At 49.5% G+C, this 138,386-nt stretch overlaps 8 protein-coding genes across 9 annotated transcripts in view; 1 reads left to right on the plus strand and 7 right to left on the minus strand.

Annotated features, from left to right (window-relative positions):
- Positions 1 to 3,277: 3,277 nt before the first annotated feature.
- Positions 3,278 to 14,538, plus strand: LOC102950214 (keratin, type II cuticular Hb5-like). The gene is made up of 9 exons (XM_007073054.2): positions 3,278 to 3,700; positions 6,387 to 6,595; positions 8,081 to 8,141; positions 8,732 to 8,827; positions 9,573 to 9,737; positions 9,973 to 10,098; positions 10,960 to 11,180; positions 13,637 to 13,668; positions 14,378 to 14,538. Exons 1-9 carry the CDS (start codon positions 3,278 to 3,280, stop codon positions 14,527 to 14,529), a joined length of 1,485 nt encoding a protein of 494 aa, XP_007073116.2. The 3' UTR covers positions 14,530 to 14,538.
- Positions 14,539 to 20,752: 6,214 nt separating this feature from the next.
- Positions 20,753 to 27,707, minus strand: LOC102949931 (keratin, type II cuticular Hb5). 2 transcript variants are annotated; one of them, XM_042990824.1, is made up of 9 exons: positions 27,288 to 27,707; positions 24,842 to 25,050; positions 24,208 to 24,268; positions 23,983 to 24,078; positions 23,105 to 23,269; positions 22,718 to 22,843; positions 22,076 to 22,296; positions 21,326 to 21,357; positions 20,753 to 20,946 (listed from the first exon to the last, which is right to left on the minus strand). In XM_042990824.1, exons 1-9 carry the CDS (start codon positions 27,705 to 27,707, stop codon positions 20,753 to 20,755), a joined length of 1,524 nt encoding a protein of 507 aa, XP_042846758.1. The 2 variants fall into 2 exon arrangements, with proteins under 2 accessions (XP_042846758.1, XP_042846759.1); XM_042990825.1 differs by having other exon boundaries at positions 20,753 to 20,939; positions 21,322 to 21,357.
- A 12,065-nt stretch (positions 27,708 to 39,772) lies between these two features.
- Positions 39,773 to 47,164, minus strand: KRT84 (keratin 84). Its single transcript, XM_007073099.2, has 9 exons — positions 46,613 to 47,164; positions 45,224 to 45,432; positions 44,559 to 44,619; positions 43,979 to 44,074; positions 42,889 to 43,053; positions 42,592 to 42,717; positions 42,267 to 42,487; positions 41,781 to 41,812; positions 39,773 to 40,116 (listed from the first exon to the last, which is right to left on the minus strand). Exons 1-9 carry the CDS (start codon positions 47,162 to 47,164, stop codon positions 39,773 to 39,775), a joined length of 1,806 nt encoding a protein of 601 aa, XP_007073161.2.
- A 9,102-nt stretch (positions 47,165 to 56,266) lies between these two features.
- On the minus strand, positions 56,267 to 67,195 carry KRT82 (keratin 82). The gene is made up of 9 exons (XM_042990826.1): positions 66,791 to 67,195; positions 64,611 to 64,819; positions 62,262 to 62,322; positions 61,485 to 61,580; positions 60,966 to 61,130; positions 59,078 to 59,203; positions 57,302 to 57,522; positions 57,056 to 57,087; positions 56,267 to 56,508 (listed from the first exon to the last, which is right to left on the minus strand). The coding sequence occupies exons 1-9, from the start codon at positions 67,193 to 67,195 to the stop codon at positions 56,267 to 56,269; spliced, it is 1,557 nt and encodes a 518-aa protein (XP_042846760.1).
- A 3,689-nt stretch (positions 67,196 to 70,884) lies between these two features.
- Positions 70,885 to 83,438, minus strand: LOC102950814 (keratin, type II cytoskeletal 5-like). Its single transcript, XM_007073056.2, has 9 exons — positions 82,928 to 83,438; positions 80,916 to 81,124; positions 78,139 to 78,199; positions 76,968 to 77,063; positions 74,760 to 74,924; positions 73,861 to 73,986; positions 72,965 to 73,185; positions 72,368 to 72,402; positions 70,885 to 71,087 (listed from the first exon to the last, which is right to left on the minus strand). The coding sequence occupies exons 1-9, from the start codon at positions 83,405 to 83,407 to the stop codon at positions 70,885 to 70,887; spliced, it is 1,596 nt and encodes a 531-aa protein (XP_007073118.1). The 5' UTR covers positions 83,408 to 83,438.
- Positions 83,439 to 85,187: 1,749 nt separating this feature from the next.
- On the minus strand, positions 85,188 to 95,851 carry LOC102968895 (keratin, type II cytoskeletal 75). The gene is made up of 9 exons (XM_042992357.1): positions 95,289 to 95,851; positions 94,559 to 94,773; positions 93,377 to 93,437; positions 92,926 to 93,021; positions 91,916 to 92,080; positions 89,904 to 90,029; positions 89,541 to 89,761; positions 88,159 to 88,193; positions 85,188 to 85,772 (listed from the first exon to the last, which is right to left on the minus strand). The coding sequence occupies exons 1-9, from the start codon at positions 95,784 to 95,786 to the stop codon at positions 85,534 to 85,536; spliced, it is 1,656 nt and encodes a 551-aa protein (XP_042848291.1). The 5' UTR covers positions 95,787 to 95,851; the 3' UTR covers positions 85,188 to 85,533.
- Positions 95,852 to 113,821: 17,970 nt separating this feature from the next.
- Positions 113,822 to 119,083, minus strand: LOC102969197 (keratin, type II cytoskeletal 6A). The gene is made up of 9 exons (XM_007073101.3): positions 118,544 to 119,083; positions 117,093 to 117,307; positions 116,700 to 116,760; positions 116,447 to 116,542; positions 116,161 to 116,325; positions 115,546 to 115,671; positions 114,479 to 114,699; positions 114,224 to 114,258; positions 113,822 to 114,112 (listed from the first exon to the last, which is right to left on the minus strand). The coding sequence occupies exons 1-9, from the start codon at positions 119,081 to 119,083 to the stop codon at positions 113,877 to 113,879; spliced, it is 1,695 nt and encodes a 564-aa protein (XP_007073163.2). The 3' UTR covers positions 113,822 to 113,876.
- Positions 119,084 to 134,400: 15,317 nt separating this feature from the next.
- The window catches only part of LOC122240101 (keratin, type II cytoskeletal 6A), a 5,428-nt gene continuing 1,442 nt past the window's right edge, over positions 134,401 to 138,386 (minus strand). Inside the window, exons 2-9 of the mRNA XM_042990827.1 lie at positions 137,881 to 138,095; positions 137,474 to 137,534; positions 137,221 to 137,316; positions 136,935 to 137,099; positions 136,321 to 136,446; positions 135,241 to 135,461; positions 134,986 to 135,020; positions 134,401 to 134,874 (exon numbers count right to left, since the gene is read on the minus strand). Coding sequence (XP_042846761.1) covers positions 134,621 to 134,874; positions 134,986 to 135,020; positions 135,241 to 135,461; positions 136,321 to 136,446; positions 136,935 to 137,099; positions 137,221 to 137,316; positions 137,474 to 137,534; positions 137,881 to 138,095 — 1,173 coding nt within the window. The 3' untranslated portion in view covers positions 134,401 to 134,620. The remainder of the gene's footprint in view (positions 134,875 to 134,985; positions 135,021 to 135,240; positions 135,462 to 136,320; positions 136,447 to 136,934; positions 137,100 to 137,220; positions 137,317 to 137,473; positions 137,535 to 137,880; positions 138,096 to 138,386) is intronic.

Below are 138,386 nucleotides of genomic sequence, written 5' to 3' on the forward strand. Positions count from 1 at the left end.
ACAGAGACCCTGCTCCTTGGGGTAGCGTTTCACTGAGTGTGACGTTTCACACCCACGTTGTGACCTGCACACGGGAGCTAGTGTGACGTGCAGGATAGTTTGTCCTCATGCTGGTACAATCCCACTGTCTGTGCTATTTTCTTTTAAAAAAAATTTTTTTTTAATGTTTATTCATTTTTGAGAGAGAGAGAGAGACAGAGCATGAGTAGGGAAGGGGCAGAGAGAGAGGGAGACACAGAATCTGAAGCAGGCTCCAGGCTCCGGGCTGTCAGCACAGAGCCAGACGCGGGGCTCGAACCCACAAACCATGAGGTCACAACCTGAGCCTAAGTCGGACTCTTAACTGACTGAGCCACCCAGACACCCCTGTCTGTGCTATTTTCTAGTACACACTGGCTTGGGTCCCCAAGGGGGAAAGGACAGCACGAGTGACCACTGACTGACCGCTGTGCTAAGTGCACTGTGCGGCCGTCTCATCTGATTTTCTCCACGCGCTCAGGCAGGGCTGTGATCGGGGCGTCTTGCTGCAGGGCTGACAGGGGTGCTGCGGCTCAGGGATGGGCAGGTCACTTGCTCTTTGCCATTCCGTCTTTTTTTTTTTTTTTTTTTTTTTGCTTCTCCCACATCCAATAAACTGCCACGCTCTTCTGATACCTTGTGGTCCTTTCCATGTCCTCTGCACTCCCTCCAGCGCGGTCTTGTTTCAGGCCGTGTTATTTCTCATTTTGTTCACATGATAGCTTGCTAGCTGGATTTTCTGCCTCTTATCATGTTCCCACAAGCAGCTCTTCACCCTCCTTCTTAGTTGATCCCATTGTACATGCAGTCACCTTCCTCCCACCCACCTACCCGTTCCTCACTGTCCAGCCCAACCCGCCTGCCACCGAGAGTTGAAATTCTCTGCCGCTGGCAGGGTGAGCATCAACTCCTGGGTCCTGCCTGAGCTCCCTCCTGCCGCCCCCCTCATCACTCTGCAGGGGATGCCCTGCCCTCCTGCCACACTCAGCTGGCTGAATGTCCTTCCATACTTTCTCACAGACTGTCCCTTGGCTTTGGGCAACTCAAGGCTTGGTTCAGGGGTGTTTCCTTTAAAAGGAGCTCAGTATCTTTGCCCATGTCTATTACCACACTGTACTATAGATGCCTGACTTCCCACTGTGACCGGTAGGCTGTGGGCCACTGGACTGGGAAAGGACTGGCTTTTGCCCGGCTTGAGGTCACCAGCATCGAGCCCAACACACCACCGCCAGACACTTGATAAGCAACTGCTGAATGAATGGATCAGTGGATATGCTAAGACCAAGGACGAGGGGGTAGATGGGTATTCAGGGGCCACCCTGCTCCTCTACCCCCCAAACCACAGAACATCTGCTTGCCAGACACATTCAGACACATTCAGATGCTAGGGAAAGGCTTGTTGCTGGAGACGGATGCCAGGCAGGGCAGCCTGGGCGGGCTGCGAACAGGGCTCAATCCACCGCCACGTTCTCGGTTTTCAGGGGCTTCCCACGCTCCCAACCCTGCTGGTGTTCCAGCTGAAGAATCCGGCCAGGAATCGCCAACTCTCCTTTAGGAGCGAACATAGCAGAAGATTCAAGTTGAGATCCTCCCTTCTGGATTTTTTTAGGGGGGGCACTCTCATAATGTTGGTGATATCAGCAAGAAATCCAAGCGTCCTTAAGCTGGAGACAAAATGGAAAGACCATGTATGTAGTACCTTCAAAGCCCATAATAGAAGATCCCCAGTTTTCCTCTGGCGATTCAGTGTGTGTATGTGTGTGTGTGTGTGTGTGAGAGAGAGAGAGAGTGCGGAAAGACCCTTCCCATTCTTTCTGGCTCTGTTTGGCTCTTTTCTTATGTCCCCTCCCCAAGCCTGTTCCCCCAAGAGGGAGTTCTGGAAGATGACTCCTCATTCTGGTCCTTGTGCACAGAGATTCTCTGTAATGAGAGCTTTACTCCAAGGACTGGGTTGCTGGGGGTTTGGGTATCATGATAGTCGGGGCTGCAGGCAGGGGTTTTCCCCTTTGGGTCCCATTTCCATCCTGCTGTTCTGGGGTGTCACAGGGAAAGCATCCTGTATGATCGGGGTGGGAGGCTGGGGGTGAGCAGTCTTGGCTGACGGCTCAGTTTTGCAAAGGACCTGAGGAACTGGGTATTTGTCTCGTCACCAGGCCTGCGGTGGTGGCTGTCCCTGGCACCTCTGCTTCTATTTTCTCTACCACATGTCGCCATCTTCTAGGACCTGCCTCGGGTCTCGCCTCCTTGTGACATTCCACCTGCCATGAGTGGCCCTCCTCAATCCTCAGCATTCCTTTTACACGATCACTTGTCTTTCCCCCTCTTGCCATGGATCTTTCCTGCCTCTGTCTGGGGTCCCCATGAGACCCAGGTTCTTCAAGAGCGAGCTCTGTCCACCGAGCTTTATTTCCCTCGGCATCTGAATTAGGGCCTCGCTCTGGTGGGGCCTCAGCACTGGCCTGTGAATGGAGGCACCTCCTCCAGGACAGCCCCCGGGCCTGGCGTACAGGAGGCTCAATCACTATTTGTGGACCAGATGAGGAAGCTGTCCAGATACTGGCCATTCCTTCCTGGGTCCAGTCTATTCAATTCAAGCCGTGCTTCCCAGGGACCTACTATGTGTCAGTTACCATGAAGACTATCAAAGTAGAGAAGACGTGCTTTCTGAATCAAGGAGGCTGTACCGACCCCAGTCACTCTACTGTCAGACAGAATGTAGGAAAAGCAGGTGCAGGGAAGTCTTGAAGGGTTCACTCTACTTGTGCTCACCCTGGAAAGATGAGCCAGGCATCCTTGCAGCCTTAGGGGGGAAAACACGTGATCTGCCTGCAAGGACGGGCCCGTGGGACCTTATGGGACATGGGACCCTTCGAGTCTCAGGAATGTGCTGGCCCAAGCCTCCACTTGCCCCTGTGGGATAATGATCCCAGGTGGACTCACAGGGTGGGAGGGGAATTAGGGGCCAAATAGATATGTCTAGGCCTGTGGGGTTGCAAAGGCAGGGGACAGGTTTATTGTGATGCAGGGTCTCCCTGAGATGCTCATTAAAGGAGACAAGTTTCAGCTTTCCTTCTCGGTCTGCCTAGCGGGAGATTCCCACGCTCATAAATAGCTTTAATAACTTTCTCCTGCCTTTTATGTTGTTGGGAGGCCCGTCGTCTGCCCGATAAAAAGGCAGGGGCACGGACAGGTCTCCAGCATGAGACCTGTGTGCTTCGGGCCTCTCCATTTTCCCTGCGCTGCCCTGCACCGCGGAGGCATGGCCAGCCGTCCCCACCGCATCCGCTCCGGCTATGGGGTCAGGAACTTCAGCTCCTGCTCTGCCGTCCTGCCCAAGCCGTCGGCCCACAGCTGCTCCAGTGCCATGGCCTATCGCGGGGGCAGTCCTGGGGGGCCCGGCTACAGGCGCCTCGGGGGCTTTGGCAGCCGGAGCCTGTGCGCAGTGGGGTCCCCGCGGATGGCGGTGAGCTGTGGATGGCCCCTGCGCAGCGGGGGCAGCTTTGGCTACCGCGTAGGGGGCCTTTGTGGACCCAGCCCGCCCTGCATCACTAGCGTGTCGGTCAATGAGAGCCTCCTCACGCCCCTCAACCTGGAGCTTGACCCGAACGCGCAGTGCGTCAAGCACCAGGAGAAGGAGCAGATCAAGTGCCTGAACAACAAGTTTGCTGCCTTCATTGACAAGGTGGGTCTGTGGGGTGCTCCCTGGGGCTGTGGCACAGGAAGGGGCGAGGGACTTGGAACCCAATAACCAGCCGTCTTCATGTTCTCTGAGTCCCAGGCCTGTAACCCGTCAGCACGTGGCCTTGGGAGCATGACTGAATCCGGCTCTTGGTTTTCAAATGCTACCAGGAGAGTCAAAGGCAACGATGAATGTGACACCAGACAGAACGGGAAGTTTATTGAGGCAGCTTCCCTGCCCAGCAAGAGCTGCGTGTGTGTCTGTGGCCCCATCTTCGGGATCTCAGCCATCACCCCGTGAGAGGGGGGGTGGGTGGTGTGGGATGTCTGCTTAGGTTTGTGTGGAGGTGCCACCCTCCCCAGGGTGAAAGGATCCAGGATGAGGAGGGGCCAGAAGCTCCTTTCCTGCTCCTTCTAGTAGGAAGGCTGTGAGTTCCCGGGATTTCTGCCCCAGGCGCTTTTTCCCACCCAACGTTACACAGATTAAACAGTGAGTTGAGAAACTTAAGGGGGCAGCCCCTGGAGGGGCTGTTGAATTGCACTCTTCAGATGCTGGGGTCTCTGAGCCCACCTTCTGGTTGGACGCATAGCTCTGGTGTCCTCTAACTCAGTGGCACCCCCTCTGCGAGCCTCTCTGGGGGAGGACAGCCCCTGAAGTCCAGGAGAGGAAAGGGTCCCCTTCTAGGGCTAAGTGCTGTGCACATCTACACCGAGTGTCTTTGTAAGTGGACACACACAAGAGTGACAGTGCATGGAGGCCTTGCTCTCTGATAAGAGCCACCATCAGAAATAGGCATCTCTGCAAGCGAAGGTGCTGTCCATTATTCTTTTTCTTTTTTAACGTTTGTTTATTTTTGAGAGAGTGCCAGCAGGGGAGGGGCAGAGAGAGAAGGGGACAGAGAATCTGAAGCGGGCCCTGCGCAGTCAGCAGCGCCCCGACGCAGGGCTCGAGCTCACGAACCACGTGATCATGACCTGAGCTGGAGTCAGATGCTCAACTGACTGAGCCACCTAGGCGCCCCTGGACACCTACTCTTCACATGCTGCTGGCTCATGCCTTCCGCCAGCACATCGTGTGGGTCTTTCATTATGCAAGGACACCCACCAAGGGCGGCAGGATGAGGTTGAAATCCAGCCCATGCTCGGCTCACCGGGCTGTATGCCCTGGAAGGAGGCTGTGTCTGCCTGGAGTGGCCCCTTTGCCTAATTTGCTTGAAAGCACAGTAAGGTCCCCGAACATGCAAGGACCTTTGCACGTAGCCTTTTGGACAGCACGCAGGTATGCAGTCTCTGTGTGAGCAGTCAGTTCTGGTCCGAGATCCAGATTCTTGCCTGAAATTATTCAGTTATTAAACCTCGGCAACAAATCAGATTTCTATGATATGGTTTGCGGGCCAAGTAAAACGTGCCTGCAGGGCAGAAAGAGCCTGGGGACTGCCAGGGGACATTGCTGATGCATTTCTACTGCCTTGGTTTACAATGAGGCTCCGGGAGAGTGGGGCACAGGGGCCTGGTTGGTGGCAGAGTCAGGCAGGGGAAGGTCTCCTCATTCCCCATCCAGGGTCCCTGGGATGGGCTCTCCTGCCCCAGGATCAGAGTGAGGGAGAGTCGTGGTGGGTGTGTTTTAAAATCACTGGCATAAAAATGCCTACAAACTTAGTGGCTTAAAACAATACAAATTTCTTATCTCATGAGGTCAAAACCAAGGTGTTGGCATAGCTGCATTTCTCTCTGGAGGCCGTAGGGGAGACCTGTTTTCAGGGACACGCACGCTTTTGGCAGAATTGCATTCTGTGTGATGGTAGGACTGAGGTCTCTGTTCCCTTGCTGGCTGGCTGGCTGGAGCTCCTTCTCAGTTTCTGGAGGCCATTGGCATTCCTTGACTCAGGCTCCTTCTCCCTCCACCTCCAAAGCCGGTGATCATGGCTAAGGCTGCCTCAGGTTTTAAGTCTCTCCTCCACCTCTTCCTTCTGTTCACCTCTCCACTCTTCTGCCTTCTTCTTCCACTTTATTTAAAAGCTTTTAAAAAATGTTTATTATTTATTTTTTGAGAGAGGGAGACAGAGCGCAAGCAGGAGAGGGCAGAGAGAGAGGGAGACACAGAATCCGAAGCAGGCTCCAGGCTCTGAGCTGTCAGCAGAGAGCCTGGCACGGGGCTCGAACTCACAAACCGCAAGATTATGACCTGAGTGGAAGCCGGATGCTCAACTGACTGAGCCACCCAGGCACCCCCTTCCTCTCCCACTTTAAAAGGCCCATTATGACACCTTGGGGCCACCTGGATAATTCCAGATCTCCTGATCTTCAGTGCCATAACCTACATTCCACCTGCAGGGTCCCTTTTGCCACATAACATAACAGATTCACAGGTTCCAGGGATTAGGACGTGAACATCTTTGAAGAGCCATTTTTGGCCCACCACACACGGTCTAGAGTGTTTTTGCAAGATCAGATGTTATTTCATTCTGTGCAGAATAAATGCCACAAATAAATTGTGTGCTCTACTGGGAGAGGGGGATAGGGCGAGGGAACATTCCTGGGGGAACAGCCGTGACCTGCACTTTCAGACTTTGCCAAATGATTTGGCCTTTGGGGGAAGGTCACAGCCTGCTGCGGGTCAGAGATCATCCCCAAGGGCAGAGAGGGCTCAGGGCTCCCCCTGAGTCTCTTTTCTCCACCCTGGGCGGCAGGTGCGCTTCCTGGAGCAGCAGAACAAGCTTCTGGAGACCAAGTGGCAGTTCTACCAGAACCGCAAGTGCTGCGAGAGCAACCTGGAGCCCCTGTTCGAGGGCTACATCGAGACGCTGAGGCGGGAGGCCGAGTGCGTGGAGGCCGACAGCGGGAGGCTGGCCTCGGAGCTCAACCACGTGCAGGAGGTGCTGGAGGGCTACAAGAAGAAGTGAGTGCGGCCGGGCTGGGGGTGGTTATGGGTGTGGGGTAGGTCTTGGCTGGGTCCACACCACTCTACCAGAGGTGGGGATGGCTGAAGGTCAGGGCCAGCCCAGGCTACCTCTCTGATGGTTCTGTTTTCTCAGCCTGCTCTATCTGGTCTCAGCTCCCAGCTCTTGTAGCCCCATCCTGGGAAATGGGGAGAGAGCTGGGGAGAAGAGGTACTCCCAGCCTGGGAGGGTAGGACACACATCCCACACACAGTGGCCTAGAGACACAGAGAGAGGAACAACAACGGAATGGGAAGAGAGAGGTCAACAGACTGGAGGAACGAACTTGGGAATAGTCAGCACTAGGATGTGGGGAGAGGAAAGGTCCCTGGGGAGGTATCTCCAAGATGATCCGGCCAATGCCATTCAAGATAGCCAATAAGTTTGGAGAAGTCGTTTATTCACTCTGTGGATAAATCACCAGGCTCTTGTTCTGCAAGGCTCTGCAATTCAAAGGCCCGCGTCAATCTTCCCTTGTAACCTGACTTGTTTAGGTTGGCCATTGCCTAGTTTAAACTCACTGGGTCACTGACACCTTGCTCCTCTTTCCCTGTTGATAGGGATGGAGAGAAAGGTGATCCTGATATAATCTGTCCTGATCATTCTAATTGGAAGTAACCGGAATTCGGATCTTGGGAGATCGGGTGTTACCATCCAGATGGACCCAGCAATGGGTTTACACTTTCCTTGGGGGGATGCAAATGCAGACACAATTCTGTTTGCAGGTGTCAAGGCCTGTCTCCCAGTCTGGGGGGGTGTGAGGGCCAGTAATTACATAGCCCAGAGTTTATAGCAGCCCAAATTACTCTGTCATTAAAAAGTCATGAAAATCATGCTATGAGGACTCTGGTCATCCCTGTGGGCTGGGCAGGGCTGCTGCAGGAATGACCTCATGGGCAGGCACAAGAGAATGTGCCAGGCAGTGCAGGAGGGCTGTGGAAATGCCTCCCCCCCCCCCCAGCAGTCAGGGCATAATGGGGTGCTTCCAGGATTTCAAGTCCTTGAGTATTGGGGGAAGGGAAGAGAACATCACAGAGATGGTTTCATGGAGCTTTATGTTTTGTACAATTTTCGGGTTGAAAGACACCCCCCCGTCCCCTGGAGCATCTCTCTTTTGCTCATCCCGCAAATATTTCCAGCATGCCTTATTGCACATCAGGCAATGTAGCCCAAGATGCAGAGAGATTAAATGGCTTGCCTGACGTTTTCCAGAAACTTCAGTCCAAGCTTGGACCAGAAACCAGAGGCTTGAACTTCATGTCCAGTGTCCTTTTGGTGGGTTCTTCGTGACTGCAAAATAGAAGTCCAGAGAGGCCAAGCCTCTTTCCCCAAAGCACACAGCAAGTCAAGGGCAGAACTAAGGAGTCTTGAAAAGCTAGGGCTTGATTGGCCCACCCAAAGCCTTCATCCCCAAGGGCCTCTCCATCTGTGCTCTCTCTCCTCAGGTATGAAGAAGAAGTGGCCCTCAGGACCACGGCTGAGAATGAGTTTGTGGTGCTGAAGAAGGTGAGTGAGTCCCCCCACATGGGGAAGAGTGAAATCTTAGATTCTGGACCTCTGAGACTAGCAACTTGCCAAGTTTGCAGCAGTCCAGTTGTGGTGGCCAGGCACTCGACTCCCCTGACCAATGGGGGCCACTTGGTTGGCAATGCCCGCATGAGAGGGAGACTGATTAAGTGACCACTGTGGCTAATCAGCCAGACAGCAGCTTGGTGAGACCTCGGGCCCGAGAGTCAGCTACTTGGATGCTGCCCAGCCTGGGTGCCAAGGACGGCCTGTGGGTGGGGCACACTCATGGCTCTGTGGCCACCACGTGGTCATGCTCCATGGGCCAATCTAACTTAGTAGTAGCAGCCTGGCATTTTGGGCTGTGATATTAGGCTACTCTCTTCAGGAAGGTCTCTAATTCTGGAGGAAAGAGAAAAAATCTGTCGAGGTCAGACTTCTCTCTACTCCCTATTTGAGGTGGCCCCATGGATGTTTCTGTGATAGGAGAAGAGTGGGACAGAACATAGCCTCGGGGCCCCATATAGAGGGCAAAGGTCCAGGGGCCCTGAGTGACCCTTGTTCCACCCTTTCCCATGTGTGTCCACCAGGACATAGACTGTGCCTACCTGCGCAAGGCTGACCTGGAGGCAAATGTGGAGGCGCTAAGGGAGGAGATGGGCTTCCTACAGGCCCTCTATGAGGAGGTGAGTCTCTCCCCTTCTCCAGAAGAGCAAGCGAGGGAGGAGAGGGCAGAGGGTTTTTTGCGTTGTGGGTTGTCTTGGTCCTTTGGCTTTAGAAAGTATTGTCCATCCCTAACACTTTTAGAACCTAAACATCCTTTCCTTCTGTGATCAGAGGAGATTTTTCTCTTGCTTAGGCCTCCTTTCAAAATGGAAATGGGTGATTCCCTTCCTTTAAAATTATTTGTGGGGTGCCTGGGTGGCTCAGTCCGTTGAGCATCCTCTTGATTTTGGCTCAGGTCATGATGTCATGGTTGTGGGATCGAGTACCACGTCAGGCTCTGCACTGGGTGTGGAGCCTGCTTGGGATTCTCTCTCTCCCTCTGCCCCTACCCCATTTGCACACTCTCTCTCGTTTTCTCTCTCTCCCCCCCCCAAAAAAAACCCCACACAGATGATTTGAAGGACTGTGATTCATTGCCTATCTACACAGCACAGCATGAAGTGGAGATATGACAATATAGGTGTGGGTATATAGATGTAATAATATCTTATTAATTCAGGTAGTATGAAAAGTTCATTAGAAAACCCAGCACTCTAAATCTGTCCATTGTCTGGTTGATTAGATTTATGGAGATAGCTAGAGCTGCACTTCTGGAATTCTCCAATTTTATTTCCTAAAGCTTCAGGTGGGGATGGTTTTTTACCTACAGCAATGGGAATCAGAGGGGGATTTGGAGCTGAGGGCACTGGTTGCTGTCTCCTACAGGAAATCTACCTCCTTCAGTCACAAATCTCTGACACCTCAGTGGTCGTCAAAATGGACAACAGCCGGGAGCTCAACATGGACTCAGTGGTGGCCGAGATCAAGGCTCAGTATGACGACATCGCCAGCCGCAGCCGGGCTGAGGCCGAGTCCTGGTACCAAACCAAGGTGAACTGGAGGGCCGAGCTGCCCTTTGGGCAGGGAAGATAGCCAGAACCTGAAGCTTCTCTGGGAAATGCACCCATGCATTCAGAGGGGCTCCATCACAGGCCCAAGCAGAGCAGGGGTAGGAGATGGGACCACTGTAGAACAGCAGGCTGGCTCTTCATAGTGACGACCCAGCACCCCTCCAGCAATGTCACAACCATTGGCTGGTCCTGAATGTTTGTCTCCCAACCCACAGTGCGAGGAGATGAAGGCCACGGTGAGCCAGCAGGGCGAGAACCTCCGCAGAACCAAGGATGAGCTCAATGAGCTGAACCGCATGATCCAGAGGCTGACGGCAGAGGTGGAGAATGCCAAGCAGCAGGTCAGGGGGTGCTGAGACCTTGCTCGGTGTACCTGCTGTTTCTGACCTGTTCTCCTGCTGCTTCTGATCTGTTCTCCTGCTGCTTCTGATCTGCTTTCTGCTTTCCTCCTGCCTTGAGTTGCTGCTGCTGTCTTTGGAGAGGCTTATATTTTAACCACCTGCATCTGAAGGACCGACAAGCACTGTTTGCACAGAGCATTGTGGGGGAGGGTTGGTCTGTCTACCTTCTCTGAATTCTGCTCCTATTTCCCTTCATATCCCTCCAAGGTTTCTTTCCTTTAAACATACATTAGGCAATGCGGTCTAGTGCAGGTTGTGTTCTGCTGGCTCTCCCCCCACCTCTCCAGATGGATTTGAGGTGCACAGACCTGACCTGGTCCCACGCCACTCTGTTCACAGTGCACGCTAGCACTGTCTGTGCATCTCTGTAATTGAACATGGCTTGTCTCTCATTCCATTTCCCACAACCTCTCTGAGTCTCAATTTCTCCATCTGTTTAATGGGAAATAACTGTGCCTGTTCTGACACGCTCAGAGTAACTGGAAGCAGATAGGCAACATCTGTGAAAGTGCCTTGTAAACCAACAATGGTAAACAAGTGTAAGATACTATCACTAATTATTATCAGTCCTGTTCCAGCACTAGCATTTCCTCCCTCTAATGGCTCACTGGGGACTTGAGTTTTACAATAAAATTAAGAGGCACATACATGGAGGAAGAAAGCTCCAAAGGGCCATTATTTTCCTGCCTAGTTAATTTGCAAGTGGACCATTTGGAATAGAGGTGAAATAGGTTGATGGAGGCCATTGGGGACCCACTAGGTCCCCTTCTCAAGCTTCTCCCCTTCTTCCCTCCCTGACAGCGGTGCAAGCTGGAGGGCGCCGTGGCTGAGGCAGAGCAGCAGGGCGAGGCAGCCCTCGGTGATGCCAAATGCAAGCTGGCGGGGCTGGAGGCCGCCCTTCAGAAGGCCAAGCAGGACATGGCCTGTCTGCTCAAGGAGTACCAGGAGGTGATGAACTCCAAACTGGGCCTGGACGTGGAGATCGCCACTTACAGAAAGCTGCTGGAGGGCGAGGAGAGCCGGTGAGGACAGGACTTAGGGTCTCTTCACATCCCCACTCAGGGCTGGAGGACTGCCTCAACAGACTATCATCCTCCAGGCAGAGAGTGTTCAAACTGGGAAAGACTCCAGAAAGACTCTAGAAATCAAGAAGTCTAACCATTTTCCCATTTTCAGATGGGGAAACCGAGGCCTAAAGAGGGGAAGGAACTTGTTCAAGGTGACAGCTAGGTAGTGGCTATGCTAAAATTACCATCTCCGGTGATTTTTTCCCTCCCACACTGCCCCTCCTGATGCAACTAAGCTCATTCCAAGGCAACTACTTTACCCTGTTGACTGGAAAGGGGTTTCTGCAATCACATCACAGTGGATTGTAAAAGCTGGAATCATTCAGAGGATTTGCTAAAGGCCATTTGACTTGGCGTGTACAGACAAGGAACCCTATAGTCTCATGTTCAGGAGCAGCAGATAGAAATGACCAGCACAGGGTCCTTGCTTAGTAGGGAAAGGCAGGGGCAGCATAAATCGGGCTCTGCTGACAGTTTGAGCCAAGAACTGGGGCAAGTGAAGTCAGCAAGGGAAGGAGCAGTGTGGATTTACACCTGGGGTAGTGACGAGCATTTAGCCTGGAGGTAGCCACATCGTTACTGCCTCCTAGCTGGGTCCCATCATGGGGGAGCAAGCTAGACTGGGGGGGAGGACAGTTGCATAGAAAGGTTAAGATCACAGGTTGTGAGCCATCTAGACCACCTGGATTCACATCCCAGCTCTACCACTTACTAGCTCTGAACCTCTGGGCCTCAGCGTCCCGATCTGTACAACAGATAATCATAAAACCCAGCACTTTACGCTGTTGCAAGGATTAAATGAGTTAGTGTGAATGGAAATCACCAGTAGGGGCAGGTTACGGTCAGAACAAGAATCTCTCTATCCAGGGTAGCCAGGCAGGGCTGTACCACGGAAAGGCTCCTTACTGACCAGGTTAGCATTAGAAATCTGACGTGTGTCGCCCCCTAGGCAGCTGGCCATGCTGCTGGATTTGTGCCACGCTTGACCAAAGCAGGTAAACTCTTCTGTCCATTTCCTCAGGACTCTGGGTGAAGCCACCAGATTGATCTCCTCCTTTTACACTTAAGCCTCTGGCCCACTCATCAACATTCAGTAAGGCACTCAGCATTTGTGCTGTGAAACTTACTTTCATCATCATCATCATCATCATCATCACTGATGTATTAAGAACTCAATTCTATAACGCATGAGGCACTGTCTCCAACACATGAGATTTTACAAGATGGTTGGGTGTATGGAGCTTTGCATATTGTGGCCACTGACCTTTCGACAGATCTTTTCTTCTTGGCATTTAACAAGTGTAATTGGATTACCCAAGTAACCCTCACTGCAGAAAACACAGAAAATGAGAAAACAAAGCAGCCGTAATCACTCAACTTGGTGACAGCTGCTGCCAGCATTGTGGAGCAACAGGCGCCATGATGGGCATTGGCTAGAATCTTCTGGAAGGGCACAGTTCCAAGGCTGTGGCAGGGTCAGATTCACGTGGTGGGAGAGTGAGCCCAAAGCATAGATCCTTACTGAAAAGCTGTAGTATGTTGAAGTGCTCAGTCGGGCAGAAGGAATCAGATTGGAGATTTACTGGAAGAGATGGTTTGAAGCTGGGGGATAAAAAAAGAAGGTGATGTAGAAGAGAAAGTGCAGGTGGGCGTGAGGGAGGAGGGACCCATGGCAGTGATATAAATGTCTCATCATCAATGAGATGTTCATAATGTTAGTAGCAAACACAGTGGATTTACTGTGTGCCAGGCTCTACCTGTAGGCACTTTGCAATGTAGAGCTTGCAACAGTGCTGGAAGGTGGGTATTATCATCCCATTTCATAAATGAGGAAACTGAGGTACAGAAAGGCTAGGTGATTTGTCCAAGGTCACCCAGCTAGTGATCTGGCTCAGCCAGATTTGCGCCCAGGACGCCAGGCTCTTGACCACCATTCCCTCCTGCCCCCTCTGCATGTATCAAGTCAGATAGATATCCGGGGTAGCATTTAAGCTCGTGGGATAAAAAAAAATGGCTCAATTAGCATGCTAGGCAAGCTCTTTCCCACCTGAAGGTGTCCCAGTTAGGCAGTGGCTATTCCCATCACCTCTTTGGCCATGCTGGAACTTCCAGCCAGGGGACAAGGTGGATAACCCCACTGCACCCCACGTGTACCTTCCAGTACACCACATTTCCATGGCCGAGAAGCAAACAAGGCATATAAAGTGGCCTTTGGGTCCTGCAACCTAACATTCCCCTGTCCTTTTGGGGTCCCTGGGAGCAGTGGCGACACTGATGCTCTCTGTGGTAGGTGGGCAACACGTCCCCTCCCCTCAGCCCTGCTCTCTTCGCTCAGGATGGACCAGAACAGACCTGCCGCAAGAACAGAGGAACCCCATTCTAAATGTTCACTCTCTCTTTCTCTCCTGCAGCTTGTGTGAAGGCGTGGGCTCCGTCAATATCTGTAAGTTGTGTGCATGTGTGGGCATCGTTCTTTTGGGTGTTAATATTGGGTTGCATCTAATCGGTGACTGAATCTCTGTCTGTGGGGCACCAGGCAGGGGAGATGTGAGCTGAGGTCTCTGGGATCTGGACAAATGGATGGTCCAAAATATTTGGTCCCTACGTGGAGCCATCTGGAATATCCGTGAAGCATAAGTGAATGACTGGGGGAAATTCTGCCCCGCTGACTGGTTCTGCAAAAATAGCTCAAGTCTTTCAGTTACACACAGGATACTCTTCAAGTGGCACAATATTTTAATAGGAAGAAACATTTTTGATGTTTATTCTGATCGTTTGGGCCCACTTCAGGCAACTCTTTACCTTGAATAATCCACTGTGTACACAGTCCCTAGGCTAGGTATCTATCTGTTCTCATTTTTCCAGCAACCATGGTTCTAGATGATTTCTTCACTATGACCCATCAGTTTTTGCTCAAAGATTGTATAAACACATCTCAACATTAGTCTGGTTCAAGCAGAGTTAGGTGTCCAATTTGCGAACCACACTCCTTCAAGAAGCAGATGGCAATGGCTTTGGATTTGCCGGTAGGTCTAAAGATTCATGATGCTGATCCCTCAGAAACATGAAAGTCAATCATTGGTGGCAAAAGGTTTTGGGTCATGTCGTGTCGGGGATGGAGGAGAATTCTGACCCAGTGTCTCCTCCCGCAGGTGTGAGCCGTTCCCAGGGTGGCGTGATCTGCGGTGACCTCAGTGCCACTGTCCCTCGTGGCCCAGGGGTTGTGGCTTCCAGCAGTGGTGCCCTCTGCTCCCCCTCTGTAGTGGGGGCCTGCTCCGGTGTGAGATCCGTGCGGTTTGCATAGTGGGCAGGGGACTCCGGCGGGTGCCCCCCTCTGATAGGGGCACGGGTGGGGAGCAGGAGGGGAAAATCATTTCTCTCCCAGACCCCCATGCCTGTTTAGTAATTTCCCCTGGCTGGAACCCAGACTGTCTCTCCAGTTTTCTTCCTATTGCAGTTATGATTTACTCTTTGTGTGCAAACCCTGGGTGTAACATTACTGCCACCTCTGTTAATTCCCCCTTCCCTGTGGTCCAGGAAAGGCATGTAAAGGCTTTTTGATATAAGATGCTCAGCCGCTTTCTTCCCCAGCTAATTTCAGGTTAGCAAACATTTTACTAAGTCTGCTTACTAAGTACTGGCCGTGTGCCAGGCCCTCTGGGCAGGGAGCCAGGTAGGAGAATGGCGATGGGTAGGTGCACCTGTGCTTTGCCCCCGGATGAGGGGCGGGGCATGTCACCTCAGCACTGAGGGAGCAAAGGGGAAGTGGACTAGGGGTCCGGGAGGCCCCTCACACTCTGAGAGATTGTGTGTTCCCAGAGAGACCCCCAGCTATTTGTATGCCAGGATGGAAAGATTGACTGAAGCTAACAGCTGAGGTGTTTATGGTTGGCAGTTTGGATTTTTTTTTCTCTTTTTTGTATTTGGGTGATTCCTGTTATGGCTCCTTCTTTCTTTGGGTGTGCGTGATTAAATATCGATGGCAACAAGTTTTCTCCCAGCAAACAAATTAATGTCTGCCTCCTTTGTGGTTTTCCCAGCCCCCTTCAAAGCCTTGACCTTTTCAACGCTTCTGCAAATGTGGTCCACAGACCACCACATACATCAGGGTCGCCGGGATGGGGGTGAGGGGTGGAGGGGACTTCTTAAATAAGCAGATCCTGGGCTCCATCCAGAACTCTTGAATCCGAAGTTCTAGGGATGAGCCCAGGAATATGAATTTAAACAAGCTCCCAGGTGATTTCTGTAGGAACTAAAGTTGAGAACCATTGGTTTGTGTGCGCAGACAGAAGAAGAGGGTCAGATAATTCTGACCGAGGAGCTGACTTCCTCTCTGATTCTCACAGGATCAGAGTCATCTCTTTGCATTTCTCCTTTGACTTTGCCAAAAGGTCGGAGCCAATCTGAGTCACCCAGGCCTGGGTGGGGTGGAGGGAAAGCTAGAAGAGGGGAGGAGACAGGAGCCTTTATCCACAGGCACCTGCTAAGTGGCACACAGCGTATGTATTTCATTCATGGGTCATGTATATCATTTGATAGATAAGGAGGTTAAGGCCCAAAGAAGTGAGGCAACTTTACTAAGGTCACACAGCTAGTCCAGCATTCAAACTGAGGTTCAGGGAATGTCAAAGTTCATATTCATATTGCAATACTCCACTGTCTTACCCCCAGTTGTTCCTTTAGACTAAGCGTCTTGGCTTATCGCAACACTCCTGGAAGAGGCATTCTAACTGATCCTACTTGCTAGTCAGACCCTTCAGAAATAAGACACGAAAATGACTTAAAGGAACCCCCTGGAACCGTCTGTAGGAAGAACTCTCATAGTCTGCTCTCCAAGAATCTTGGACAGATCTTATTATGGGGCAGTTAATAACAGGCTAATTATGTGGGGACCCAGAAATAAAATCCAGACCTCTGGTTAGAGGACATTTTCCCTGACGGCCTGAATGGGGCAATTGATTGGGGAACTCTGTCTCTGGCCTCTTCCTGAACTGACAGTCCCCAACAAGTCCCACCTGGGGAAGTCTGTTTGGAGTCCCTTCTGATGCAAGGGATGTCCCCCCTGATGATGTGGAGAGAGGGGTTTCTGATGGACAAGTTTCTTTCATTTGATTTCTAGGAAAAATTCTACTTCTTCCACTTTATTTTATTTGGGATTAAAAAAAAAGATTTAAATACAGCCTGACCGGGCAGAAGATATTTTGCCATAAGAATATACACTTGATCTTAAGACATAGAAAAACCTTGGAGCAGTTCTCTGGGCAACGCAGTCCTTCTAATGCCTTCAGAGTCTGTCCTCTGGGACACATGTGGGCCCCGGAGAGGACCAAGATCTTTCTTAGTACATATATATATGCTCCCCTAGCTCTGTCTCCTGGCCTTGGAGCCCGCAGGGGCTGCCCCCTGGCACACCACGGCCTGGGGCCCACCAAGTTTGAGTGGAAGTAAAATCAGGTTCAAAGGGCCACTAGATCTGCTCTGAGGAGGAAAAGGAGTCCCAAGTGGCAGAACAGGGGGTGGGAGCGGAGGTCTGCCTTTCCTTTCTGGTGGTGGTGGTGGAGGCCTGTGTACACATTTTCGTGTCCCTGGTGTTTTCTCCATTAAAAAAAATTTTTTTTAATGTTTTTTTATTTTTGAGAGAGAGACAGAGTGTGAGTGGGGGAGGGGCAGAGAGAGCCGGAGACACAGAATCCGAAGCAGGCTCCAAGGCTCCGAGCTGCCAGCACAGAGCTCAAGGTGGGGCTTGAACCCATGAACCGCGAGATCATGATCTGAGCCAAAGTCGGATCCTTAAACAACAGAGCCACCCAGATGCCCCTGTTTTCTCCATTTTTTTAATGCGAAAGCTCATTCTTCTGAGTGCTGCCTCTATCCCGCTCCATCCCCTGGCTTCTCACCTCCCACCTCTCAACGCCCCCATCCAACAGCACCAAGAGAGGAAGAGCGGGCCTGTTGGGGGACCCTTTGGTTTTTGAACAAAGTGGAAGTAGGCAGGGATATCCAGGGGGCCCAAAGGGGGTGTGGTGAGGGTTGGAGGAGGGCAGCAAAGTGGTGTGAGGCACTTGTGAACTCAGCCTCTCCCCAATGCAAGTCTCCCGACCCCAAGAGAGCAGAACCTCGTTAGATGTCCTCGCTGCTCTAGTTTACAACGAACAAAACACTCAATACAGTGTCTTCTCAGAGTCCACATTCCCAGAGCGTGGCAGTGGCATGCAGATGCGGACAGGGAGTAATTCCCCGATAGCCATTTCCAGTGTCCACTACAAAGACTGATACACTTAGCCATTTCCTTGATCACGTGGTGAATTTACATATCTCACTGTGTGTCTGTTCAGGTGAATGATAGCACTCATCTGTATTTCCTGGGATCCCAAAGACCAAAAGCAGGGAAGTTGGAGATACTGGGCTGGTGGAAGGAGCCGACCTGGGAGTGAGTGTTGTGAAGCAGGTGCAAGGGGAGGGTGTTTGAGACTGGGCAGAGGAGAGCGTGTGGCCTCAGAGAGCAAAGGAGAAACGCCAAAGCCCAAACTGACCTGACTTTTTTGGAAAGGACTATAATCCATACTTCCATCTTCCTTTGGAGATTCTTGTATTTTGTGTGTGTGGGGGCATTGACTGTTTGAATAAGTGTAGAATACAAACAGAATGTCTGATTTTGGAGTTTCGAGGGGAAAGGAGCCCAGGAAAGAACTCTGGAATCACCTACATGGGCCAACTTTATTGTTTGGGCCACTCCCTCTGGAATTTACCTGATCTCTTGATTTCAGACCACTTGACTTCTCCTTAAAAAAAATTTTTTGGGGGTTGCCTGGGTGGCTCAGTCAGTTAAGCATCTGTCTTTGGCTCAGGTCATGATCTCAGGGTTCATGGGTTCAAGTCCCGCATCGGGCTCTTCACTGACAGCGCGGAGTCTGCTTCTGATCCTGTCTCCTTCTCTCTCTGCCCCTCCCACCTTCCCCCTCTCTCTCTCTCTCAAAAATAAAATAAACATTTAAAAGAGTTTCTTAATTTTTTTTCTAATAAAACTTTAATCCTTAGTTGCCCTGGGATTATATCCTTTGCTTTGTTCTTTTATCAGGATAGGGCTATGGGAGCCACAGAATCCTTTGAACTAGAGTTTGCTTGGCATTTTTGCTGTTGGCTGCAAAGGAAGGCTGGAGTGGGGAGGGGAGGTTTCATTCTTATAAGCACCGGCAGCTCTGGCTGGATGAGTCAGTTGACTGGTCTTTGCACACAAAGCACAGAAACTTATTAAAAAACTTGTTAATATCTCCCAGTTTGTGGTTGTTTGACTTTTTCAGTGCATAATATCCTATTTTGGGGCTAATCAGATTTGGCACCTTGGTTATGCTTGTCCCAGACCTATAGTAACATCAAAGTGTTTTCCCCAAGCACAGACTCACTCGGGTAACCCAGAACCACAGGAGCTAACAGAACCAGCGAGGGCTCATCGCACAGTCCCCCGGGACTGATGCAAAAAGCATGGGGGCCACTTCCTGCCCGATGTCTCACTGAGACATGGCAGAGTTCACACTCAGGTTTTGATTTTCGGCTCCTGAGTTTTAACCTTTCCTGTGGATGAATGATGTGCCGTACATTGAACGTTGCCCTGTTGTGGTTATGAGCATGCCCTTGAGGCCCAGGGAGTGAAAGGAGGGAGGCCAGTGGGAAACTTGGAGGAGCCCTGCCCAGTGTCAGCGGGCAAACTTCAAATGGCAGCAGCCTGAGCACTCAGAAGGGACCAGCCGCCTGCTCAGTGGATCTGCAACCCTTTGGTTGAAGTGAGCATTCGTCAGAGCGCACAGAGCCTCAACTTCTCCTCCCAGGGAAAGACTGGGGGGTGGAGGAGCAGAGGGACTGGCAGGTGGGTATGGTGATAGCCAATCTGTTTTCCTAATGGCGACATGCAAGTGAGTCCACGTGGCTTCTGCTCTACCAGCTGCCTGAGTTCATCCAACCATCCCTGGCCTGACATATCCTGGAGCCCCATCCTGGGACTTAGCTGGGGGTCAGAGCTAGGAGGAGATCCTTCCTGCCCTCAAGGAACTTTCACAGCTTGATCCAGTCTCCAGATACACGCAGTGACCTCCCTGGCCCTGAGCCACAAAGTCAGAACCAGACATCCTCGGAGTGGGGGACGGTGTGGGGCAGGGGTAGGAGGGTGGTGTGTGGGGGATGGAGGGTAGAAAGGGCGAGAGCAGAGAGCACTGGGCAAAGGGAGGAGAGGCGTGGGATGGCCTCTGTGTCCAGGTAGGATGGTCAGGGGTGGCTTAGAGGGTAGGCTTGTCTCTGTGGGATGGAGCTGGCATCTGGGAAGATTAGCACTGGGAAGGGCCAGCTTGCCCAGGGCTGAGGAGCAGGTGTGGAAAGAGGAGAAAGAGGGAGCCTGCGCTTAGCATAAGGATCACAAATGCATGCTGGGAAGTGGTTTGAACCAGGTGGTGGGAGGTGAGAACAATGAATTTGGGGTGGGATTCTGGCTGCTGGGGCCTGGTGGGTGGGGGCAGACAGCAAAAGGCCAAGGGGGGAGCTGGAGCTGTGGTCCAGGCCTGACTGGACTGAGGAGGAATGAGCTGGAATCAGGCTGTGGAAGGGGAGGAGAAGAGGCAAAATCACTGGAGGGCTAGGGAAACGTTGCTCTGGGGCTGGAAAGGATTGGCCCCCTGGAGACCGGGCTGTCTCACGGGTGGGGGTGGGGCGGAGTCACTGTCATTCGCAAGACTACATATCCTTGCATGGAAGCAGCATTTATTGAAACACAGGCTGAGACAACCCAGAAGGCAAGGCACCCACAGACAGTCATAACAAGAGGGAGACTCAGGAAGTGGCCTCACCTTCTCCATCCCACCGGCTCTGCATTGGACAGACCCCCTCCTGCACCGGCAGGGGGAGATCTGGAACAACCTTGGAGTTTTCTTTGAAATGTATACAGGTGCAATGAATAGCAAGACCTGTCCCAAGTCAAAAAGATTTCCCCTCTGTAATGGGCCCCTCAACTGGGAGGTCACCTGAGGAGTTTGGCTGGGACAGGTTAACCCGAAGAAGGCAGTCAGAGAGACAAGCAAAACTCAAAGGGAAATAACCCTTGGGGCAAGTGCTTCCCGCAGACCTCCCTGCCAGGAGGGGGTAGTTGCTGGGAGGGAGAACTTGGTCTCAGATTCTCAGGTTGTGGGACACTTGGCTGGATGTTAGGCTCACTCCTTGTCTCAGGGGAAGGTCAAGCTCCCATGAAGTCCAGCCACCCTGGGTGATTGGTAGTGTCCCATAGAGGTCGGAGAATAGTACGGGTGGTTTGGCCCCGGGTATTTTGGAATCAGATTGGAGGTATGGGAAGGGCTGGGAATGACTCTCTAACTGAAGGCCGGAGGAGAACCAGGAAACAACTCCCTAAAACGAGCAGGTGGCAGAGTGCGGCCGAGGGTCTTTCCCTCTGTAGGAACATGTGGAAGATTCCGGAAGCAAGCACACGATTTCCATTCACACACCATCCCGAGCTCTGGGGACGGGAACGCAGGCAGCCGGGGACTCTACGCAAAGCGGACAGACCGGCTGCTCCCGCAGCTGAAGCTGGCGGAGCGGGGCTGGCAGGGGGCACAGGAGTCGGGCGCCATCACCGTGATGCTGCCTCCGGTGGCCACGGGGCCAGAGGCAATCTGGCGCCCCGGGGTGGTGCTGCATGTGAGGCCCCCGCAGGAGACTCCGCCACGGGAGCTGCTGACGCCTGTGGGGACAGAGGGGACACAGAGGGTGAGTGGCCTGCCCTGACCTCACCAACCAAGGGACTTCCGCATAGCAGGAGCTTCCTCCTCCGGAAAGAAGTTTACTGGTTAATGACTGAGGTCCGGCTCCTCTCAGCATCTCAGTCCTTCTAGGGGGCTGGGACAGGGAGGCGCAAAGCTGCCTGGCCCTATTTCCATGGCCTGCAGTTCACATCGCCACCAGTTGAGGGCGCTCAATGCATCCATCCCTAACTCCGGAGGAGCTCCCTAGTGAGGAGCCCGCGGAAGAGACAACCCCCTCCCTGTCGGGAAAGCATTCCAGGTTCAGCTTTGCCCGTTCACAAAGCCATTTTTTTGGAGGATGTTCAAGCAGATACTTACAGACATTCACGGAGCCCACACCTTCACACAGCCTGTAGGGAAAGAAAACTCGGTGAGTACTGGACACGGAGCTGGAGTCCTTGAGGCAGGGACAGAGAAGGCCCTCTTATGTCCGGATCCTGCCGCCCGAGAGGCACGGAGGGCTCCCCATAGTCTACGTTTCGCAATCACCTTCTCTCTCTAACCGTTCTCTGAGCACAGAGACAAGGCCTTCTGATTTCCAGCAGAGGTGGGCGCCATGATGAACTCTGCCGGCTGCCGCCAGTCTGAGCGACCCCTCACCCTTAGTGCTGGTCAGGCTCACAGGAAGGAGAGTCCAATCAAATGCAGCAGTGTGTGTGGAAGGGCTTTGTGCCAGTGAAGAGCTAGTACATACGGAGTGCATTGTCCTTATGGTGCCCAAGCTCCGTGTAGGAAGCTTCTGGAAAAATTGGGTTTGAGAGGCACGTGACTTGGCCACACGTCCTGCCTCTTGCACTTATTACCTGTGGCCACGAGGAAGTCACTGCACACTGAGCCTTATTTCCTCGTCTTTGGATGTGAAAAGTGACACCTACCTCATTGGGTTGTGAAGATTACAAGGGGCACTTAGCATAGGCCGACGCATAGTAAGTGTCTGATAAATTATGACTATTCTCAAAGCTTGAGCTGTCCTAGCAGTGGGTAGAGATGTAGCTCACACTTGGGCTGAGGGAAGCCCCCTCCCAGGGGACCAGGGCCTCCTATGGGCCAGATCCTCCTTAGCCCTACCTGTGCTCCTCGCCCTCCAGCAGCCGCCTGTAGGTGGCGATCTCGATGTCCAGGCCCAGCTTGGAGTTCATCACCTCCTGGTACTCCTTGAGCAGGCAGGCCATGTCCTGCTTGGCCTTCTGCAGGGCGGCCTCCAGCTCGGCCAGCTTGCAGCGGGCGTCGCTCAGGGCCGCCTCGCCCTGCTGTTCTGCCTCGGCCACGGCGGCCTCCAGCTTGGCCCGCTATGAGGAAGGAGATGTGAGGGCAAGGATGAGACAGAGAAGGCACAGCTCGGCTCACCTGGACTGAGGGAGCGGGGGCAAGGAGAGCAGGGTCCAGAGAGAAGTTAGGTTAACTACATACAACCAGGTATTTAATGAGACCTTGGACGTGAGGAAGGAGATGGGAGCTTTCACCTTCTCTCCCTGGTGGTGGTTGCTGAGTGGCCAAGGGGAGGGGGGTGACATCAGTGATATGGCTTCTCCTGCTTCAAGTGCTGTGTGATTTGCTTGGGTCTCTGCTTCCTCACAGGCACGCTGTGAGGCCTCATTTGGGCCAGGCTTTTGCCCTCCTGGGGGCAAGGTGCCTGGTGCTGCAGTCTGCCTGTGCTGACTGTGATCTACACCCCCTCACCCCACCACCCCCAACCCTCTCGTACCATACCTGACACTTGGCATTCTCGATCTCAGCGGTCAGCCTCTGGATCATGCGGTTCAGCTCGTTCATCTCCTCCTTGGTGCGGCGCAGGGTCTCCCCGTGCCGGATCACCGTGGCCTTCATCTCCTCGCACTGGGGGGAAGCAGAGGTGCTCCTGAGGCTCAGGATGGAGGTTCCCACCCATTCAGACACCACAGATGGTTGGTAGGTTGTACAGTGCTCAGCCTGTGCAACTATACATGGCAGCCCTGCTCTGCCATCCAAACTGAGAGATGTCTGTCCTCTTACCATCCCTACAAATCAAAATCCCCAGACAGCAGAGGCCTTCTTTAACATATATCTGGCAACCTGCCCACTGTCACGTCCAGAAGGCAGGTGTCCTCTGCCCCTCACCTTGCTGCGGTACCAGGACTCGGCCTCAGCCCGGCTGCGGCTGGCGATGTCATCGTACTGAGCCTTGATCTCGGCCACAACGCAGTCCATGTTCAGGTCCCGGCTGTTGTCCATCTTGACGATGACCGAGGTGTCTGAGATGTGGGCATGGAGAACTTGGAGCTCCTGGGGGCCAACAGTCAATGCGTTTGGGTCTGGTGCTTGGTCTGGGCCATGGGTTCCACCCTTAGGGGCAGTGTCCACTCTCTGGAGGGGGCACTGGTCATGCATGTTACATGACTCCTGCTGCACGTGCTTCCCTTTCCCCCCTTCATTCACACACAGGTACGTCATAAAACAAGAAAGCTGGGAGGGGCCCCAAAGAGGAGCTGGGGACAGCCCCTGACTTAACAAATGGGAAAACTGAAGCCCAGCATGTGGAAAAGACCTGACTCAAAGTCACCCAGCTGGGTAGCTGGGGTTTGAATGCCGAGACCAGTGATCTGTCCATTCATTAAGACCCCTTCTCTAACCGGAGACCCACCCTGACCACCGCCACCCTCACATATGTACTTTCATATCCATGTACAGACTGACACGCCCCCAGACCAGCACACGGGCACACACTGCAACAACAACTCCACAGACGTGGAGAAGCCCAAGCACGCACACACTCTCCTCCGCCCTGAAACATGCGTGCTAGGCTCTCCCTGGGTACATACATACCCGTGTCTGTCACAGCCGTGCAACATGGCTCTCTCGGATGTGTGTGCATGTTCTCTCGTGCGTACATCACCCACATCGGGAAAACACGTGCACACGGTGCACTATCTCCCCTCTTTCTCAGGTCCCCCACCTCCCCTCTACCTGCCCTGGCTGGTCGGTAGGGGCCCCCTTACCTCATCGTAGAGGCGCTTCAGGAAGCTAGACTCCTCCACCAACGCTTCCACATTGGCCTCCAGGTCTGATTTCCGCAGGTAGGCGCAGTCCACGTCCTGGTGGTGGAGGGGAAGGGAGGGCGTGTGTGTGTGGGAGGCCTCTGCGGTCAGTGTGGTGACCGTGCCCCGACGGAGGCTGGCCAGATGGGTCCCCCTCCCTCCCTGCTCCATGATCAGCCCCCTCACCTTCTTCAGAACCACGAACTCGTTCTCTGCCGTGGCTCTCAGAGCCACCTCCTCTTCATACCTGGGTTTGGGAGGGTAGAGAGGGGTCACAGCTGAGGGGTTGGGGCTTGGATACTATCCCAGCTTCCAGGCAAGCTCTTCCAGGGCTCAAAAGGGATTGTCCCTGTCAACGTTATCTTTTCCTTTCCATGGTCTAGTTTGTGCATTATTTCACTTGGGCTAGCCCTTGTCCCAGCCTGGCTCAATCCATCCCAGTCCTGCTGTGTCTGGGATGAGATCAGGGAATGCATACTCTGTTCCCTCTGTGAATCCTAGAGCCAAAGAGAGCCAGTGCCTTGGGCAGTGAGAACACAGAGCGAACATCATAACGCCAGCTGGGGTGGGTAGGAGCACAGAAAACTGTAGAACTCCATTGGGTTTCCTCTCCTCACTCCCCGTGAAAGCAGCTCTAAGCTCCACAGGGCCTCCAAGGTGTAGAGTGGGGCCAAAGAATCGGAAGAAACCCAGGCAGTCCCTTCCTCAGGTTCCAGGCAGGCCCTGCTGCTAGACAGGCAGGATTCTTAAGCTGCTTCAACAAGGTTGAGGATGGAGCCTTCCTACTCTCCCTGTGTTCCCCCAGCCCGGCTGCACTCACTTCTTCTTGTAGCCCTCCAGCACCTCCTGCACGTGGTTGAGCTCCGAGGCCAGCCTCCCGCTGTCGGCCTCCACGCACTCGGCCTCCCGCCTCAGCGTCTCGATGTAGCCATTGAACAGGGGCTCCATGTTGCTCTCACAGCAGCGCTGGTTCTGGTAGAACTGCCACTTGGTCTCCAGAAGCTTGTTCTGCTGCTCCAGGAAGCGCACCTGCCGCCCAGGGTGTGAGGATGGGATTCAGGGGGAACCCAGGAGGTGCCTGGTGCCCTGGCGATCTTTCTGCCCTTGGTCCGCACTGAATAGCCAGGGCCAGCCAAGGGCCAAGCATGGGGTTGAGTCTCTGTGACTCAAGGGGACCCGCTCCCGGCCTCCAGGAGGCACTGTGGGTATGGGGGAAAGCGCCCTGGGGCTTGAGGCCAGAGGTCTGGTTCAAGTCCAGGTCTGCCACTTTAAGTGGGCAGATCCTCTAACCTTTTGGGGCTTTGTTTTCTCATTTCTAAACCAGAGATGCTAATAGTGCCTCCCTTAGAGTTGGAAAGACTGAACAAGTTAATACATGCAAAGTGCTTAGAACATTTTTGACACATGGTAAATGCTCAACTAATTTAACCATGACTATAATTAACAGTTCCTCATTTATTAATTTATGCAACACTTATTGAAAGTTTAGTGTGTGGTGCTAGGGCCCATGCTAAGATACACACACACACACACACACACACACACACACACACACACATCTGTCTATATCTACAGTTGACCTGGAACAATGCAGGGGTTAGGGGCACTGACACCTCCCCTCCCCGCCCCCACACAGTTGAAAATTTGCATATAACTTTTGACTCCCCTAAAACTTAACTACTGTTAGCCTCCTGTTTGACGGGAAGCCTTACTGATAACGTAAATAGTCGAGTAACATGTATTTTGTTTCTGTATTAAATATTGTATTCTTCCGACAAAGTAAGCTAGAGAAAACACCTTACTAAGAAAATCACAAGGAAGAGAAAATACATTTACAGCACTGCACTGTATTTATCAGAAAAAATCCTCTTATAAGTGGGTCTGTTCAGTTCCGACCCGTGCTGTTCAAGAGTCAACTGTGTATGTCTGTCGGTCTCTACCTACCCGTCTATCAATTATATTCCATTCTCACAACCCTTCGGGGGGGGGGGCAGAAATTATAACCCTTCTAGTACAGATGGGGGACACTGGGATGCCTAGCTCATTGCCCCACAAAAGTAAGTGAGAGTTGGGGTCTGCTGTCTCTGGAGTCTCCTTTGCCTGCCCCACCATAGTATGCCTAAGCAGCTCCTCTAAACTGTCTCAGCTTCAATTTGATATTTAAAAAAAAAAAAATGAAGGGGCGTCTGCGTGGCTCAGTTGCTTAAGCGTCCAACTCTTGGTTTCAACTCAGGTCATGATCTCATGGTTTGTGGGCTCGAGCCCCACGTTGGGCTGTGTGCTGACAGTGCGGAGCCTGCTTGGGATTCTCTCTCTTTCCCTCTCTCTATGTCCCTCCCCTGCCTGAGCATGCTCTCTCTCTCAAAATAAACAAACATTAAGCAAAATGGAGATAATAATACCTACCCCACTGGGTCATTCTGAGGATGAACTAAACTCACTAAGATCCCCTGACTCCAACCCCAGAGCTGGGTCCCATCTATTCTGCCAAAGTGAGGCCGCATGGACAGAGGGGCCAGCACAAAGGGAGGGGCATGGGTGGCTTTCTTGGGAGGCAGCCTCATGGCATCTGTGGCATTCCTCCCACCAGACTGGGTGCCCCTCTTCCACATTCCCAGCCTTCCATCCATGAAGGCGGCTGTGCCAACCTTGGCTGGTTAAGTGTCACACTCCCTCGTCCACTATCGTCCTGGGAGAATAATGCTAACAGCGAACGTTCATTGAGCACCTACTACATGCCAGCGTTTTTCAAGCACGAACCCATCAATGCTCACAACAAGCATGTGAGGCTGGTTCTGTTATACAGACAAGTCACAAGCCCGAGGTCTCACGCTGCCGAGAGGCAGAGCAAAGATAGGGAGGTGGCGTGGCTGTGAGCCGTGCCCCCGCCCCCACTTCCCCCGAGCTGCCTGGTGGGGAGCCATATGCCTTTTACTCTTTAACTCTCCCCCTTTTCTCCCACTCTCGCAGCAGCCAGTGCCCAATCCAGTTTTGGGGGGGGGCACCTCTGATATTCCTGTGTTGTCTTGTCTCCAGAAGCACACACACACTTTAGATCACAGACTCCGTTTCTGGACCACACCGGGCCCTCGGTTGCACTTTGTTGGAATTAAGAGACAGAAACCGATCCTTTGCCTATGTTGGCCTGCAATTCTCTCCCTCTGTCTCAAACCTGGCTCCATGCTGTCTCCCCAACACACGGGGACCTTCCCGAGGGGAGGGCAGGCCAGGGCCTTCTCTGGATCATCATCCCAGGCCTCACTGACCTTGTCGATGAAGGCAGCGAACCGGTTGTTGAGACACTTGATCTGCTCCTTCTCCTCGTGCTTCACACACTGCGCATTGGGGTCGATCTCCAGGTTGAGGGGCGTGAGGAGGCTCTCGTTGACCGACACGGTGGTGATGCAGGGCGGGCTGGGCCCACACACGCCGCCGGAGCGGTAGCCGAAGCTGCGGCCGCAGGAGCCGGCGCGGAAGCCGCCCACGGCCATGCGGGGCCCACAGGAGCCCAGGTTGGAGAGGCTGCGGCTGCCGAAGCCCGTCAGCCCCCGGTAGCAGGACACCCCTCGGTAGGGTGCCGCGCTGATGCAGCAGCGGTTGCCAGTTTTGGGGGCCACAGCCGAGCAGGAGCTGAAGGTCCTGGTGACCCCACATCCTGAGTTGATCCGGTAGGAGCGGCAGGACATCGTGTGGGTCTGAGCAGAGGCTGAGTGCCGCGGGAATGAGCCAAGTCTTCGGTGCGCTGCTTAGGATCCTCTGGCCTCTCTGATCCTCCCTGGTCCTTTTATTGGTGGGGAGAGCTGGGGTTGGCTGCATAAAAGGAGTGAAAAGCCATTTTATGTTGTTTATTGGCTTGGGGAGTTTGCCAGCAACTCCCCAAAGACTCATCTTAAAGGTGAGCTCAGCGGCGACTCGGGGCCTCCGTAAAAGTATTGAAGATGTTATTAGGGACACTGTGTTTGCACTTTTCATCTTCAAAGCTCGTTTATGTACATTAAGTAATTAATTTTCTCTCAGTCTCAGATGGCCCCAACCCACACTTGGAGACGGATTTGAACTCCATAACTGTCTGAGGTGGCTGGCGTTGGGGTCGAGGCCGTGGCCGCTGTCTCAAGGCGGGGAGGTCTAGGGCCCCAGTTGGGGCGAGATCCCACGAATGCATTACCTCTGTCCTTCTGGGCTCCACGCAGGACACGTTCTCAAGTAAATCACTGTGATGGATTGGGCAAGTCGAACCCACCCAGGCGTGATTGGCTGGAACGTGGTTCAGATCTGTGGGACCGTTTTGACCATGCTCCCTGCAGGACAGAGGGCTAGAGCACATGGTCTCTTAGAACCTTCTGGATTCTGGCCCAGAGGCTCTGTTTCAGAGCCTTTGCTTCTCACCCAGCAATTTGCAAACCACTCAACTCTCAGTGGCCACAATAATGGCCACTTGCGGATAATGGGGAACCTTCCCTCTTAGCCACTTTCTCCCAAGGGACGGCAAGGAGGGAAGAAGCCAATCCTGGGATAACCTGGCTTCTGCGAACTTGCTCTGGGCACCTTCTCTTGGCTCTTTAAGAAGAAATGGGTTCTCTGAGTCTCTCTTCCGGCCAAGACTACCAGCCAGAGGAGGGGCACATCTTGTCACTGTCATCCCTAGAGAAACCTTTAGAGATGGGGGCGGGAAAGAGGCTTTTTTCTGTTCAGAGGACATTGTGATTTCTGGCTCCTAGGGGCTGTGGGAACCTAGCTCCTCCTAACGTCCCTGCTTTCCTGTTTATCCTGGAGCCACTTATTAGGATAATGATTGCTATTCTTTTAAGGTTCATTGAGCACAAAGCTGGAGGATGTGGTCTTTGCCCCCAGGGAGGCCAGCTAGGCACCCGAGGTGTTAGGAGCTTCTAGAAGAAGGGAAGAAGGGCAGAGGAATTTCCTTGGAGGGGTGACAACCCCTCCAGGGAGCCTCCCAGAGCCAATCATTGCCACTGCCTGCATCCTCCCTCAGGTGCCTGAAGGTCTGTCCTGGGCCTGCTCTCATCTCCACAGATGCCCCCCCCCCCAAGTCTTTACCCAGGACCAGGCTGATTGCCCTTTATCTCCACACCCCCCATGTGTTCTTTCAGGAGGGCAGAGAGACTTTGGGCAGCTGGTGGGGAGGAGCAGGCAGCCTTACCGGCTGGCCCCAAAAGATCTTCAGATTTGCTTCCCATCGGGAATGCCCCTACCACACCCCTGCACCCAGCAGAGAGTGGGTGTACTTCCTGCCCCACCCATGGTCTTCACCTCCTCTGCACATTTATGACTTCTTTACCCTTTCAAGGCTGCTTTTAATGTTTCCTTTAACCTGATTTCACTAGTATAAAAATTGGAGGTGGAGTCTGGGGGCGGAGAGAGGAGTTCAGGGGCTGATTCCACCCCCCCCCCGCCTTAGTGGGGGTGCTGCTGTCCTGGGTCCAGGGATGTATTCTGGCACCTTGGACAGTAAGCTCCTGACTGCCTGTTGTGTAGACCTGGACCTGGTGTGTAGGCCAAAAAGGATTTGGGCCCTTTGAACATGGTGGGGGGCCAGGGGGAGGGAGGATGGGCAGGTGTGGGAGGTGGAAGGTGGGTGGACTTTCTGCTCAGCCAGCTTGGAAAGCCCACAAAACTCTTCTCAACTCTAGTAAGCCTCTACTCTCCTTCAGCTTGTTGAAAAGGATGGACCTAGATCCATTTCTGCCTCTCCATGGGGGCAGGGGGGCAGGAGGGAGTGAAGGCTTTGTCCCAGAGGGAGGCTCCTGAGTCAGCTGCTCCCCATGCCTCCAACACACAGACACACACACACACACACACACACACACACACACACCCCTCCCAAACCTCCACCTCGAATTGGGTCTGGGCACTGAGGATGGGGAAGGGGATGCTGGGGGACTCAGGAGATGTGGGGAACAAGGGCTTGAGTGTTTCAGGAGTGAGGCCAGGCTCCAGCCTGGCATAGGGATGTGTGCATGGGAACTGGGCAAAGTTTGCATTGCTGTAGCTGGCAGCCGAGCCCAGGGCTGGCCGGGGCTGCTGGAGAAGTCTGTCTGCATGGTGGTTTGGACTGGAGCCACCAGGCCAGTCTGGCACAGCTGCCCCGGTTGGGGCGGGGTGGGGGGTTACGTAGACCCATGGGACCTGGGTCTTTGCTGTCTGGTTCTACCAAGAAAGGGACAGAGAAGCCATAGACCCATGCCTGGTTCTACTCATTACCCATGACCACCTCTGCTTATGGGACCAACTCTGGGGTGAGGGTCGACCTCCCTTCACCGGCCTCCTTCTCTTTTACTGCCACTGAGCCCTATAGGTTCCCAAGCCTCCTCTCTGGTCACACCTTTCCCTGGAATGTTCCTAAATGGCTGGCCACCTCTTCCAGGAAGCCTTTGTGAACTAGTCAGAGGGAGGCTGTGATTTCTCCTCCTGTCTCAGCAGACAGCTTGTAAAATGCCGTTTCCAGGGCTTCCCAGGTAACTCCAATTATCTCCTTCCACACCCATTTGTCTTGGGTGCTGTCATTCATCCCCCTCTTTGGTCCTGTCCCCTCCTGCTCCCATATCTTTTGAAGGCCACACCCAGTGTCAGGAATGTGCACTTAATAACCCACATCTCTCTTGCAATGTGAAATGCTCCTAAGAGGTCACTTCTTCCAGGAAGTCTTCGAGACCTAATTGAGTGAGAGAGATGCTTTACCCCACCCTGGAGACCCAGGCTACTTGCCCACTGCCCGCACAGCCCGTTCAAGTTGGGCATCGTCCATCATCTCTGCTGGTCTCCACACTTTTTAGTTTTTGAATCAACACCATGTCTTGGTGCTGGGACACCGATCTTTAAGGGTTTTCTAGCCGCGTGACACTTTCTTTGGCTTTTATAAAACTTGGGCATGACTCAGTACCCTAGGTGAGAGGAGTGAGGTCTGAGCAGCCGGGAGGAGCTGGATGACCCACTGTGCTGTCCCCAGTGCATCCAGGACAGGGCCCTGCAGGGCCCATGCAGTCAGTACAGCCGTTCCCAGGCCTGCCCACCTTCCCTCTCACAGGCTTCCCTACAGGAACTGCAAGAATCCCCGTAGTTTCTTCCTAAACCCTATCCATGTGCCTTCCTGCAGGTGGCTTTCCCTGGTGGCTTTGCTGTTGCCTGTGGCCACTCTGGGTCAGCTCATCAATTAATACAGGGCCTCTAATTTCAGAATCGGACCTTAGTAATGGTTTGGAAAATTTTTCTTTTACTCATTTTTTTAAAGTTTATTTATTTATTTGGAGAGAGACAGAGACAGTGCAAGAGAGACAGAGACAGTGCAAGGGGGAAGAGCAGGGAGAGAGAGGGAGAGAGAGAGAATCCTAAGCAGATCCGGAGCTGCCAGCGCAGGGCCTGACATAGGGCTGGAATTCACGAACCATGAGATTGTGACCTGAGCCGAAACCAAGAGTCAGATGCTTAAACCGACTGAGCCACCCAGGTGCCCCCTTCTTGACTTTTTTTTTTTTTTTTGGCACTAGAACCATTTCCCTAAATCACAACAGGAAAACAGCTATATAAAGCTATAAGTATGTAACTCTGTAACTGTATACACATATATATTTATTTATAAAACAGGTAAGATTGGCATGTGGTTTCTCTGCTTGCCCTGCTCCCCTCTGCTCCATTTTCAACACCTAGAGTGATCCCCTTAAAATAGGAAATTGGAGCCTGTCACTCCTCTGTTCAAATGCTTTGGTGATTCCCCATTTTGTTCAGAGTAAGACATAGTCCTCAGGATGCCCAACAGGGTCCTGTACCACCTGACCCTGTTGTCCCCCTTTTCACGTCATCTCACTCTCGGCCACCACACTGGCCTTCCGCTGCTCCCCGGACACCCCTGCAACACTATTAACTCAGGGCCTTTGCACTGGCTGTTCCTTCTGCCCAGAATGTTCTTCCCTCAGTCTCAGGCTTGCTCCATTGTTACCTGTGGGTCTTTTCTTGCCTTCAAAGAGGCTCCCTGATGGTTCTTTATAAAATGGCAACTGTGGCCTCCCATCCCCAGGACATTCTTTGTCAGGCCTATCTTGTTCTGATCTTTTTCTTCTGTATGGCACTTAACACCTTCTAACACTCAGTAATTGACTTATTTATTCTGTTTGATTATTGCCAGTCTTTCTTCTTACTCTCCCAAACAAGAAAACAAAAGTGCACAGGAGCAGAGACTTTGTCTGTTTTGTTCTTGGTGGCCCCCAAGCACTTAGAACAGCACTGGGAATATAGTAAATAGTAAATATTTAATAGTAAATATATTTATATATTTGATAGTAAATATAGTAAATATTTATTGACTGTGTAAGCGAATAGATACCTTGGATATGTTAGATATTTAATGTTGGCAGAAAATGAAGCCTTGTGGGAAGAACTGGCCTTTCAGCCCCAAGGAGCACACCCAGTTTGAAGCCCTCAGGGTTCAGAGCCCACCGAGGCTTTTTCCTGTGTGAGGTGGTGGTTTCTTGAACGCCTGTAGGGAACAAAGACTTACAGAGACACAGAGTGGTGTAAACAGGGCTATGCTGGGCTGGTGAGAGAGAGGGTGGGTTTCTTTGTTAAAAATGCTATGCGTTGTTGTAATATTTGTGTCGCAAGCACGATTTTGGAGGACAAAATTGTTTTAAAAGATTCTAAACTGCCCACAAGAGCATTAGGGGAATGTAGTTGGAAAATCCCATGCAGCGCCTCCTGGAAGGTTGGTGGCCAGCAGAGGGCAGCAAACCCCCACCACTGGCCCCGCGAGTCTGAGCCCAGGATGCAGAATGGGAGAGGCCGGCGAGAAGATGCTAAAAAGAGTCTGCTGACACTTCAGCATCCGCCCATGTTTGGTACCGGATTGGCAGAACTGCTGAACACAGCTACTCTCCATTAGTCATAAAACCAGAACCACCGCCACCGCCATCATGAAAACAGTAGCCATTTGCTGTGCACCCACTGTGCGCCAGGCTGGGTGCTGAGCCCCTCAGTTTTGTCACTGTGTGTCACCTCCACAACGACTCTTTGAAGGAAGGAATGTTTTCCCACTTTACAGACGAGGCAAGAGGCTTATTGAGATTGACACAACAACTATGTGGTGACCGGCATGGGCTCTGGAGTCAGAGCGCCTTTGTGTCCACCACTCACTCAGCCTCTCCGGGACTTGCTTCTGTCATCTGTCAAATAATCATGAAGGATCTTAAGAGAGAATAATACAAGTACCTACCACATAATGTTATTGAGAGAATGAAGTGAGTTAAAGCATGAAAAATTCCTGCCTATTATTTAGGACCACTGGCCACGCAGCTGGTACCTGGAGCACCTGATAGTGGCTCTGCCCACACCAGAGTCCACGGGTTTGACCCCTGTGTGATCCTTGGGGGAGAATTTTGGGGGACAATTGACCTCTTAACAATATTGAGTCTTCCAGTTCATGAAGAGCGTCTCTGTCCATTTATTTGTCATCTTTGATATCTTTCATTGTTGTTTTGTGATTTTCAGCACACAGATGGATCCTTCCCATACTTCGTAAAGGCTTATGTATACCAAAACATTTCACTTTGGGGGTGCTATTGCAAACGATACATAAAGAATGTTTAATTTCCAACTGCTCTTTGCCTGGACATAGAAAGGCAGTTGGTTTTTGTATCTGGGCCTTGCATTCTGCAACCTTGCTAAACTATAGATTCAAGCTTCCCACAACCCCCTCTTTGGATCCCTTCTATTTGCGAGAGCAGCTCACAGAAGTCAGAGAAGCATTTTCCTTACTAGATTATTGTTTTATTATAAAAGGATGCAACCCAGGAACAGCCAGATGGAAGAGATGCTAGGGCACAGGGCTTCGCCACTCTCCCCACATCTCCATGCGTTCACCAACCTGGAAGCTCTCTGAACCCAGTCCTTTTGGGTTTTTATGGAGGCTTCAGTACCTCGTCCTGATTGATCCATTAAACCTCCAGCCCCTATCCCGACTCTGGGAAGTTTCAACCCTGTAATCACTGGTTTGGTCTCCTGGCAACTAGCCTCTCTCCTTAGGTACAGCCTAAAAGTCACGTTACAAACATAACAAAAGACAACTTTATCACTCTCCTCACTTGGGAAATTCCAAGGGTTTTAGGATCCCTATGCCAGGAAGGGGCAAATCCAAATATCTATTTTTTATTATAAATCACAATACCACACGTGCCCATAAAGCCAGCCCTGTATTTGGGTTATTGATTTCTTCTTGAATGAGTTGGGAACTTGTGTTTTTCAAGAAATTAATCCATTTCCTCCAAGTTCCCAGATTTATGGGCATAGAGCTGTTTGTAATACTCCTTTATTATCCTTTTAATATCTGCAGTGTCTGTAGAGATGTCCCTCTTTTCACTCCCGATATTGCTAATTTTTGTCTGCTTTCTCCTGCCCCTTGCTCAGTTTGGCTGGGGGTTTCCCCATCTTACCAGTCTTCAGAAAGAACCAGCTTTTCAGTTGCCTGACGTTGTCATTCTGCTTTTCAATGTCTGTTTTCTGCTTTTATCTTTCTTATCTCCTTTCTTCTGCTTTCTGTATGTTTATGTTGCTATCCTTTTCCTACTTTCTTAAGAGAGAAGCTTAAATAATTGATTTGAGACCCTACTTCTAACTTAAGTATCCAATGTGGTAAATTTCCCTCGAAGCACTGGGTTAGCCGGATCTTAAAATTTTGATATGCTGTGTCCATTGTCATTCAATGGAAATATTTTCTCATTGTCCTTGTGACTTCCTTTTTGGTCTCTGTGTTATTTAGAAGTGTGCTGCTTGATTTTCAACTATTTGGAGGTATACTCCAGATGTTTCTGATACTGATTTATAATTTAATACCATATGGTTAGAGAACATGCTTTGTATGGGGTTGGCTTTTTAAAATTTGTTAATATTTGTTTTGTGGCCCAGAAATGGGCTATTTTGGTAGATGTTCCCTGTTGTCACTTGAGAGGAATATGTATTTTTTTTAAGTTTTGGGGTGGAATGTTCTATAAATGTCAATTAAGTCAGGTTCATTGATAGTGTGGCTCAAGTCTTCTGTATTCCCATTGACTTTCTGTCTACTTGTTCTGTTGATTACTGAGAAAAAAGTGTTTAAATCAAGTATGATTGTGGATTTGCCCATGTTGATTTTCAGTTCTATCAGTTTGTGGTTTATGTGTTTTGAAGCTCTGTTATTAGGTGCATCTGCATTTAGAATTGTTATGTCTTCTTGCTGAATAGCCCCTTTTCTCTAACTTAAAAATATTTTTTCAATATTTGTTTCTCTTTATTTTTCATATTGGATAATTTCTATTGATCTGTCTTCAAGTTATTGACTTTCTTTTGTCCTCTCCTTTTTGTTGTAGAGCCCATTAGTAGTTTTTAAATTTTATATGTAGTGTTTTTTTTTGTTCTAACATTTCCATTTCGTTCTGTTTTTATAGTTTCTATTTTGTGCTGAGATTTCCTACCTTTTAATTCACTTCAAATGTGTTTAGTTTTATCTAATGAAACACCATTATAATAGCAATTTAAAATCTTTGTGTGATCATTCCAACATCTGTATCACCTTGGGATTGGCATCTGTTGATTTTCTTTACCCCTTAAAACTTGGTCACATTTTCCTGCTTCCTTGATATCAAAAAAATTTTAGATTGAATCTGGGACATTTTAAATATTATGATGTATAGACTCTTGGTCCTGCTAAAATCCTCTGAAGAAGTTTATGTTTTGTTTTGTTTGTTTTAGTAGGGCATCTGCCTACTTAGGTTCAGACTGAAGGTTCTCCATCTGCGGGAAGCAGTTCCAAACTTAGTCCAGTTTTCCAAGCCTTTCTTTGCTTGCTGACTTGTGTCTGTCCTGTGTCCGTTCCACTTAGGGGTGTGTCTGAAACATGTGCAATGATTTCAATCTTACTTCAGTTCTCAAGGCTTTGGCTTGCTATTTGGGTCTTTTCATGCATGTGTTGCTCAAGGGAGAGCCCAAGACTTATACGAGTTGTGGATTTACACACAGAGGAATCCCCTTCTCCAGCTTTCCTCTCTCAATCCTTCCTCTGTGAGGTCTGTTTTCCTGGCTCCTCCTTCCAGAAATATCAGCTTTATCTTGGAGTCTCTGCTGCCATATCATGGCTGCTGCATGGCTTCATGACTGGAATCTGCTCTCAGGCCAAACCTATGAGAGAAAAGAGGAAAACCTGAAGATTACCCCTTCATATTTTCCTGTCCACAGTGGCCCCATTTCCTGCTTCCTCTGGCTGGAAAGATGGGATTTCTATTAAAGTTATAGTTGATTGTGCTGATGGCTCACAGCCTTACCACGGGGGCCTGCCATGTGGGCAGAGGGGAAAGAAAAACATGGTTGCTTCTTCACTTTTGTCTTCCTTCCATGATCTACCTGCTTTTATTTACTTTTCAGAGTCCTCTAGTGTGTTGGATTTTATCCAGAGATTTTAGTTGTTATCAGTGGGAGAGACAGGCTATAATAGGCTTACTTCATCATGGATGCAACTGAAAGTCAACTTAGTTTTAACAGGATCACCTTGGCTGCATTTTGAGAACATACTGAGGGGAGATGAGAAGAGAAACAGAGGGTCCAGACAGGAAGTTTCTGCAGCAGTCCAGGCAAGAATGGTGGTGATTTGGACCTCAGTGGTAGTCATGGAGGTGGTGAGAAGCAGTTGGATTCTGGATATTATTTGAAGATTAAGCGGACAGGATTTGCTGATGGATTTAATATGGGGATACAAGATAGAAAAACGGTTTAAAAATGATTGTTAAGTGTTTTTTTGGCTTAAGCAACTGAAAGGAGATGCTGTTAATATGGAAGGAACAGTATGGAGGGGGAAGAAGGAAGGAGAAGAGCTTGTTTTTGGATGTGTTTAGTTTGAGATGCCCATTAGATACACAAATGGAGATGTCAATAAGCAATCTGTTATATACCAGCCTGTAGTTAATGGGAGGTGTGGACTGGAGATATAAACTCAGGAGTCATTGACCTATGGATGACATTTAAAGCCATAACACTGACTGGGTGAGATCACCTATGGGGTAGGATAGAAAGAGAAGAGACGAAACTAATGACTGGAGCCTGAGGAGTCCCCATGTTGGCTTGCTGTCTGGTCTTAGAGATTGGAAACCATGCTGTCCAAGTGGCATGTGTTAGTCAGGGTCCAATCGGGGGATAATACTGCACAGCAACTTGAACAGGGGAAGCTTAATATAGATAATATTAGGACTGGAGTCATGAGAGAGTGGCTAGTAAGAAGTCCAGAGAACTCTAGAGAGTATAGAATGACAGATGTAAGGGACAGTCACTACCTCTAGGGCCCCAAGGAAAAACCATTATTGAGCTCCTGGTCTCATTGGAGAGGGCACAACCACTGCTCACTGTATTCCAGGGAAGTCACTGAGATGCCACATCAATGGAACTTGCTGGAAATCTCCCACCCAGAACTTAGGAGAAATCTACCCTCTAGGGTGCTGGGGAAAGCTTTTTAGGAAGAGGTGTTCTTCAGGGGGCACTGGCTATGAAACTTCCCACGAAGGGTGCTGGGGAAGCTCCTGGCTGCTGGGTGCTGCTGCTGTGCATTGTGGGAGGCTGACATTATAGCAGCTGTCTGGGTGCAGGAATCTGGCAGTAGAGAAGCTGTTGAGAGAGCTCAATGGAAGGAAAGTCCTACTCCTGCAATGTGTCTCCGGTGTCTCTGGAAATGCCTACCGGTGTGGAGGTGGTATGGAGCTCCTGCAAGCAGGAGGGTGGGTGGCTGGTGAGTCCAGGGCCAGATAGGCCTTCAGCTGTGAGCAGAGCAACATGCAAGCTCTCAGGTTGCTGGCTGAGGAGTGGGCAAGGCAGTATCTATAAAGATGAAGGGTGTGCTTCCTGCTCTCTGAGAAGGAGGACTCTCAAGGTGAGAGCGCACCTGGGCTGCCTCCTGCCCCCACCTGTGCTGTCCCTTGCAGGCTATGCTATATTCAGCCCCAGTGAGATCCCCAAACTGGGCGTGCTTTCTCCGACCTCCTGGGTTTTGCACACCTTGTTTCCTCTGATTGGAGTACTTCCTCCTTGTCAGTACGGCTAATTCATCATCCTTCACATCTCTGCTCTGACATGACATCTTCCAGGAAGCTTTTAATAATGCTCCTGGTCTAAGTCGGGCCTCTCCTCCGTGCATCGCAGCATGGATTCCACTCTTAACCCAGCGCTTAGCATATCAAGTCATAAGTGCTTCTTTACCGGTCACAGCCTGGACTATAAGCTCTTTGAGGGCAGGGACGAAGTCTTGTTCACTGCTGTTTTCTCAGCGTTGTGTCTGACGTGTATTAAGCGTTTATCAAAAGTCTGCTGGATGAATGAATAAAGGAGGAGAGCCAGCGTGGGGTGCATGGAACGGATGGCGAGGGAGGAAGTATATGTGCAGAACGCTCATGTTCCGCCATGTTAAAGAGTTTGGGCTTTCACTAGAAGACAATGGGGAGCCACTGAGGGCTATAAGTAGGGGAGAGCCATGATCAGTTTTCTATGTGAGTAAGGGCTTTCTAACAGTGCCATGGTGAGTGAGCCGGTTGGAGACAAGAGTGAGGACAGAAGGATGAGGGTCCTGTAATGATTCCAGAAGAAGCGGGGCTGGGGAGGCTGGGGAACAGGTAGAAGGGTTCGTGTTGGTCGTGAGGTACAGGGCACTTCTCTCCGGGAGAGAAGTGGGCTGCTGGGCACTTGTTCTCAGGGCCTTTGCTGCATTTTTCCTCTCCCTCCCTGAGCTGTGAGGTCTTCCAGGGAGGGTCCCGAGCCCTCTTTCCTCTGTGCCTCTTCTGTGCCCATGACAGCAGCCTCTGCCCTCAGCAAGTCCCCAGGGGGCTGGGCTGGTGGAGTCTAGGAGGCAGTCTCCCCCCATCAGCAGTGTGATCTGGAAGGAGAGGCCAGAGTCCTGGTGATGTTAGCTTGGCAAGTTTATTGAAAACCCAGCAACGCAAAGAAAAGTATAAACAGGCACCCTGTGCCCCCACCCAGGCCCTCCCTGCAGCTTGTAGACATAAACCCCGCTACAGCGGACAGGGCTGGGCCTCCTTCACACCACCCACAGGGACGGGGCACATGCAGCACAGCAGAGCCCACCTCCCCATCTGCACCCCACCCACCTCGTGCACTCACATGCTGGAATTAAACCAATGACCCTGGGAGAGAAGCAGCTAGGACATCTGCCACTTGGAGAAGAACCATCTCAGGGGACTTAGAGATCCTCGGGCCATGAAGGACTGAGAGTCCTTCTGGGGGAGGAAGAGAAGGAAAGAACCTTCTCCTGCCAGGGAAAGGAAGAAGAAGGAAGCAAAGGACAGTGGGCTAAAGATGCCTGCAGTGTGGACAGCCAACTCTCCATTCTCCAAATTAGTCCAAGGTGGCAATGCTACCCAAACACATTCTTTTTGGCTTTGGACGGTTCCTTTTCTCCCTGGCGCACTGATTTGTATGACTGTATTGAATGTGCATTTCTTCAGGCTGTTCAATGGTGGAGAGTGATTCAAAGGACAGGAATGGGGAGTCAGGGAGAAGCCAGTGTACTGGGACTGCGGACAGAGCGTCTAGGTAGTGAGAAAATCCCCCCAGAGGACAGGGGCTGGGCGGATCAATCCCTGGGGAGGGCAGTGTCGGCCTCCTGGCAGGAGGGGTAGCTGGAATCCCCTCTGGCCCAGAGTCCAGATGCCTCTGGGGACAGAAGCAGGTGACATTGAGATGGCTCTTCCCTGGGCAGTGGCTGGCTGGCACTGGCCTCTCAGTACTTGGTCCGGCGGGAGGTGGTGGTGGACACGAAGCGGATGCTGGAGCTGCGGCTGCCACGGCCCCCGCTGCAGCTGCTGAAGCCCCCTTCGGTGGGCAGCGGGCAGGGGACGCTGGGGACGCAGGCCTCGCCCGTGAGCACGGAGCCACCCCGGGAGCCCACATTCAGCAGGTCCCCCCCAGCCGTGATGATCCGGGTCCCACCCAGGCTGGAGCCACAGGCATTGCTGGACCGGATGCTGCTGCTGCCCGAGAAAGTGACCCCACCGCGGGAGAGGGTGGAGCTGGCGACCAGGGGTTCAGGCCCACACACCACGGCACCCCGGGAGCTGCTCACGGCTGTAGGAGAGAGGGGAAACTGTCAGCGAGGTGGGCTGCCCACTCCTGGGGCCCAGTCCTCCAGTGGTCTCCCCACTGAGGGGGGCGGAGGAGGGGACAGGACTGGCGACATCAGGGGAAGTGGCCTGGGCAAGTGGTCCCTATCATCCACACAGATGACACCCATTTTTCCCTTCTCTTGTCTGGGTGACTCAAAGGCCGTGACTCAACTGAAGTTGCACATTCAGATTAAAATGGAAGAATTCAGCCAATCCCCCAGGTTGCATATAGCCATAAATTGGCTGTCATTTATATATGGCTGAAGTCAGGTTGGGCATGAGCTGGATTATCCAGATACCGGAGCAGTAGCTCCTATAAAGCTTGGGGCTTCTCTCTCCCGATTATATCATGCCCCTTGGTGGTCCCCACCAACAAGGGTCCCCTTGGTGGTCCCTCCAACAAGAGTTGCTAGTCAGTTCTCTTCCCACCCACTGATGGCTCTGTTCTGTAGCCTTCTGGTATCCCCTGGGCCTGCCTCTGTACCCCAGGATGCCAATCCAACTAAAGCTTCCTTAGCTCAGCCCCGTCTGTGGAGAGGGCTCCCGGTCCTTTCCTCTCCTTTTTTTTTTTTAATGTTTATTTATTTTTGAGAGAGAGAGAGAGAGAGAAAGAGAGAGATGGAGGGGCGGAGAGAGAATCCCAAGCAGCCTTTGTTCTGTCAACATAGAGCCTGACACGGGGCTCGATCCCATGAACCATGAGATCATGACCTGAGCCGAAATCAAGAGTCAGATGCTGAGTCGACTGAGCCACCCAGGCGCCCCTCCTTTCCTCTCCTTTTACCAGAATCCTTCCTACCATCTGTGACCTTCACTCAAGCTTGACCTCTTGCAGAAAGCCACTCCTTGCTGCCTCCCCCTCTCTGAGGGCAGGGACATCCGAGGACAAGTAGCTGTGACTACCTGACCCACCCAGGATGGCATTCAGCTCCACCATGCACCTGTGTAGATTTAAACCTTTGGATCAGAAATCTAGCTTTGTGGCTTCTGGCAAACCACATATTTTCTCTAAGTGAATAAAAAAGGGGTACTAATGCCTATTCATCTCCTCAGGGCTTTGAGGGTTAGGTGGACAGTGGAGAGGGCTTGTCTTCCAAAGAAGATTGTAATTTTAGAGAGCAGGGGCTGGTCTTTCCTGGTCTTTGTGCCCCCACCTTGCAGTGCCCAGCATAACCCCCTGTACGCTCGGCCACAAACAATACTTTGACAGCAGCAGCAGCAGCAGCAGCAGCAGCAGGGAGACATCCGCTCATTTTTGTCCCATCCCCAGCCATGGGCATGGGGCAACTCGTTGGCACAGATCTTTTCATTCTGTCTCTGGCCTTTGTCCCTGAAGGGCAAGACCACTCAAAGAAAAAAGGCTGACTCTCTTCCAGAACCCTCTCCCATCTGTTAAGCCCTACAAACCTTTGTGATTGCTTAACCCTGGGGAAGGAAGGCTCTGGGGAGATCTTGGACCTCAGCTAAGGCGATGTCCCCAGTCCAGGGGCTTGCTGGTCCTTGCTTCCCTGACTGTCATGGTCAGCCCAGCCATGGGCTCCTGATCCCAACGTGGGCCTGGGTTGAAAGGAAATTTGCAGAGCCCCAGGAGAGAAATGTGAAGAGGAAAAGACTTAAGGTTCTTACATATGTTTACTGGTCCAACACCTTCGCAGATCCTGGGGATGGAAAGGAATAAGTCAGCTCACAACCAGTGCTATTCCCTGAAAACCCGCTTGCTCTCCAAAGGGCTTTCTTGGCAGAGTGGACCGGTGGTTCTTACCCCTAGCTGTACAAGCATCCCGGGAGCTTTGAAAAAACATACACGTTCCTAGACTCTGCCCCAAAACTACTGAATCAAAATATTTGAGGAAATGTGTTATTATTATTGTTTTTAAACAGATAATCAGTGAAGCAGAACTCCCCGTGATTCCGGTGCAGCCTGTCTACAAACTCTCATTTGGGGGGCGAAAATCTAGAACCGTCTTCTAACTCCTTGGTGAGGGCAAAGGGACTAATGTTTGCAGAGAAGAGACTGTTAACTTCAAGTTAGCGGTTCTTCACCTGGTCCCCTCCCCCACTGAGTCTTTCTAGATGCCTAAGTCTGACCTCACTCCCGCGGAGAACTCTCACCGGATCTCCTCGCCCTCCAGCAGGCGCCTGTAGGTGGCAATCTCGATGTCCAGGCCCAGCTTGACGTTCATCAGTTCTTGATACTCTCGCAGCTGCCGGGCCATGTCCTGCTTGGCCTGCTGCAGGGCACCCTCCAGATCCGCCAGCTTGCACTTGGCGTCATTGAGGGCCGCCTCGCCCTGCTGCTCTGCCTCGGCCACCGCGGCCTCCAGCTTGGCCCGCTGCAGGAAGGGCAGGGTGCAGGTGGGCTTTGGCGGGGACTAGCAGATCCCCAGGTGGGGCTAGAAACACTGCCCCTCCTTCTCCTCCCCTCTCCTTTGCCCACCTGAGCCTTGGAGTGCTCAATCTCTGCCTTCAGTCTCTGGATCAGGCGGGTCAGCTCATTGATCTCATCCCGTGTGTTGCGCAGGTTGTCACAGTGCTGGCTGGCTGTCACCCGCATCTCCTCGTACTGGGGGCAAGCGAGGGATGTTACGAGGATCCAAAGTCTGAGTCAAGACTACAGCCCCAGCTGAGATGGGGGCTCGAGACCTCCGCTGCATCCACTCCATTGTACATGAGTCTTACTCTGAGGCTGCCCACACCTCTTCCTCAGTGCCCCCCACCCCATTCCGCCACCCACCTTGTTCTGGTACCACGCCTCAGCATCAGCCCGACTGCGCCTGGCAACCTCTTCATACTGCTCCTTGATTTCGTCGATGATTCCATCAAAGTTCAGGTCCCGGCTGTTGTCCATCTTCACGATGACTGATGTCTCCGAGATGTGTGACTGCAGCAATTGGATTTCCTGTGTTGGGGGATCAGTGAGACAGATGGGCTCAGCATCCCATCAGTGGCCGGGACTCTGCCACAGGGGCCCCAGGAGTGGCTTTAGGAGCAGAGAGCATTGCTCCTTTTTTTCAGATCAAAGCAACGGAGTGGACCATCCAAACCGAGGGCAAAGGAAAGGACATGAACTGCAAACCATTTCAGTTTGAATTTAAACGCTCATTATATACTTGAAGACTCCCTTTCACACTTCATTTGCTTAGGTGAATACACGGTGCCTAGGAGCTCAGTGGAGGGGAGTGAGAGCCGTGCTAGGGCCGAAACTTCTCCCTGGCATATCCACAAAGTGGCTGTGCTGCTCGTGGATCATTGAGAGTTGATAATATTCTAGAACATGGTGGTCTAGGAATTCCTATATCCCAAGTCGTTAATAGAACCAGTGGCTTGGACTATAAGGGCTCCAGAGGGAGCTTTCTTCAGCCTTTCCACTCGGAGCCAGACATTAGCACTGGCTGGCTCTGTACCTGACCAAACAGACCACTTACAAAGCAAAACGTAACTAATTCATCCAGCTAAGTAGGTCAACCACAATTTTTCTTACACCTCCTAGCAAATCAGTTTTCTGGAGTCTTTTGACCAGTAGAGAGGAAGTGAAACTCCTAGACCCCAGTCTTTGGATTGGCCAATAAGGAGTTGGATCATAGATCCAAGGAATTTATCATAGAGCTGAGTCAGGCAGCCAAGAAGCCTGCCTGCTTACCTTCCCTTATCCATTTGTAGACACATCAACATATAGAGGATATAGATTTGAATGGGAGGAAGATGTGTAATACCAAATGTTAGAAATTATGCCAGTCCAGATGAACCCCCCCCCCCACCTCCTCCTGGGAGTTCAGGCCAAGCACTGATCTCCTTGTTTAGCTCAGAAGGGGACGAATGCTTACCGCCATGTATAAGGCTTTGAGAAAGTCAATTTCCTGAGTTAGGGTATCTGCGTTGGCCTCTAGATCAGACTTATTTAAGAAAGATGTATCCACATCCTACATAAAAGAAAGAAGGATAAAATGGCCATTACTTGTACACCGTTTAAGCTTGGCAGGGTCTGGAGATGGGTGGAAAAATCAGGCCATTCCCCACTGGGCCAGGCCAGCTTTGCGATGGATGGTGGAGTCCTTGGAATGCAGCTTAGTGACCACTGTTCTTCTCCCTACTACAACATGAAAACTCCCCTGGGGGCTGTAGACATTTTCTGATGCTTATTTAGAGGCAAGGAGAATCTGGATAATCTAAGACTCTTAAAAGGTCATCTCTTCAGACCTCTGCTCTCGTGAAGACCCAGTCCTAAATAATCTGAGGCCAAATCGGAACTCCAAAGGGAACCTGTTATGACCTTAGAGGTCCCACTCTGTGCGAGTGGTCCCAGACTCCACAGGGCTGCCTGGGCAGTTTACAGGGCAGAAGGTGTCTTTGGAACATTCTGCTGTCTGGAGGAGAAGTTTGCTTGGACCTATGGCTCTCCCTTACCTTCTTCAGAGCCACAAACTCATTCTCAGCGTTGGCCCGGAATCCTACCTCCTCTTCGTACCTGGATGATAAGGATGGAGAGGGTGAATTCTCATTCTCATTCTGAGCTGAGAGCCAGTTACTCTCCTCTTCCTAGTGAGCCTCTTAAAACATCTCTGCTGCATCCAGGAGCACAGGTCCTTGTTGGCACCTACATGTTCACATCTCATCTTTGTCTCATCTTTAAGACCTTTTATGAGCCTGTGACCCTCAGTTTTTCCAAATTCTTTTTACTTTCTCAAATTAGATTTGGGGTCTGAAAATGTGGACCATTGCTATGCTCCTCTGCTAGAAAAGACTTGGAGTCATTGCACTTGAACATAGAGGATGTAGGACCCAACTCATTGTTGCACCTGAGTACTATTTTTCTGGAGTCAACGGACCCATCCCCACAGGCAAGACTAGGGACAAATCATGCCCAATACCAAGACTAGTTTTTACTCAGGAACCACAGAGGGCGTCCCCCTCCTGTCTTACATATCATTTTCCCCACTCCTATCTCTAGGCTGAGTATTGAAACCAGCATTCAACTCTGATCTGTCCAGCTGCTATTATCTGAACTTGGCAGCTGCTTTGGGGACCAAACCCTGCCTATCCTTGGTCTATGCAGTCCAGATGCCACTTACTTCTTCTTGAAACCCTCTAGGACATCCTGCATGTGGTTTCTCTCAGCCTCGAACCGGGCCCGGTCACTGTTCACTATGTCCAGCTGCCTCCGCAGGTTGGTGATATAGTTCTCAAAGAGGGGCTCCAGGTTGCTCCTGGCACATTTCTGCTCTTGGAGGAAATTCCACTTGGTCTCTAGGAGCTTATTCTGCTGTTCCAGGAACCGCACCTAAATCCACAGGGTCAAAGAAATGGCACCTGAAGAGCTTGATAGAGTCGCCTACACGTTGACCGGCTCTTCAGGTGGCCATAGATGACTCTCAGCCCCATGTTGACATTGTCCTCTTGCCTGTTGGCTTTTCATTCATCTTCTGGCTCAGTAAAAGCTGGAAGAGTAGGTCTGTGACCCCCTCCTCATGCTCAGCCAGGCTCAGCTAAACAGAAACTTTCGAACCAAAGCACCACAGTACCATTTTGCCTCTACCCTCCAAGAAAGGGGAGCAGGGATTTACCTGTATCTAAAAACTGATATTGGCCATCTCTCACAGGGAATGAGGAGCAAAATAAAGTATATTGAAGTGGGATAAAGCATTAGGAGGTAGGAATTCTCAGGTCATAAGTCATACCCACCATCCCGGATACTCCATCAGCTGAGAATTGAAGAGCTCCATCAGCTGGAGGAGAACTTGGAGATCATTTGCTCCAACACTTTGTTTCAGAGATGAGGAACCTGAAGCTCACAGAGGTGAGTTTCTATTCTCAGACACAGAGCATTCCTGCTCCATGGAGACATGGTTTGTGGGATGTCAGCTCCACATCATTGTTTCTCTCATGAGTCTGACCATCATGACTTCCTCTGGTAGTTCCCTACTATTTCTCTCAATCTAGGCAACTCAGCTGAACCTGGGTATCCCACATGGGGAGTATACGTTATTTGTTTTGTGCAAAAATTACTCCATACTCCACTTTCCTGAGCCTGAACAGATGTGGTCACACAGCCTCAGAAGCTATGACAATCTCAAAAAGGGCACCAAGATCTCAAAGGATAAAACCTTTTAAACATGTAGCCAACATCTGGCCAAAGTCTTAATTTCTAGCTTATTTGGGAGATATTTCTAAGTGACTAGATGGTAGGACTTAGTTTGTCCAGATTCCCTCAGATTTGGCTGGATGCTCCTCTCTCCTCAAGAAGACACAACCTCTGTCTTAGTCTATTCCACCTTGCAGCATTTCCTCAAGTTTGTCCTTGTTTTGCAGCCGAGTGACCCAGAAATCATACTGCGGTGCCTGAAGGTTCTGGGTCAAGGTTGATTCCCCAGGCCTGGGCTGTTTCTTCTTAAGGGAGAGGACACCCCAATGCATTTTAGCTCTCACCATCCCAGACCCAGAGACTGAGCTGTTATAAGTACCTTGTCAATGAAGGAGGCAAATTTGTTGTTGAGGGTCTTGATTTGCTCCTTCTCATCCTTCTTCACCCTCTGGGCATTGGGATCAATCTCCAGGTTGAGGGGGGTCAACAGGCTCTGGTTAACAGTCACTGCTGTGATAGATGGGGCTGCTGGGACTCCAACTCCTCCAACTCTGTAGCCAAAGCCAGGGCCGCCAAAGCCATAACCAAGGCCACTGTGGGCTCCAAATCCCAGACCAACACAACCGCTGGCCCCAAACCCCAGACCAGCACCACTCCCATCACCAAAGCCAAAGGCCATCCCACTGCCAGCACCAAAGCCAACTCCACAGCGGATGGGACGAGGGCATACTGCTGCCATCCGGGGTGAGCACGATCCAAAAGTGATGACACTCCGACTACCAAAGCTCCCAAGACCCCGGAAGCCGGGCCCACTCCTGCAGGAGACAGAGCTGGCCCGGAAGCGGTTCAGGTTCTGGGGGGTCACTGCTGAGCAAGAGCTGAAGTTGCCCATGCGGCGACCAGAGCTGACTCTGTAGGAGCGGCAAGACATGATGACTTCCTGGGTGAGGACAGAGCAGGGATTGCAGAATGGGGCAAGCTTGAGCTGGGAGTCCCTCTGAGGCTAGTGGATCCCTCTTTCCCCTTTTATGTGTCTGGGGATCTGAGGATTGGCCCCATAAAAACAAAAAAAATCCATTTGGACACATTTATGAGCTTGGGTAGTTAGCAGAAACTCTTCATGCCTGTAAGTTTATTAATAATGAGCTAATCTCAGACACACCTATTCTCCTCAAGATCAGGGCTACAACATCACACCTATAAACATTAAAAACACATAAACACAAACATTATGGTCTTATTTTTTCCCACAAGTCCACCACAATTGCCATTATGGGGACATTAATTTGCCTTGGTCATAAATCCAATAGACTTTTTCACTGTTACTGTGGCTAACCACCAGAAAGTTAGGTTGGTAACAACTCCAGCAAGAGGTTCAAAAGGATGCATCCATACAGATATAAACTCCTGAATAGATGGGGGTGTACAGAAAAGACAGGGTCTGCACAGTTCCGAGTAACAAATGGTATGGCAAGAATACAGTTTATTGCATCTCTATAGATGGATTAAGTAGGCCAAAAACCTTTTGTACTGCCTTATCTGTTCTCCATGCTCCAGTCTGGCTGCCTATGTAAGAGTTGAACCTTCAGGAAAGCTCATTTGGGTTAGTACAGACGCATGTCTGATTTGAGATACTCAGAAGAGATTAATTCACTAAGTTTTAGTTCATTCAAAAATTATCAGTTGCCTACTCTGTCCCAGGCAATGTGCATGATGCTGAGGGAACACAGATAGACAGTCTCAATGGTGGGGGAAGATTTAGCTTAAGGACTTCCACTAGTCAATACTTCCATGGTATAATATGAGGCCAAAGCATGCCAATGGTTTGGCCATGTACCTGTGTGGAAAGTTAACCACATGATTTTGAACCCCCCAAATACACATTAGGGCTGATCTATAGTCTTGTGTGCAGGTTTCTTGCATTATTGATGAATCTTTGGTTAGGCTGGAGAGATCCAAAGCTCTAAGTGTCTGGCCTATGGCCATACCACTCTGAATACACCTGATCTCATCAGGTCTCAGAAGCTAAGCAGGGTCAGGTCTGGTTGGTACTTGGATGGGAGACAAAGAATAAGCATCTGGACAGAAAATGAAAGTTATAAGCAACTGGATATTATCATTGTTATCAATATTGCAGCTCTTTCAGGATCCAAAAACAAGTGTTTGCCATTTCTATTGTAGTGTGACACATGGTTCATTCTACTTGCCCTGTGCCTGGTGGTTGTTGTGCTTGACTGGATGCTTGGGATCCTTTAGGATGCTTGGGGCTCTACTTGGAGGGAGGTGTGTGCTTTTGCCCTGAGCTATCCAGCTTGAGGCTTCACTATTTTCTCCCTTTCCAATCTCTACAGCATTTATTTCCTTTTGTCCATTAGCTAGGACTTCCAGTATGATGTTGAAAAGCAGGGGTAAAAGGGGGCATCTTTGCCTTATTTTTAATTTTAGTGGGAAAGCTTCAAGTTTCTCACCATGAAGTATGATGTTAGTTGTAGGTTTTTTGTAGATTTTTTAAAAATCAAATTGAGGAAGTTTCCCTCTGTTCCTAGTTTACTACTCCATTCCATAGACCCAGCTATCAGGTGCATGAGTAAAGAGAGAAGCAGGAAAGTAATAACGAGAGAATTCTTTTTGTGAAGATTACTGGTGATCTCCATGTTGCTAACTTCAGTGGTCTGTCCTCAGCCCTCACTTACCTTCTCAGCTATATTTGCCGTCATTGATCATTCCCCTTTCCTGGAAATCGTTTCTTCTTTTGGTTTCCAGACACCATGCTATCCTGATTGTCTTGCCATATTACTGACAGCTTCTTTTCAGTTGCCAGTTTCTTATCGTATCCCCAACCTCTACACACTGCAGCATCCTTGGGCCCAAGCTTCGTACCTGTTCACATTTTTATCTACATGCATTCCCTTGGTGACATCATACAGTCTCATGCCTTAAAAAAACTTTAAATGTTTATTTACTTTTGAGAGAGAGAGAGAGAGAGAGAGAGAGAGAGAGAGAGAAGACACAGAAACGAAAGCAGGCTCCAGGTTCTGAGCTGTCAGCACAGAGCCCAACGCAGGGCTCAAACTCATGGACCGCAAGATCATGACCTGAGCTGAAGTCGGACACTTAACCCACTGAGCCACCTAAGCACCCCAAGTCTCATGTCTTTAAAACTGTCTATCCACTGATGACTACCAAGACATATCGCTATGGTGAACATCCCTTCTGTCCTTCACACTTACATTTTAATAATCCACATCTTTATTTGGATATCAAATAGGTGTCTCAATCTAATGTATCCAACGCTGTTTTCCCAATGCCATTCCCACTAAATATATTCTACTTGCCAAGCTCACTATCCCTTTAGTAGCTCAGGCCAAAAATCTGAGCGTCATCCTGCTTCCTCTGCTTTGTTTTCATAGCTCACATTCAATTCATTGGCTAATCCTATTCCAGGCTTCCTACTCCCTCTCACCACCCCACTGCTACCATGTTGCCCAAGCCCATCACTTCTCACAGGGCCCATTGGTGTGCCCTCCAGCTAGTCTCCCTTTCCCCCTCAGTCTTTCTTAACAGCACAGAGTGATCCTTTAAAAACCTGTTAGATCATGTCATTTCTATGCCCTCCTGGTTTCCCATCCCACAGAGTAAATGGCATGCAGAAGTCTATGGTCCCCTTTCACTGACCTCATTTCCCTCTATCCATCTGGGTGCTTACCAGGCTCCAGCCACCCTGACCTTCTGGTTGTCCATGAAACAGACAGGAAAAGTCCTGCCTCAGACACTTTCCCACTTGCTGTTTCTCCACTGGGAACTTCTTTTCCTCACATAGCTTCGTGGCCCAGTCCCTCAGCTCTTCAAGGTCCTTGTTCATAGGTCATCCCCTAAAGTCCCCTCCCCAAGCTTTCCCGATCCCTCCTCTCATTGTTGCCATCAGGGGGCCTCTCCTGTATGGGTCTGCTTGCTGGTCTTCTGCCTTCCCTGGCTGGAATGCAAGTTGCAGGATGCAGGCACTTGTGCATTTTGTGCACTCTGTGTCCCCAGGGCCTAGTAGAGTGGGGCACATGATGAGAATGCCTAGTTTTGTAGAATGCATGAATACACCTCAAAGATTCAAAGCAAGACAAGGGGGAGAAAGGAGCAGGAAGTAGGAAGAAGAGGAATTTGAGCATTTGATTTTGGGGATATTTCATGAAGAGGAGACTCCGGGCTCCAAAGTGGACAGGCATGGCCCTGAGGATGATGGCGGGGTAGAATCTCAAGTGCTTATTGGGGACCCAACCCAGTTTGTCCTCCAGGTCTGGCCTCTGGGGCTGTGAGTAAGGGGATCTAGGTGGTTGGGAAGGAGAATGGAGGACCCCTGGGGATGTGAAAGTGGGAAAGAGGCGTTGAGAACACCGGTGAGTGTGCCAGGCCAACGACAGGGACTTGACACAGTCCTTGGAGTCAGATGGACCTGGGTTCATTCCCAGTTTTGCCACCTGCCAGCAGAGTGACCTTGGATGGTGGTGCACCGAGGGCAGATGGGGAACAGGGCTCTGCTGCGGGTTCTTGTCTGTAGAGAACTTCAAAACTATAATACAACTGACTGAGTGTCAGTCTGCTTGTTACTATCACTGCTCACTGGCCATTTCGAACAGTGTTGGGCAGCAAACATGCCCCCTCTGGGGTATACCGGTGACCTGGGGGAAGTCCTTTAACCTCTCTAAGCCTCAGTTTTCTCATCCGTAAAATGTACTGACACCTCCTTTTCCTTCACAGTATTGTGGAGATACATGTGAAAATGTCTGGGGCAACGCTGTGGCAGCTGGTGTGGTCACTGCCGTCCATCTCTCCCCCTCGCTCTCCTCCCTCCCTCCCTCTCTCTGCTCCTCCTGTCTCTTTTGCACAAGCCTCCCCTCCCTGCTAGACGGCCACCCCTGCTCCTATCCAGCAACCGCCTCTTCCTGCACCACAGTCACACTTCACTTTCATCACCCGCCAGCCCAGCCATTCTGGGGCTGTCCTTGGCTTCTGCTTCCTGCGGGCCTGACCAGGCGGGGCAGGTGGGACCAGTCAGGCATAACTCCGGTTCTGGAATGAGCTATCACCATCAGCAGTTTATAGTTCTGAGGTGTCATTCCACCAGATGATGCAGAACACAACCCTCAGCAGGTTCTTCAGGGTAGGGGGGTGGCACGTAGGCAGCAGGTGCCCTGGAAACTCTGGGCTGGCGGGAGCTTTTGCTGCCCTGACAGTTCCTTCCTGCTGCTGTCAGTCAGTCCGGGTGCAATCCCCAGATCTGGGGCCTGAGCCCAGCCATGGCTCCTCCCAGGATGGCTGTGGGATGGGTGCCAGCGATCTGCCCTCTGTGCCGTGGGGGGAGGCAGAGCCCCTGAAGCGTGGGGAGAGGCCCTGTCCTGGGTCTGGGAACCCTGGGCATGCTGTGGCTGTGTGTGCGTGTGGGAGGGAAGGACAGGGAAATCCCAGAGGCTGAGAGGCTTTGCTTAAAGCCGCCTTCTTCCAAATGTTTCCGTTTTGCCCCGAGACAAGTTTGTGCTGGAAAAAGACACTCCCTGGGAGGTGTTCATGCTGGGACCTGCAGCCCCCCCGTGGGAAGGGAAGCTTGGGAGTCCCCCAGCAGAAAGAGGGGAGTGGTGGGGAGAGGCTGAGCCCACCCCTGCCTAGGCCTTCCACTCCTCTACCCTCTCCGACTAATGACACTTGGATGGAATTTAAACACCTCCCCCGGAGAGACAGAGCACCCCTCTTATTTGGGGATCCCCACTCTTCCAGGCAGGAGGATTTTTCTCAGGTGTAATCCCAGTTCCTTACATTGCCCAGGCAGCTGTCACCTGACCAGGGTGAAAATGCTGCTCCTGGAAGGTGCACTGGTCAAGGCGCTTCTACAGCCTTGCTGGGCACTGCTGTGTGCCTGGCACTGCGTTTAGCTCCTGGGATGGCTGGGGCCCAGCTGGGTGCCTTCCAGCAGACACAGCGATCCTGTTCCCTGGTCTGTTCGCAGGGCTGCTTCGGAGGTCATTTTCCCCCAGTCCAAGCCCTGGTGGAGAGCAGCAGTGGCGGGTGCACTGGGGCCACTGAGAGGACTGGGGTGAGGAAGGGATCCTGGCCAGACAAGGGCCGTCGGGCAGGGCAGAGGGGACCTGAGGGAGGAGGAGGTGGGGCTGGGAATGGTCTCGTGGGGAGAAGAGAGGTCCTGGTGAGGAGAGGGACAAAGAAATGGGAGACATTCTGGGGAGACAGACACAGAAACAAGGAGCTTCATTCTGGGTATTTCCACTGTCCCCAGGCCCCTTTGGGCTGTTCCCGTCCTGTCTTCAGAGAGGTGCTCTGGAAGAGGCCAGGATTTGGATTCCCGAGGCCCAGAGGGATGCAGTGAAACTCAGACATCAGGCAGACGATGGTCTTGCAGATCCTCTCTGTCTGTATCCCAGCACCCTCTCTGCACAGGGCTGGCCCTGGGTGCAGGTGCCTAGGTGAATGGAATGTGAACCATCGGGCCACCACCAGGAGGCACTTTTGTCCCATCTGCCTTGAGTCAGCTCCTAGTGGGAGGAGGGAGGAAGAATGGGGGTGGTGCTGCACAACACTGAGGGGGACTGCATGGTGGGCAGTCTGGAGGGGGATGGCCCATGCCTCTGGGTTCCCTTCCAGGACACAGCTTGGGTCTCCCACCACTGGGGCCAGTTTTGCCTCGTGGACTGTTCAGATAGCCTCCTCTCTCCCTGGGCCTCTGCCCTCTGAAAGGGAAGTCCCAAAGGGACCGTAGGCATGTGGAGCCCACCTCACAGTGAGGGTGGCGAACCCGTCCCCTCCTTTATTCCGGTGGGGTGTTTCCTGGGCCTCAGGGAGCCATCTGTGAGCTGGAGGTGGGTGGTCTATTGGAATCTCTGTTTTTGCTGACTCCAGGCCAAAGCACCCCTGTAGTTTTCAGAGCTTTGTATATTCATCAGCAAGTTGCTTCTTAGCAGGGCTCTAGGGCCAGGCCCAGAGCGACGGGGCTGCAAGTGGGAACGGATGCTGGGAGGCCTTGCTCTTGCGTGCCCGCCTGCCTGCCCCCTGTGCGGATGTCCCACTCTCCTGACTCTTACCGGCTCACGCACGGTGCGCTCTGGCTCACAGTTGCCGGGCCCTTGGCCTGGAACTGCCACCGGGCTTTCTTCCCCTGAGTCTTACTTCCCTTCAGGGTCCAGTTTGCCTGCCTTCCTCCTTGGGACCATCCCAAAACCTGGGGCTGGGTGGGACCCTCAGTTATGACCCCCTCCACAGCAGTTCTCACATGTGTAATCTCCCGTTCCAGGTCTCTATGCCCTGCTAGGCTGTATGCCCTGGGAGGCACGGACTGGGGCCAGGGCCTCATTAAAAAAACCAAAGAGCTCAATGGAGATATAATTCACATATCATGGAATCCACTCACTTAAAAATACACAGTGTGGTGGTATACGCTCAGACTCACGAAACTGTCACCATTGCCAAATTTGGAACATTTTCACCACCTCAAAAGGAAGCATTTAGTTATCACCCCCCGCCCCCCATCTTCTCCTCCCTCCAGCCCTAAGCAACCACTAGTTGGCTTTCTGTCTTTACAGATTTCCCTATTCTGGGCTTTCATAGGAATGGAGTAATAGAACACGTGGTCTTTGTGTCTGGCTTCTTTTCCTTACTATGATGTTTTCAAGGATCATCCGTGTGGTAGCACGGATCAGTACTTCATGCCTTTTCATGACCAAATAATACTCCATTGTGTGGATACGCTACATTTTGATGATCTGTTTGTCCATTGGTGGACATTTGGGTTGTTTCCACCTTCTGGTTGTTGTGAATAACGCTTCTATGAGTGTTCACATATAAGTTTTTGTGTGCACGCGTGTTTTCATCGCTCCTTGGTATATACCTTGGAGAGGAATTGCTGGGTCGAATGGCAGGTCTGTATTTGCCATTTGGAGAAACCACCAGACTGTTTCCCAAAGTGCCTGCACCATTTTACAGGCCCTGCTGTGGGCTCTAGGAACTGTATCTACCCTGTCTGCTGAGTAAGTCAACCCTGACTGGAGCTGTCTTGCTCATCACCGTGTCACCAGCACCCCTGGGTGGCCTGACCCATAGCAGGTGATTCCTAAGTGTGTATTGAAGGAATGAAAAAGTGAATGAACGGGTTCTCTTGAATATGCTGCCCTACGCTTTCACCCAGGCTCTATCCTTACAATCTTCTCTGTGAACGTCTCTCTTGACCCCCTTTCTGGGCATGATCATTAGTTGTCTTTTCTTGTTTCCATGCTCGTTGCCTCTCATTATCTATGACTCCTCAATGAGGTCAAGAGTCCCTCCAGGGTTAAGAGAGTGTCTTAGTCACCTCTGTATCACCAGCTTCTAATGCAGGGGTTGGCACAGAATAGATGCTCTGCATGGGGCTGTGGGGAAAGGGCAGCTGCACCCTAACACTCGGGAGAGGGGATTGTGGTGGGGGGATTGTTACAGGGCATGAGTGAGTCAGCAGGAAGGGTTTGGGGGCCCCACAGAGGGTGGAAATGCTAACACCAAGCCTCAGCTCCGGGTCTTAGGGCTCCCTAGGAGGGAGAGGAGACTAGGGGGTCCTCCCCACTGGGTGGGCTGCTGCCCATCCGCACTGCTGTCCCCAGGCCATCACTTGATCTGCACAGAGACTGGTCCAGGATGGGGCGGGGCACAGAGCCCAAGGCTTGGAGGCCACTGAGTGTAGCTATGATAGGGGCCCACAGGCTTTCTCTAGGAGGTGTGCAGGCGACCATGTGGTGAGGAAGCCTATGTGCACAAGGCCATGGTTTTCAACAAGGCAAGTGACTCACAGTCTATAGGGGTGGGATATGCCGGTTTTAAATGTGATTTGTGTGGATCCACCTTTATTCCACAGGCTACTCGCAAATTATTCATAGGTAGCTTTTCCGTTTGTATAATAGCCTTGGTTCCCACTCCCAAGCCTCCCAGCACCCAGACCCCAAAGGCTGCTCATTGGTTCCCCTTCAGCCTTCTCGTACCCCACAGGGCAAGGGGAATAATCCTGATTCCTGCCACCTGTGAACAGTCCATTTATTGGGAACAGACAAACCCAGAGGCTCATGGCAGAGGTGGTGTCTCCCTAGATGGGTGATGCTACTGCCTGATGCAGCCCTAGGGGCCTCTGGGGAGAGGGGGTCAGCACAACCCCTTGTGACAGCCCCTGAGCCAAAGCCTCCAAGTTTCTGGGCAGCCCCACATCACCGTAGCCAGGAAAACACATTTATAACAGACCCAAAGCAAGAGGACCTAAGGGGAGAAGGAGCAGGACTGGAGGTAGATGGGGTGGTGGGGGGGAGGGCTATATACAGAAGGTGGGGGAAGGGCTTGTCCTGGACTCTTGTCAAGTCAAGAGGTCTTGACTCTCTCCGTCTAGTAAGTATTCCTTGTTCCCTTGCCCTTGTTCTAGACATTTCCCTGCCCATCAGCTGCCGATGTGGTTCAGGAAAAAAATGTATTTTCATAGTGTGAGTTTAGCACACACGGGCAGGTAAATCTACTGCCCTAAAGAACCCCCTCTTGATTCTGTGTACCAGAGAGGACCGTTGACAGGTCTGGAGTGATCCTGAAATGCTGGCACTTGGCTTTGGAATTCAGAATGGGAGATTTGGGGGTGCCTCTTTTTGATAATTGCGACAGTGCATGTGTTCGCTGGGGGTTAAAAGAAGTTCTCTTTTCTTAAGTGCGTGAGAGCCAGAGGTAAGGGAGGTGGGGAAGTTCCAGGGGTAGGGGGTGGGAGACTGGCTTTGTAGGGAATCTTCCAGGGGATAGTCCACAAAGCAGAACTTTAATGTGTCCACCCCCAAGGCCTAGCTCAGGTTCTGCACATAGCCAAGTGAAAGGTGACTCTTAAAGATACCCAAGGGGCGGCTTCCAGTGTGAAAACAGGAGGGAAACGTGTGGTCAATACAGGAAGGGGTTTAGGAATATCCTTGTCTTCAGCTGATCGGTGGACAACATCCAGGCTGGGGGCTAGCGCCCTGTCACTGGGCTTGCAGCTTCTGGGGCAATGCTAACACTTGTGGCAGGAGGAGCCGCACCCAGCCCCCAGCTTCATGCCAGAGCTCCTCCCGCTCACACAGCCCAGTAGCCCCTGGGGCTCGCAGGGGATGTAGAGTTCACCGGTGCCCACGACGCTGCAGCCCCCGCTGCTCTTGAGGACACTGGTGCCCCCCGGGCAGTATTCGGTCCTCAGCACGGGTGTGTTGACCACACACGGCTCGTAGAGGACCGCGCCTTTGGAGCTGCTCACGGCTGTGGGAACAGAGAAGGATGCTCAGGGTCCTGCACTGGGCGGCCGGAAGGGCGTTGCCCTAGACCAGGCCATGCCCCCCACCTGCTGCCACTCACCAATAAGGACACCCCCGTGCCAGCCACCGACTTCCCACTCTAGCCATAAAAAGTGCTTAGCCTTCTGCCTCTTCCCCTTCTGCCCCCCTTCTGCCTCTCCTTGTTTCCCAAAGCCTTGGCCTCCACTTCATGCTGTCAGTTTCTACTTGTCTGAGCCTGCTTCAGAACTATTTCCTCCATAGAGGCGTCTCCTTGTCATGATGGTTCCTGGCAGCGTCTGGGCCCCAAAGCACCGAGGCCCTGCTGCATATCAGCTCCTACTTCTGACTCCCGAAGACTTGGACAGTCCTGAAGTAGAGCTTCTCTGTCCGCCCAGGAGCTCCTGGCAGACAGAGCCCTTCCTTGGGGGTGGGGGAGGCACTCTGAAGTCTGGGCAGGACAGTGGTCTGTCCTTGTTGGGTTGATTAGCCCCCATAACCCCAGAGCCCCACAGGAGTGCTGGTCTACTCACAGATATTCACCGGCCCAATGCCTTCACACAGCCTGGAGTGGAAAGAAGAAGGCACAAGGTCACTGCATCACAGAGAACAAAGTCAATGAATGTGGGGCACCCCTCTCCTGCCCCCACCGTGGACTATGTTAAGGAGAAGGGCCTGTGGATTATGCACTGTCTCGGATGTTCCCTGACTAGCAGGACGCGCAATCGTAGCCCCAGCGACCAGAGGGCAGGGGAACACGGTGCTTCGCCTTGACTAACCTGTGCTCCTCGCCCTCCAGCAGCCGCCTGTAGGTGGCGATCTCGATGTCCAGGCCCAGCTTGGAGTTCATCACCTCCTGGTACTCCTTGAGCAGGCAGGCCATGTCCTGCTTGGCCTTCTGCAAGGCTTCTTCCAGCCCTGCCAGCTTGCACTTGGCGTCACTGAGGGCCGCCTCGCCCTGCTGCTCTGCCTGGGTCACCGCGGCCTCCAGCTTGCAGCGCTGGGGGAGCGGGCACAGAAAGGCGTTACTGGGGGCCCCTGGAGCCTGAGGCTGACTTTTGGAAGGACAGGGAGAACATGGCCATTGTGAGATAATAAAACATATGTATATTGGTCTCTGCCCCAGTTCCTCGTGCAAAACTCCTAAATCCTCGCAATTTCCCATGTGATAAGAGCATTAGGAACATCCTTTGTTCTAATACTTGGTCTTTGACCCTTGGTTCTGACACAGAATTCCCGAGTCCCTTGGAATTCCTGGATGAGAGCAATGTCTTTTGTTCTAATGAGGTGACTCTGGGTGGGTCCTGGATGGCTCCTGGATAGGGGGTTGGTCACCAGAAAGACCAAGCCATGATTAGAAGCTTAGAATTTCCAGCCCCACTCCCCCTGCCTTCACTGGAGAAGGGAGAGGGGCTGGAAATGCAGTTAACAATGGATCATGCTTACGAGAGGAGGCTTCCATAAAAGTCCCCGAAGTATGGGGTTCACGCAGCTTCCAGGTTGGTGTACATGAGGAGGTATAGGGAGCATCACGTGCCCAGAGAGGGGCACAGAAGCTCTGGATCCTTCCCACCTCCCTCCCTTGCCCTGTGCGTCTCTTCCCTCTGGATGTTCATCTGTATTCTTTATCATATCCTTTTACACCAACTGCTAAACATAAGCAAGCTGTTTTCTTGAGTTCTGTGAGCCACTCTAGCAAATGAATGGAACCTGAAGAGGGGGTCATGGGAACCTCCGAGTTACAGCTGATGGATCAGAAGCACAGGGGACAATCTAGACCCACAATCAGCATCTGAAACAAGGGCAGTTGTGTGGGACTGAGCCCTAACCCCGTGGGATCTGACCCTCTCTCCAGGTAGGTAGTGTCAGAGTTGAATGGAACTGTTGGGCACTAGCTGGGGTGGCTGAATTGGCTGTGAGAGCAACTTCATGCATGTGGGAGTAATGTGACAGTAGAAGGGACACACGGGAGGAGGAGGGAGGTTTCCTTCTCAGTCATGGTGATGTGCCAGATTCACAGCTGCTGTGCTTTTTGTCTTAGGATTGTGACAGCTGAACTCCAGAGAACTGGGGCCAGTTCCATCTATAACACCTCAAGGAGATCCGAGCGAATTCTTAGAGGCTAATAGATTTGGAGTGTCTGGCTGGTCTTCACCAGCCTAGGAGAATGGAGTGGGGCCACGTGTATGGACTCCTGGGAGTCATGAATTGTAGGATCCTAGGACTGGAGACTTTGGGTAGGGAGGGGCCATGGCGAGCATCTTTTCTAAGCCCCCATCTAGTGAAGCACCCTTGCTATTTCATCTGTGACCAAAGGCTGCCTAGCCTATGCTGGGAACTCGCTGTTTCCCGAGGCTGTTCCTGCTGTCCGTCAGCTTTCGTGGAAAGGGCTTGTTCCTTCTTAAGCGAGGGTGGTTCATGGCTTCATGGCCACCAGAAGTTCATGGCTTCTTTCCATGGCTCCCAGGGAAAGTGGACCCACCCCCCCGCCCCCCCGACCAGCCAGCAGGGCAGCCTCTAACGGGGGTCTGGAAACAAGATCTTTCTGGCCTCACCTGGGCTTTCACGGTCTCAGTTTCTTGCTGAAGCCGCTGGATCAGCTTGTTCATTTCCAGGATCTCGTTCTTACGGTTGCGGAGATTGTCACAGTGGGTCCCCGCTGTCAGCCGCAGCTCCTCATACTGCCGGGACCGGGGAGGTCAGAACGCCACAACACCCACCCTGTAGCGCCTCACAGCCCCCCTTCTCACTGTCCTGAGTCTCTCCAGTGGTTTCCTAGCTCAGGGCTCTCTGGATTCTTATGCTTGCTCTCTCCCCCATTCCTTTTTCCATTTCTGGCCCTTTTCTGGGCTTCTCCTTATTTCCTTCCCCAGCCCTGAACCTTCAGCCTTATTAAATGCTTCTCCAAGCTCTCCTTTTCTCTCTTTAGCTGTTCTGTGGCTCATCTTCCCCCGCCCCGGGGGTCTGCTGAGGGCTCCTTCCCTATTAGATTTCCCTCTGGACCTGAGAAGGGGTTTCTGTGCTCAGCCTGGGATGCCTAACACATCTGGGAGTGAGGACGGACCACCAGGGTGAGTACCTTTGTCTATTCTCCTTCAAAACAATTGAAGACAAAATGCAATATTACTTCCTACTTTGGCTTAACATTTTTTTTTTAAACCTATGCAACTCTGAATTCAATTTCTGAATAATGTCTTATCGACTACACTTATAGATTAAAAAAGCAGCCAACTTTAGATTTTCTGCACATAATGGATGGGAGCATTTTGCATAGAGAAGGCAAAACAAGTGATAAGCACATATCACTCTCTTTTGGCTCTTTTGTTGTTTGGCTGTTGTGACAAAGCCCGCAGCTGTCTAAAAAATATCCACTCTCCTCTTCTTCAAGCAGAACTCTCCTTTTGTTTGGGGTGGCAGTGAGCCCAGTTAAGAGAGTATTTCTTGGCCCTTTCATAATGAATTCTATGGGTAATACTTTCAGGAAAGCTGTTTAAAGTGGGAGATGACTCATTCAGCATGCTTCTTTTGCCCTGTGTGCTTTTTCCTCCTTGGAACGAACATGTGAAGTTAGCACTACGGCAGCCTTCTTGGGACATGAGGCAACAGTGAGGATTAAAGCCATGTTAAGGGTGGCAGCATAAAAAGCTAGAAGGAGCTTGTGTTCCTGATGGCAACATAGAGCCGTCGTGTCACCTGTGGATGGTCTATTTCTGTAACCTCTTTGAGGACAGGGATGGTGTGACTCTTAGCATCATCCTGGTGCCACGTGCCTCAGTAACGCCATGGCACACGTCACCATCTAACGTACATCCACTGTACTTACTCACCTCATTTCTTGTCTGCACCCGCCACCCCGCCCCTGCCTCTGGGACGAATGTGACATGAAGGCAGGGATTGCTGTCTATTCTGTTCTCTGCTGGAATCCAGCATCTAGAGCAGTGCGTGGCAATAAAGTTACTAGATGAATAAATGAGTGAATGAGTGTGTGGTGCCTTTCTCAGACAGGGCAGGTGAGAAAGACATGAAAATATTTGTGAAGTCAAGTTGCCCTTGGGGGCATCCCCTTCCCTCCCAGCCAGCCCCTAATTCCCTAAGTCTGGGGCTGCCTTAATGACGGCTCCTGCCCTGCCATTAGTGCCCACAGCCCCTCTTTGCAGTCATTGCCAATTAGCGTTTCTTGAATGCTGCTTAGAGGAACATTGCAGTAGGTCCGTGGGTGGGTAAACCTGGGGTGCGCTGACACCCTGATGACAGGCCTGGGCTGTCTGTGGGGTCCCCTTCCACACGCTCTGCAGGGCCCTGGCCTGGGGCCTGGCAGGAACAACAGGAACTGGGTTTATGGGGTTCCCTCTGCCTTCATTATCTCCTCACTCACTTCCTGGGGGAGAGGGGGTCTGGGGTCCCCCAGCCCCACCCCCCGGCCTCGCCCTGCCCGGGCCTCACCCGGCTCTGGTACCAGGCCTCGGCTTCGGCTTTGCTGCGGCTGGCGATGTCGTCATACTGGGCCTTGATCTCAGCCACGATGCCATTCACATCCAGCTCCCGGCTGTTGTCCATCTTCACAGTGACGGAGGTCTCTGAGATCTGAGACTGCAGCAGGTAGATCTCCTGGGGGTGGGGGCCCCAGATGGGAATGTGTGAGCGTTTTGAGGATAAAGGTGGGGGCGGGGGAGAGGTGGAAGCAACTCTGATCCTCCCATAGCAAATTTGCACAGCCCTTTGAAAGGCTGTCCTGAGCCTTCTATCACCGACCTGTTCCTTGTTCCCCTTCTAGTTACGTAGACCTAAGAGCCAAGGTCTGGGCTCTGTGTCTTCTGGGGGTATAAGCTGTCTGCTTGATTCCTCCCCATCTTACTTTGGAGTCAGCTAGCCCGGGGCCGTCCCTGCTGGAGCTCCCCTACTCTGTCCTGCCCACGGAACTGGCCCCGACTGAGCACCTGCGGGCAGCGGGGCTGTGGGTACCTCCTCATACAGGCCTTTCAGGAAGTCGATCTCCTGGAGCAGAGCCTCCACGTTGGTCTCCAGATCAGCCTTTATCAGGAAGGCTGTGTCCACGTCCTGCAGCCAGAGCAGTGACAGCCATAACCTGGGGCCAGGGGAACATGCGAAGGCCACCCCGTCCACCAACTGGGCCACCTCCCAGGCAAGCTGGTGGCAGTGTGGGATCCATGTGTAGGCCCACGTGGAAGTGAAAAGGTGACAGAGCCAAGGATAGGGGGAGGGGTCCCAGTCCCAGGACCCCATGCCTGGGCCCGGCCCCCTGAGGGTGAAGGATTTGAGGGAGTGCATTTTGAAGGAGCCCTGAATGCAGCTTCTCAAAGCCCACCGTGCAGGGCATGGGCCATAAAGTACCTAGGCATCTGTCTGAAAAACCATCACTATTGTTTTTATCTTTTGTGGTTAGAAGCAGAGTTCTTGTTTTGCTTTTGATTTGGCATTCGCCATATCTCCAGCTTCTTGGGCAGATGTAGACACAACCCTTAGCCAGGTTGGGCCCCCATGAGTTGGGAGGTGGAGGCCAGGTCAATCTCTGCCCTTCTGCAAGAAGTGGGTGGGGGCTGGCCTTCCTCTTTCCCAGGGTCAATGGGGATGGCCCCCAGGGGCTGAGGGATGAGAGACCCTGTTAGGGGTGGGTGGGTGGGCTGCAGGCATGTTTGGACACGGTCAGGGGCCGAGTGTGGCAAGGCCGGCTGGGCCAGCTCCGGGGGCCTTCTCTCTCCCTGTGCCGCCCTCCCTCACCTTCTTCAAGGCGACAAACTCGTTCTCAGCACAAGGCCGCAAGGAGAGTTCCTCTTCGTACCTGGCGGGTGAGCAGGAAGAAATGTTTTAGTCTGTCTTGGGGCCGTTCGGAAGCCGCCTGGGCATCCAGCCTGAGGGAGGGGGACTTTGGGACAGATCTGCCTCTCACTGGCTTAATCCCCTAAGGAACCGCCAGGTCCAGTCCCCGTCACTGGACACCTCTGGCTCTTCCAGCCACTCAGAACAGATGGTTGTCATCATAGCCTCTTTTTAGCCACTTTGCATGTTTACTTCCTTCCCTGCTCCCCAGTAGCCTGTTCCCATGATCAGTCATCTTCTGGGAAGTCCTTCTTAAGGCTACCTGCATTCTATCTTGCTGCTAAGGAAGCCCACTTCGTCCCAGAGTTGTTTCCTCTGGGAAGGTGGTGCAGACTGGGCTGTCTGCTGTTGGTTCTGCTGTCCTCTCTCAGTTGTTCTGAGGGTTGGCTACAGTCACTGAAATTGCAGCCGACCCGGGGCCCCTCCCCTCCAGGAGAGTTCGGAGCCTGGCCTCTACCTGCAGCTCATTTGCAGAGGTAGCAATGACCCACTTACCAGAGCTGGAGAGACAGCCTGACCTTTTCCTCTAGGCTCCCAGGGAGCTCCTCGCCCACTCAGTGCCCCCCTGGGCAGTGGAATCAGGGTTAGGTTCAGTCTGGCTGGAATGACTCAGTCTGATGAGCGACACTGATCCATTAAAAGCTTCACGTTGCTTCCTGACGCCCATCCTTCCTTTTGGTGGCAGAGCTTGGCCTTAGCACGGCCACCGGAAGCTGGAGTCTGCTGCCTGGGTGTGAGCCCCAGCTCAGTCAGGTGCTAGTCATGTGATTTGGGGTAAGGGACTTGGCCTCTTGGTGCCTCTCATTCATCATGTACAGCAAGAGAGGAACACTTGTGCGGCCTCATAGAGCTGCTGTGAGTTAACACCATTTAACTCCTCCTATGCTTCCCCACCTTCCCAATCCAAAGTCTTCATCCTGTGATGCAAACCATGTCTCCTGACCATCTTGTGTCTTACCCACCGAGAAAGGCACTGCTCCTGCTGAGAGGGCTGGCCTTGCCATGTCCCACCTGTCACAGTCTGCTTGAGTTGTCCTGTGTCACTTGGCACACTCTGGCCCTCCTATCACCTGTTCCTGTCCCTTCCCCTTCCCTAGGGTCTACTTTGGACTCCCATTTTGGAAGACCCAACTGGAATGAAACTTCATCAAGGCCCCAAGCAAATGGCACCTTCTCTGGGAAGCTTCCCTGGGCCCTGCCTGCTCTCTCACTCTCTGGGTATTCCTCTCTCTTTCTGCCTTGTACCCTGTTGTTGCTGTGGGTGGGGGTGCATGGGGGTCTGTGCCGGACTGGGGTATCGTGAGGGAAGGAGCCAGCTCAGCACAGCATCTGGCACCAAGTAAGCATATGACTGACACTTGTAGCACAAGTGTCCCCCATGTGGCTCCGTTCCACTGATCCACATCCCTTAAGAACCATTGCTCTGAGCATATTTTCACCGCCTCTTGTCTATGGAAATGTGTCTCTCTCAACCCCCCTCCCCCCAACATGTGGTCCCATGGGACCCTAGACCTGGATAGACCCACCTAGGACCCGTGAGGCAGTTTATCTGGGCCTCAAGCCTCTTGCGGGCATTGGACCTAGTAGCCTGCAAACCCTTAATTAACATCTGCTTCTCAGCTGCCTTCTCCTGTGAGTCAGGCCAGGAGCTGCCCTCAGGGAGGGCGAGTGTAGCAGGTGTGCATAACCTCGACCACAAGAACTGGGGACGTGGAGCCCCGATGGGTGGTGGCTTCCAGCTGTGGGCAGGAAGTCCGGGAGCTGAGCATCGGGGAGTGAGAGGAACTGTGGGCTGCGTTAGCTTGGATGTGGTCCGAAGAGATGCCGAGAGGGGCCTATCAGGGGGAAGGGACAGCGGGAGGAAAAGTTTGGAGGGAAGAGGGTTTGGGGGCCTGTTCGGGGAATAAGAAGTAGTTCCGGATCTGAATGGGGACTGATGGAAGATAAGGCAGGACGAGTGGTAGAACAGAGCCCTGAAACGCGGGAAGAAGGCAGGAGAAAGAGCTTGTATCACATAGACGTGAGGAGGGCCTAACTGAGGGAAGGTGGCGGGAAGGGTGGTGAAGGCAAACACCATTTCAGAGCTTCTGCCGTGTCTGAATGCCCTGCCTGTCTTATCCACTGCACTGTTCCTCCACCTAATCAACTAAGCTTTAGGCTTCTCATCTTGTGGATGGGGAAACTGAGGCCCAGGTGGTTTATGTAGCTTGCTCCAGGTCCCCTGGCAGGGTGAAAGTGGGCCATACTCACTTTTTCTTGTAGCTTTCCAGCGCGTCCTGCAGGCTGCCGAGCTCTGACTCTAGCCTGGCCCGGTCCCCCGCCACAAAGTCCAGCTGCCTCCGCAGGGTGCTGATGTAGTTCTCGAAGATGGGCTCTATATTGCTCTGGCAGCACCTCTGTTGCTGCATGAAGTTCCACTTGGTCTCCAGCAGCTTGTTCTTCTGCTCCAGGAATCGCACCTGTAGCCAAGAACAGGCTATCACTGGAGAGCAGGGAGCCTGGGGACCACGGCTGGGAGAGAGTAAGCGGTGGTGGTGGGGTGGGCGGGCGGTGGGATCAGCGTGTGCTCTTACTCCCAACACACTGCTGCCAGTGTGCTAACATTTTCAGATGAGGCTCTCTGCGTAGACTGGCACCACAGCATATCTCCATCTCTCCCCTGCCTCGGGGAGCTTATGGGACCCCCCCCACCTTCCACCCAGGGGTTGCATATTGTCATGGGAGGGCTACTGTCCCAAGAGGCCTGGGACAGGTCCCCCTTCCAGCCCTGCCTGCCTATCTCCCACTAGCCTGGTAACCTTGGCAGAGACATCCTGGTCCTAAGCTTCCTGCTTGGTATTGTATATGGGAAGCACTTCAGAAATCTTCCTACTAATGTCAGCTGGTGACATTATGCTTCGGAGTTCAGGCTTTTTTTGGTCACAGCCCAGGGGCACTCAGGGAGGTCAGATTAAAGGCTTCGTTCTAGGGCTCTAAGCTCTTTTCCTCGACTCTGCTGCACCCTGCGTGGCTGCATCCAAAAAGTGTCCCTGTCACAGCAATGGGGAGATCTGCTGGCTCAGCTTCTCCCTTTCGGTGGCTTGGAAACCAAGATCAGTAGGAGCTGGGTGAGCTGATCACTGCCACCCCATTAGCCATTGGCAGAGGGAAGACGGCATCCAATCCTCAAAAGAAACCTGCAGAGGAAGAAATGTTGCCCTACTTCTGGTCACCGGACCTACAGAAGGTAGAGTGATGTTGCTGAAGCTCAAAGCCCAGAACCTAAGGAGCTTTAAAGATAAAACTGTAAGTGTAACAGTTCCCATTTACTGAAATAAGTTTCTTTTTGGAGCACTTTTATGTGTATTGCCACCTTTGATTCTCCACCATCACGGCCCCCTTCCCTGCTAGGCAGCAAGGGCCCTGAGGCTGGGAAGTGAGAGGTTTGCACGGGGCCTCAGGGGGTCAGGCGGGAGTAGGGCCGACACCAGGGCCCTGGCCTCCCGACTGCTGACCCAGGATTCTTTGCCCTACACGTTGGGGTCAGCAGAAACGCTGGCTCAGCCCCTGGCATGTATCGTCATCCCGAGAGCTTCCCTGGGGTATGCGGACAGGTACGGAGGCAGCTGCATGAACTTCCACTTGGTCAGTTCAGTGCCTTTCAAAGGCAGCACACCATTATTCCCTGTAGTCTTCTAGAGCTGTGGCTTTGAAGACGAAAGAGACAAGGCTTTGGTGACAGCTAGCTCCCTGTGTTCCCAGCTCTGACTTCTCCATCTTCTCCTCACCCTGGGCCTTTGCTGGTGGTAAATCCAGGCCCAAGGGTCTCGCGCCAGCTCAGGCACTCAGAGGACAGCTCTCTTGTATTTTTCGTAAATTTTATGTTTATTTATTTTTAAGAGAGAGTGTGAGAGAGAGAGAGACACACACAGAGTGTGAGCAGGGGAGGGACAGAAAGAGAGTGAGACACAGAATCCAAAGCAGGCTCCAGGCTCGGAGCTGTCAGCACAGAGCCCAGGATGGGGCTTGAACCCATGAACTGGGAGATCATGGCCTAAGGCGAAGTCAGATGGTTAACCGACTGGGCCACCCACGTGCCCCAGAAGGTGGCTCTATTGTTAAAGCCTCATCTACCTCCTTGGTTTTTCTTTTCAGTATCTGTCATTGTTTGGAAGTTCCTCTTGTAGTCTGACCTCAGGCAGCCTTGGTGATGTTACCAGATAATATTCAGAGAGAGAAATGACATCGTGAAAAAAGAATGAGCGAGCAGGCAGAGATGTCTAGCGCTGAGCCTGATGTAAGCAGCTTTCAACGATTAGCGGTCATACAGTTCAGGAGAGCCAATCAATCAACTGTGGCTTCTCCATCACTGGTCTGTCCCTGCCTGCCTGGACCTGACACAAGGTGCTCTCTGCATCCCACAGCCCCAGAGTGTGGGGCCTGCCTATTACCTTGTTGATGAAGGATGCAAAGCGGCTATTCAGGCACTTGATCTGCTCCTTCTCATCCCTCTTCACCCTCTGCACGGCCGGGTCGATCTCCAGCTCGAGCGGGACCAGCAGGCTCTCGTTGATGGTGACGGGGGCGATGCAGGCTGAGGGCCCACAGGCGGCCCCCGTGCGGTAGCCGAAGCCAGGCAGGCCACACCTGGAGGCAACCCGGGGCCTCCCGAAGCCCACGTTGCACAGACTCCGGGAGCCCAGACAGCCCAGGGCACGGAGGCCCCCCCCACCCCCGGGCCGGCACGGCCCCTGGCTCACTGCGTAGTGGGTGACCATCCGGGGAAGGACAGCTGAGCACGAGCTGAAGCTCCGGCTGCCACACCTGGAACCCTGCTGGAAGGAGCGGCACGACATGGCGGGACAGAGGCAGAGAGGTGGCTGGCCCAGAGAGCGGGTGGTGTGAGTTACCAAGTCAGCCCAGCTTCTGCCCTTTTATTTGGTGGGAGATGGAGGGCTGGGCAGGGTCAAAGCCCAAACCACCATTAACAGGTTTATAAGCTTGGGCTGTTGGCAGCAGCTAAGTACCAAGGTGGATAATTAGGGTAGCAGAGAGCAAAGGGAGGGAGCCAGTGGGCAGTGCTGGTGTCCCCTTTCCTCGTTTATGGGGGTGATGAAAGGGGCCAGCCAGCCAGACAGTGGGCATATTGGGTGTCTCAGCCTCAAGGCAAGGGAGAGTTGGGACTTTACGTCACTTCATGGTATATGTGGGGGATGAATTATACCCTCCGGTTGCCCCAGGACTAGAGGCCAAATTAACTATGCTTGGGGATGCTCTATTTCCCCAAGGCTGCTTTTCTGCTTCTCTGCTGATGTGCAAGGCTCATCATGGGCTCCTAGGTGATCCTAGAGGCTTTCTGGGAGGGAGGATTTGGGGTGGGGGAAGCTTCCACAAACAGGCTCAGGCCAGGCGGGTACTGGTGCCGACTCAGTGCCACGAGGGCTCCTGACATTGACTCTTGTCTTTGGGCCCATTTAGTTAAAAAAAAAAAAAAGGCCTACAGGGGACTCCAGAGGAGATGCTTTGTGCTTGAGGAGGGGAGAGGAAGGGATGCTCTCCCCAAGAATCTCTGGGCCCTCAAGGACGCATTGTGGTCAACCATCAGATCAATACTATTGTGTCACTACTCTTTTGCCTTTTCTCCTCACACCGTCCCTGGCCTCCCTGAGGTAGATCAGAGTCTGCTCTGGCCTGAGGACATTTCTGGGGACATTTGTTGCCCTCAGGAATTGTTCAAGTGGATGCGGGATACAGGCTTTCTCCCCAGCACCCAGGTCACAGCTCTTTGGAGATGTTTGAAATGCCCCCCGATTCTCTTCCTTCCTCCCTTTCTGTCAGTTCCATCAGTGAGACCTCCGCTGGGGCCAGCTGTCTTTCCCTCCCTCACTGGCTGTTCTCCAGGTCAAAATCAAGCCAACAATAATAATAGCAACTTATTGGGGTGCTTACTGTCTGCTGGGACCACCATAAGCCTTACATCCATTATCTCATTTAATTGTATGATGACGTCGTGAAGCAGTTTCTGCCTTACTGATGAGGAAAGTAAGGAGCCGAGTGATTAAAGGACTTAATTAAAGTACCCCAAACCACACAGCTTATCTGTGGTAGGCTGGGATTCGATCCTATTCTTTCTGACATCACCATGCTCTGCTGCTCTGGTGGAGAGAAGCCTGGTTAAGAATGGGGGTCTCCTGGGGCACCTGGGTGGCTCAGTCAATTAAGTGTCCCACTCTTGATTTCGGTTCAGGTCATGATCTCAGTTTGTGAGTTCAAGCCCCTCATGGGGGCTCTGTGTTGACAGCATGGAGTCTGCTTGGGATTTTCTCTCTCCTTCTCTCTGTGTCTCTTCCCCACATGTGCTCTCTCTCTCACAATAAATAAACATTTAAAAAAAGAATGCAGGCTCCTGCCAATATGACTTCTTGGTTCCACCTGTAAATTAAGAGATTGGGACCCCACAGTTTTGGTTTAACTGTGACATTTCACACAGTTCCTTTTTTCATAGTCTTAACTTTGGGTCCTAGGGTGCTGGGGAGGGCAAGCAGGGCTTGGGGATGTCAGGGGTATAACAAGGGGCTGTGGGCAATGGTGAGAGGCAGAGGTGGGGTGGGGTGGGTCTTGTTGCATGATGTCAGAAAAAGGGGATTCCCATTCCACCCTCGGGTAAGAGTCCCAGAGGTGGGCCCAGGAGACAGTGCTGGAGACACCAAGAAGCCAGACTGGAGAGCCTTCCCCCTCCACCCCTAGGTAGACCAGAGTATGTTGCCATGATGCGTTGGGTTCCCTGGAGCCCAGGACCAGAGCTTGGGAACAGAGAGTAGGATGCTTCCCTGGATTTGTTGTGGGTGGAAGGCAAGTGCTCCAGGATGACACCAGGTCCAATGTTGCCCAGAATGTGAGATAGGACGCAGACTCCACCAAGACCTAGAGAGCTCGGTGACACTTTATTGAAGCAATTTTAGGAAATAGGCAGGCATGGGGAGCAGGCAGTTCAGAAGGGTTTGAGACGATCAGAGCGCAGTGACTTTTTTCTCTCCTGTCTTCATGTCTACAGCTGGCAGCCAGTCCCTGCCTGCTTTTGGAATGCATTTTGGTCTTGAATACGTGGCAGGTATTGGGAAGGCTCACAGTTCCTCAAGTAGGGAAAGATCTCTGTGCCTACGTGGCTCCCCTCTTCCACTGTTCCCCTACCTCTGCTTCCTTCACAGCCTGAGCAAGCATCCTCTGAGAGTGAGGAAAGACACAGGGGGAGGACTGCCCCTCTCCCGTGTCTGCCCTCTTAGGTCTTCCCTGTGGGGCAGGGGGTTTGGTGGATTGCCTTAAGAGTTGTGGTTGTAGCCAAGGCTGGGGACAGGAAAATCCACACTGTAGATATTTCAGAGACAGGGAGATAGAGAAAGAAAGGTCAGGAGAGAGGGAGCAGGAGATCTATTGCCAAACGGATGAGTGGGAGAGGGAGAAAAGAAAGGGGCGGAGAGGAGGGATCGGGAGAGGAGTCACATATGGTGGGGAAGGAGGAGAATAAGGAGGGAGGGTGGATGAGAAGGAGGAAAGAGAAAAGTAAGCAGGAAAGAGAACTTTCCAGAAAAGGGACATGGCTACCACAGAGGATGGAGAAAGACTCCTGAGCCCGGAGGATTATTCTGCAGGGGGATTCTCCCAGGGCAGTTCTAACACAGGCCAACTGGACTCCCTTACCTGGTGCACCTTCTGCCTCACTGCCTTCCCACAGCCTGGCGTGAGCCTGCCTCCCTCCCACTCAGCAGCAGGGCGGTTCTGTGTGGGGCAGTAATTCTAATATTGGCTTCAATGAGGCTGATTTGAAGGCGTTTGGCTAGGAACGATCATGGAACATAGTCCTAGGCCATGGAGAACTTTTGGGTTCTTGATAAAATTATTCTATTCTAGCATGAATAATTGAGTTGGTAATGTTTTGTGTGGTGTTGATTTCTTATTCCAATATTCTGATGGTGGGAGTTGTCAGGGGAAGTGGCTGGTGGCTGGGTGGGGACAAGAAGGCAGGAGGTGAGGACACAATATGCCGGCCAGGTTGGCAACATTCTCTGGTGTGAGGGGGGCATGCAGGAGACAGTTCTGTGTGCGGTGAGAGAGCACACACGTGTGAACTCTGGCCGAGATTACACTCAACTTCTTTGGGGGTACCAAGGTCAATCCTAAGCTCACCCCTCCCCCATAAAGGAGTATGGGTGCAGTGGACTCGGCTCAGATGGGGAGAGGAAGACCCTACTTCTTCATCCTTGCTCTGGAAGCCACCGACGGGCAAAGTCCTAGCCTGGGTCTTGGCACAGAGCAGTTGAGTCAGCGTTAGTTGGATTGGATGCCTGGGGACTTTGGAGGGCTCTGGGATGAGGAGCAAGGGGGGTACCTCCTTGAGACAGAGGGATGGGCAAGGTGACCTTAGAACTCACAGACCACTCCCCTCGCCTCTGGCTGTTGATTGTGTGCATGGAGCATCAGCAAAGCGGCAGGCCTTAGGGTTGGGTATTGGGGACCTTGAGGGGGCAGCTGAGGCTGGCGGGGCCCTTTAGCTCCTGTAACTCTTCTTGGTGGATGACGTCTTGGAGATGATACGCATGCTGGAGCTGCTGCCACTCATGCTGCGGCCACTGGTGGAGCTAAAGCCGCCTCCCCCGCCGTAGCCCAGGCTGCTGCTGTAGCCGCCTCCGGCCACACAGAGGCCACCGCCACCTGCACTGTAGCCTGTGCCTCCGGTGGAGGAGACCACAGCTGTGGAGAGAAGGCACAGGGCATGCTGGCACTCTCCTCCGAGTCCCCAAGACCCCCCTCCCTGGCTCTCAGCCCAGGTGGGCTCCCTCCTGCGGTGCTTTCTTAGGGAACAAGAGACTCCTCGGACCCGGGGCAGGGGTCAGAGAGGGTGGGCACGGACTCGCTGTCCCCGTCACACGCTGCTCCACACTGAGCATTCCAATTGAGGGACTGCGCAGTTTTCAGAGCACCTTCACAGCTGTGAGCACGTTGATCTCAACGTGCCCGAGAGGACACTATTACTCCCATCGCCTCCGTGCCACAGAGGAAAAACGGAGGTGCAGAGACATCAGGCAGCATGCCCAGGGTCACACCTGCTCTGTGCTCCTTCCTCCTCTCCACGGGCCTCTCCTATTGGATGGAGCATGAGTTCTCCTCTCCTAGGCGGGATCCTAAGCTCCCCACTGGAACAGGCCCAAAGGCCATCCAGATGCACCTCCCCCAGTTGGAATCACCTATGCCACATCACTGAAAGTCAATGGTTTGTAGTACCTGCTCAAATATGTTCAGTGATGGGGAGCTCACTACCTTGGGATGTGGCTCTCCACCGCCTGTCAAACATCTGAAGATGCCTCTTTGACCTCCCCTCTGTGTGTCCATTTCTCCAGGTGAAGCAAACCCATCCCTGTTATCAGCTGGGTTTGAGCTCTCCCCAGCCTGGCTTTCTGGCCTCCCTTGGTGGTCTGAGCCACACGGGGCCCAAGGAGACTCTAATTCTCGTGCCCAGGACTCAGTGCTCCCTGAATGTCCTCTCATCCTGCTGGACTATTCCGTGAGATGATTCTTCCTGCTCTCCCCTCTGCGAGCCGAGGCTGAGCCGGGTCAGTCACTGCTCTACTTGTTTGGTGAATTTGCTTCAATTCTAGATATGCCTCCTTCCATTTAACCAGCTTGGTAGCCTCTTGTTAGCTGGGTGCGTTTGATTTCCTGCCAGAACTAGCTAAGCCACCACTCTGCGAGTTGTCTGTCTTGTCCTGTAGCTCAGGTCCTCTGAGACCACAGTAGAGTCCTTCCTGTGGACATGTGACCACACTGGGACAGGCCCTGGGGGGTGAGGTATCACCACAGGTCTCTCTTGACCCCCCAGAAAGGAAAGGCCAAAGAAGAAAGGGGTCTTCACAGAGCCCTTGAGAGGGTCTTAAAGGCATCCCTGCCCACATCTATCACCAAATCCCTGGTACTGATGCTATTGCTTTCTGTTTTGACTCCCACTTTTCTATTATCCCAAGACATTTACTCACAGATGTTCACAGGTCCGACACCTTCCCCAGTGAGTCTGTTGCAGGGGGGAAGAGAGAGAGACATTTTAATTTGCTGAGAAGCTGATGAGCCCTGGGCTCTTTGCATTTATAGCTGTCAGCACGGAGTGCTTTCTGTGTGCCAGGCACTGTGCTTAGCAAGCCTTTTGTTCATCTAGCTAATATGAATCCATGAGGGAAATCTAGAAGACAGACCAAGGGAAAGTACATAGAGAAATGGGGAAGGACATGTGTTCACTAGAAAGGGACAGTCAGATTGTAGGTATCTCTGGGCAAACACAGAGCCCCTGAGGTTCAACGACTGTGTGGCGTCATTTGTCATGCGTGTGGGCTGGAACGGCTCTGCTTATGGCCTTCTAGGTAGTCGTGGGCCACCTCTCCCCGACACCTGTCTCCTTGACCCTCTGCCGTGGGTCCAAAAGGAACTATGGGAATGGCTGAGACTGCAGGGTGCCTCTGGGGAGCAGCTGCATTTTAACCTCGTTTCTGCCCTTGCACTTTCTGTCTGGGGCCGACACTGTAGGGCTCTTGGTGTCTGTGGTGTTTGTTGCCCTAGTGGCATCTGTTTGAGCCTCTCACCTGCACTCCTCGCCCTCCAGCAGCTTGCGGTAGGTGGCGATCTCGATGTCCAGGGCCAGCTTGACGTTCATGAGCTCCTGGTACTCCCGCAGCTGCCGGGCCATGTCCTGCTTGGCCTTTTGAAGGGCGTCCTCCAGCTCGGCCAGCTTGTGCTTGGCGTCCTTGAGGGCCAGCTCCCCACGCTGCTCGGCATCAGCGATTGCATTCTGGAGCGTGGTACACTGCCAGGAGCACACAGGGGTTTGTGAGCTCGCCCACAGACAGTGCAGTAAGATGTGCGTTTTAGGTTAAAAATATGGGAGGATTTCCTGAAATGGATTTCATGGAAAGGAGGTGGGAGCCTCATCATCTTTAAAAATAATTGGGGCATCTGGGTGGCTCAGTCGGTTGAGTGTCCGACTTTGGCTCAGATCATGATCTTGTGGTTTGTGAGTTCGAGCCCGGTGTTGGACTCTGTACTGACAGCTCAGAGCCTGGGACCTGCTTTGGATTCTGTGTCTCCCTCTCTCTCTTGCCCTCCCCCACTCATGCTTTATCTCTCTCTTTCAAAAATAAATAAACATTAAAAAATTAAAATAAAAAATAAAAATGAGAGCCATCTCTGTCCTCCTTGGATAATCTGAGACTTAGCTATAATGGATAAAATGATTTGGCGGGGGGGTCCTTTCCAATGCCACACTTCTCTGGATAGTTTTGTCTTGTATGCCCCCAGAGGACAGACTCTTCCCTAGAGGGGGGCCCAACATCCCCGGAGTGGTGGAAGACTGCACAGTTACATTCCTGGGCAGTCACATATCTGGGGAGGCTTCTCTGTGCATGGGCTGAATTGGGACCAGGCCCAGGTCTGCCGGCGGGCAGGTACATGAATAGACTGTCCTCTGGGAGCTCAGCTTTACCTGTTTCTTCAGGTTATCAATCTCAGAGCGCAGCCTCTGCATCACACGGTTCAGCTCGGAGATCTCCATCTTGGTGGTGCGGAGGTCGTCCCCGTGGCGGCCAGCAGACCGCTGCAGCTCCTCGTACTGGGGGCAGGGGAGTCAAGAGGCAGGGGCCGTCAGGCCAGAGAAAGCATGGCCGTGGCTTCTCAGGGCCCAACAGCTTCCAGCACACTGCTTGGCGGTGCCTCCCTTTGCCCCCACTGCTACTTTCCATCTAATTCCATCTGCATGGTCTCTTGGCTCTGTCCTTCACTCTCCATGTCCGCGGGCTCCAGCCCACAGCTGGACCCTTCCTGTCTGTGCCTGGAAGACCCTCCACATCAGAGGTCTTATCCTCAGAAGCTCAGCAGCATACAGGGGTGCTTGTCACTCTCTGATTTTAAAGCTTTTTTCACATTTGTGACCCCCACCCAGCTCTAACCTGGAAGATCTTATTGTGTAGCCCATGTCCAGCCTTTGCTCCCAGTCCCTCAGCCACTGCCAGCTGAACCTCTCTTCTCTGGATCCAGGAGACTAGGCCTTGCTCTTGTTCCCATCTTGCCTGTCTTGCTCCTGCTGGCGCTGATGGGTGGTACCATCCAGCTGTCCCTTGCTGTCCTCCACAGGGCATTGGAGGTGTGTCTATCCTCCTCCCTGGAAGAGGACTGACTGCCTCCTGCCTTCATCTGGCTGTTCCCTCAGGTCCTGACAGTGCTGCCCAAGGGGTGCTCCTGATGGAGGGACAGCCCCAGGCTGAACGGCTATCCCTTTGACCCCATCAGACTGGGACACCTGAGAGGACAAGGCTGTTGACCTAATTCGCCTTTGAAATCCCAGTTCTCTAAGATTATTTCATGGACTTGGCCTTGACCCCTCACCTTGATCTGGTACCAGGACTCGGCCTCGGCCCGGCTGCGGTTGGCGATGTCCTCATACTGGGCCTTGACCTCAGAGATGATGCTGTCCAGGTCCAGCTTGCGGTTGTTGTCCATGGACAGCACCACGGAGGTTTCTGAGATCTGGGCCTGAAGCTGAGCCAGCTCCTGTGTTGGGGGCCAAAATAAAGAGCTGAAGCAGGGTGTGTGTGTTGGGAGATGGTGGCCAGGGGAACAGGCCCCGGCATCAAGGACCTCACTTGCACTGTTGGGGTGCAGCACCTTGTTTAGGCCCGAAGGAATGGGAGGGACATTAGGGAGATGGCTGAGTTTATGCCATAGCCTTATCATCACCTCATCTGCAGACAGAGAGCAGCCTCACAGTAACTCTAGCCAGCATCCTCCAGAAGTCACTCCCACTATCAAGGGAGTGCACCTTGCTGTGACCTGTCAGTGCCAGGATGTCTCATGTTCTGAGAAAACACAGCCTTTCACACCAGATAAAGAAATCCTCTCATGACAGAACACTGAGTCAGGAGGAGCCAGAAACTCTGCTGCATCTCAATCCTGTTTCCCAACTTGGCTCCCTCCTCCCTTCAGGGATGGGAAATGGAAATCAGCTCGAGACAGCTGAAAGGGCACCGGAACAACACATTCGAGTCTCAGGTCTGCCAAGCAGGTTAGATGGCTTCTCTGAGTCTCAGAGGGGCTCAACCTAGAATTGCTTCATATGCTTTCCGTGAGGATTAAATCAACTCATATCCACATAACACGATTTTTGAAAAGGTAAACCACAATCAGTTTGCTAACGATCACTTTCCAGGATCATCTAAGGTGGTGGTTCCCAAAATGGGATCCTCAGACCAGCAGCAGCAGCAGCAGCAGCAGCAGCAGCAGCATCACCTGGGAACTTGCTCAAAGCGCAACATTTTGGGTCCCACCCTAGACTTACTGAATCAGAACTGGTGTTTTAACAAGATGTCTAGAAGATTCTGACACACTTTGAAACCTGAAAGTCATCGGTCCAAAGCAGAAATCTAAGTGAAACTATTCCTTTCCTTTGTTTATTAAACAGCGCCACTGCTCCATTCTCCCCGCTCATGTATTTCCTGCTTTAAGAAATTATTATTTCATTGTTGTTTCACAATCTGTTTTTCCCAAGTAGTTTTCTGATAGCTGACCTAGCTCAGGGGGTCTCAGCCCACATGCTTGCAGCTGTCAGCATTGAAGTGAGTAAAAAAAAAGAGAAAAATGATGCCTTTTTGCCTTATGTGGGCTGCAGGGTGGTCATTGAGCCTGTCCAAATACATGGAGCCCATGCTTCTGCTCCCAGAACATGACCAACTTCTGTTGGGCACCAAACATATGCAATGCACAGGCATATCATGGGTCCTTACCAGGCCCACTTGGAGGCACACAATGCACCCTGCACCCCTGCCTTGACTTCACTGACCCCATCTCTACCACTCTACCTCACTCACTCTCCTCCAGCCACCATGGCCTCCTCTTGGCATTCTTTGATCCTCAGTTCTTCAGTTTCTCTTCAACTATCACCCACCTCCTACCTGCTACGGTTCCTTGTTGTTTCTTTCCATTGCCCCTGCTATGCCTTAAATGGTATAGTTTTCGATCCTCTCTGTGCTGCCTGTCTCTCTTACTGTAACAGAAGCTCCAAAAATGTAGGCGCCTTGTTGTGTCTGCTCAGCACTGCCCCTGTAGCCCCTAGAACAGTATCTGGCATACAGCAGTGCATGACAACATGTGTCTTCAGAAGAACCAGGCAGTTGTGTTGTGTGCTTCTAGAAGCACCCAAGGGCTCATTAATTGCCACCTGGTTTGTGAAATTGCATCACCCTACAGCCTCTCTAGGAAGAGTAGCTGATAAGTCTGAGCTGGAGTGGGTGAGCCTGGCTGCTCAGATATGTCTGTGGAAATCACGTATAATTCAATGATAGGGATTTTTTGTCTGACCAACAGACATGTTTGGTCCAAATGGTCAAGGTGGAATTTCTCACCTCATCTGAGCCCCCAGCTGCCCTAGGGAACCTAATTTTGTTCCTTAGTAGGGAAGGCAGCATCTGTTCCATGAATTCCAGCCCAGGGATGGGGTGGAGGGCAGAGAGGAGATGAAGGAAGGAGGTGTCAGGCTCTGTGCCCAGCCCAGGACCCCAGCCTCCAACGCTTGTGGGGAGAGCACCTGGCACTGCTTACCGCATCATAGAAAGCTCTCAGGAAGTTGATTTCATCCATTAAGGCATCCACCTTGGCCTCCAACTCCACCTTATTCATGTAGGCAGCGTCCACGTCCTGGGCACAGAACATGCTGTCACTCTGAATCCCATCCTTCGTGGGTCAGCCAGCCTCTCTGACTGGGAGTTAGGCTGGAGAAGTTCATCTTCCGGGGATGAGGGTGTTTCTTTGTTCCAGGATATGGAGTGGAACTTGCAGGAGGGCCCATACTCTGTGGGGACCAGGGCTCTTGGGGAATGCCCACTCACTCATCAGCTGGTGCCACATGAACAGATATCTTTTGTCACCTGCATGTGATCAGGTCAACTCCATCCTGGCTCCTTGGGCCTCTGCTGCCTCTGGGCTCTCTCAGCCTCTCCCCACGCCCTCCGTGGCCTCCCCCCTTCCTCACACTCTCAGCAGCTCCCTGCACCTTACACACCGCTGCTCCATTCTCCCTGCTCTGGCTGGTATCCCTTCCCTCTGCCTGCCCCCGCTGAGCAGGAAGATCCATAACTCCATGGAGCTGATCCCTGTCCTGCCCCTGTCCTCCTGAGCCTGACTTGATGTCCTGGAGACTCAGCTCAGCACAGGGTCCATTTTGCTTGTTTCTCCCCACAGGGACTCCACATCGGGAGGAGCTGGTGTCATGATTTACAGCTGGGACTTTGGAGTCCCAGATCCTGACTCACTACTGATGATCTGGGTAAACTTGGGCAACTTACTTAACCTGCCTGAGCCTGAGTTTTCTCACTTCTAAAGTAAGACCTGCTTTGGGGCCCCTGGGTGGCTCAGTTGGTTAAGGGTCTGGCTCTTAATTTTGGCTCGGGTCGTGATCTCACAGTTGGTCGGATTGATCCCTACATCTGGCTCTGCACTGACAGCATGGAGCCTGTTTGAGATTCTCTCTCCCTTTCTCTCTGCATCTCCCTCACTCACACGTGCACGTGCGTGCACACGCAACCATGAGTGTGCACACCACACAAAATTTCTCCCTCTCTTTAAAAAACATTAAAAAATGAAGTAAAACCTGCTTCAAAAATTAGTTGCACAGATTAAAACTTGTAAGGCCACTGGCTTCAGTGGCATCTGTCACTCCCAGAAGGGGCTACCTGGGCTTCAGGGCCAGGAGGGAGAAACCCTGTGCCCTTACCTTCTTGAGCACCACAAACTCGTTCTCTGCTACCGTGCGCCTGTTGATTTCTTCTTCGTACCTGCGGGAAGGATCAAGAAGTGGGTTGTCAAGGTGACCATTTTGTAACATATAAAAATATGGAATTAACATGTTGTATACCTGAAACTAATATAATATTGTATACTAATTATAAATCAATTAAAAAAAGTGGATTGGTGTTAGGAGCAGGGTTCTGGGAGTGAGGTCAAACAGTGGGGGCTGTAGGTGGGTAGATAGTGTGGGGCTCCAGAACGGACATGGAGAACGTGCTACTGAAGCATAGCTCCTGTGTTACACATGCCCCACTCCCATCCCAAATCAATCACACAACCACCTCTGCCCAAACAAAACTCAAACCCAAAACAACAATGAAGCAGAGTCACTCCCTCATTCCTCCTGAGATTGCATTTCTCAGGGCTCTGATCTTTAGAGGGCTGAGGCTGCATAAAGGGGCCAGCATGCCTCCTTTTTCACCCCCTTGGTATTGCCCCAAGCCAAACAGAAGAGAACAGAGAGGATGGTCTGACCCAGGGCAGACAGTCCCAGGCCTTGGCTGGCTCCTGTGGCCTGTGTTGCCCTCATGTGGCCTTGCCGCTCTGTTCTTAGTTGCACTGAACCATGGAGAGGAAGCAGTCCCTCCCACCAGCAGCTGCCCAGGTTTCTCATTCTTCAGTTTGGCCCTCGAGAGCAGCCCCACTCGCCCCGCCCCCTGGGGACACTGGCCTCTGGGAAGGAAGCTCCCCTTCTGCTCTAGGTGATCCTTTTCCTCCCAACCCTCCTGAGCATCAGTGAACCCCACCCTTTTTAGCAGCTCTGGGCAGCTGGGGTTGGGGCTTTATCTCCTCCACCTACCAGCTGAGTCACCAGGGGCAGGTCACTTAACCTCTCAGAGGTTTTTTTCTCATCTTTGAATGGCTTGTCCTTATTTTTTTAAAAGCACCAAGCACAATCCCGCCTTATGTATATAACCAGAATCTCCCCGCTTTGATGTTGCCTCAGCTGTCCAGTAGGATCTGAGGGAAGCTCTTTCCTGCCGTTGAATTTCCAATACTATGCCTTCTCCCAAGTCCTCTGGGAGAACTGTTGTGGTTTTCCTTATTGCTTCCTCGTGCTGCCTTTTAATTAAATCTGAACATGTTTTCTTTTTTTTTTAATTTTTTAACGTTTATTTATTTTTGAGAGACAGAGAACGAGCAGGGGAGGGGCAGAGAGGGAGACACAGAATCCAAAGCAGTCTCCAGGTTCTGAGCTGTCAGCACAGAGCCCGACATGGGGCTCCAACCCACAAACTGTGAGATCATGACCTGAGCCGAGGTCAGTTGCCCAACCGACTGAGCCACCCAGGTGCCCCTGAACATGTTTTCTTCACCTAACTCCACGCAACTGTCCTTGTCTTCTGTGTTTTCCAGCTCACAGTCACTCTCCCTTCATGTGCCTCTTAGATTCCTGCCATAGGAACATGGCTGTCCATTAGCCGGGAGCATGCTCTTCAACAGATCCCCAGCCCGCCTGCCCCAGTAGTTTTCCCCTGTGTCTCTTTCCTTCTCCACCTTTCTATCTCCTCCTCCGGGAAGCCTTCTTGGACTGAAACACGGTTACCTCGTGTTTGCATACATGTTATAAATTAGCCATCTACAATTGCTTCTCTTGCCTATGTTTGCATCATTACATACCTAATCATCTCTATAATAAAAATAGTTAACACTTACTATGTGCCAGGCACTGGTCACCCTACCAAGTATTTCATATGCAAGTTTTGATATAATATTCTCAATCCCTATGAGGTGGGCACTATTAATATCCTCTTTAACAGACAAAGGACCTGGGTTCAGAGAGTCTGAGGTCATTCAGTTAGTAAGCAGTTGAGCCAAGATTCTAAATCCACTGACTCTAGAGTCTATAGTGCTGTCCAGTAGAACTTTCTGCGACGATAGAGATGCTCTATATCTGCATCTGCTACGGGGCCCGTTAGCCACGTGTGGCAACTGAGCACTTGAGATGTGGCTAGTGTGACTGAGGAGCTAAATTCAAATTTTATTTAATTTTAATTAATTTAAATTAAAATAGCTGCATGCGGGTAGTGGCTACCATTTCAACTCAGTTCAGACCTGAACTCTCATTACATTATACAAAGCATAACCGAAACTGCTTATGAAATTACTTATTTTGTATGGACCAAGAACATCAGAAATAAATGAAATCAATAAAAATAAGGAGCTGCTTGAATGTATAGGCATGAGCATGCCATCATGTTTAGTGGTGTGTGTGTGTGTGTGTGTGTGTGTGTGTGGTTCCGTGGAGGAGGCAGAAGATAGGTCTCCTCTTGCTTTGATCCTGGTCTTGGCCAGGATTGGGGTGGATGCCCAAACATTGTGCAAGTTAGCGGTGGGACTAAGTGGAACAAATGTGATGGTGAGATTCTAGAGGTTTAAGTCCTAACTCATGAGTTTCCACTTGTATCACATTGGATGAAATAGTTGCTATCTCAGAGCCTTACTTTCCTGTCTGCAGACTTTACCAGATTGTTGTTCAAATCCTGCTGTTTGTGACCATGTCAGTTACCACCCTCTATAGCCCCACCCCTCCCCAGAGCCTCAACATTCTTGACCACAGGGTCCCCTTGCTTTTTCTGATTCCATCTCACTGCCCTGAGCCTGTGTCCCCTTTGTCTGCTGGACTGGACACTTCTAGAGAGCAGGGCCTCCCAGGAGCCTCAGAGCAGGGACCTCCCAGAAGCTGGTGGAGGGTCCACTCACTTGTTCTTGAAGTCTTCCACCACATCCTGCATGTTCTTGAGCTCCGTCTCTAGCCGTGCCCGCTCTCCACCCAGGCAGTCCAGCTGCCGCCTCAGGTTGCTGATGTAGGCTTCAAACATGGGCTCGATATTGGCCCTGGTGGTTTTATGCTCCTGCAGGAGGCTCCATTTGGTCTCCAGGACCTTGTTCTGCTGCTCCAGGAACCGTACCTGTCCCAGCCAGAGGAGAGAAACTGTGAGGGCTGCCTTGTGCAGCCTCCCCAGAGGGCTCTGGGATACAGGACCCACCAACAGTGCAGAGAGGCCCTGAAAGACCTTGGAGTCCAGGTAGCAGGCTCCTCTTCTTCATTCTGGAAGGAGCCTGGAATGTCAAAAGCCACCCAAATGTTGGTGCAATGGCCTGGGAGGCAGGTGGTGGCTTGGTTTGGAGATGGGAGAAGTAAGACCAGGACCAGAGAGGCTAGAAATCATCCATATACACCAAATCATGCTGATGTGTGGTAGCTGAAGGAAAGAACACTCCACCACCATGTTCCTGGGTGGGATTTTGATTCCCCTTAAATGGTCAGGAGGTTCTTGGCAGAAAGTGTAATCTGTCCACTTCCTTTCTTACGTGATTTCTCTAGATCTAGAATCTGAACTCAGTTGCCCATACAGTCCAAGAATGCTGAAATGGGTCACTCTAACGTCGCGTTAAGGGGAACTGGGCACAATCCCAGCCATGTCGACAGCCAGCTGTGTGGCCTTGCCAAGCCCCCTCTGCACCTAGGTCCCTTGTGGTCTTGTGCTACTTATTTGGTTTTCTTAAGTTGCACTCATCTGCTCCTTTGTCTGGGAGGCAGTCCTGTGAATATGTGAATACTTTCTCGCTAAACAAAGTCCTTCCTTTGGGAGCAGCTGGAATGACATGCAGTCTCAGAATGAAGGAACAGAGGAGCCTCCCAAACAGAGAAGATGGCAGTGTGCCTACAGACAGCCTCTAACAAACACCCTACTTCCCCTTCCCACCTTTTTCTTCCTTTATCACAGGCCAGAGGGCAATCCTGACTCCAAGTCCCTCCATAGCACATCCCTTTTTCTCCACTATCCTCCAGATAAACCAAGAAAAGGAGGGCCCACGGTTCCCCTCAGAGCCGGCCTCCTGGAAATCTCACATCTTTTGGTGCAAACCCCAGGCCAAGTGGGCTGGGATGGGTGATAAAACTCAAGAAGCACTGCTTCAACAGTCCCTTTGGTTAGATATGGGACCATATGATGAAGCACTTCATAGCCTGTTAGACCTGCACAGTCACCTTGGAGTCTGTCTGTCCAACCCAACTGAGGCCCAAGAAGTTAGGGAACATTCTCCTAGCAGTAGAGCCTGGGCTGGAAGAGTCTGGCACTCTTCTTTCCAGACCCTTGAACGGCTTCTTCCCAAACAAAAGCAACCAGCTCAGATGTAAACCGGTGGTGGTGCAAAACAAAATAGCTTCTTTCCCTGGACTTGGGGAAACCCCTAGGAGTCCAGGCATCCAGCAGGGTGCACTCAGGGCTGATATCACAGCTTAGCTCTCACCAGAAGAAAAGTGGGAAAGCCGGCCCCTCGCCAGTCACAGACATACCCAAATCACCAGGGAGGCCACCACAGGAGGAACTGCCTCTATTAACTGCACAGGATAAAGTGACCCCAGCCCACTTCCATGAGCTGAACTCATAACCTTTCTTTCCTTTGTCCTTTTCCCTTCAAAACAATCCATTTTTGCTGTCTAATTTTAAGCCAAGTACACATTCATTATCCATCAAAAGAACAATGTCCTTGCAGTAGGTCAGACAGCTCTAGAGTGCAGAGATGAACATTTTTCTGTCCCACCACAACAGGGTGGGAAATCACTCCCTCCTTCATCTGGCCGGCAGTCTCCCCAGCCCCCAGGATCACAGGTCCTGGGCAAGTCACAGTAGACCTCAGAAAAGCACAGAAAAGACACATACCCTGGGTACCAGCAACTTTCCCAGTGGGGACCACTTGCCTCTCACCTTGTCAATGAAGGAGGCAAACTTGTTGTTGAGGGTCTTGATCTGTTCCCTCTCCTCCTTTCGTACCCGCTGGAGAGAGGGATCTATCTCCAGGTGGAGGGGGGTCAGGAGGCTTTGGTTGACGGTGACCTCCTGGATGCCCCCAGAGCCAGGCATCATCCCGGCTCCAAATCCATACCCACCAAAGGCTCCCCCAACCCTGTAGCCCATGCCTCCGAGACCCAGCCCATAGCCAGCGCCCCCACCGCTGGCCCGGTTGGAGCGGTAGCCTCCACTGATGGAGATTCTCTTGCTGCCTCCAAAGTTGTGGAGGCTCCTGGTCCCGAAGCCACCCCCAAAGCCACCCCCAAAGCTCTTTCCACCCTGGGAGACAGAGACAGAGCTGAAGCTGGGCCGGCAGCCTGGGAGGAGGCTGGCCGAGGAAGCACTGAAGTTCCGAGTGCCTCCTGACTTGATGGTGACAGAAGATCGTTGGGTCATGGTGGGAGCTGGTGCCAAAGAGGCAGAGGAGCGAAAGTATCAAAGGAACGAGGAGCCTTCCAAGTCTAGCTGTCCCAGGCTCTCCTTCACTTTTATGCCTTTCGAGAACTGGGCTTGGCCAGAGAACATCAAAGACCACTCTGTTGAGTTCATCTCAATGGCATGTCTGGTCACAGCCCATCTTCCTGCCCCCTAATCATCATGGGGAACACCCTACCCAGGGCAGGACCAGGCCTGGTCCAGGTCCTGCTCAGGACCAGGTCCCGAGCCCCCCACCCACCCAGGTTCTCAGGCTCACGCTGCAGACACTCCCACTCTTTCCCAGCTGCTCCTCTCTTTGGATTCCCAGGTCTTAGACTCTGAACTTGATTAGGCCCTTCCTGTCACTGGCAAAGGAAAAGAAACCTCCTTTACTGAGGATTCCATTTGTGCCAGGCCACGTGGTTGGTCATTGCCAGCGTTATGTCACTTGATTCTCATAATAACCTTGTGAGTGTGGATGACAAGAGTAATAATTGCCAACGTGTATTGAGCAGCTGCTAGAGGTGGCTGCTTTACACCTGTCTTCTCATTTAATCACCATGCAGCACCAGGGGTAGCCGTTATTATTCTTGTTTTGCTCATGAAGCTGCATAGAGTCATTGAGAAACTTGGCTGAGGTCACGTGGCTCATGCCTGCTGAGCCGATGTTAGGGCGCAGTGGTCTGACAGCAGGTTACTCTGGATCTTTGCACCTGACACTGGTGGAAGAGAGATGGCTTATCTGAGGGTAGCAGGCACAGGATTTCTTGCCACATTCCTGTCCCCTTGTCTTCTCTCGTCCGTGAGGACCAGGGACATTTAACAATTGCCCTCAGAGTCATTTCTCTTCTTCCTGCCATCCCTCCCAGCCCTTCCTGATTTTATTTAGCCCCTGGTTTTAGACTCGTCTTCTCTTGTCTTGGTTCATGGCCTCTCCCCTCCTGCCACTTAACTTCTTGCACAGCACCCTCATTGATTGTGGTTCAGACTCCCAGTTCCTAGCTCCCACCAGTCCTTCGCGTGGTCCTGAGCCTGGAGCCCACTTCCTCTGAGCCCACATGGGCTGTCCCTAGTCTGGGTGATGCCGGGCTCAGGCCTTATGGGAGGGGTTCAGCAGACTAAACTCAGGAATGTGGGTTAGACATCCTGGATGTCTCACTGCTGCCTGCAATTATGGGCCTAAATGGCTCCCCTGCTTGGTGAAAGCATTGCCCCCAGGGCTGACTTTTAACTCCTCTCCTGGCCTGTTATTTCTCTGCTCAGGTCTGCAAGTTTGAAGCTGTCAGGGAACAATCAGCCCCTTTGCTGGAGGAGGGCTGGGCCGCCCACCCTACGTCAGTGTCCTCAGAAAACAGTCTGGTTTTGGGAGGGGATAGTATCACCTTGAATGACATACAGAGTAGGGAGGATGGACACAGCTTCTGCCCAGGGGCTTGGGCTTCTCAAGGAAGGCATCCCAGCATGAGGCCAGAGGAAGTGGGCAGAAAGACCAGGAAGGAGTCTAGCCAGCAGTTGGTGCCCCCTCCATCCCTCCCATCTCCCGAGTCCAGCATTCTCCATTCTGAGGGAAATGGGGAGGGTCTGATGTGCACTGGGGACTGCATCCCCATTCCAAACAGAGGGCTGGACACCGAACACATTCCACATGCATTTAATAGACACATTCCAGGGAGGGAATGTGTCTCACTCCCAGCAGGCAGCTCATAAGCACCATGAGACAGGTGGGGCTGACAACCTGGCATTGAGATGGCCTGGAAAACACTGACTCCCTAACTCTGCAACTGGAAGGTGGGGAGAAGGAAGGAGGAGCTGAAGCGGGGGAGGTCTCTGCATGATAAGCTGAATATGAATCTTGAAGGAGGGCGGGCAGTGGCACAGGGAGGGGACAGGAGCACTGTGGGGACTGCCAGGAGGGCAGAGGCTGGCTTAAGTTGGGGAATGGGGTTTAGCCAGGGCACCAGGCTTCCTTCCCAGCAGCACGGGCAGGCCTTGTGGAAGGGCAGAAGAAGGAGAAGGACCCAGGTATCCTGTCTACGAGTGCAGGCAGGCCAGGTCTGCAAGCAGTCAGGCTTCAGGGCAGGGGTGAGGAAGCGAGGTGGCCGCACTTAATGCTTGTAGCTCTTCCGGCTGGAGGATGTGGTGGAGACAAACTTGACACTGGAGCCACTGCCCCCGAGGCCCCGGCTGCTACTGGTACTGAAGCTGGAGCCACCTAGGCCTGCACCCAAGTTGTGCCCGGTGCTGGTGGTGAAGGAGTAGCCGCTGCCCCCACCTAGACCCAGGCTTCCACCTCCAGTGCTGCTACCACTGCCGTAGCTGCTGGAAACGGTGGAGGTGACCACAGCTGCCAGAGGAGAGGAGACATAGTCAGAATCAAGGGCAGGAGAGAAGACACCTAGGGTGTCAGGGCCTGTGCCCTTAAGTCTGTGGGTGGGGGGGTGGGGTGGGGGTGGGGGTGGGGATAGGGTTGTCTGGTCAGGCGGCTGCTTTATTCCCTGCCCACTTGGTGAGATCTCTGTCCTGTGCTCAGCCCTGTTTTCTCTGGGCTGTAATGCCAGGCAGCCTTCCAGTCTGGAATGGCTTCCTGCCTCCCCTCTGCTACTTTGGTGCCTCGCTTCCTTCCAGAACTTAATGGAGACTTCTGTCCTCCAGGCCGCTATCCCATCACACTCGCCTGTGGCTCTGTCCCCGTCTCTCTCCGTGGGCCTGGCTCTGGTGTCTCCTTTCCTTCTCAACGGCATGTACATGCCTCCCTTAGTGTCCCCAGCCCCCACACCCTGAATCCCAGAGTGGGGCTGGAGTCATCTTGATAGACTGAGGGACAGATGAGCCACTGGCTGGCCAACTCTGCTCCCATTCTACCCCCAACCTGTCTTTTCCTAACTTTTATAACCACCCAATCACCTTCAATATTCAGTACCCTATCTGGGGCTCTTCAGAAGGGAAACTAAAATAAAAATGGACTCTGCTATAGAATGAGTTGTGTCTTCCAAAAAAATGTGTTGAAATCTTAACCCCAATGGCTGTGAATGAAACCTTATATGGAAATGGGACCTTGCAGACAGAATCAAGTTAAGAGAAAATCATTAGGGAGGGCCCTACCCCAGTATGACTGGTGTCCTTCTAAGAAGAGGAAAGGCATCCACGTGAAGACAGACACATAGAGAAAGGGTCAGGTGATCACAGAGACAGCAATCAGAATGATGCAGGGCAAGGAACACCAAGAGTTGACAGCCACCTCTGGAAGCTAGGAAGAGGTGAGGAAGGAGTCCCCTCCAAGTGTCAGAGGGAGCAAGGCCTTGTTGACGCCTCCGCTTTGAATTGCTAGTCTCTAGAACCGTGAGACCCTACATTTCTGTTTTAAGCCACCCAGTTTGTGGTACTGTGTTGCAGCCCTAGATAACAAACACTTTCAGGTGCTTTCAAGAGAAAAGAAACTTTAGAGGTTACACCATTCATCCCCAAAACTGGCTTTGGGGGTCTCTGGAGCCACTAGCCAAGGGATTCAGTGAGGGAGGACACCTGGGTAGTTCAGAGGGCTCTGGCTTCTAGAATCATCGGTTACAATAATCAGTGCTTTTGTGAATCCCGCATCAATGAAAACCAAACTCACTCGTACACTGTGAAAGTCATGTCTGTTAGCCTCACGATGCCAGCACTGAGCTCTGTGAATGAGTGTTCTTCATACTGCCGGGCCATTCCAGCTTGCCAACACCCTTCCTTGTTCCTGAGCAGTGGCACCCAAATGCCCTGTCTTATGTGCTCTCACTACCTTGGAAAACCTTGGTAACCTTCTGTCGTTTATCCTCTGCAGAGCATAACTGAGTGGTAGGGCTTCTCTCTACACTGTTCCGGAAAGGGGCTGCCTTACAGCAAGGACCTTGGACCCAGTGTGAAGGCTCCCTTTGAGGGCCAAGGGCAGACCAGGGTTTCATAAATCCCGTCTGTGCTAAATGCTCATCTCTGAGCTAGACCTGCACCCCCAGCAAGAAAGGTGTGGAATCCCGGGAGGTGGGGGGTGGAAGCTGTGTGTTTTCTAAACCCATGCAGAAGAGTTCCAGCAAACCTCCTATCACCCTCTCTGTGGTGTCTTTCACTTGCAAAGAGGTTAGACTTGGGACATCAAAGATTCTCTCTTAAAAAAAAAATTGCAGAGGCGCCTGGGTGGCTCAGTCAGTTAAGCGTCCGACTTCGGCTCAGGTCATGATCTCACGGTCCGTGAGTTCAAGCCCTGCGTCGGGCTCTCTGCTGACAGCTCAGAGCCTGGAGCTTGTTTCAGATTCTGTGTCTCCCTCTCTCTCTGGCCCTCCCCTGTTCATGCTCTGTCTCTCTCTGTCTCAAAAATAAATAAGTATAAAAAAAAATTGCAGGGGCGCCTGAGTGGCTCAGACCGTTAAGTATCTGACTCTTGGTTTCAGCTCAGGTCATTAACTCATGGTTCTGGAGTTCAGCCCCACACTGGGCTCTCTGATGTCAGTGGGAGCCCGCTTTGGACCCTCTGTCTTGCTCTCTCCTCCCCTCCCCACCTTGCATGCTCACACACACTTTCTCTTAAAAAAAAAAGACTCCCAATATAGCTCTCATTTTAAAGAAGTTAAGACCTCAGACCTCAAAATGAACCTGATTCGTGGGCTCCCCTCCAATGCCACATGCACGCCCTCCACCCTCCCACACGATGCCTGTCCCCAACCACATGCACACCGAATGACGTGAGAGGATGTCATACTCACAGATGTTAACTGGAGAAACACCCTCACCACTCAGCCTGGTTGGGAGGAAGGGGGAGAAGGAAGGTTACTATTACGTCCAGCAGCTTGTGGGCATTTGAAACAACATTTCTGCAATTAAGTGCATTCAAGAACCCTTTATTATTTTTATTGCAGAAGTAATGGAGGTTGAAATTATTTAAATACTAGTAGTATTGAAAACAATAATCTAATGAATGAAATAATGTGGAGTTTGAGGTTCTTAGGAGTAAACCCTGTAATCTCAAAGACACATTTTTTTGGTTCAAACTAGGTAGACACCTGGAGAAAATTAAAGCTAATCATACACTAGGGTCAGTTGGAAAGGCAGGGCTTGTTAAGGAACAAGGAGATTTTTCTCTCAACAATGGACTGTTGTCATGCACTGGGCAGTGCTGAAGTGATTATAGGTGTGGAGAAGAGTCTGAGTCATAAACATAACAATAACAATAATCAGCCTATTATTGTAGCAACTAGAGTAATTTTGCTTTACCATGCTAAGGACAGAACTGGCATTCATTCATAAACACATACTTAGAACATTAAAAGGACCTGTTACCTACATTATGCTGTTTAATTCTCTTAGTGACCCCATTAAGTAGGTATTATGATCTCAGTTTGATGGATAGGGAAATGGAAGCACAGAGAAGCTGACAAAGTTGTCCAGTTTTGAAGCCAGACTCATTTGGGTCCAAAGCCGTATCTCCGGCCACTAAACTGATTGATTGCTAAGATTTTCTCAACACTTACTATGTACCATGCATTGTTCCAAGAACTTTATGTGCATTTCCTTGTTTCAACCCTCTGAATAATGTACGAGATAGAAACCATGGTTATCCTTATTTTACAGGTGAGGAATGGAATGGTAAAGTAATCTGCCTTTGGTCACACAGCTGGTAATTGGCAGAGCGCAAAGGTCCCACCGAGCTTTGGGGCTCTGATGGTTTGGCCACTTTATTCCATCACTGAATAAACTGAGGACCAGGGAAGGGATACTAACTTCCCTAAGGTTATGCAGCTAGTTTGTGGTAGGTCTGTACGCCCAGATCCCGGGACAATTTATTCTCAGCCCAGAGCCTTTCATACCACATATCCAGACCTGCCACATAACCCAAATTCTCCTTTGATAGAATTTGATTACCTAGGACCTGATCAGATCCTAGATTTCTACAGGGTGCCCAAAGCAGTTGTACTTAAAATAATGATTTACTGGCCTGGAAAGAAATTATGCCTGTTTTCTTTTTCTTTCTCATAGTCCAGTTCCACCTGCATTTTGCTCCCCTTTCCAGGAGAGAAGGGGGCCACAGCAACCCGAGCCCCTAGAAATGCTCCGGCAGCTGGAATAGAGCAGGTGCATAGCCCCCCACCTGCATTCCTCGCCCTCCAGCAGCTTGCGGTAGGTGGCGATCTCCACATCCAGGGCCAGCTTCACGTTCATGAGCTCCTGGTACTCCCGCAGCAGCCGGGCCATGTCCTGCTTGGCCTTCTGCAGGGCCTCCTCCAGCTCTACTAGCTTGGCTCGCGCATCCTTGAGGGCCAGCTCTCCACGCTGTTCTGCGTCAGCAATGGCCGTTTGCAGGCTGGAACACTATAAGAAAAGGAGGAAGCCGTGAGCTTTACTGACAGCCCCTGGAGGTGCAGCGCTTCTTGGGCAGGGGTCCTGGAAGCATGGCAGAACGACCCAGGAGAAATGAGTGTGCAAGGAGCTCTTGGCTCTGCCCAAACTCCACCTGCTTCTTGACGCTGTCGATCTCGGCTCTCAGCCTCTGGATCATCCGGTTCATCTCCGAGATCTCTTGCTTGGTGTTGCGGAGATCATCCCCGTGCCGGCCTGCTGTGACCTGCAGCTCCTCGTACTGATGGAATTAGAGCAGACTCAGTCACTGCATCGGACGCCTGGGCTGGGCACTCCCTGTGTGCACAGCCTGGCTCTCAGTGCCACCAGCAGGCCCACCCATTCACTAATCATTCACACATTCCCTCGCTCATTCACTGAGGTGCTACTTCTTAGGCACATCTACTTGCCAGGCATGTGCTAGGCTCTGGGAATATCAAAGACAGCATAATCAGATCCTTGCTTAGAGTTTATTGGGGGAGATAGACCTTAAATAAATTAGCATATTATTGAGTTGATATTTCCAAATTGGGATAAGTTCCCCTTAGGAAGTGAACAGGGGAGTGTAACAAAGGAATCTGACCCAGATATGGAAGTTGTGGGGATGGGCCCAGGGAAGTCCTTCCAAAGATGGAGGTGCTCCGGCTGCGTGTTGGAAGATGGGAAGGGGTGACCTAAGTCACAGGCTGGGGAGAAAACATTCCAGACAGGGGAAATAGCCTGTGTGAAGACCCTACAGCAGGAAAGAGCATGGTGAACTGTAGGAGTGGGAAGGTGACTTGGTCACTGTCCTTGGGGCTTTCAGTCAAGGGGCATACATCCAGACCAATGTGACCATGAATTTTGGTAGCCCTCCAGATGTCAGTGCTGGGGGAGCAGGGGTGTGCTGCAGGGAATCCATGTTGGATGGAGCCGGGCTGGGGGGCACAGTTCTGAAGACTTTGTAACAAAATCCCGCATCTGAGGGAGCTCTCCATCTGGTGGTGCATATCCAGGATGCAGTCATTTAGGAGAAACAAATGCCCCCTGTCTCTTGCCCACACCTTTACCGAGGAAGAAGAGTCCCTGCTGGAAGGAAGATCTGTCTGGCTTTGAAAGCGCTGAGTGGCCCAGCTGCTCTGTTTCTAGATATACACAGTTAAAGGGAACAACAGGCCCCGCCCCCAAAGAGCATTGTTCACTGTAAATCAGCTACTATGAATTTCAGCTTAAGCGCATCCCACCTCCACTCACTGTCTGTCTCTGCCTCCACTCTGTGCACACGTGGCACCTGACACCCTCTTCCTTCCTTCCTACCATGTTGCAAGGATAGGGGCTAAGGCAGTGCACTGAGCATGGCAAAAGATGGAATGCCACATGCAAGTGAGCTCCTGAGTCTGAAAGGGGTCTGGATTTGTCAGGGAGTTGATCTCATGGATTGGACTATCCAGTCTACCACACCCTCCAAAGCCAAACCTTCTTCTGGCCATCTGTGACTTTGGACAGTAGCTCTCCATGGTCATCCCCACACCCCTCTTCCTGATACAACCTCTCTTGCTTGGCTAAGTGCCCATTTCTGCCTTCTAGCCCCACAGGACTGCTTATTCAGCCTTAAATACCATCTCCGTCCTTGGTAAGCTATTGTCCCTGGATGCTTCCAAATGGACTGAAGACCCACCTCTTCTTGGAGGCTTTTTATTAACATGGTCTTTTCCCTTTCTTGACGCCTCCCCTTCCATTTACTTCATGGTCTCTCACACCAAAAATAAACTGTTTGCAGTTTATTTAGTTACAACTCTGTAACCCTACTTGACATACATGTGTCGAATGAATAAGCCATTTAGAAATAGCTTTATGACTATTTCTTGGTTGTTTCGGAGTCTCACCCAGCCCCAACAAAATCATAAGTGACGTGGGGACGATGGCTGTCCTGAGCACTCAACATTGCCTGGCCACATATTAATGTGTATGGTTGGGTTTCCATACGCATTTCAAGTTGACTTTGCATAGCACCAGACACATCTGCCATGTTGAAATGAACAGAAATGCTCATGTATTTCCCGAGGTTTGTGGCTAATAGTTACATGCTTATTTGGGGCTTCTGATAATACTAGTCCCGGAACCTATCATAGAGGTGCCCACACTCACCTTGGTCTGGTACCAGGACTCAGCCTCGGCCCGGCTGCGGTTGGCAATGTCCTCATACTGAGCCTTGACCTCAGCGATGATGCTGTCCAGGTCAAGGCTGCGGTTGTTGTCCATGGACAGGACCACAGATGTGTCACTGACCTGGGTCTGCATCTGGGACAGCTCCTGCAGAGCAGTAAACTCAGCGTCACCAAGGCATGAAAAGGAGGGATCTTGAAATCACACAATTGACTACCCATCTAGGTCAAGAATCCTTTCTTTGGCATCCCTGGCAGGGATTCTTCCAACCCTTCCCTGGGCACTCACAGCTATTTATGGACTCCTATGCCAATCGCTGAGAAGTTTCTGGGTCACAGATCAGTGTGATGGGGGTGTGTCCCCCAGCATAGCTTCCCAAGACCCCTACCTGTGTGTTTTCCTTGGGCATGAAGGGTGGCTCAGTGTTCTCTGGTCCAAATTATACTAAGCTGAATATGACATGTTGATTGATATGCCAGCATAAAATGTTTCTTTAGGATAGAGTGAGGTTTAGGACCCTGTTGCCCCCCATACAATGTGACTTCATCACTCTCTACTTCTCTCTCCCCTTTAAAGACCCAGGTCTCTGCCTTCACAGTGGCAGTGCTGAGAATGAGGCATCTTCAGAGGGCAAGAAGCACCCTGACCAATGAGCTGAGGGGCAGTTGGCATTTTTGAACTTTTTTGGGAGGGGAGAGGGAGAGGTGGTCTTAATTCTGTGGGAATGCTACCCAGGGACTTGGGATTCGAGAATTGGCACTCCTTCCTTGCTATGCTACGGGGTGGAGGTTTGAAGCCTTGGAGCTGGAGTAGGGTTTAAGGTGGCAAGATTTCAAGCAGTTCTCCCAGGTCCCCATGATCACCCCAGCCCCATCTTAGAGTATCTGGGCAAGATGCTGGGTGGAGTCCCTATATAGATAACATTGTCTGCAGCATCTTTTTCTTTCCAGGCTCCAGACCTAGGAGGGACAAAAACATTTGCAGGCTCTTACCGCCTCAAAGAGCATCCGTAAGAAGTTGATCTCATCTGTCAGAGAATTGACCTTGGCCTCCAGTTCCACCTTGTTCATGTAGGCTGAGTCCACGTCCTAGAACAACAGCACAGGATCCTTCTCTGACACCACGGCCCCAAGCAGTGAGTCCAGAAGAAGTTGGACGGACTCCTCCCTGGCCCTTCCAGGTTGAATTTTAGCAAACTCTGAGTCTGGGGTTTGGGGTTGGGGTGGGCGACTGCAGAGAATGGGAGCTTGAGTTCCCTGAGCTCACAGAAACCCAAGCAGGGTCAGTGGGACCATAAATACAGAGGGAGCCTTTTGGCAGGTTTGAGCTCTCCAGATACTGTCAAGGGTTATGGGACATTTCTTGGGAGTCCCAAGGGTTGAGTCACCCCACACTCCAAGATTCAGTTTCGAATCTTCTCCTTTGAGAGACTTTTCCACCTACCTTCTTCAGGGCCACAAACTCATTCTCAGCAGTGGTGCGCTTGTTAATTTCATCCTCGTACCTGTAAGCACAGAGAAGAGGAGGCGTGATGTTGAGCAAGTGTTCGGTTGAATTCTTCCAGGCTGAAATCTTCCCTTGCTTCTGGTGTAGCAAGAGTTCAGAGACCTCAAAGCCTTTCCAGCTCTTGCACTGACCTGTGTGTGACTTCGGGTGATTCACTTAACCTCTATTTCTCCTTCTATAAAAGGGGAAATCATTTCTTCTGCCAGAAGTTTTTTTTCTTCTTTCTTTTGTAAGACTAGAAGGTGAGCATGGAACTTATAGGAACAGAAATGTGTACTTATGCAACTCCATCGTCTTAGAGATGCACAATTCCAATATTTAAAAACAATTTGTGGGGTAGGGGTGCCTGAGTGGCTTAGTCAGTTGAGCATCTGACTCTTGATTTCAGTTCAGATCACGATCCCAGGGTTGTGGGATGGAGCCCCGCGTCGGGCTTAAGATTCTCTCTCCTCTCTCCCTTTGCCCCCTCCCCTGCTTGTTCTCTCTCTGAAAGAAAAAAAATTAATTTTATGAGGTAAAATTTGTCTGTTCAGGAAACTTCTGGAAGATTCTGATGAATCTTCACCAAACCTCAGAGCAGCTGTGTAAGTAGTATGCTTTTAGTAAGTAGAGTAGTAGCTCCACCTCGGAAGCCAAGGGTAAGCCAGCTAAAGGGTTAGGGAGGATCATCCCTTTTTGTTGGATACCTCAAGTACTGCAGCCTGGATGATGGCCAGTGAACTTTTGCCTCCCCCAGGAGGATCGCCTTGTTTACACTCAAAAGCGTTTGCCCTGGAAATGCAACATTTCAATAGTAGAGCCCACATCCAGCAGAACTAAAGAATATGCTGGCTGTGAAATAGTATTATGCTTTCCAGAGTAGCAATGTTGTGTTTGATGATGCACACATCCCTTTGAGGTCATGTGGACAGATTAAAATAGACTTCTTGTTAATAGTGATGCATGAGATGGGAGTCCATTTGTTATCCCACACCATGCTGTCTTCATCTCACGGGATATTGACTGCAGGTTCCAAATCACCCTGCTGGCACTGGCATTGGCTCCTTTGCACCCAGCTGGTCCTTATAAAAAGGAGCCCTGGGATGACTGTGTGTGACCAGGAGCCCATCTCCCACTTACCTGACTTTGAAATCTTCCACAATATCCTGCATATTCCTCAGCTCAGCGTCCAGCCTGCCCCTCTCAGTGGTGACGCTGTCCAGCTGCCGGCGGAGGTCATTGATGTAGGCCTCAAAGAAGGGCTCCAGGTTCTGCCTCACCGTCTTGGAGCCCTGCTCTTGGAGGAGCTCCCACTTGGTCTCCAAGACCTTGTTCTGCTGCTCCAGGAACCGCACCTGCAGGGAGGGAGCAGGAAATCTTGAGAAACTGGGGAGGCAGAGCCAGACCCTCCAGTTAATAAGGGAGAGAAGAAAAGTATGCTTTTTACCTGATACCCATCTGTCAGCTATATAATTGACATCTCCAAAAGGAAATGAGAGAGCCCTTGAAGCTACCCCCACAGTTCTCTGGGGCTTCCATAGAACTGGTGTGCTCAGCTCAGAGGTCTCTTTGGGGAGACTCTACTCTTGGGTTGAGGGTCTGGACAACACTTGCTCTGGGTTAGGTTAGTTTGCTCAGTGGAAACTTCATGTGGAGAACAAGTTAACTCTTCCTTCAGAGTTGGCTGAACCAGCCAGGTGGCTCCCAGGGAGGATGAGGGAAATTTCCACCAGGACCTGTGGGGTGATCTGGCCCCACTCGCACGGGACCTGTCCAGCGGACGGCTCTTCCATAGGGTGTGCTGGTGGGGGCCTGTCTAAGAGTTCCTGCTACCCGGACCCAATGGCACAGATGCAGCCCCCCGCCTCACCTTGTCGATGAAGGAGGCGAACTTGTTGTTGAGGGTCTTGATCTGTTCCCGCTCCTCTTTTCGCACCCGCTGGATGGAGGGGTCGATTTGTAGGTTGAGGGGAGTCAGGAGGCTCTGGTTGACGGTGACCTCTTGGATGCCTCCAGGGGGGCAGACGGGGAAGCCCGAGGCCCCATAGCCTCCTCCGGCTCCGCCCCCATTGCCAAATCCACTGGCGACCCCAAACCCGCTGCCGGCCCTGCCACCAAAGCCACTCCGGAAGCTGCCGCCGCACCCCCCGATGGAGACCCGCCTGGTGCCCCCCAGGTTGTAGAGGCTGCGGCTCCCGAAGCCTGCCCCAGCGCTGCTCATTCTTCCCAGCCCCGTGCTGCCTCCCGTGGAGCGGGCCACGGAGATGGAGCTGAAGCGGGAGCGGCCGGTGGCAGGGGTGGTGGCCGAGGCTGTGCTGAAGCCCCTGCGGCTGCCGGTCTGGAAGGTGATGCTGGACTGCCTGGACATGGTGGCTGAGCGAGGCTGGAACGAGAGCTCCCGACACGGGTGCGCGTGAAGGGGGATGGAAGAGACCGGGCATCTGGGGCTCCCCGGGCCGCCCGGGCTTTTATGGGTCTCGGGGAGGGGCGGGCACTGCTGATGGAGGCCTCTGATGGCATCCCCCAGGCATTTACCAACCCTGAGCTCACCCTCAGCGCCCCTCGGAAACGCCGGCAAGGCCACTGGTTGGTTCCCCTGGCATCCCTCCCCCACGTGGAAACTGCTTTCCAGTCGCAACTTGATCAGCAGACGAATGAGAGGCACGCTAATTGCTTTCAGTCATGTCCTAATCATGCATCTCCTAATGGGCTTTAAAAACACCACCTCATTTCTAAACCGCTTTCTTAGGCCTGGGACCCACTCCCTCCTGTGCAAACATTGTGTGTCAAAACAAGTGACTGCGATTCCCCTTCCCCGTTTCCCAGGCCTTCTTCCTTGGCCCGGTGTCCTGTTCCTGAGCGTTTCCTCGGGAAGTACCGCCTGCGCCCCCTCCCGCAGCTGGCCTTCCAGGTCCTGAAAGGCCCACTGCACACATCTTTCTTGGGAAGGCACCCGGTTTTGATTGCCCCTTTCTTTTCCTCAGAAGCTGCCCTCTCCATTGTGCAGGTCACACCTGACCTTCTGGAGCAGGAGCTTGTGCGTGCACGCACACGTACGTCCTGTCTGTTCCACTATGGTGCTCTGGGGAACAGACCCTCTGTCTGCTGGGGAAGGTTGTGGGTGGACCGAGATAGGTTTGAATCCCGCCCACCACTTACTAGTTGTGACACCCTGGGCCAGTCACGAACCTCCTCCGAGTCTCAGTGCTGGTGTCTGTGAAGTGGGGTCTGTGATGAGGATTCATGTGCGAAAACAGCTTCTGCAAGGCCTAGGGGCGTGCAAATGCTGAGTGAATGCTTGGTGAGTCTTCTCTCCCTCTGGGACCATCAAGCACAGAAGAGAGGAGAGCCCATCCCATGGCAATTCTAGTGGGGATTCAAAAGGAACACAATATACATTCTTTTTCTTTAGTAACAGGCCCGTGGTCCTGCTGGGAAGACAGAACTGAAGCACATTAATGTATAAAAAGGTGCTTTTTCAATAAAGGTGTTTATAAAGCTCTACCCCCCCCCCCAGCTCTGTCTGAGGCTGCCTTATTCCAGAAGCCTCCCAGACTGGCCCCTGCTCCCTGGCACTCAATCTTCACCAGAAGAGCTCCAGTGGTTGCAGCGTGGAGGGGGCCCAAGACACCTGTGTTGTTTCCCCTGTTCATCTTGTTGACCGAGCTGCACCTCCCCGTCAGTCTAAACCAATAGGAAGTCTCCAAGCTCCTTATCTCCTCCTTTCCTGTGCCTCATCTCCCTGCCTCTACCGCAGGGGGAAGCCAGACAGAGAAACTGCTCGATTTTCTTTGATCTTGCTGGCTTCTTGCTACTTGAAGTGGTTTTGAGAGATAGCACAGTGAGAGAGGAACCGAAATGCATTCAGTCTGCTTGAAACTGAGCCCCTGAATGGTAAATCGAGCAGAACCTGTGGTGCCTAGCTATGGAGAAGCAGATCCAGATTCCATGATCTTCCCACACAAGTGTCCTTCCAGAGACACGCATGGGATGATGGCTTGGCAGACTCTCACCTGCCTGGAATGGCAGCTTGGCACTTGGAGCGGTGGCTCTCTGTTCTCTGAGCTATTTCCTCCTTGGGGCTGAGGCGGGAGGGGTGGGGGGGAGGCTCGCCTCCATCAAGAGATTGTTTGAGAGTCTCAGTTTCCACAGGGAACCTATGAATCATAGCTTTTGTTGATACAGGGCAAGAGGAGCATAGGCGCTCTCTCACCTGGTTGCCAGTGTGCCTAGGTCCCAGCCGGGTGGTGCACGCATCTGGGGCGGAAAAAATAATTGTCTTTGTTTTCTGTATTCATTGCATGATAATTTTTCTCCCAGAGAAGAGGCATTTGTTTCCTGACCTGTGCTGAGTAAGCCCTTCAGAGCTAGAGCTTTCCATGGAACAAAGGCCGGTGGAGGGTCAGGGCTTAGGGAGTGCCTAGCCCATGCCCATGGGAACAGGTCCCACCACTGCTTTTTCCCATCACGCTTCCTGTGTGGGAGCTGACTCCTATCTGCCTTCCTTCCTGGATCATTCCTTTCTTCCCCATGCTCTCTCCTGGGAGCCCTATTCCCAGGCATTGCCCTCACATTTTGTTTCCATTTGCCTCTCATCCAGGGCTGCCCACTTCTTTCTCTTCCTCCTCTCTCTAATTTTTCTACTCGGACTGTTGTTTCCAGAGCTGGACTGTCTCGCTCACTGACTTTGGTGACATAGAAGGAAATGGATAAGTCTTTCACTTCTCTTCCTGGTTCACTCCCTTGTCTATGACCTTTGACCTTCAGTGTGACATTTTTCCCCAGTGAACAACATTGACATGAATACCTAGGACACCCCGGACTCCCTGATGGCCTGCGTCACTGTCCCCTTTAAAGCCTCAGAACTTGAGACTATTAATACCTTCTTCTTTCCTTTCTGCCAAGGGAAGTTTTCTGTTTTGATTTTCACTTCGTTTATAATTCCACCCAAAACTCACCCCCAAGAAGGCTTCTCAGATAAACTGCACCCAAGTACTGACCCCTTTATGCCTGTTTCCTGAGACCTTCTGTGCTTGGCTTGCAGGTCAGTGTATTTTTCCACTGCTATGGTTTTCTGGTGATCTGGGGGCTGGTTTACCTCTGAGGGTTAAGGGTATTTTTCTTTCTCCCCAACTTGCCTCCTAGCACCCTAAATGGAATGTGGCAGAAGTTCACCCAAGCTAGGTTGTCTAGTTTTTTATTTTTATTTTTATTTTTTAAAGTTTATTTTGAAAGAGAGGGGTGGGGGGGGGCGGGTAGAGAGAATCCCAAGCAGGCTCCACTCTGTCAGCACAGAGCCCGACACAGGGCTTGATCTCATGACCATGAGACTATGACCTGAGCCGAAATCAAGAGTCAGATGCTGAACTGCCCAGGCTCCCCCAGGTTCTCTAGTTTAGAGAAGAGCTACATATTTGTCTCTGTTCTGTGCTTCTCCAGGGTCTCTCCAACTCAATGTTACTGGGTCTGTCCGGAGGAATTTTCTTGAAGTTTTGGGAGTGCTGGATCAAGAGCTATGGTGTGTGCTCTGGTGCCCCAGGTTGGGAGGCCAAACTCTTTGATTTCCCTGTTCCCTGCCCATCCTGCTCAGGGTGGTCTCTCCCATCCCCTGGGTGACACAGAGGCCCTTGGCTGTGGTGAATTTCAAGGAGACTGGGCTGGGGTGGCAACCTGGGCTGTGGAGTTGGGTAGAGAAGGAGAGGAAGACATGGAGGCACGCCTCCCAAGGCCAAAGGAGTGGGGAGAGGGGCACCCCAAGGAGCTTTGGCTTCCAACCAGGCCAAGGTCAGAGAAGGGCAGGCTGCATGGGGACAGAGAGGATTAAGTCATTCCTTAGGGCAGACTGTTTTGATGCACAGAGCCAAGTCCCTGCGTACAGTATCAGAGGACCCAGGCCCCAAGCCACCCAGCCCCCATGGCTCAATACACTGGGATGGACCATTCCCACTGTCTTGGGGAGTCCCACCTTTAGTTAATGACTATTTATTAGTCCCTACCACGTGCCAGATGCTCCCTGTACCTACTACGTGCCGGATGCATGGGAGGTACATCAGTGAACAAAGCAGGCACAATCGCTTCTTCCTGGAGTATACACTGAGGCAGAGAGGGGAGCTGAGGCTGCAGGGGCAGTCACAGGTGGCTCTGCCAGTTACAGCCCCCAGGGGCTGAGAGGAGAGAAGATAATTCTGTTGTCGCAGTGCCTGAGACAAAGCAAGCAGGAACACTTTCCCACCTTGGCTATTCATGCATGCCAGGGCAGCTGACTTCCTTCATGTTTGGTACCTCTAAGAGGCACCACCTGACCTGCCTCTAAGGAGTCAGACCCTCCACCCCACGGCTCCCTTTGCTCCTGCATTCAGTGGCAATAATTGCTCTCCAAAGGGCACTGCATATGGCAGTCAGTCTTAAGAAATCACCAAGATTCATGACTTGGGACATCCACTTGGGACAAAACCTCATTTGACCTACTCCCTTCTGCCAACATAACCAGGCTGTGGTTTCATGGGCAGATGCATAGCCTTGTGCAGGTGGGCAGGCAGCCCTCAAGTCCCCTTCTGTCAATTTTAGCAAGAAAATGGGGTGTTCTTTTCATTCAAGCTTGTGGCTGAGAGAAGATGGATCAGCCCCCTTCCCTCCACAATCAAGTTCTTCAGGCACATCCAACAGACATGCAAAGCATGGACACATGGACACACATGTCTTAAGAACGTTCACAAAACAACGGTCTAGATGCAACATGGTGGCAGTTGGGTGCATCTGGGTAGAGAAGTGACATGAAGGGGCAGAGTCAGGCATATGAAGCCTGAAGGAACCTTAGAGATGAGGAAGGAAACCCAGGGCAAGAACTGTCAAGAGCCATGCAGCCATTTGGTACCCAGGCTGGAATTCTGATTCCTTTGGACGCTCACATTTGCCTGGAGCTTCCCTCACATCATAGCCAGTGCAAAAATCACCTGTTGCCTGGGAAGCATACTTGGGGCCCCTCCTGGAGGGAGGGAGTGGTGTGATGCCAGCGTCTCAAGGGCCCCCACCCCCCCGCCGTGGGCCCCCGCAGAAAGCAGGTGAAGGGATTTAGACAAGAACGGCTTCAGGTGTGTCTTGGCCAGCTGCCTCCGACCACTTTAATGGCTTCATTTGTTCCCAGGATCAGGGTGCTTCACCAAGTCTCTCTGGCTGGTGCTGAAGAGGAGCCTCCAAACAGGGACACTATTGCGAGAGGAAAGTGGGGGACAAAAGGAATACCCCTGTAGCTCTTCCTGGGCCTCTGTGAACAGAGAACTCGATACCTAGAGACCCCGGCAAGATGGACATGACTTGCAGCTTTGGCCTGTGGACATAGGCTGGGTGGTCTGGGTGATACTGGTGCATGGCGGGAGGCTGTTGACACCATCCTCTGGCTCCTTCCAGGGCTCGGGGGTGCCCATTGAGGTCTGGGGTGTGTGTAATCTGCTGGGCAGTAGCAGCCAGAAGCCATACCGGGCTTGGCATCACCTTTGTATCTCATAAACTTGGACATTACAGAAGCTCTTCCCTCCTTCTTGCTTTCTAGTGTCATTCTCTTACCCCGAGTGATCCCTGGGAGGCACTGCTGACTGGAGACTTCATACAACATACATCTGTTCATTTGCTCATTTATTCGTTCAACAAATCTTCATGGGGACCCATGATGTGTGAGGTCCTGGAAAAGGACCATGAAGGAGGCACCATCATCAGCACTGTTTCAGGGAAATAAACCATTATGACAGAGGGTTACCATATGCATACGAGTAGGTGCAGCATGTGCATGGGGAGCTCAGAGACACCTGGTAGGGACACGTCCTCCTCAGAGGCCAGGTGTGATCTGGGGTTGAGATCCCAGGCCCTTGTTCTTCACCTTCAGCTCCAGAAAAGCTCACGAAGTGCACCTTAAAGAGGTTCTCTATTTCTGGATAAGGAGAGTGAGGCCCAGAGTCCCATAAAGAATTGAGAGTAAAGCTGGAGCTGGGACTGTTGTCTCCTGCCCCCTGCACAGAGCTTGGGCCACAATGCTCCCTGTGTGCCAAACATACAGTCCTTGTTCTGTATGCTTCTCACCCCCAGGGGCCTGCTGGGCTTCAAGGAAGATCATTCTTTTTATATTGTTTTATAAAGTTTTAGCCTCTTGGAATAACTTGCAAAACCAGGAGACAATATCTTCATTCAGTTTATATTTTTTTAAAAATTTTTTTAACGTTTATTTATTTTTGAGACAGAGAGAGACAGAGCATGAACGGGGGAGGGGCAGAGAGAGAGGGAGACACAGAATCGGAAGCAGGCTCCAGGCTCTGAGCCATCAGCCCAGAGCCCGACGTGGGGCTCGAACGCACGGACCGTGAGATCGTGACCTGAGCTGAAGTCGGAGGCTTAACCGACTGAGCCACCCAGGCACCCCTGTTTATATTTTTTTAAATAAAATTTTGACCTCTTGGGATAACTTGCAAAACCAGGAGACAATATTTTAATTCGGGCTGTGAGAAAGGTAAGATGGACACATATGGCACAGTGAAAGTCGTCTTAGATGCCATATAACAGAATTTAAAATATGCAGTCCGTGGGGGAAGGGGATGGGAAAATAGTTACAGACAGAGAGGGAGGGAAGAAAACCATAGGAGACTCTTAAAAACTGAGAATAAACTGAGGGTTGATGGGGGGTGGGGGAGAGGGGAAAATGGCTGATGGGCATTGAGGAGGGCACTTGTTGGGATGAGCACTGGGTGTTGTATGTAAGTGATGAATCACAGGAATCTACCCCCAAAACCAAGAGTATACTGTACACTTTGTATGTTAGCCAAGTTGACATTAAATTATATTTAAAAAAATGCGGTCCAGACAGTGAGTGTCCTGATCGATCGTAGGATGGACCTTGAGGGTTTCACATGTGCCTTACTCTCCCTGTTGGCTCCAAAGGCCATGTTTCTGGCACACACACATGAGGATACAGCCTGAGCACGAAGGGAGAGGCTGGGGGAACTGGCTTGGTTTAACATTTCTCATGGATAAATCACAGAGTGAATCCATCCATGGATACTTAAGGTGGGATTGCATTTATCTGTTGAACACACACCCACCTTGTCTGTAAAGCTGTGTTCCTGTCTGAGACATCTCTGATGCATCATTTACCTGGGACTTTCCATGGGCAGGAGCTTCTGGATGTGGGACTGTGTTTTCCACCATCCTCTGGAGGGCCGGGCCCATGGTGCATCCATCTGTGGCCTAGGTGTCCCTGCCTCATGATGTGTGTCATGCTGGGCTGCCTGACATCCAGCTGACCTGTGGGCCCCACGTGAGCACACACGGATGATGAGGACAGTGACAATGATGATGATGTCGGGAAACCGAGAGCCATTAAGCTGGGAGTGATTGACTCAAGGTAAACTGGAGAGTGGGTATCTCTCTGTGCTCTGTTTTAAGAGGGGTAAACATTCAAAAGCCCAGAGACAGGGGGTGAAAATTTAGGCCCAATTAATGACTCATTATTACAAAAGAATTCATCTCTTTGAGGAGCCACTCAGCGGAGGACTCTGAATTAGCTGGCTCTCTTTGTGTGCACTCAAAGAGCAATGGATTGATATGTAGCTTTGCAGAGGGGCTTCTCGGGTGCAAAACCAGGCAGATTTCTGGAATCCAATGGGATGAAGCAGGTTCCACTGAATGGGCCAGCACCGTGTGTGATGCAGCCAGGACACTGCTGTCACCTCCCTTCCTGGAAAAGGACTGAAAAGGGGTGTGACCTCACAGGCAGGTGTCTCAGCGGCCTCCAAGTGATTTCCTCCGTAGGTATTCTGGATATGCTCCCATGGGGCCAATGAGAGACACTAACTCCTTTAAAGGAATGTGTCAAAGTGCTTTTCATTCCCTCCTCCCCTTCCCCCGTGAGGACTGGTTTATTAAGCAAGAGTTGACCAACTTGGAGTGAGCCCAGAGTCTAATGAATATGAGCAGGGAATTGGGAAATGGGAGGTGTGGGGAGCAGGGAAGGACATCAGGGTAGGAGACCAGTCAGTTTCTTGGTTGTTGTTGGAGCCACCAGTGAATACACTTAAACCTCAGTGAGAAGAATTCAACTCAGAATCAAAGGGCCTCTGTGCTTTGATGGTAAACAGGGAAATCCTCTCTCCAGAGAAGGGGTGAGGTTTCTGTAGATTCTTTCTGGAATGATTTAGAAGGTGTGATTCTGCAACGAATGGAATTTTGTTTGTTTTGTTTAGTTTTCGAAGCATTTGATGTCTCTATAAGATGAGTACCTATACTCTGTACCCTGATAAGGTTCTTTAGACATCATGGTATTTAAGGATTTAGTTTTAAAATATGATTTTCCTACATCTTTAAAAATTCCCCCTTGAAGGAACCGACCTCCACTTGGCCTCTCCAAAGTGGATCTGCCATGGCTCACACACCTTCATACTTTGCACATATTGTCCTTGCCTTCTGGTTTGTGTGTGTGTGTGTGTGCGTGTGTGCACGTGTGTGTGTGTGTGGGGGGGTGTTCTCTCTCTTCTGAGTAAGAGGGGCTTTTTTGAAAGGTAAGCACACAATTCCATTGAATCCAACATGAACTTAATGTGTATCCACCTTTTTAAAAATTATTTGCAGCGTCTACAACCCAGCTATGCCACAGATCATCTTAAACTGTATTGCTGGGTAACTTTGCTGGGTTGCTGAGTCACATGGGACATATATACGGTTTGGAAGACACTATCTGAGGCAAGGGTAACACTGGCTAAAGACAGTCACATTCCACTCATCACTCCCTCATCACTAAAGAATGAATGAAAAGTCTGAGTAGAGGACATAATGCTTTAGAGACTCGTAAGGGCTCTCAGGAAAAGACAAGGCAAAATAAAGCTTGGATGGAGTCCAGAGCTGGGGGAGGAGAGACCAGTAAGCTTGCCAGCTTGGGCAAAAGCAGTCATTCCTCTTCCTTCCAATGTGGGCTGGGATTCTCAAGCTCAAGGGCAGCACTGCTTGGTGTTTGCCCTCAGCCTGTGAATATGTCACTAGCTGATGTCATCATATGGTAGATGGGGGCAGATGCCCCAACTAGGTGAGGCAGCACCCCAGGGTAGTGGCACCCCCACCAGAGGGCGAGCAAAGCAAGGAAGGGCTGGAGTGGTGGGGGAATGCCAGGTCGGTTCCTCCTTTCCTGCACCTGTCCCTGTGGCCAGAGGGGGAACTGATGGAGCTGGAGTCCTGGGCAAGACTGCACGTACCTCCCTAACACCAGCGAAGAGACAGGTTCTGAAAGGGGGCAGGTCGTTCCTTGGATGCTGGTTCTACTTCTTACTCATTTAACGTCATCACTATAACCAGGATAAAGTTTAGTGATGTAAGTGAGTAAAGAAATCAGTAATTCTCATGCACTGCCTTTCAGTAATTAGAAAATATGACAGAAAAGAAAGGGTTCTCATTCATCACAAAAACTTGGAGGTACCTAGGGATACCTGACAGTAACAGTTACAATAAAACAAAATGATCAAGAATAACAAGAAAACATTAAAAGCAAACAATACACAAAGAGTAGAAATTGCTGGGTTAGAAAGCATCATGGAATAGGAAGCGTTAGTAATTACAGTGGTGTGGTCATACAAAGAGACCAATGACCAGAAGAGAAAATGTATAAATTAAGCATCTAATAAAAATGATATTTTTCACTTTTAAATAAAGTAAAATTTAATTTTTACTTTATTTAAAAAATATGTGTGAGTGGGAATGAGGATGTTTATCTTCATGTAGCAGAAAAGTACAAAAAGGAAAAGAGCAATTACCAAATTCCCACTTTTTAGAATCGATCACTATTATTATTTTAACTTACTTGCTTTCATCCTTTTTTCCACATTAACATCTTTTTTTTAATGTGTTTTATTTATTTTGAGAGACAGAGAGAGAGTGGGGGGAGAGGCAGAGAGAGGAGGAAAGAGAATCCGAAGCAGGCTCTGTGCTGTCAGTACAGAGCCCGATGCGGAGCTCGATCTCATGAACCATGAGATTGTGACCCACGCTAAAATCAAGAGTCAGATGCTTAACCAACTGGGGCCACCCAGGTGCCCTCCATGTTAACATCTTTTAATAAATCATATACATAATAAATAAACGCAGTGTCCTTTAAAAACAATTCATGACTCAAGTTCCTGCTAAGATGGCCAACCAGCTGGTCCTGGTTTGTCTCTCTCCCTCAGGATCAATGCTAAGAAATTATAGAAACACATGGAAGGCATGGGTACTAAGAACTACCAATGACAATTGCAAAAACTGTGAGAAAGCCCAGGGAGGGCCCGAAGTTACTTGAGCTGATTATAGGGGCAGGTGGGTAGTTGCAGCCTGGAGCCCAAGCCTGAGGTGGCAAGGAGAGGGTAGGGTGGAGGGAAAGGCCTAAAGTTTGGTTCTCGCCTACTGTCTGCCCTTTTACAGTAGAAATTCAGAACAGCAACCCATCCACTAGTGAGTGCCCTTGTCTATAATTCAATATAATGGCAGATCTACTTCACAGGTAAGGTTGCCAGATTTAGCAAATAAAAACACATGATGTGCAGTTCAATTTGAATTTTAAATAAATGACAAACAATTTTTTAGCATAAGTATGTTCCATGTAATATTTGAGACATAGTTATAACATTTTTTAATGTTTATTTTATTTATTTTGAGATAGAGCGTGAGCAAACACATGAGCAGGAGAGGGGCAGAGAGAGAGAGAGGGGAGAGAGAATCCCAAGCAGGCTCCATGCTGTCAGCACAGGGCCCGATGCAGGGCTCAGTCTCACAAACCATGAGATCATGACCTGAGCTGAAATCAAGAGTCAGATGTTCAATCGACTCAGCCACCCTATACTAAATTTTTTTATGTGGTTTACGTGAAATTAAAATTTAACTGTATATTGTGTATTTTGTCTGCGTGGCCTACTCATAGGCGACTGGAATAACAATGCCTGCTAGCATATAGTTGGACTCTATAGAACCGGGGACTCGTCTGGTCTTTACTCAAGGGTGTGAAGGAGGCCTGTAGGTAACTGCTGTCCCAGAACTTCTCACATGGGGAGGGAGAACCAGAGTCTGAGCCTGGCTCATTGGGAAGTTTCCCTGTCAGCTTTTGGGATTTTGCAGGAACTGTAGGATGGTAGTTCCTAAGTTTTTCTTCCATCATGTCCTTGTCCTCAAACTCTAGAGCTGCATAATAGAGTGGTAGGGAGGTAACTGATATTCAGAAGCCTCCCCCAGTTACAAAACTTCTGCCTAACAACATGTTCAGCAGCCAGACCATTGCCCACCTGTGGACAACCATGGAATAAGGCTAGACTGCCACTTGATTCATGACCCAGGGGGATGTGTCTCTGCCATGGCTTCAAATTAGCAAAATATTATCAGAACAGCATTGGTTATTGTTTTTCTTGTGGAAGTTTTTCTTGCATTTTATTTAGCATATAGCCAAGCCATAGGAGTAGCCACTGTCTCCACCCAGGCCTAAGCTATTGCCCACACTGCCGGCACTGCCATGGCCACCAGAGATGGTTGACTCCACCACTGTTGTGAACGGAAGGGGGACAAGGACACACAAGACACAGTGAGTTCATTCTGCCAGCCTGAGTCCTGTCAGAAGAGTGCAAGGGCAAGAAGGGGAGGCAAGCAAAGTTACTTACAGATGTTGACTTGTCCAACACCTTCCCCTTTGAGCCTAGGGAGGGAGAAAACACACAGATCATGAGACCTCAGACAGCCACCACTGGGCCAAAGTGGGAAGCCTTGATGTGAGGATAACCCATGGAGAAATTACCTTTTAAATGATTCTCTGAGAGTAGTACTGTGGCCATAACGAGAGTGCTTTCAACTTGTGCTCATGGTTGGATATCCCGGACATGCATCCAGATGTTTGAGGAGCTTGTGTGAGTTACTCCCCTGGACTCCGCGCCCTCCAGCAGCTTCCTGTAAGTGTCAATCTCCACATCCAGGGCCAGTTTGACATTCATCTCCTGGTACTCCTTCAGCAGCCGGGTCGTGTCTGCTTGGCCTTCTGTAGGACATCCTCCAGATCAGTCAGCTTGTTCTTAGCATCCTTGAGGGCCATCTTTCCATGTTTCTCACTATCAGAAATGGTGGGCTTCAGGCTGGTACACTGGAAGGGGAATAGACAGAATGAACTTCCAATCTGGACTTCCAGGGGAGACTAGTGAGGAAGAGTCCAAGGGTGTAGAATTGATGGAGAGGGAACTCTGAATCTTCCTGTCTAGATGTTTGACTATCTGCTTACTTTTTCAAGTCTCTGAGCCGGTTATCAAAGTCCTACACATTTTGTATTCACCACCTGCATGAGAATGTGGGTGGTGACTGATGCAGAACCCTACAGTCCACACATTAGAAGAAATGGATAACTGAGTTTGTTGTTGTTTTTGAGTGTTATCTCCAAAGTCAAATCTGGACCACAGACAGCTGTGTTTGGCATGACCAAATTTGCACATTACAAATATGGTACATTGAAAAAGTGAACTTTCCATGAGACTATTGAAACCTTGCCCTCCTCCTACCTCATAATTACATATACTTTGGGGAGAACTGTTCTCTTGTTTCCTTCCTCCCTCTTTTCTTGAATCATGAGCAGATTTTCAGCATCTTTTCTTAACTCTTATGGCCAGCCTTTCCTTCCCTTTGCTCCTTTGCAATTCTCAATACAATTATTTCTCTTAGACCAATCCTATTTCCAAACAGGCCAGGGTGGTCTCTATGGTATTGGGCTACTAAGACAATGCTCAGTTTTCTCTCTACTAAGAGAGGCTCAGTTTGGGAAGTATGTTCCCCTCCAATCTTTTTCCTTCTCAACCCACAGATCTCACTGATAAAATTCCCCCAACAGACTTTTGAGACGTTCCTTCCCTAAAAGTTACCATGCCCATCACTTCTTCTCCTTCTCTTGACAAGCAGAATCCCAAATATAATTTAAAATAGTTTTTATCTGGTACACTGTTCAAAACTTCTATTTTACAAAGATGTCAGTAGAGGGATGTTGAATGTTACCTAATGATTCAATTCTAATCTAAACTTCCATTTAGTGCAAGTATCTCTTTTAAAACATTCTTTTTTATTTAAATGTTTATTTATTTTTGAGAGAGAGAGAGAGAGCAGGGGAGGTGCAGAGAGAGAGGGGGTCAGAGGATCTGAAGCAGGTTCTGAGCTGTTAACAGCTTGATGCGGGACTCAAACTCATGAACTGTTAGATTATGACCTGAGCTGAAGTTGGATGCTTAACCAACTGAACCACCCAGATGCCCCTCTTTTAAAACATTCTTGATAGATGGCCAATGCCTGCTTCTAGAATAAGTTTATTTTTAATAGATTATAAATATTTGTGCACCTCATATATTTTTTCTCATTTGGCTAGACATGGATCCTGAAGAGAAGGCTGAAGAAAGTGTGAGAGGCTGGAGGGTGGAGTTGAGAGGAGGAGGAACATGAAGTGGCTTCCAGCAGCCACTGTACAAATACCATATGATTTCACTCATATGTGGAATTTAAGAAACAGAACTGATGAACGTGAGGGAAGGAGGAATAAAAGAGGAGAGAAGAAAACAAACCACAAGAGACTTTTAATGATAGAGAACAAACTGAAGGTTGAAGGAGAGATGTGGGTGAGGGATGGGCTAGATGAGTGATGGATATTAAAAAGAGCACGTGTTATAATGAGCACTGGGTGTTGTATGTAAGTGATGAATCACTGAAGTCTACTCCTGAAAGCAATATTTCACTGTATGTTAACTAAGCAAAAATTTTAAAAGTCCAACTTGAAAACCACTTAGAAATTGAAAAAGAAAAAAAAGAAAAAAGAAAAAAAGAAATGCTCAAGACAAGTCCCCTGCCATGTAACTGAAGATATTTCTGTGCTTTGGAGGGACTGTGTGCGTGTGTGCATGTGTGCGTGTGTGTGTGTGTGTGTACACACTTCCTTTGGGTGTTCCAATTATGTTTGTGTTGGACCTGCTTGGCTTCTTTATTTGTATATCCTTTATTGTACATCCTTGACTCTCCTTTAACTGTCTTTGACCCCTCAGTTCATGCTATTCTGTTTTCTCAGTATTCTCCCATTTGTTCTTTATGGTGCGTTTACCACACCTATTGCCTTTTGTACTGATATTAATTTGGACTTCATTTGCATTGTGGTTTTATTTTTCTCTCTGTCTCATATCTGACTTCTTTTTTTTTTAATTTGAGAGAGAGAGAGGGAGGGAGAAAGAGAGAGATGGAGAGAGAACATGAGTGGGGAAGAGAACCAGAGGGAAAGAGAGAGAGAGAGAGAGAGAGAGAGAGAGAAAGAGAATCTCAAGCAGGCTCCATGCTCAGCATGGAGCTGTCACAGGGCTCAATCTCATAACTGAGATCGTGACCTGAGCTGAAATCAAAAGTAGGATGCTCAACTAACTGAGCCACCCAGGTATCCCATATCTGACTTCTATAAGTAATGTTTTAGTTCTTATCCTCTCATTATATGGCTTTTATTCTCAAATTTTAAAAAGGGTTTATTTTATTAATTTTGGCAACATTTTATAGTGACTTTGTTCTGATAAGTGATCATTATCTGCCTTTTGTTTTCCATATTCATTTCATTTTTGAACATGTATTATCTTTTTGGGGTCCTAGAATGGTCCCTTTTTGACTACAGCTCATCCATGAATAAGATGAACTCTTTCTTGACCAGTCATTTATAGAAAGTATTCTGGGGGAATGGGGTGGGCAATATGTAGGCTAACAGATTGGATGAATAATTCTTACTCCTTAAAACACCCTACCCAACAACCTCAGAGTGGCTTGTTCCCAGTCTCTCTACTTTTTTTTCTCCCCACCAACAAAATGCTGTCAATAGGCCTTGTCTTTGATTTTTTTTTAAAAAAAATATTTATTTGTGGGGTCTGGGTGGCTCAGTCAGTTGGGTGTCTGACTTCAGCTCAGGTCATGATCTTGTGGTTTGTGGGCTCAAGCCCTGTGTCAGGCTCTGTGCTGACAGCTCAGAGCCTGGAGCCCGCTTTGGATTCCGTGTCTCCCTCTCTCTCTGCTCCTCCCCTTCTCATGTTCTGTTTCTCTCTGTCTCAAAAATAAATAAAACATTAAAAAAATTTATTTATTTTCGGTGGAGTGCAAGTGGGGGAGGGGCAGAGAGAAGAGGACAGAGGATCCAAAGCAGGCTCTGTGCTGACAGGCTGGCCGCATTAAGCCCAATGTGGGCTCAAACTTATGAACTATGAAATCATGACATGAGCCGAAGTTGGACGCTCAACCGACTGAGCCACCCAGGTGCCCCTTGTCTTTGATTTTTTTATTCAGTTCTACCTTCAAGGCTTCTTGAAGCTTCCTGCCTCAGGTCACACTCCTAGTTCTGACTGTTGCAAACAAGGGATTCTTGGATTTGCCCCTGATGACTTATCCTTCACATTGACTTAATTATGATAAGTGAGTCAACAGTGCCTGGCACATAATAGAACTTCAACATCAGGCTGCTTCTTTAGCTTGTGTTCAGCTATTGTTTTGACAGATAATATTTTGTGTTCCAGGAGCTGAAACAAATAACCACAATAAAAAAACCAAAATAACAAAACTGAGAAAACCTCATCTCTTGATGTTTGCCTATTGTCGCTGAGATGGGACACTCCTTTACCACTTAGCTAGGCTTACTCTGAACCTAGAAATCAGCACGAGGTGAATACCCAAAATCTTCTCAAGACTTTTCTGAGCATGTGTCTTCCTGGATACATGTATGACTTGCTAAATTCTCTCACACACAGAGCTACTTTGGGAAATTTGTCTTAATTTTCCAAAGAATTTCATTCCAGCTTAGCCGCTAGACATCAGATTGTTAGATGGTCCATTGTGTGTTTCCTCCTATAGTCTCTTACTCCAGGTCTCTGTGGATTATAATCTTGCAGTTTTTCCTTGCTATGTCTCTTGCTTCTCTTATCTACATTTGGATTTATGTGAAACAAAGAAAAGAACCTTGCCTTTGTTCTTCAGAAATCCTCCAGTCATGTTTGAAGAGACTTGTGCAGGGTCTTGCATAGGGTCTACAGCTGCTCTGTTAGGTTCAAGGCATATGTGCTGAGGGGGCTAGAGGCAGAGGGTGGGAAGTAAGCAGAGGGTTGAAGGGTAGGAGTGGGGTTGAGAAAGAATTCAGGAACAGGCTACTGCCTACTCAAGACCAAAATTGAAACAGGTAGAGTGTAGGGCAAGTGCTAAGAAAAATGTTGAAAAACTTGGCTATAATTTTGAAGGTGCATATTCTTGATTGGGCATTTGTTTGGTTGTTGTAAATTTTTGACTGTTTCCTAGAGCTCCCACGGAGTTTACTCAGATATTTTCTGGTTGTTTTTTGATGTTTCTGGGCAGAAGGAGAGATTGGGGTTTCCAGTCTGCCACTTTGTTATCATCACCTGTACAGTAAGATTTTAAATAAATCCATGTATATATACTGTTTTTGCAAGATGTTCTGTTAGATGCTTATCCTATACAATTTTCCAGGTTAGTTGTTTCCTTTCCATTATTCCTCATGGGTGCATGATAATATGAAAGTTAAATGGGCTTAGATTTTGAAACCCAGTCATCACTTTATCTGTTGTTGGGAAGTTCAGTCAGAGGATGAGTAGGTGTCAATGTTAGGGTTGCCCATGTTGCTGGGGGAATACTCAGAGGAGAACACAGGAGATACTGATACAAAAGGATCCAGAAGCACCCTATATATATTATTGAAGTGAAGAAATTTTCTCTTGTGATGTGAGAGTCTGGTAGCCAGGAAGATAATGATCACTCACAGAGAAACAGGGACTGATGTGGCCAAGGGCAGAACAAGTTGAAGGATGAAACTTGCACCATATCCTGAGTTTTCATTTCCCATTCATAGAAGTCAAACTTGGCCATGGCATACCAGAAGGGAGATGTGGAAGCATCTCTTCCAAGCACCAAGGACTCAGCTTCATCCATTTCCATGAGAGTCTTAGGATGTGACAACCTGGGAATTTCTATTCTTGTTTTACCTTTACACTTCAAGAAATAAGCATATGAGTTTTATGCCTGAGTCTTTGGATTCTTAATTTGAGAACCTGTAGTATTTTCAGTTTTTCCATGTTGTGAAGATTGTTTGGATTCACATCCATGTGCATACAACTTCTGACATTTGTGCTATTTCCTTGCAATACATTTCTAGAAGTATCATTGCACTTTGGAAGTATGTATACTTTAATTTGTCTTGATACACCTTGTAAGGCAAGTTTCTTGGTTATGAAGCTAATTTCAAGCTAAAAATCAAATATCTTATCCCTTGTTGAATGTTATTTGGTTCTGATCAGCCAGAAATATATTTCCCCAACTGAGAATTTAGAGTTCATCTCCAGGCCATGTAGTAAAGTGGTCTTAGAGATGAAGGAAGTGAGACTAAGTCACTACTCTCTGGTACAGGCAATAAAAAGCAGAGTATACAATGATGGTGGACCAAATTCTTCCCATTCTACTTACCAAACATTTAAATGTAATCTTACCTAGGAAGAAAATCTGAGTGTCAGGATGGCAAACTATAGGCTTTTGCACCTCTCTCGAGGAAGACAGTGAAGTACTTGGGGATTGGGAGTGTCTTTATTATTATTATTTTTATTTTTTAAAGTTTATTTACTTATTTTGAGAGTATGTATGCACAAGTGGGGAAGGAACAGAGAGAGAGGAGAGAGAGAATCCCAAACAGGCTCCATGCTGTCACTTTACTGACACAGGGCTCAATCTCATGAACTGTGAGATCATGACCTGAGCTGAAATCAAGAGTGGGATGCTCAACTGAAGGAGCTACCCAGGCGCCACCAGTTTTGGGAAAATCTTTAATACATGAATATACATTTGTCCACTGAAAGAGCTCAAGAACAACTGATGAAAAATCAAGAGAACAAAATGATAAATTATACAATAAATTTGTTTTATTTAGCAATTAGAAGAGAGCAAGGAGCAGAGGGAATGTCAGAGGGATACAGATTTCTACACTGTAGAACTAGTCACTTGTGCTTTCACAACCACTACAAGAGAGGAGTGCCCAAAACAGAGAATATGGGAGAATTCATGGGTGCATGGAAACAAGGAGAAAGTGCACTGTTCAGGAGTAGGACCCAGGCAGGTTTCTGTAATGAAAATGGGCAGAGGTAATATCCTACTAATGCTCAGCCTACTAACGGAACAAAGAGGCAAGAGTAATGTTTTGGTAACAAAGTGAGGCCCCAGTTATGGTTGTATTAAGGTATAAATCAGAGGTTGAATTTCTATGCTGAGCAATGGAAACTTAGGTGGACCAGGTATAGGCAATGATGAGAAATGAAGGCACTCAGCAGGTTCTGCTCAGAGAGTAAGAGAAATCAGAGACGGGAGAGTAGAAGCAGCCTGAGAGAGGGCAATCCAGTTGCAGATGGGACAACGTGGGACCAAGAGCTGATGGCAGGACTTAGTGCTTGTAGCTCTTCCTGCTGGAGGATGAGGTGGTGGTGTATTTGATGGTGGAACTGCTGCCCCCAGAGGAGCTGAAGCCACCCCCAATGCCTCTGCCGCTGCTGGAACTGAAGCCAGCTCCCAGGCTGTGGTCGCTGCCATAGGAGTAGCCGCTGCCTCCGCCCAGGCCTGCACCACTGCCCACACCACTGGCACTGCCATAGCCACCAGAGATGGTAGACTGCACCACAGCTGTGAAGGGGAGGGAGACAAGGACACACAGGACACAGTGAGCTCATTCTGCCAGTCTGAGTCTCGTCAGAAGAGCTAAGGGCAAGGGAGAGGGGCAAGCCAAGTACTTACAGATGTTGACTTGTCCAACACCTTCCCCACTCAGCCTAGGAAGGGAGAAAACACAGGGACCATGAGACCTCAGACAGCCACCACTGGACCAGAGTGGGAAGCCTCGATGTGAGGATAACCCATGAGCAAACTGCCTTTTAAGATTCTCTGAGAGTCATGATTGTGGCCATAACTAGAATGCCTTCAACTTGTGCTCATGGCCAGACATCATGGACATGTATTCAGAGGTTTGAGGAGCTTGTGTGAGTTACCCACCTGGACTCCTCACCCTCCAGTAGCTTCCTATAGGTGGCAATCTCCACGTCCAGGGCCAGTTTGGCATTAATCTGCTCCTGGTACTCCTTCAGCAGCCGGGCCATGTCCTGCTTGGCCTTCTGCAGAGCATCCTCCAGATCAGCCAGCTTGTTCTTGGCATCCTTGAGGGCCATCTCCCCACGCTGTTCAGCATCAGTAATAGCGGACTGCAGGTTGGCACACTAGAGCAAGAAGATAGGCAGAAGGAACTTGTAATGTAGTTCTCCAGGAGAGTAGCCATACTTCTTTCTAGTGAGGAACAGTTCCAGAGCCCAGATACTATGGTAAGGGATTTCTACCACATGTTTTCCAGTCTTTTTCTGTTCTGCACAACTTACCCAGACTGGGAGCCACTTGAGAACACCTGTGCCATTTTTAAACCACCCTCCATGAGGGGTGGGTGGGAGACCTTATGTTGGACCAAATACCAGCATACTTGGAAGAAATGGACCCATTCATTTGTTTTGAGTGCTGTCTCCAAAGCTAAACCATCACCTTTTCTGATTATCTCATGGGGATGCCCCATTAACTTACACAAAATCACCAACATCTGCACCTAAGGTATGAGTTTCATTGCTAGCTGCTGAGATCTTGTCTTCCTTACTCCTAAGGGCTTCTAACATGCTTGGGAAATGGGTCTTCATCCTGGGTCATTGCTCAACACTCTATTTCAATTGAATGTTGAACAGATTTGGAACAGTCTTGCCCCACTCTGGAACTCCCCTTTTCTTTCCCCACTTGTTTCTTATACTCCTAAACCAATCATTCTCCTTAAGTAATCTCTTTCCAAAGTCCCTGGACAATCTTTTTACAGTCTAATTGAAATTGTTCCTGTCATGTGATTGTATTATCTGTAGGGTTGGCACCCATCTGTCCTAACATGTGGGAACTCACTGAGGGTGGGAGCCACATGCACCCCTCTCTTTGCTCTTCCCCCAATTCCCAGCATTTCCCAAATGGTGGCTGATGGCTGCCTGGTGGTCGAGTGAGGAAGCAATGCTTATCTTCTCCAGAAGCCCCTACCATACCTGCTTCTTGACATGGTCGATCTCAGATCTCAGCCTCTGGATCATGCGGTTGATCTCAGTAATCTCCTGCTTGGAGTTGCGCAGATCATTCATCAGTCTGCCTGTGGTGGCCTGCAGCTCCTCATACTGGAGTCCAGAGGGAGAGAAGGTGGTGCATATGGACTTTTAAGACTTGGGTTCTCAACCAGGCATTTAACACACCTGGAGCTAGTGACGTCTCACCAAGGCATTTTAGAGAAAGTTGATGTGGCAAAGTCACTGAATACTGTACACTGATCACAGACCCTCTTTTTAATGGAATGCTGGCTGCCTAGTTCAGTTGAAGACCAGCAATGTTCTATATTATGTTTCTGAGTGAGCCAGCATCAGAGTGAAGACAAAAGCAAGAATCACTAGATCCTTATCTATGTAGCTACCTTCCTGCACTTGAGTTCTTTGACTTAATTGAACTTGGACATAAATTCTGTGAATGCCTACTCTATGAGAGCAGGTTACATATCCTGCGAGAAATCATCAGCATCCTTGCAGTAGACTTTCCCAGCGAAAGGTGTAGCCTTGCTGGTGTTTAGGAAGAGGACACAGGCAATCCTGGGCACCTGTCAACTCAAGGCTCACCTTGCTCTGGTACCAGGACTCAGCCTCAGCCTGGCTCTTCTGAGCAATCTCCTCATATTGGGCTTTGACTTCAGCGATGATGCTGTCCAGGTCCAGGTTACGGTTGTTGTCCATGGACAGGACCACGGAAGTGTCTGAGATGTGGGTTTGCATCTGAGCCAGTTCCTGCAGAGCATAAGATCATCAGATCATCTTTCCCTTTGCCTTACAGACGTACCCCACCCCAAGATCCTCCACCCTTGGCAGAGCCCCATCACAACAAAAAAAGAGGAGTGGGGATGCTTACTGCTTCATACAAGGCTCTGGTGAAGTTGATCTCCTCTTTCAGAGCCTCCACGTTGGCTTGGAGATCATCATTATTAATGTATGCAGCATCCACATCCTGGGGAACAAGCCAACACCTTGGAGTCAGCTGAGCCTTCCTTCCCAGTCTGAACACCTTTTAGTCTCCCCATCTACTCCCCTCTTGGATGTGTGCAGGGGCCAAGAGTCCTTTCTTTCTAGAAAGGAACATGAACCCCTGATCTTCAGCAGCTCACCTTCTTTAGAGTCACAAATTCATTCTCTGCTGCTGTGCGCTTGTTGATTTCATCTTCGTATCTAGACACAGAAGAGGGTAAGACATAATTGAGCCAGTGGCAAGGATGATACAGAAAAAGTGTCCTGGAATCCCAACTTTCCATAAAAGAGATATACCCAAAATGAGCTTCCTGTCAGTGAGCCACAAAAATGACTTTTTGTGGTTCCTAAATTGTTTTCTCTCCCTATCCACCTCCATGACCCTTTGTCTTTTGGGTTTGTTTTAGGTAATAATTGTGATTTTCATTTCCATGGACGTGTTTTGCTATGGAATCAGGCCCACATCTTGACCTGGTCACCCAATAATCTTGAAGACTTTGGGGAACTGAACTCCTTTCTCTCCTTGAACTCACTTGTTCTTGAAGTCCTCCACCATGTCCTGCATGTCCCTGAGTTCTGAGTTCAGTTGGACCTTCTCCCCCTCTAAACTCTCCAGGTGTCTCCTGAGCTTGTTGATATACTGCTCAAACCAGGGCTCCAGATTCTGCCTCACAGTATTGGTGCCCTGCTCCTGGAGCAGAGTCCACTTGGTGTCCAGGACCTTGTTCTTCTGCTCCAGGAACCGCACCTGGAAGAGAGAAGATGATTATTTGCCAGAGAGAGCAAAGGTGAAAGAGATGTTACTTGTCAGGTGCCCAGGCATGTCTGGGTAGTCACCCAGGTGGGTTATTACGGAGCATGTACAGAGGGTCAGGCTGACAGTGTTGCACTCCCAAACATATTTCCTTCCCACCCTAGCAGTCCTAGTGTGAAATTCTTCCAGAGACCTATGATGTCTTCTCACTGACTAAGCTATATAGTGCATCAGTGACTTTCAACATTTCTTCTCTTTCTACTGAAAAGCACAACCATACATCTAGTTAAAAATAGTATTTCTCCAGGTGGCTATATGGCTCAGTCAGTTACGTGTCTGACTCTTGATTTTGGCTCAGGTCATGACCCCCCTGTTTTTAGATTGAGCCTTCTGTTGGGCTCTAGGCTCTCTGCCTCTTGATCTGCCCCTCTCCTGCTCTATCTCAAAATAAATGAATGAATGAATGAATAAATAAATAAACAAACATTAAAAATATTATTTTCCTATTCCACTGCACAAAGTTATTTTTTTTAAATTGTACCTCAGTTAAGAGATTGTTAAATGTGCAGACTCTAATGATTTAATCCAATTCAGTCAATGATTGGATTCCATTAACTTCTGCTTTAGTGCATGATTTTCCTGTACAACAAATGTCCTAATGGTCATGCTCTAGTTCTATACATTTAGTATTTCTATGATATATAAACATTTCTGAGTCTTTTTTTTTCTAATCCAGCCAGAAATTCTTTTTCTTCTTTTCTTTTCTTTTCTTTTCTTTTCTTTTCTTTTCTTTTCTTCTCTTCTCTTCTCTTCTCTTCTCTTCTCTTCTCTTCTCTTCTCTTTTCTTTTCTTTTCTATTATTTCACCCTTTTCCTCATGTCCAGAGCCCTAGAACAGTTTTCCACTGGAATTATTATTTAATCTCTTAGAATATTCAGCAGGTAAAGCTGACCAATTCTATTCTCTCATTGCCATATTTTGCTTCATGGATAACACAAGTTGAGTATTGTTCCCTGGCTGGGTTGAAGGACAATTAAGAGACCCAGTGGTTTCAAGTGATTGCCATCACCTTCTGCCTGTTGTCAACATGGAGGCCATCTGACATCCCAGGGGAGAGCTCCTCTGAGTCCCCTTCTCCCTCCCTCCTGAATCTCACCCCAGTAGGACATTCATTGATTGTCTAGTCTGGGGAGCCTGCCATCCCAGTGGAGGCAGGTCTTCCTGGCTCACCTTGTCGATGAAGGAGGCGAACTTGTTGTTGAGGGTCTTGATCTGCTCCCGCTCCTCAGTCCTCACCCGCTGGATGGTGGGGTCGATTTGCAGGTTCAGAGGAGTGAGGAGGTTCTGGTTGATGGTGACCTCTTGGATGCCTCCAGGGGGGCACACAGGGAAGCCAGAGCCCCCATAGCCACCAGCAAAACCAGCTCCACCACCGAGCCCAAAGCCACCACCAGCTGCGGCACCAAAACCAAATCCACTGGCAGCTCCACCTCCATAGCCAAAGCCACCTCCAACTTGGCCACCATATCCGCCACTGATGGCACAGCTGCCCCCTCCGATGGAGATCCTCTTGGAGCCACCCAGGCTATAGAGGCTCCTGCTCCCAAAGCCAGCTCCTCCACACACTCCACCGAGGCCACCAGTGCCCCTGGAGCGGGACACAGAGACACTGCTGAAGCCAGAGCGGCAGACCCCTGGGACTCTTGCTGAGCTGGTGCTGAAGCCACGGTAGCTGACACTTTGGCTCCTCACGGTGGATTTGCTAGACATGATTGCTGAAGAGGGAAGGCTGAAGAAAGCGTGAGAGGCTGGAGGGTAGAGCTGAGAGGAGCAGATCTGTGAGATGAGCCTCTCGGCAGCAGTTTATATATGGTGAAAATGGGCTGGGCTCCGTCCTGGAAGGTGAGCTTGTAGATTGGGAAGGGTTGGGCATTTACAAACAATAATGTCACATCTTGTATATTAGAAAAGTTATGAAATAATGAAAATTTCATTTTTGGCTTCCTTTAGTCAGGGAAAATATCTCCAGTCTTCCAGCTTTGACTTGATCTCAGTATAATGTGACTATTCTCAATTCACTGAGGTAGGAGTAGTTACTGTCTCAAAGTTCTGCATGTTATGCTCTTGTATGAGAAATTAAGTGCACTCCTCTCCACCTGTGTTGTACCCAGCAGAGATAGGATACTGAAATAATCTATTTCTTTTTTTTTTTTTTTTTTTTTTTTTTTTTAAACATCTTACCTTGATTTTAAATTTTTTTTTTTTCAACGTTTTTTATTTATTTTTGGGACAGAGAGAGACAGAGCATGAACGGGGGAGGGGCAGAGAGAGAGGGAGACACAGAATCGGAAACAGGCTCCAGGCTCCGAGCCATCAGCCCAGAGCCCGATGCGGGGCTCGAACTCACGGACCGCGAGATCGTGACCTGGCTGAAGTCGGACGCTTAACCGACTGCGCCACCCAGGCGCCCCTGAAATAATCTATTTCATATGCCTTCATAGTAACATTCTCATTATTTTTCATTATTACAGAAGTTAAATATGACTTTTCTTTTGCTCTTATGTAAAATTTCACCCACATAAAGGAGTAACATAACAACATAATCGGTCCCTATATTCTTATCACTCAGCTTTATAAAAGTCATTATCTCAAAACCAGTATGACAGCTTCCATATTCCTACCTTATTCCTTGACGACTGTAAATTATTGGAAAACAAATGTCAGAGATCATATTGTCTTGTTTGTATATAATTCTGTATTTATGTCCGAATGACAGACACTTAAAAATATAACCAAAGTACCATTTTCATATATTAAAAATGTATATATTCATTAACATCAGCAGGTATGTATTCAGTCTTCAATATACCTCTTGGTGTTATTTTTTTATTTTGGTTGTCAGAATCAGGATCCAAATATGCTCTATATCTGTTATTTGTGTGTGAAATGTCTTTTAGATAATATCTTCTAAATCATTTAAGTCAGTATATTCTTCTTCATTTTTTCCATACAATTTATTTGTTAAAGAGACTGGGTTCTTTGTCAGGTGCAGTGTTTCATTCCTTGGATTTTTCTAGTTGCGTGTTCATGGTGCCTCATTAAACATCTTACTGTGTCCTTTATATATCCTGTAAAGTGATAGGTAAAGCTAGAAACTTAATGTGCTATCTGTTTAAACATTCCAGATGTAGATGTATAGACTGCCTACTCATATATTGAATATTGTTACTTACACACTTGCTTCAATGTTTAGACGTTGAGGGAGAATGTTGAAGACGTTCAAGGAATAAAATATACATTCAAGGTCATTCCCCAAGCAGCCAATTCCTATATATGGATTCAAGCGGTGTTCTCAGTTCCTGTGTATCTTTGTAGTATCCTCATTTGGGTGTTTCTGTGTTTTTCCTGGGGTATGTGGTGTGTGTGTGTGTGTGTGTGTGTGTGTGTGTGTGAGAGAGAGAGAGAGAGAGAGAGAGAGACAGAGAGAGAGAGAAGAAAGAGATGGAGAGAGATATTGGGGAGAGTGTATATGTACAGAGGGTGCCCATATTGTTAAAAAGTATATATTTTATGCATATCCATGTTTGTATAATATCCACCTTTATATCCTCTTTTCAGTTACGCCTGTATGGTATTTCTTATGTGTTTTCTCCTCGTCCTCCTTTAATGTTCAGTGATGGCTGTTTCATGCCTGCAAGCCCTACCCCCCCCCCTCCCCGTCTACCTCCCTTTCCATGTCCATTACTGCCCATTCAGCAATGCCTTCACCTCCCTGTCTGCTTTCAGCGTGGCCTTCATTTCTAGTGTGGTTTTGTCTTGTTTCTTGGCTCCTTTTCTGAGCTCCTCCAGTTCATTTTCTCCTTTATTATCTCATTCAATTGCCCCATTTGTTCTCTGATTTTATCATGGTGTCTATTTCATTGAATTTTGGGAAATATACTATTGGAATTTTTTTCTGTTGAGTGTTTTTCACATGCCTCTTGTTTGTCCCTGTGTTACTTAATGGAAGGTGCCTATTGTGATCCTGGAATGCTTCCTTTATCTCTGCCTTTGTTTTTTTTTAATGAGTGTTAATTTATTTTTGAGAGGGAAGAGAGAGAGAGAGAAGAAGAAGAAGCAGGGGAGGAGCGGAGAGAGAGAGAGGGAGACACAGAATCTGAAGCAAAGGATCCAAAGAAGGTTCCAGGCTCTGAGCTGTCAGCACAGACCCCAGCACGGGGCTGGAACCCATGAACCGTGAGATCATCACCTGAGCTGACGTTGGACGCTTAACCAACTGAGCCACCCAGGCTCCCTGGAATGGTTCCTTTCTGACCAGTGCTCATCTGTGAATGAAGCAAGCCCTTTCTGGCCCTGCCATTTGCAGGAGGTATTCTGGGAGGGGGGCCAGGGCCATATCCAGGCGAATAGGATTTCTCATTATGACACAGGGCTGTGTGAATAATTCCTCTAAGCTTTAACTCTGACAAGCCAACAAAGGTCACCACAGAGTGGCTCACAATTTCGTCTCTGCTTTCTTTGCTTCACCAACAAAATGCTGCCAATAAGCCTGGACGGATTCCTTATTCAGCCCAGCCTTCACAGTTTTGTGAAACTTCATGACAAATGGGGTCCTGCCTCCAGCCCACACACCCAGTTCTGATTGTTGCAAACAACGGATTCTTGGATGTGCACCTGATGAAGTGTCCTTTACAGGGACTTAGCAGCAGTGCAGTGAGTCAACAGCGTCTGGCACGTAGGAAAACCTGTGTTGGCTTTGTTTGGTGTTCCTTCGTGGTTATTGAGTTGTTTGGTTTGGATTTGTTGGTGTTGAGTGTTCTTCCCTGAGATTTGCAACTGTGGGCATCTTCTCTCTGAGTTTCTGAACAACTGTCTTGCATTTTTCTATGTCTGTGAGAATATTCTTCTATTTCTTTTAAGGTTTATATATTTTGAGAGGGTGCAAGAGGGGGAGGGGCAGAGGGAGAAGGGGACAAGGGATCCAAAGTGGGCTCTGGGCTGCAGCAAGACCCATGTGGGGCTCAAACTCACAAACCATATCATGACCTGAGCAGAAATCAGATGCTCAACCGACTAAGCCACCCAGGTGCTCCTTTTTTTTTTTTTTAAATGGATTTTAGATTGTTTCATGTTGGTGGTTGAAGGTGGAGTTTGGTTTTATGTTTCTTATTCTTCTTGTTTTGGGATAATTTTTGAGAAAGTGCACAAATTAAAAGAAATACAACTTGAAATAACCAATATTGTTTTAGCATATGTCCTTCATTTATTTCTCTCTGTCTCTGTCTCTCTCTTTCTCTACCTTAGTTGTTGTATAATTTTGTTTACAAATTTGGTATTAGTTAAAAATATGGCTGTCACTTTGAGCCCCACACCTTAAGCAGTTTTTGTCATAAACTTTTCATTTCAGAACAGTTTTAGATTTACAAACAGTTTCTAAAAGTAGTACAGAGAGGTCCTGTAGACCTCACACAATTTCTCTCTTATTAATACCTCATGTTAGTATGGTACATCTGGCACAATGAAGGAACCAATACAAATATATTAGTAATAGTTGTGTTTATTTGGATTTCTTTAGCTTTTACCAATGTTCTTTTTTTTTTTTCTTCCTGTTCTAGGCTCTCATCCAGGATACTACATTACGTTTAGTCATTATGTCTCCTTAACTCTTGTTTCCTGAGGCTGGTTGTCAGGTTTTCCTTGTTTTGATGACCTTGAAAATTTCGAGAGCAGTGGACTGATATTTTCCAGAATTTCAGATTTCGGCCTTATCTGATGATTTCTCAAGATAAGACTGAGTTACAGGGTTTTGAAAGGAAGACCACAGAGGTAACATTCCATTCTCATCACATCGTATCAAGGGTACATGCTTTGATGTGTCTTATTACTATTGTTGTTAACCCTGATCACCTGGCTGAGGGAGTGTTTGTCAGATTTTTGGAAAGTTATTATAAAGTTATTCTTTTACCCTTTTTCCTCCATACTCTTTGGGTTTTTTTAGTATGAAATTTATTGTCAAACTGGTTTCCATACAACACCCAGTGCTCATCCCAACAGGTGCCCTCCTCAATACCCATCACCCACCCACCCCTCCCTCCCAACCCCCATAAACCCTCAGTTTGTTCTCAGTTTTTAGGAGTCTCTTATGTTTTGGCTCCCTCCCTCTCTAACCATTTTTTCCCCTCCCCTCCCCCATGGTCTTCTGTTAAGTTTCTCAGGATCCACATAGGAGTGAAAACGTATGGAATCTGTCCTTCTCTCTATGACTTATTTCACTTAACATAACACTCTCCAGTTTCATCCACGTTGCTACAAAAGGCCATATTTCTTTCTCATTTCACGTAGTATTCCATTGTGTATATAAACCACAATTTCTTTATCAATTCGTCAGTTCATGGACATTTAGGTTCTTTCCATTATTTAGCTATTGTTGAGAGTGCTGCTAGAAACATTGGGGTACAAGTGCCCTTATGCATCAGTACTCCTGTATCCCTTGGGTAAATTCCTAGCAGTGCTACTGCTGGGTCATAGGCTAGGTCTATTTTTAATTCTTTGAGGAACCTCCATACTGTTTTCCAGAGCGGCTGCACCAGTTTGCATTCCCACCAGCAGTGCAAGAGGGTTCCATTTTCTCCACATCCTCTCCAGCATCTATAGTCTCCTGATTTGTTCATTTTAGCCACTCTGACTGGCGTGAGGTGATATCTGAGTGTGGTTTTGATTTGTATTTCCCTGATGAGGAGTGACGTTGAGCATCTTTTCATGTGCCTGTTGGCCATCCGGATGTCTTCTTTAGAGAAGTGTCTATTCATGTTTTCTGCCCATTTCTTCACTGGATTATTTGTTTTTCGGGTGTGGAGTTTGGTGAGCTCTTTATAGATTTTGGATACTAGTCCTTTGTCCGATATGTCATTTGAAAATATCTTTTCCCATTCCGTTGGTTGCCTTTTAGTTTTGTTGATTGTTTCCTTTGCTGTGCAGAAGCTTTTTATCTTCATGAGGTCCCAATAGTTCATTTTTGCTTTTAATTCCCTTGCCTTTGGGGATGTGTCAAGTAAGAAATTGCTGCGGCTGAGGTCAGAGAGGTTTTTCCCCTAAATAGATGTCCTTTATCCATTTTGGGTTTGTTTTTGTGAATGGTGTAAGAAAGTGGTCTAGTTTCATCCTTCTGCATGTTGCTGTCCAGTTCTCCCAGCATCATTTGTTAAAGAGACTGTCTTTTTTCCATTGGATATTCTTTCCTGCTTTGTGAAAGATTAGTTGGCCATACTTTTGTGGGTCTAGTTCTGGTGTTTCTATTCTATTCCATTGGTCTATGTGTCTGTTTTTATGCCAATACCATGCTATCTTGATGATTACAGCTTTGTAGTAGAGGCTAAAGTGTGGGATTGTGATACCTCCTGCTCTGGTGTTCTTCAAAATTACTTTGGCTATTCGGGGCCTTTTGTGGTTCCATACAAATTTTAGGATTGCTTGTTCTAGATTCGAGAAGAATGCTGGTGCAATTTTGATTGGGATTGCATTGAATGTGTAGATAGCTTTGGGTAGTATTGACATTTTAACAATATTTATTCTTCCAATCCATGAGCATGGAATGTTTTTCCACTTCTTTATATCTTCTTCAGTTTCCTTCATAAGCTTTCTATAGTTTTCAGCATACAGATCTTTTACATCTTTGGTTAGGTTTATTCCTAGGTATTTTATGCTTCTTGGTGCAATTGTGAATGGGATCAGTTTCTTTATTTGTCTTTCTGTTGCTTCATTATTAGTGTATAAGAATGCAATTGATTTCTGTACATTGATTTTGTATCCTACGACTTTGCTGAATTCATGCATCAGTTCTAGCAGACTTTTGGTGGAGTCTATCGGGTTTTCCATGTATAATATCATGTCATCTGCAAAAAGTGAAAGCTTAACTTCATCTTTGCCAATTTTGATGCCTTTGATTTCCTTTTGTTGTCTGATTGCTGATGCTAGAACTTCCAACACTATGTTAAACAACAGCAGTGAGAGTGGACATCCCTGTCCTGTTCCTGATCTCAGGGAGAAAGCTCTCAGTTTTTCCCCATTGAGGATGATATTAGCTGTGGGCTTTTCATAAATGGCTTTTATGATGTTTAAGTATGTTCCTTCTATCCCGACTTTCTCGAGGGTTTTTATTAAGAAAGGATGCTGAATTTTGTCAAATGCTTTTTCTGCATTGATTGAAAGGATCATATGGTTCTCATCTTTTCTTTTATTAATGTGATGGATGTATCATATTGATTGATTTGCGAATGTTGAACCAGCCCTGCAGCCCAGGAATGAATCCCACTTGATCACGGTGAATAATTCTTTTATATGTTGCTGAATTTGATTTGCTAGTATCTTATTGAGAATTTTTGCGTCCATATTCATTAGGGATATTGGCCTGTAGTTCTCTTTTTTTACTGGGTCTCTGTCTGGTTTGGGAATCAAAGTAATGCTGGCTTCATAGAATGAGTCTAGAAGTTTTCCTTCCCTTTCTATTTCTTGGAATAGCATGAGAAGGATAGGTATTATCTCTGCTTTAAATGTCTGGTAGAATTCCCCTGGGAAGCCATCTGGTCCTGGACTCTTATTTGTTGGGAGATTTTTGATAACTGATTCAATTTCTTTGCTGGTTATGGGTCTGTTCAAGCTTTCTATTTCTTCCTGTTTGAGTTTTGGAAGGGTGTGGGTGTTTAGGAATTTGCCCATTTCTTCCAGGTTGTCCAGTTTGTTGGCATATAATTTTTCATAGTATTCCCTGGTAATTGCTTGTATTTCTGAGGGATTGGTTGTAATAATTCCATTTTCATTCATGATTTTATCTATTTGGGTCATCTCCCTTTTCTTTTTGAGAAGCCTGGATAGAGGTTTATCAATTTTGTTTATTTTTTCAAAAAAACCAACTCTTGGTTTCGTTGATCTGCTCTACAGTTTTTTTAGATTCTATATTGTTTATTTCTGCTCTGATCTTTATTATTTCTCTTCTTCTGCTGGGTTTGGGGTGTCTTTGTTGTTCTGCTTCTATTTCCTTTAGGTGAGCTCTTAGAGTTTGTATTTGAGATTTTTCTTGTTTCTTGAGATAGGCCTGGATTGCAATGTATTTTCCTCTCAGGACTGCCTTCACTGCGTCCCAAAGCGTTTGGATTGTTGTATTTTCATTTTCATTTGTTTCCATATGTTTTTTAATTTCTTCTCTAATTGCCTGGTTGACCCATTCATTCTTTAGTAGGGTGTTGTTTAACCTCCATGCTTTTGGAGGTTTTCCAGACTTTTTCCTGTGGTTGATTTCAAGCTTCATCGCATTGTGGTCTGAAAGTATGCATGGTATGATCTCAATTCTTGTATACTTATGAAGGGCTGTTTTGTGACCCAGTATGTGGCCTATCTTGGAGATGTTCCATGTGCACTTGAGAAGAAAGTATATTCTGTTGTTTTGGGATGCAGAGTTCTAAATATATCTGTCAAGTCCATCTGATCTAGTGTATCATTCAGGACCCTTGTTTCTTTATTGACCAAGTGTCTAGATGATCTATCCAATATTGTAAGTGGCGTATTAAAGCCCCCTGCAATTACCACATTCTTATCAATAAGGTTGCTTATGTTTGTGAGTAATTGTTTTATATATTTGGGGGCTCTGGTATTCGGCGCATAGACATTTATAATTGTTAGCTCTTCCTGATGGATAGACCCTGTGATTATTATATAATGCCCTTCTTCATCTCTTGTTACAGCCTTTAATTTAAAGTCTAGTTTGTCTGATATAAGTATGGCCACTCCAGCTTTCTTTTGACTTCCAGTAGCATGATAGATGGTTCTCCATCCCCTCACTTTCAATCTGAAGGTGTCCTCAGGTCTAAAATGAGTCTCTTGTAGACAGCAAATAGATGGGTCTTGTTTTTTTAATCCATTCTGATACCCTGTGTCTTTTGATTGGAGCATTTAGTCCATTTACATTCAGTGTTATAGAAAGATATGGGTTTAGAGTCAGTGTGATATCAGTAGGTTTCATGCTTGTAGTGATGTCTCTGGTACTTTGTCTCACAGGATCCCCCTTAGATCTCTTGTAGGGCTGGTTTAGTGGTGATGAATTCCTTCAGTTTTTGTTTGTTTGGGAAGACCTTTATCTCTCCTTCTATTCTAGATGACAGACTTGTTGGATAAAGGATTCTAGGCTGCATTTTTTTTCTGTTCATCACATTGAAGATTTCCTGCCATTCCTTCCTGGCCTGCCAAGTTTCAGTAGAGAGATCCGTCACTAGCCTTATCATTCTCCCTTTATATGTTAGAGCACGTTTATCCCTAGCTGCTTTCAGAATTCTCTCTTTATCCTTGTATTTTGCTAGTTTCACTATGATATGTCGTGCAGAAGATCGATTCAAGTTATGTCTGAAGGGAGTTCTCTGTGCCTCTTGGATTTCAATGCCTTTTTCCTTCCCCAGTTCAGGGAAGTTCTCAGCTATTATTTCTTCAAGTACACCTTCAGCACCTTTCCCTCTCTCTTCCTCCTCTGGAATACCAATTATGCATATATTATTTCGTTTAATTATGTCACTTATTTCTCTAAGTCTCCCCTCATACTCCTGGATATTTTTTTATCTCTCTTTTTCTCAACTTCTTCTTTTTCCATAATTTTATCTTCTAATTCACCTATTCTGTCTTCTGCCTCTTCAATCCAAGCTGTGGTCGCCTCCATTTTATTTTGCAGCTCATTTATAGCATTTTTTTAGCTCCTCCTGGCTGTTTCTTAGTCCCTTGACCTCTGTAGTAATAGATTCTCTGCTGTCCTCTATACTTTTTTCAAGCCCAGCAATTAATTTTATGACTAATATTTTAAATTCACCTTCTGCTATATTGCTTAAACCATTTTTGATCAGTTCATTAGCTGTCGCTACTTCCTGGAGTTTCTTTTGAGGAGAATTCTTCCGTTTTGTCATTTTGGATAATCCCTGGAGTGGCGGGGGAACTGCAGGGCTCTTCACCTGTGCTGTTTGGAGTAACTTGCGTTGGTGGGCGGGGCCGCAGTCAGACCTGATGTCTGTCCCCAGCCCACTGCTGGGGCCACAGCCAGACTGGTGTGTACCTTATCTTACCCTCTCCCAGGGGCAGGACTCACTGTGGAGTGGTGTGGCCTCTGTCTGGGCTACTTACACACTGCCAGGCTTGTGGCGCTGCTTCGATGGGATCTGGTATATTAGCCGGGTGGAACCACGAGGTGCACAGGGGCAGGAGGCACAGACTCAGCTCGCTTTGCCTTTGGTGGTGCGCTTTGGGAGGGGCCCTGTGGCACCGGGAGGGAGGCAGACCCGTCGGAGGGATGTATCCACAGAAGCACAGCATTGGGTGTTTGCGCGGTGCAAGCAAGTTCGTGACGGGAACTGGTTCCCTTTGGGATTTTGGCTGGGGGATGGGCAAGGGAGATGGCACTTCCCAGCGCCTTTGTTCCCTGCCAAGCTGAGCTCTGTCTTCCGGGGCTCAACAACTCTCCCTCCCATTGTCCTTTAGCCCTCCTGCTCTCCGAGCAGAGCTGTTGACTTACAACATTCCAGATGTTAAGTCCCACTGGCTGTCAGAACACACTCCGTCCGGCCCCTCCGCTTTTGCAAGCCAGACTTGGGGGCTCTGCCTTGCCAGGTGGGCTGGCTGCCCCTACACCACCCTGGCTCCCTCCCGCCAGTCTGTGTAGCGCACACTGCCTCTCCACCCTTCCTACCCTCTTCAGTGGGCCTCTCGTCTATGCTTTGCTCTGGAGAGTGCATTCTGCTAGTCTTCTGGTGGTTTTCTGGGTAAATTAGGCAGATGTGGGTGGAATCTAAGCAATCAGCAGGATGCGGTGAGCCCAGCATCCTCCTACGCCGCCATCTTCCTCCACCCATTTCCTCCTCTATACTCTTTGGAACAAAGTTATTATGCCCAGTCTCCACTTGGGAGGGGAGGAGTTATTCACTACCTGCTGGAGGGTGGACCATGTAGGAAAATAATTGGGAATTCTTCTGCATAAGAGTAGTCTAGCTTCCTTCACTAATAAATCTAATCATTGATTCATATCAGTATGGGCTTATGAATATTTATTTTATATTTTGCATTACAACCCAGTCTCCCTCCCTTCCTTCCTCCCTCCTTTCCTTCTTCTGTCCCTCCCTCTTTCCTTCCTTCCTTCCTTCCTACTGGCATAAATTGTTCCAGTTTGGCCACTGGAACTCTTTCAGTGAGCTTCTTGATTATTTCCTAAATTTGGCCCTGAATGATGCAGTAGGGTTATCTTGTATATTTCCCACCCCAGTCCTACAATCAGTTATTTCTCCAGGAAGACTTCTTCGTTACTAATTGTATTACTTGGGGTTTTCCAAAGAAAAAGAACCAAGGAGACAAGAAAATATATATATATATATATTTATATATATATAAACATCCATGGATTTATAATATATACAATATATAATAGCATATAAATACATAATAATTATATATCTTAAATCTATAATAAATAAATAGTTACATATATATGATATATAATCAGGTGAGCCAATTACTTATGATAAATCTTCTAATACATAAACATTCCTTATAATAAATATGAATATTTATAATAAATAACTGTATATATATATTTCCTTTGTATGCATGTGTATATATATACAAAAAACAATTTATTTTAAGGCATTGGCTTGTGTGATTATGGAGGCTGGCAAGTCCAAAATCTGCATAGCTGTGTTCCAGTTCAAGTCTGAGGGCAGCCAGGCTGTTGCAGAGCCAGGAAGTGCCAATGTCCCACTTCGAAGGCCATCAAAACAAGAGAATTGCTTATTTAGGGAAGGGTCAGCCTTTTGTTCTCTGCAGGTCTTCAACGGATTGGGTGAGGACCACCCACAATATGGAGGGCAATCTACTTTACACAAAGGACCAATGTAAATGATAATCTCATCTGAAGTCCTGACAGAAACACACAGAATAATTTTTGCCCAAATACTGGCTACCTTGTGGCCTAGGCAAGTTGACACATAAAATTAACCATCACACTAATATTGGGTCACGGTATTAGAAACCAAGATCTGGGTGCTAGATGTGCTCACCGCTCCTGGAGTGTCATTGTTTCTAGGTGCCCTTAGGTGATAGAGCAAAAAACCGATGTATATATTCTAGCCCCTCCCTGTGTATACACACATCTTTAAATGTGACCATATGTAAAACCATCTGTATCTATCCTAAACTAGCCATAAGCTCATGTTGATGTCTACGGTTCCAATTCAATATCACAAAGACCTTTTTAACTTTTGCTTATATGTAAACTTGCACCAACAGTGAGAAACCAGGCTCCAACCATCTGCCATCCATTTACTTGATTTTCCAATCACTGTGTATGTGTATAGTGGTATCCCAAGTATTACACCATACCTCTGTGGGAATCATCCTTATCAACTACAATGTTTGTGTACAGTTCCTGTTGCCTTTAGTCTTACAGATTCCACTCATTTCCAAAGTTACTTTGGTCAACCTTTTTTATCCCCATTCCTTTCCGTGAGGTTGTTTCATACATTTGTAATACAGTAGTTTTTTTTTTAATTCTACCTTCCAACCTAGGATTCCTCAATCTTAAGAATTATTCCTTTCTAATTTCACATATTAAGGTTCAGTCTTATGCTACAAAATTCTGTGAGATTTGACAAATTCAGAGTTTCATGAATACACCATTGCAGTATCAAACAGGACTAAAGTCCTTCTGTGTACACTTACTTAACCTTGCAAAAGTCTTTTGCCTTTCCCTATAAACTTTGGAATCAACTTGTTGATAATCTAAAAAACAGGTTGCTAAAATTTCAGTTGAGATTGTGTTGAATTAATAAGGCAAAATTGGAAAAATTGACATCTTAATAATATCAAATCTTCTAACTCATGAATATGCAGTATCTTTCATAAATATCAATATTTTATAATTTTCCACAAATAGGTTCTCTTCACATTTTATTAGATTGATGCTTAAGTATATTTAATATTTTGGTACTACTTATAAATGATAATTTTTTAAAATTTCAACATTAAGGGAAAAGATATTTACAAATAACATATCAGATAAAGGGCTAGCATCCAAAAATCTATAAAGAACTTACCAAACTCAACACCCAAAAAACAAATAATCCAGTGAAGAAATGGGCAGAAAACAAGAATAGACACTTTTCCAAAGAAGACATTCAGATGGCCAACAGACACACGAAAAGATGTTCAATGTCACTCATCATCAGGGAAATACAATTCAAAGCCACACTGAGATGCCACCTCACACCAGTCAGAGTGGCTAAAATGAACAAATCAGGAAACTACAGATGCTGGCAAGGATGTGGAGAAATGGAAACACTCTTGAACTCTTGGTGGGAATGCAAACTGGTGCAGCTGCTCTTGAAAACAGTGTGGAGGTTCCTCAAAAAATTAAAAATAGATCTACCCTATGACCCAGTAATAGCACTGCTAAGAATTTACCCAAGGGATATGAAGTGCTGATGCATAGGGGCACGTGTACCCCAATGTTTATAGCAGCACTTTCAACAATAGCCAAATTATGGAAAGAGTCTAAATGTCCATCAACTGAAGAATGGATAAAGAAGATGTGGTTTATATATACAATGGAATACTACTTGGCAATGAGAAAGAATGAAATCATGCCATTTGCAGCAACATGGGTAGAACTGGAAGGTATTATGCTGAGTGAAATAAGTCAGTCAGAAAAGGACAGATATCATATGTTTTCACTCATATGTGGATCTTGGGAAACTTAACAGAAGACCATGGGGGAAAGGAAGGGGAAAAAATTAGTTACAAACAGAGAGGTAAGGAGCCAAACCACAAGAGACTCTTAAATACAGAAACCAAGGGTGTGTGGGGTTTGGGGGAGATGGGAAGATGAGTGACGGGCATGGAGGAGGGCACTTATTGGGATGAGCACTGGGTGTTGTATGTAAACCAATTTGACAATAAATTATATTAAAACAAAACAAAACAAAAATAAAAAAGCAAATGACTTTTTAAGTAGTAATCTTGTGTACTACAACTTTGCTATACTGGCTTGTTTATTTGAAGAGGTTTTCAGATGTTCTACATAGACTGTCATGTCATTTGAGAATAAAGAGAGCTTTATTTCTTCACTTCTAATTTGTATAACTTATATTGCTTTTTCTCATCTTATTGTGTAGTTAGAACTTCTAGTACACTGTTCAATAAAAGTGGAGAGAAGAACACATGCTAATCTTATTCTTGACCTCAGAACTAAAGGGTCCAGGGGCGCCTAGGTGGCTCAGCTGGTGAAGTGTCTAACTTCAGCTCAGGTCATGATCTCAGGGTTCGTGGATTGGAGCCCCATTTCGGGTTCTGTGATGACAGCTCAGAGCCTGGAACCTACTTTGGAATATGTGTCTTCCTCTCTCTATGCGCCTCCCCTGCTCATGCTCACTCTCTCTCACACACACACAAATAAATAAACATAAACAAAAAGAAGTGAAGTGTCCAGGCTCTCATCAGTAAGTGTGATGTTAGCTACATGTTTTTTAAAAAATATTATTCTCAAATATGAGGAATTTGCCTCTATTCATTGTTTGGTGAGTTTTTCACTTAATCATGAATGGATATTGGATCATGTTATTTAATTTTTTTCTGCATAAACTATTACAATTATATGATTTTTTCTTCTTTAGCCATTTGAAATTGTGGATTAAATTGATTGATATTGAATGTTGAATTAGCCTCGCTTATATGCATTAAATCTCATTGATTGTGGTGTAGAACTCTTTTTATACACTGTAGGATTCAATTTGATGATACTTTGGTGCCCTTCATATCCATGAACTGGGATCACATATCTGGTATTAAATAAATTCTGTGTAGTAAGTTAGTGCCAAAATGGAAGGCTGACACTGTTCCTTGTGGGAATGGTTACAAGTGAACACAAGAGGGTACTGATATAGTAGGATCCAGAAATATCTTTATAAATTAGCCAATCCATGAGAATTTCCCTTGTGCTGAGTTGGGGCTAGGGGCATGGGGAAAACAGGGACTGAAAACGGTGACTGGTGGTTGGGAAGCAGAAGTTAACAGACCATCCTTGCACTGTATCCTGAGTTTTCCCTTAACCATTCTTAGAAACCAGAGCAGGCCAGGGCACAGCTAGAGGGGATGCAAGATCACCTCATCGGAGCACAGAACTTGACTTCTTTGAGCCTCTGTTAAGAGGTCTAGGAGGTAAGGAATAGGGAGATTCCATTCTTGTTTTGTCTTCAGACTTCAAGAGGTCAGCATCTAAGATTTGTGCCTGAGTTTGTAGATCCTTAATTGCTCCAATCTAGTGTTTTCAAGTTTTTCATGTTGTGAAGATTATTGGAATTCACATCCATGTACATATAACCTCCTGCATTTGTACTAGTTTCTTAAGACACATTTCTAGAAGTATACTTCCGGTTCAGCAGTATACACATATTAATTGCTATTGCCAGGCACGTTTCTGGGTCATGAAGGCAATTGCAAGTCAAATTTAATCTCTTATTCTCTTGTCGCTATTCTTTGGCTCTAACTGGACAGTACTATATTTCTCTGGGAATTATGGGTGGCTGCTGGGGCAGTGGCAGAGAATCTTACAGACCAAGTCAAAGAGGCTAAGATGCTACTCCCAAATACAGGCAGTGCAAACACTTTACATTGATGGTAGACCAGATGCCTGCCACTCCACTTGACAAGCATTTACATGGAATCTAATCTGGCAAGGAATCCTGCACATCAGGATGCGAGACTGAGGTTTGATGAAGCAGTCTAGAGGATGGGAGTAAGTACTGGGGATTGGGAGTATTTTTCACATGATAAGGCATTTGGCTGATGAAAACACTCAGGACCCAAAGGTAATGAAGCAAGTCACTACTCCACCATGAATTATATTATAAATCTGCTTTATTGCATTGGAAGAGAGCAAGGAGAAGAACACATGACAGGGACACAAACCCTGTTTTTCATAGAGCTGATCACTTATGCTTTCACAAGCACTGTGAGGGAAGGCCTCACTACTTGAGAGATGGGGAATTCATGGGCCCGTGGAAGCAAGAAGAAGTTGCTGTGTCCTGGAGTAGGACCCAGGCAGTGACCTTTGGATGGTGAGCAGTGGAAGCTCAGGTGGAGCAGGTATAGGCAGTGATGAGAAATGAAGGCACTCAGCAGTTTCTGCTCAGAGTCAGAGAGTAAGAAACCAGAGACCGGAGAGGAGAAGCAGCCTGAGAGAGGGCAATCCAGTTGCAGATGGGACAACGTGGGACCAAGAGCTGATGGCAGGACTTAGTGCTTGTAGCTCTTCCTGCTGGAGGATGAGGTGGTGGTGTATTTGATGGTGGAACTGCTGCCCCCAGAGGAGCTGAAGCCACCCCCAATGCCTCTGCCGCTGCTGGAACTGAAGCCAGCTCCCAGGCTGTGGCCGCTGCCATAGGAGTAGCCGCTGCCTCCGCCCAGGCCTGCACCACTGCCCACACCGCTGGCACTGCCATAGCCGCCAGCGCTGCCATAGCCTCCGGAGACGGTGGACTGCACCACAGCTGTGAAGGGGAGGGAGACAAGGACACATAGGACACAGTGAGCTCATTCTGCCAGTCTGAGTCTCGTCAGAAGGGCTAAGGGCAAGGGAGAGGGGCAAGCCGAGTACTTACAGATGTTGACTTGTCCAACACCTTCCCCACTCAGCCTAGGAAGGGAGAAAACACAGGGACCGTGAGACCTCAGGCAGCCACCACTGGACCAGAGTGGGAAGCCTCGATGTGAGGATAACCCATGAGCAAACTGCCTTTTAAGATTCTCTGAGAGTCATGATTGTGGCCATAACTAGAATGCCTTCAACTTGTGCTCATGGCCAGACATCATGGACATGTATTCAGAGGTTTGAGGAGCTTGTGTGAGTTACTCACCTGCACTCCTCGCCCTCCAGCAGCTTCCTGTAGGTGGCAATCTCCACGTCCAGGGCTAGCTTGACATTCATCAGCTCCTGGTACTCCTTCAGCAGCCGGGCCATGTCCTGCTTGGCCTTCTGCAGAGCATCCTCCAGATCAGCCAGCTTGTTCTTGGCATCCTTGAGGGCCATCTCCCCACGCTGTTCAGCATCAGCAATAGCGGACTGCAGGTTGGCACACTAGAGCAAGAAGATAGGCAGAAGGAACTCGTAATGTAGTTCTCCAGGAGAGTAGCCATACTTCTTTCTAGTGAGGAACAGTTCCAGAGCCCAGATACGATGGTAAGGGACTTCTACCACATTTTTTCCCAGTCTTTGCCTGTTCTGCACAATTTATGTAGTCTGGGAGCCACATGAGGACATATATGCCTTTTTTAAACCACCTTCTCTGAGCGCTGGGTGGGAGACCCTATACTGGACCAAATACCAGCATAGTTGAAAGAAATGGACCCACTCAGTTTGTTTTGAGTGCTGTCTCCAAAGCCAGACCAGAACCTTTTCTCATGATTCATGTGGATGCCCCCTAATTTATACAAAATTACCAACATCTTCACTTAAGGCTATGAGTTTCATTTCTGGCCATTGAGATCTTGTCCTCCTCACTCCTAAGGTCTTCTAACATGCTTGGGCAACACCGATCTTCATCCTGGGTCACTGCTCAACTTCTGTTTCAATTCGATGTTGAGCAGATCTAGAACAATCTTGCCCCCCCCCCACTTTGGACCTCCCCTTTTCTTTCCCCACTTGTTTCTTGTATTCCTAAACCAAGCATTCTCCTTAAGTAATCTCTTTCAAAAGTCCCGGGATGATCTTTCTACACTCTGACTAATTGGGATTGCTCTTGTCATGCGGTTGTGTCATTCTGTAGGGTTAGCACTCATCTGTCCTCATATGTGGGAACTCACTGAGGGTGGGAGCCACATGCACCCCTCTCTTTGCTCTTCCCCCAATTCCCAGCATTTCCCAAATGGTGGCTGATGGCTGCCTGGTGGTTGAGTGAGGAAGCGATGCTTGTCTTCTCCAGAAGCCCCCACCGTACCTGCTTCTTGACATGGTCGATCTCGGATCTCAGCCTCTGGATCATGCGGTTGATCTCAGCAATCTCCTGCTTGGTGTTGCGCAGATCATCCCCGTGTCTACCTGCGGTGACCTGCAGCTCTTCATACTGGAGTCCAGAGGGAGAGAAGGTGGTGCATGTGGGTTTTCACATGCTAATGGTGACCTGACTTCTCAATCTGGCATTTAACACACCCAGAGCTAGTGACTTCTCACCAAGGCATTTTAGAGAAAGTTGACGGGGCAAGGTCACTGAATACTGTACACTGATCACAGCCCCTCTTTTTCATGCAATGCTGGCTGCCTAGTTCAGTTGGAGGCCAGCAATGTTCTGTATTATGCTTCCAAGGGAGCCAACTCAGGGTGAAGACAAAAGCAAGGATCCCTATCTATGTAGCTAGCCTCCTGCAGCGGGGTTCTTTGACTTACTCAATAAGCACATAAATTCTGTGAATGCCTGCTCTGTGAGTGCAGGGTTCACACCTGTGAGAAATCATCAGCTTCCTTGAGGTGATTTTCCCAGCGAAGGGGGTAGGCTTGCTGGTGTCTAGGAAGAGGACACAGGCAATCCTGGGCACCTGTCAACTCAAGGCTCACCTTGCTCTGGTACCAGGACTCAGCCTCAGCCCGGCTCTTCTGAGCGATCTCCTCATATTGGGCTTTGACTTCAGCGATGATGCTGTCCAGGTCCAGGTTACGGTTGTTGTCCATGGACAGGACCACGGAAGTGTCTGAGATGTGGGTTTGCATCTGAGCCAGTTCCTGCAGAGCATAAGGTCATCAGATCATCTTTCCCTTTGCCTTACAGACGTACCCCACTCCGGGATCCTCCACCCTTGGCAGAGCCCCATCACAACAAAAAAAGAGGAGTGGGGATGCTTACTGCTTCATACAAGGCTCTGGTGAAGTTGATCTCATCCATGAGAGCATCTACCTTGGCTTGCAATTCAACCTTATTCATGTAGGCAGCATCCACATCCTGGGGAACAAGCCAACACCTTGGAGTCAGCTGAGCCTTCCTTCCCAGTCTGAACACCTTTTAGTCTCCCCATCTACTCCCCTCTTGGATGTGTGCAGGGGCCAAGAGTCCTTTCTTTCTAGAAAGGAACATGAACCCCTGATCTTCAGCAGCTCACCTTCTTTAGAGTCACAAATTCATTCTCTGCTGCTGTGCGCTTGTTGATTTCATCTTCGTATCTAGACACAGAAGAGGGTAAGACATAATTGAGCCAGTGGCAAGGATGATACAGAAAAAGTGTCCTGGAATCCCAACTTTCCATAAAAGAGATATACCCAAAAAGAGCTTCCTGCCAGTGAGCCACAAAAATGATTTTTGGGGGTCCCTAAATTGTTTTTATCTTTTTCTCTCCCCATGCACCTCTATGGCCTTTTTGCTATTTTGGGTTGTTTTCGGCAACAATTGTGAGTTTCATTTCCATGAACATGTTTTGCTATGGAATCAGGCCCACATCTTGACCTAGTCACCCAATAGTCTTGATGTGTGCACTTCAGGGAATGGAGCCCTTTCTGTCCTTGTGCTCACTTGTTCTTGAAGTCCTCCACCATGTCCTGCATGCCCCTGAGCTCTGTGTCCAGGCGGCCCCTCTCCCCCAGGATGCTGTCCAGCTGTCTCCTGAGGTTGTTGATGTACTGCTCAAACAAGGGCTCCAGGTTCTGCCTCACGGTCTTGGTGCCCTGCTCCTGGAGCAGAGTCCACTTGGTGTCCAGGACCTTGTTCTGTTGTTCCAGGAATCGCACCTGGAAGAAGACAAGATTGTTATTTGCCAGAGAAAGCCCGGGAGAAAGAGATGTAACCTGACAGGTGCCCACGCACTTTGGGTAGTCGCCCAGGTTGGGCTATTACAGACCATGTACAGAGGGTCAGGCTGACAGTGTTGCACCCCCAACCCTATTTCGTTCCAACCTCACTGGTCTTAGTGTGAAATTCTTCCATGGACCTATGACATCTTCTCACCAACTAAGCTATTCGGCCCATCAGCGTCTTTCGACATTTCTTCTCTTTTTATTGAAAAGCACAACCACACATCT

Source organism: Panthera tigris, chromosome B4, assembly GCF_018350195.1.
Source record: "Panthera tigris isolate Pti1 chromosome B4, P.tigris_Pti1_mat1.1, whole genome shotgun sequence".
Lineage (NCBI taxonomy): Eukaryota > Metazoa > Chordata > Mammalia > Carnivora > Felidae > Panthera > Panthera tigris.

Excerpts from the sequence above, each read along its gene's own strand:
- LOC102950214 (XM_007073054.2), top strand. The coding sequence starts at position 3,278 with ATGGCCAGCCGTCCCCACCGCATCCGCTCCGGCTATGGGGTCAGGAAC. Across the intron at positions 3,701-6,386 it reads TTGCTGCCTTCATTGACAAG|GTGCGCTTCCTGGAGCAGCA; the intron begins GTGGGTCTGTGG and ends CCTGGGCGGCAG. Across the intron at positions 8,828-9,572 it reads TACAGGCCCTCTATGAGGAG|GAAATCTACCTCCTTCAGTC; the intron begins GTGAGTCTCTCC and ends TGTCTCCTACAG.
- LOC102949931 (XM_042990824.1), bottom strand. The coding sequence starts at position 27,707 with ATGTCCTGCCGCTCCTACCGGATCAACTCAGGATGTGGGGTCACCAGG. Across the intron at positions 24,079-24,207 it reads AGTTCGTGGTTCTGAAGAAG|GACGTGGACTGCGCCTACCT; the intron begins GTGAGGGGGCTG and ends CTCCACCACCAG. Across the intron at positions 22,297-22,717 it reads TCGAGAATGCCAAGTGTCAG|CGGGCCAAGCTGGAGGCCGC; the intron begins GTATGGTACGAG and ends CCTTCCTCATAG.
- KRT84 (XM_007073099.2), bottom strand. The coding sequence starts at position 47,164 with ATGTCTTGCCGCTCCTACAGAGTCAGCTCTGGTCGCCGCATGGGCAAC. Across the intron at positions 44,075-44,558 it reads AGTTTGTGGCTCTGAAGAAG|GATGTGGATACATCTTTCTT; the intron begins GTAAGGGAGAGC and ends TCTTTTATGTAG. Across the intron at positions 40,117-41,780 it reads TGTTGGACCAGTAAACATAT|CCGTGAGCAGCTCCCGGGGT; the intron begins GTAAGAACCTTA and ends TCTCTCCTACAG.
- KRT82 (XM_042990826.1), bottom strand. The coding sequence starts at position 67,195 with ATGTCGTGCCGCTCCTTCCAGCAGGGTTCCAGGTGTGGCAGCCGGAGC. Across the intron at positions 59,204-60,965 it reads AGGCCTGGTACCAGAGCCGG|TATGAGGAGCTGCGGCTGAC; the intron begins GTGAGGCCCGGG and ends CGGTCCCGGCAG. Across the intron at positions 56,509-57,055 it reads CATTGGGCCGGTGAATATCT|CCGTGAGCAGCTCCAAAGGC; the intron begins GTGAGTAGACCA and ends CTGTTCCCACAG.
- LOC102950814 (XM_007073056.2), bottom strand. The coding sequence starts at position 83,407 with ATGACCCAACGATCTTCTGTCACCATCAAGTCAGGAGGCACTCGGAAC. Across the intron at positions 78,200-80,915 it reads GTGGAAGACTTCAAGAACAA|GTACGAAGAAGAAATCAACA; the intron begins GTGAGTGGACCC and ends TCCTTCCCGCAG. Across the intron at positions 77,064-78,138 it reads AGTTTGTGGTGCTCAAGAAG|GACGTGGACGCTGCCTACAT; the intron begins GTAAGGGCACAG and ends TTCTGTGCCCAG.
- LOC102968895 (XM_042992357.1), bottom strand. The coding sequence starts at position 95,786 with ATGTCCAGGCAGTCCAGCATCACCTTCCAGACCGGCAGCCGCAGGGGC. Across the intron at positions 94,774-95,288 it reads TCGCCTCCTTCATCGACAAG|GTGCGGTTCCTGGAGCAGCA; the intron begins GTGAGGCGGGGG and ends CCCTCCCTGCAG. Across the intron at positions 88,194-89,540 it reads CTGGAGGGCGAGGAATGCAG|GCTGAGTGGTGAGGGTGTTT; the intron begins GTGGGGGGCTAT and ends CCTCCCAACCAG.
- LOC102969197 (XM_007073101.3), bottom strand. The coding sequence starts at position 119,083 with ATGTCTAGCAAATCCACCGTGAGGAGCCAAAGTGTCAGCTACCGTGGC. Across the intron at positions 116,543-116,699 it reads AATTTGTGACTCTAAAGAAG|GATGTGGATGCTGCATACAT; the intron begins GTGAGCTGCTGA and ends CTTGTTCCCCAG. Across the intron at positions 114,259-114,478 it reads CTGGAGGGTGAGGAGTCCAG|GCTGAGTGGGGAAGGTGTTG; the intron begins GTGGGTAACTCA and ends CTCCCTTCCTAG.